At 44.4% G+C, this 144,179-nt stretch overlaps 1 protein-coding gene across 3 annotated transcripts; it reads left to right on the top strand.

The window, feature by feature from the left end:
- The first annotated feature begins 36,786 nt into the window (after positions 1 to 36,786).
- ICE1 (interactor of little elongation complex ELL subunit 1) lies at positions 36,787 to 99,966 on the top strand. Of its 3 annotated transcripts, none has more exons than XR_004349108.1 (19): positions 36,787 to 40,301; positions 53,217 to 53,275; positions 53,917 to 53,951; positions 56,248 to 56,266; positions 57,025 to 57,136; positions 58,638 to 58,714; positions 59,684 to 59,721; positions 61,934 to 62,016; positions 62,234 to 62,273; positions 62,357 to 62,413; positions 68,941 to 69,027; positions 70,738 to 71,147; positions 73,381 to 78,096; positions 79,319 to 79,487; positions 82,947 to 83,107; positions 85,930 to 86,120; positions 87,984 to 88,090; positions 93,452 to 93,730; positions 94,784 to 94,868. XR_004349108.1 is itself a non-coding variant. In XM_032626069.1 (19 exons), the coding sequence occupies exons 1-19, from the start codon at positions 40,218 to 40,220 to the stop codon at positions 99,111 to 99,113; spliced, it is 6,726 nt and encodes a 2,241-aa protein (XP_032481960.1). In that variant the 5' UTR covers positions 36,787 to 40,217; the 3' UTR covers positions 99,114 to 99,966. The 3 variants fall into 3 exon arrangements, 2 of the variants coding, with proteins under 2 accessions (XP_032481960.1, XP_032481961.1); XM_032626069.1 differs by lacking the exon at positions 93,452 to 93,730 and adding an exon at positions 98,932 to 99,966 and having other exon boundaries at positions 94,784 to 94,882; XM_032626070.1 differs by lacking the exon at positions 94,784 to 94,868 and having other exon boundaries at positions 93,452 to 94,601.
- Positions 99,967 to 144,179: the final 44,213 nt, after the last annotated feature.

Below are 144,179 nucleotides of genomic sequence, written 5' to 3'. Positions count from 1 at the left end.
TCTATCCTCCAAAGGGACACTGGATGTAGGTGCCTAAGGCTCCAATCATTTGAGAACCCAAGAAAAGGGGTGGGGGATGCTTAGAGCCAACGGGGGTGCTTAGACTTGGAGCCTAGTCACCCCTGTCCTTACCACACACACCGAAAGGGGAGCTGCTGCCCTGGGACACAGTCCAGCTACCATCCAGTGAAGTCACAAGTTCAACTGAGGGGAGTCGTGACCAATTGGTGTGACGGGATACGTGATAAAATTATTGAGAAGTTAAGTGCTTCAATGTCACTGTCACTTGTTTGAGCATCCGAACATTCTCTCCAGCTACGTGTTTGTCCACTTGTCATTTTGGTGCTGACACACACATCTGCTTCCTTGAGACACTGAATCGAGTTTCTGCTTAGCACTTGAATTCCAAGGTAGGAATGCGGTACTCAGGGTCCCCGTGACGTTGCCGATAGTTGTCCAGACAAGAGATCGGGGGTTACTCAACTGGCCCCCAGATTTGCCGACCTTGAAATAAAAACCAATCCTCTCTCCTGTCAGTTTTCAGTTTCTCAGTAAAGGTAAAAGTTGGTTTTCCTGGTTAAATATGCGAAAACAAGAACAACCTGAGGGTTGGTAATGAACAGCAGAGGGCTAGGCTAAAAGCTCACTCACGCTGAGGTGATGGAAGCTGATGGCAAACCAGTTGGAAATAAGGTGACTTCAGTCTCAGTGTGTTCTCCCAAGCAAGCAGGAACGGTTTGGAAAGAGACTTGCAAGCCTTAACACAGATTCTACCGAGATGTATTCGAGGCATTTTCCCTGGTTTTGCTGCGTGATGATAACTTGCCTCATAGGTGAACTTTTACAAAGCGAAAAGGCAGACTTAAGGAAAGAAAAAGACTGCTTGTCCAGAGTGAGGTCAAATCTGAAACTGGATTCCATCCAATTGGTGTTATTAATTCAAAGGACCCACTGGACTCTGAGGCTGGAATAGCTCAGGCTGCTCTATTTCCATCCCTTTCTCTCTCACACCACAGTTCAGGGTCTTAAGAAGACGCCAAGTTCAATAGGGACAGACATTTAAGAAGAAAAACTCATTTTATTTAAAACTTCATTTTATTAAACTCAAGGAATTTGTGTCTAGGTTTAAAGAGAGTTGATCCGATGACTCAAAGTTTTCGTGTTGGCCTCCTCTGAGGGCTTGGGAAAGCCTCACATACCCACAGAGGATGCAGCTGACAAAACAGACGGTTGCTGACCCTGACATCAATGGGTACTTTCAGTTGATTCAGATGGGTTAGAAATGCCCCATTTACGTTGAGTTCTCCAGGGCAGGAAAACAGAGAGGAGAGGCATCACGCGCGTCTGAGGCCAGGAACAGTGTTCTGCCTTTTCAACAGCTCCATCTATGACTGTTTCTAAATTTGAGAATATTGTCCAGCTGCTGATGTGTCCAGATCTCCGACCATACCTTCCTGCAGTGTCAATGCCACAGACGGATGACAGTAATGGATGCCGTGCATGGACAGAATAGATCACCGGCAGAGCACAGCTTCAGCAAAAGGCAAAGCCTCGTGCAGAAAGGCAGTCACGCCCACCCCCAGGCATGGCCCACGCAGTCCCCAAACATGAGCTTCAGTGGGTAGCTTGTCTGGCAGCCGTGTGTTTGTGATCGTCAGGAGAAACACGCTCCGCACCGCAAACACTGAAAACTGCCGTGTATGTGCAGAACAATGGAGTACAGATGTTGACCCTTGTAGGAGATGTTTTACAACGGATTCAATTATTGAACATTTTTGTCATTCTTAATCCCATAAACCATCCTCAAAGAGCATATAGGCCTCCTTTCAACCCAGAAAATGCTGAGTGATGCCTGGATTAGAGGTACAGTTGAGACCGTATGCCTCTGTTCAATGGGGAAAAGAAGATGTCTTTCTCCCTAAAAAGACCCTATAAGAGTGACTGGAGGTCATTTTCTTAGAAAGTTTAGTGTGAAACGAGACAAAATATATTTTCCCAACACACACACACACACACACAAATGTGCATGCAACCCATGCAAATATCTGTGTCTTTAATTATCATAAGTAATTAGGAGAGTAGATTTTACTCAGAAGAGCTTAGTTGAGACATTAGTTTGTAATGAGCTTTTCACCCTCTACAGAGTTAGAAATATCACTGTAAATGTGCTGGTTAACAATGTCTATCTCCAGCTCAGGAAGTGTTGACACAGATGTTTGGCTAATCATTGAGAGCAAACAGCTATTCCCATAAAGGCAAAGATTAGTCGGAATTGGCATGCATTTCTTTCTTCTGTGAGCCTCATTTGATTACAGATGCTGTTTTGTTAGAGTGTATCCATGCAACCTCATAAATGATGTAAAACCCAAGAAAACAGGAACCCTGTGCCAAAACCAAATTAAATATGCGTCCGAAAAATGTAAGCTTGATTCGGGTTCAGGTACCATGAAGTTTGCCTCAATCTATTGTTGCTAAAACCTCCAGGGAAACTATAAAAAGTAACCCTGATATTAATATCAATTTAAAGTTGGTATCGCTGCCAACATTTATTCCATATGAAGCCCAGCTGGCTGTATCATCTCGAGCACAACATAGAGTGGCAACATTGCAGCCTCCAAAAGGCTATGAAAAATGGTCCACACAGATTGGGTGAGGAGAAGCCCTCTTATCTGTGTAAATGCACTGCAACTGTCCCGCTTTTCCTTGTGAGCAGCAGAGGTGGCCTGGGATTTGGATGCAGAGCTTGTTCTCTGGGTAAAGCAGCTTCAGAGTCTCCGAGCTGTGTCATGCCCCTTCCTCCTTCCATCAAGAAGTACAAGAATCCCAAGAAGTACATTCAGATGGCTGCCTCTCCTTTGCCACCCATCTCACAGAGGTCCCTGGAAAGCCACACAGAATTACCATACGGTTACTTCCAGAGCATCTTGGGAAATCTAAAGTCCTCTGTCTTATTTCTCTCCTACTCACCACCATGGGATGGGGTTCAGGGGAACCAGAACAAGTCCAGAGTTCAACTGAGTACTGGGTGGCTTTCCTTAATGTACCATTTTAAAAGGCACCCATTCCCAGGTGAAATGCCTGTTTTCAGGAAGAACCCTGCCAGGTGCCGTGGAGGAAAGGAAGACCGGGATACGAAAGAGTTGCATAAACTTTGACCTGGAACTGAAACATGGACTCCGGGAAGCAAAGTCATAGAGGAAGGAAGATGGTTGGTTTGGGATAGTTGAAACCCCTGCATATCTGGCAAGAAAGTCACTGACATCAGGTGTGCAGGGAGAAGGCTGAACAAGCTTCCCCAGCAGGGTAGTAATGTCTTGTGTCCTCGGAGGACCCGCACTTGTGCATGGACCTGTTCCACGGCTCATCGCAAGGGAGCTCCCTCGGTAGCAGGTATGGACTCTGACCATCCTCGTGGCCTTACACTGAGGCTTTTTATTCGCATGACATACAGCATCTCACACAGTCTTCTGCTCTTTCTTCCATTTCACAAATGCTAGTTCAGCTTCTTCTATGCAGAGTGACTTATCCCAAACGCCCATTGCTACTGTGATAAACCTCTACACAGATCCTCCTCAACTTACTATGGGGTCACCTCCTGGTAAACCCTGGTAAATTGAAAATGTAGTATGTCAAAAATGCATTTAATATACCTAAGCTACCAAATGTGGCTTATCCCAGCCTGCCTTAAACGTGCACAGAACACTTACATTAAAAGACAGTTGGGGGGATTCCCTGGTGGTACAGTGGTTAAGAATCTGCCTGCCAATGCAGGGGACACGTGTTTGAGCCCTGGTCCTAGAAGATCCCACATGCGACGGAGCAAATAAGCCCATGCACCACAACTACTGAGTTCGTGCTCTAGAGCCTGACAGCCACAACTACTGAGCCCGCATGCCACAACTACGGAGCCCACTTGCCTAGAGCCCATGCTCTGCAACAAGAGAAGCCACCATAGTGAGAAGCCTGCACACCACAACGAAGAGTAGCCCCCGCTCGCCGAAACTAGAGAAAGCCCGTGCACAGCAATGAAGACCCAACACAACCAAAAATAAATAAATAAATAAATAGACAAATAAAATTTAAAGATTGTTGGGAAAAACCATCTAACACAAAACCTATTTTATAATAAAGTATTGAATGTCTCACATAATTGATTGAATACTGTGCTGAAAGTCGTGTGGGCACAGGATGGTTGTCAAGGTATCAGTTGTCAACCCTCATGATTTTGGGGCTGACTGGGAGCTACAGCTCGCGACTGCTGCCCAGCATCAGGAGAGAGTATTGTGATACATATCACTAGTCCGGAAAGAGATCAAAGTTCAAAATTCAAAGTACGGTTTCTACTGAATGTAGAGACATTTTGTGCCATCATAAAGTCAAAAAATCATAAGTCAATATTTCTTTCTCTGTCTGACTTACTTCACTCAGTATGACAAATTCTAGGTCCATCCATGTTGCTGCAAGTGGCATTATTTCATTCTTTTTAATGGCTGAGTAATATTCCATTGTATATATGTACTGCATCTTCTTTTTCCATTCATCTGTTGGTGGACATTTAGGTTGCTTCCACGTCTTGGCTATTGTAAACAGTGCTGCAATGAACATTGGGGTGCATGTATCCTTTCAGACCATGTTTTTCTCTGGATATATGTCCAGGAGTGGGATTACAGGATCATGCAGTAGCTCTATTTTTAGTTTTTTTAAGGAAACTCCATACTGTTCTCCATAATAGCTGTACCAATTTACATGCCCACCAACAGTGTAGGAGGGTTCCCTTCTCTCCACACCCTCAAAAGAAATGATACAAATGAACTTATTTACAAAACAGAAACAGACTCACAGACTTAGAGAATGAATTTATGGTTACCAGGAGGGAAGAGTGTGGGGAGGGATAGTTAGAGAGTTTGGGATTGACATGTACATGCTGCTATATTTAAAATGGATAATCAACAAGGACCTATTATATAGCAGAGGGAACTCTGCTCAATATTATGTAACAACCTAAATGGGAAAATAATTTGAACAAGAATAGGTACATATATATGTATACTGAATCACTTTGCTGTACCCCTGAAGCTATCACAACATTGTTAATCACCTATACTCCGATATAATATAAAAACTTAAAGTGAAAAAAAAATTGCATGTAGAACCATCGTAAATCAGGGACCATCTGTATATGTCAGTCTCGCCAAAAACAAAGTTGTCATGTTCTTTCTTGTTAAGTGAAATGAATAAGGAAGTGGGGAGAGGATGCAGGGCAAGCAAACACACTCTTGGGGTGTTACATCTCCTCCTAAGGTCTTCAGATATTTATATTTACTTTCAGGATAGTCGGTAGGGTCAGCCCCACATTTCCACACTCAACTCTACCTGATGGCTCCTGTTCATGCTTGAAAAAGCTCAGAGTCATCAAGGGCAGGGCTTCTGTGCTAAGTCCTCAGCACCTATGCAAACATCTACCAGAACTAATTAGCTGGCATTTACCCATCTGTCCTTCCCCAGTAGACTCTGAATTTCTTTTCTTTTCTTTTTTTTTTTTGCAGTACACGGGCCTCTCACTGTTGTGGCCTCTCCCATTGCAGAGCACAGGCTCCGGACACGCAGGCTCAGCGGCCATGGCTCACGGGCCCAGTCGCTCCACAGCATGTGGGATCCTCCTGGACTGGGGCACGAACCCGTGTCCCCTGCATCGGCAGGCGGACTCTCAATCATTGCGCCACCAGGGAAGCCCGACTCTGAATTTCTTGAAGAGGAATTCTCTTTCTCTTCTTACAAGAGCACTGATCCCATCATGGGAGCCCCACCTTAGTGACCTCATCTAAACATAGTCACCTCCTAAAGGGCCCACCTCCAAATACCATCACAGTGGGTGAGGACTTCAACATATGAATTTGGGGAGACAAGGGTTCAGCCCTCTCCCCCCAACACTGGCTGAAAATGTGGACAAGAACATTTATTCTACTATAGGTAACCACTAGCCACATGTGACTATGGAGCCCTCAAAATGTGCATAGTGTGACTGAGGAACTGAATATTTAATTGTATTTTATGCTAATTAATTTAAATATATATTTCAATAGCCAGATACTGGGGGTGGCGCTCTCAGCTGTCTGCTGGGAGAAGCGACCTGGCCAGAAGGAGAGGCAGAAGAGGCCATCCTGTCATTGGATCTGAGGACACGAGAGACCCACAAACACTTCCAAGGGTGAGTTCTGCGGGGAGGGGGAGCTACCAACTGAGAAGGGAGAGGTTCCAGGGATGCTCAGGTCGGCTCGGGGAAGACATGTGTGCAATGCCTATGGGACCTCTACGTGGGCATCTCAAGGATAAAACAAGCAAGGAAGAGCCTGTGATGACCGACTCCAGAGCCATCACACTGTTCTCTGAAATATGAAGTCTGTCAACAGGACAAGACACTGCATTAGAGGCGGTCCAGCAACGTGTCTGTTTTCTCTCTCAGAGAGGACCAGACAAGCCCTACAGGTCCTGGTCAGCCACTCAGCTCGGATACAAACAGCCTGTCATGGGGCTGGAACATTTATGTAGGGGCAAGGGGATGGCTCAAGCCCCTTAAATCACCCCCACGCTCTATTTCCCACATACCAAACTGTTAGATAAAGTTGTTGAGAAATCCTGGAATGCCCCCCAGATTTCCTTAAACTTTATTTCTCACAGTGAACTCTCAGCAACGAGATAAATTTAGATCCCCCCCGTTCAGCAAGCCCCGCACTCTGGTGATTGTACAGGATGATGTTTTCGATTACACGTTTATTATCTCGTGTTTCTCTTCCAACTGAGAATCCCACTTTCTCATCACTCTCCAGTTCCTCCTGATCTGTATTCCTTTCTCCTCCTCACAAGACCATCATGAAACTGCTTCAATCACCAGTATATGGTGGAAAGAATGAATGAGTTTGGCTTTAAACGCTCCTAAGTAGACAGTTGGGAAGTGGTTGAAAATTAAAACCAGGCAGCTTAATGACATTAGTGAGGCCTGCTTGAGAAGATGAGCCTGACCTCCAGCCTCTGGGCTCATTGTACCGATGACATCAGAGCTCCGATCGGGTGGCTGAGGCCAGGAGCCCTGGAGCAGAGGAAACCGTGCAGTAGGGCTTGTATCTTCTGTCCCACAGGAGCCCAGCTTGTCTCACGTTGAAGTAGGAAATCACAACTTCCTCCCATCGAGGAGGGGAGCTGAGGGTTCCTGCAGAGAGGAGCTTGGCGTGGAGGCAAGGGGGGATAATCATTAGCATCTCCTCAGGGTTCAGCCCTCTCCCCCCAACACTGGCTGAAAATGTGGAGCTGCAACCGTCCAATTGCAGACCCCAGGGAGCCTGGTTTGACTAGATGTTTTCACTTGCTAGATTTCACTAAAAACTTTACAAAGTGACTTTTACAAACTTGTGATCCAAAACTCAGAAAGGGAGATTAGGTGTAGCTTGGGGAAAACAACGGGTAGGAGCATGTGATGCTTTCCATATTAACAAGTCTCAGTTTGGGGGTTTGGGATGGGGGGTTTCTTTGGATGTATCATTGAGAGCAAACGAAACATGAATTGTCGTGGCACCCCATAAAGAACATCAGTGCCACGATTGTTAATTATCTAATTGTCTCAAATATATTGAGCATTTTATCAACCACAAGCAACAATGAAGCTTAAAATAGACTCTTATCAAATATTCATTAAAAGGCAACCATGGAACCACCACACAGATTCTTTCAATCCCCAGTACAGCAAGGCCAGGCAGCAGTGGGGAAAGTGATGTTGCCACAGACATGGAAAGAACTTTGCCAGGTCGTCAGCGTCAACCTCTTGGGAGCCTCTCTGCATTTCCCATGCATTCTACTTCCCCTAACCAAGATCAAATCTCTTCTGACTCATTTTTATTTTCCCAATCACACAAGGAACATCTCATATCTAAAGCCAGTGCAATCCTGGTGCCCCCAACAAAAAGACAGTGAGTGTGGAGGCAGTTCTAAGACAGCCCCCAGATTCCCACCATGGCCCCTCAACCCCATGGTGTACACACTGGCTCCCAGTCTCTCAATCAAACACTGATCTAGGTACTGCTGTTATGGGATCTTGTTGTTGGGATTAAGGTCCAACATATTGAATACATTGACTTCAAGTTTGGGAGATTACCCTGGGTGAGCCTGACCTAATCAGGTGAGTCTACACACGGGATCAGACACTTCCTGAAGAAAGAAACTGGAAGACTGAGAGCGAGTCAACATGAGGGGGTTCCTCTGTTGCTGACTTTGAACATGGTGGGGGATGACTCACGTGGCAAGGAATGTGGACGGCCTCTGGGACCTGGAGTCCTCAGTCCTACAACCATGGGGAAATGAATTCCAACAACAACATGCGTGACTTTGGAAGCAGAATCTCTCCCTGAGCCCCTGGAAAGGAAGGAAGCCCAGCCAACACCCCGTTTTCACCGTGTGGGACCCTGAGCAGAGAACCCAGCCTCACTGTGCCTGGCCTTCTGACCTGCAGAACGATGAGCTAATAAATGGCTGTTTGTTTACACTGTTAAGTTCTGTGACTTTACACAGCAAAGGAAAACTAACAAAATCTGCTGTGCAGTCAACAGATGCAGACTCTTGAGCAGAGTCCCCCATCGCACAGCCGCGGGACGTCAGTGTTCTCAGCAAAGAGGGCTGTCCTCCAGCCCTCACTGGGGAATGGGGAGGGCTGCCCAGAAAATGTACAGAAGAGTAGAAACTGACTCCAAGATAGCGTGCATCCTGTTGTCTTATCAGTGCTCATCGTTAATTACACCTGTTTTCTTTTTCACTAAGAGAGATATTTTGTCTTTTTCACAATTTTGCTCGAAAAAGCATAATATCAGGGAAATAGCGTTCCCTGGGCTGCAGAGCTTAGAAAGCTGGTATTCACAGGGATACCACCAGGGAAGTCCTTGTTTTTAACTTTTTAAAAATGATACTTTGGGGCTTCCCTGGCGGTGCAGTGGTTAAGAATCTGCCTGCCGATGCAGCGGACACGGGTTCGATCCCTGGTCCGGGAAGATCCCACATGCCGCGGGGCAACTAAGCCCATGTGCCACAACTACTGAGCCTGCACTCTAGAGCCCGTGAGCCACAACTACTGAGCCTGCATGCTGCAACTACTGAAGCCCACACACCTAGAGCCCATGCTCCACAACAAGAGAAGCCACCGCAGTGAGAAGCCTGAGCACCACAACAAAGAGTAGCCCCCGCTCACCGCAACCAGAGAAAAGCCCGCGCACAGCAACGAAGACCCACCACAGCCAAAAATAAAATAAAATAAAATAAAATAAATTAAAAAAAATTATACTTTGACAGAAATTTGGCAAAAGGATATTAAAGTTCTCAAATGGATGTTTCTTCTCTGCAACAGTAATTTAGCATCAAGGAATTTCCCCTCTGGATATAATTGGATAGATGTGGGAAGACAGCTATAAGGAAGTTTGGGCAACTTTGTTTAATGAGAGCCAAAAGAAAAAAAAAACACAACATCCATCACTGGTTCTCAACCCAGGGGGATTCTGCCTCCAAGAGATGCTTGGCCGTGTCTGAAGACAGTTTTAATTGTCATAGCTGAAAGGGGCTGCTACTGGCATCTAGTGGGCAGAGGCCAGAGATGCTACTCAACATTCTGCTGTGCCCAGGACACACCCACCACAGAAGATGACCCAGCCCAAAATGCCAAAAGTGCCAAGGCCAAGAAACCCCTGACCAAAATGTACAACTGCAGGGGTTAGGTTGAATCAATTAAAGTGCAATGTTTTGCAAGCATAAGAGAAAACTATGGTATTGTAGGTCTAGATTCATATTTATGTTTAGAACTCATTGCTAAGTGAAAAAAATGATTATAAATTTATCCTTGAAATTGTCATATGGCTGTAAAAAACATATATTTATAGAATATTACACCTCATGTTTCCCATGGAGAGACTAATTATATGTGGCTGTAGAAAGTAGCATATGAATGAAATATATATTATATACATACATATTATCATATTTATTCTTCTGTATCTTTTGTCAATTGATTTATATATTAATTTACTTCCCTTGTAGTGTGATGATGCCTGAGGTTCCTTCACTAAGCATTCCTGTCTCTAAGTGAAGACACAGTTAAAGCTGTTATAATGTGGCACATCTATACAATGGAATATTACTCAGCCATAAAAAGGAACAAAACTGAGTTATCTGTAGTGAGGTGGATAGACCTAGAGACTGTCATACAGAGTGAAGTAAGTCAGAAAGAGAAAAACAAATACCATATGCTAACACATATATAGGGAAACAAAAAAGAAAAAACAAATGGTCAGAAGACCATTTGTATTCTCGGGGCAAGCTGAGAATAAAGACGCAGACCTACTAGAGAATGGACTTGAGGATATGGGGAGGGGGAAGGGTAAGCTGAGACAAAGCGAGAGAGTGGCATGGACATATATACACTACCAAACGTAAAATAGAGAGCTAGTGGGAAGCAGCCGCATAGCACAGGGAGATCAGCGCGGTCTCTAGATCACCTAGAGGGGTGGGATAGGGAGGGTGGGAGGGAGGGAGATGCAAGAGGGAAGAGATATGGGAACATATGTATATGTATAACTGATTCACTTTGTTATAAAGCAGAAACTAACACACCATTGTAAAGCAATTATACTCCAATAAAGATGGTAAAAAACAAAAAAGCTGTTATAATGCATGTGCCTGGAGAGATAGCACATAGACCCCTTATGAACATATACCCTGCCTAGGAAGCTATTGATTAAATCGGGTGGCCTGCCTGTCACTCAGCTGAGGAACAGACAGCTTTGGTGCTGAGCTACAGGACTACTCCTAAGAAAGGTGGACCTCTGAACAGCCCAGGAAAGGGATGCAGATGGGGTGGACACAGGTCCTGCTGCTTTCCCTTAGGCCAGCCCTATTCCTCCACTCACTGAGTCAGCCTGAGAGAAGCAGACCCAAAGAGATAGGGACACGCAGGACTGTCCATCCCAAAACTGGCCTCCAGCCCTGGCTCTGCCTATGACTCCAGGTTCCTCGTCTGTGAAGTGAGCGTGTTAACCAGCGGTCTCCAGGAGTTTTGCAGCGCTCTGATCCTCTGGATTCCCCATCATGTATCTGTCCCTGCGATTTTGCAATGAATGGTCTCCACAATGACCACTGATGTGCCTGTTGAAATCTTTCTCTTGGCTTGACAACTTTCTTCTATTACTTTCAAATGATCACAGACTCCAGGGAGGAGTTTAAGTAAACCTCTTTCCAAGTTCTGGGCCCCAAAAGTCCCCCTAAAATTTCTTCCTACAAAACATTCTCAATCAGGGATGTGTAACTGTGAAAATCCAGAGGATCAGCCAGCCCTGCTGCTCCCCTGGGAAGGAGGCTGGCCGTGTCCTGCGTTTTCTAAGTTTTGGTTGGTTCCAATCCTTCACTTGATAACATAATTTTCCCCTTTTTCCTTAAAGCCCAATAAATATCCCACTCTCCAGTGCTTTATTCTGGGAGTAATATAATTTCTGCCTGATCTGTGAGTGCATTTGAATATCTACTCAAGATTGTCATGTGATTTAAGGAGTGTTGAATTCTGTAGATGCTTTGAAACCAGGTGACTTTTGCTCTTTATTTCTATTGGGTTGAGCTGTGCGGTGTGATTGAGAGAGAAAGGAACAGATTTGTGAATAAACAAAATCCCCACAGTATCCTCAGCTTCACTATCCTGTGTGAGGATGAGCCCGGGGGTCCTCAGCCTGGGCGCTATTGGTGTTTGAGGCTGGACAATCGGTGTGTGAGGGTCTGTCCTGTGTGTTGTAGGATGTGTCACAGCTTCCTAGGTTCCACCTACTGATGCCAGTAGCCCTCCCTCAATCCAGACAGTGTGACAACCAGAGTGTCACATCACAGGCCACATGGGGCTCCAGTGACCTCCACTGTTAGGTGGGGAAGGAGCTCCAGAAGCTTCTCTCTCTCCAGTGAGGAAGGAAGGCTGCTCTCTGTGCCCCACAGGAATGTGGTCAGTCCCAGACCACGTTTCTGAAGAGTCATCTGTCATGTTGAGCAGTCAAATACCATCAAAGTAAATCATGACTAAAGAAGCTGGGATGATACAAAACACTGGGTCCAACACATACATTTAAATGTTATAAGTGATCATCTCTTCATGGTAGAACTAATGATAATTAGGACCTATTTTATTTTATTTTTTGTATTTATTTATTTAACCTAGATTTTCCTTTTTTTAAATAATCATTAAATTACTCATTTTTTTTATTATTTTTATATATATTTTGTCGAAGTATAGTTGATTTACAATGTTGTGTTCATCACAGGTGTACAACAAAGTGATTCAGTTATACATATACTTATATTCATTCTTTTGTATATTCCTTTCTCATACAGGCTATCACAGAATATTGAGTACAGTTCCCTGTGCTATATAGTAGGTCCTTGTTGCTTATCTATCTTATATATAGTAGTATGTGTATGTTCATCCCAAGCTCCTGATTTATGTGCCCCCCTAATGTTTCCCCTTTGATAACCACAAGTATGTTTTCAATATCTGTAAGTTTGTTTCTGTTTTGTAAATAGGTTTAATTGTATCATTTTTTAAAATTAGATTCCACATATGAGAGATACCATATGATATTTGTCTTTGTCTGACTTACTTCACTTAGTATGATAATCTCTATATGTATTCCTTTTGAAAATTCTGAATGCTTAGGAAATAGAAGAATGCATACAAATGTTTAATATACACTTAGGTGATGTAGTGGACACACCCTCAGTTGACTCCAACCCAGTGATTTATGTCCTATGTCATCTCCTCCTCTTGAGTGTGAGTGGGGTTTGTGACTTACATTTGAATGACAGAATATGGCAAAGGTGATGGGTTGTCATGTCTATGGTTATATATCATGTAAGACTCTGCCTTGGCAGGCTAGAGGAAGAGAGAATATCCCTTGCTGACTTTGAAGAAGTGAGCTGCCATCTCTTGGGACCACCTGCAAGAGGGCCATGTGGCAGGGAAGCACAGGGCAGCCTATAGGAGCTGAGAGTGGTCCCCCACTGACAGCTGGCAACAAGGTGGAGACCTCAGCCCTACAACCACAAGGGACTAGATTATGCCAATAATCTAAAGAACTTGGAAGCAGATCTTTCCCCACTTGAGCCTCTAATGAGACCAATGCTCTACCTGACACTTGATTGCAGCCTGGTGAGACCCAAGGAAAGGACCCAGCCAGGCTGCGCCTGGACTTCTGACCTGCAGAGAGCATGGGATCACTGATATGTGCTGTTTGAGGTGAGTTGTTAGCCAGCAATAGATGACTAATACAGGCAGCTTCCTCTCCTTTGAGAACACATGAACAAGATAACCTCCATAAGAGGTTTATAATCTCCATCAGAAATTTCATAAAATAAAAATAAAATTCAGAGCAACTTGTAGCCAGTTAAGTCATCTACCTGTCAGTGTTTACTGTCATCACTGATGTTAGGAATGAACTAATGGGCTAAAAAAGCGAAGCTAATGAGCTTCAAAGTCTTCATATAGCAAAGAATCAGTCAATATACTATATTTATATAGTGTATATACTATGCATTTTATGTGGATATAACAATTACTGTATAGTATAACACAGGAAATTGTAGTGTGTATTTTGGCAAGGTTTGGCCATAAAAGGAGGAAGGGAAGAGGATTTTATCATGACCATCACTTGCCCAAACATTCTGGTAGTTTAGGAACGTGCTATACTAAACAGAAACAGTGGGTGGGTTCTTAACCTTGGTTCCACCCATCATTTCCCAACTAAATTCTCTGAAATGGTGACAACAAACTGTACCTAAATCTTCAGGCAAGAGGGCCCTCTGTGACTGCTTTGGGGTGTTCACACATTCCAAGGATTCCCTGAGACCAGCCTGCCCCATAGCCTGTGCTTCTGGGCTGCAGTGGACACTCATCCTCCCTGCTGCCAGGTCTGTGTCACCTCTCAGCTGTCCAAACGTTGGTCAACCACCCCGATCCAGCTGCTCAAATTGTCCCCACGCCTTTCCTCCACTGCCCTATATGCTAGTGACTGGTGACTCATGAGGTTTCCAGTTCTGGCTGCTTGCTGTGCCAAGCCTGGCCCGATCATTGTTCTGTGTCTCTGTTGCAGGCAGTGCTTGGAGGAGGCTCAGAACTACTCATTGTCAGAAGAAAAAAGAGGTACACAGGGCAGGAGCCTGCCACACCTGGAAAGAGGAGGGCTGTACCCCTTCACAGAGGTGCATCTTTCCAGGTGGGTAGCCAACCAGGCCAGGGCTGCCTTTAGTGTTAAGGGAAGATGTTCCCAATGATGACTCCAAACCACATGTTCAGTAAAGATTTTAAAATGCTGGCTGTTCCTACAGTGATGGGAAGCTGTTCTCTTATTAAGGGGAAAGGAGATGGGTCTTTTTACAGCACCATGTGAAAACAGAATTCTGGAAACTTGCTTTGGAGAATGTCATTTTTAAATTAAATATTTTAAGTAATTAGGACAAAGAAGTCTAGCCAGGAATAATTTTTTTAACACCTTTATTGGAGTATAATTGCTTTACTATCGTGTGTTAGTTTCTGCTGTACAACAAAGTGAATCAGCTATACATATACATATATCCCCATATCCCCTCCCTCTTGCATCTCCATCCCACCCTCCCTATCCCACCCCTCTAGGTAGACACAAAGCACCGAGCTGATCTCCCTGTGCTATGCAGCTCCTTCCCACTATCTATTTTACATTTGGTAGTACATATATATGTCCATGCCACTCTCTCACTTTGTCCCAGCTTACCCTTCCCCTTCCCCTTCCCCATGTCCTCAAGTCCATTCTCTACATCTGTGTCTTTATCCCTGTCCTGCCCTTAAGTTCTTCAGAACCATTTTTCTTTTTAAGATTCCATATATATGTGTTAGCATAGGTATTTCTTTTTCTCTTTCTGACTTACTTCACTCTGTATGACAGTCTCTAGGTCCATCCACCTCACTACAAATAACTCAGTTTCATTTCTTTTTATGGCTGAGTAATATTCCATTGGATATATATGCCACATCTTCTTTATCCATTCATCTGTTGATGGACACTTAGGTTGCTTCCATGTCCTTAGCCAGAAATAATTTAGATCTTCAGAAAATTTATCAGAATTTTCCAAAACTAAGGAAAAGGTATATGATCAAAAATAAGATTATATAGAAATGGCTCATTATAAAAGATTTGGTAAATAACTTTCAAAGAAAGAGAACATTTTGACAGAAAAAATATAGCAATAAAAGCCCATGGTTCCATGCGTCCTCAGCTATTATTTATAACCATTATCATGTTTGAGATACATTTGAGAAAACTGGTGTTACACTGAAGTTATATAAAGCACAGAAAATTTGAGCTGAACCATTGGGATTGACCAGTATAACCTTGCAAATGGCCATTGTCTTCATACTGATGGGCAACCAAGGCTAAGATCGCTATTTAGCGAACGTCCTATGATCCTCATTGGTGTGTGGGGCAGAAGAAGTACACTGCCTTCAAAGCTGACTTCAACAAGCCTAGCTGCATTCATTATGTGTGTATTCCTCTCTCTAACAAACCTCCCTCTGATAAGAATACCTGAGACTACATTTAGAGCCCTCCTGGATAATCAAGAAAAATCTTCTCACCCCAAGATCCTTAACCTAAACACATCTGCAAATCCCTTTTGCCATACAAAGTAACAGGGATGGGATGTACATAAATGTAGGAGCCATTACTCAGCCCACCACACCAAAATGATACCAAGAGCCTGGGTGCTTGGCCAGGATGACAGTGCAGCCACCCTGCATGTGGCCCCTGGTGGTCCTCAGAGACACACATCTCCAACACAGGACACAGAGCAGTGAGACGACAGGAAGGACCTGGGCATTGAGGCACCCATGCTGCTGAATGTTGGCTCCCTGAAAGTCCCACCCATGCAGGCTGATGACAGAGCAAAGCTGAGTTTGTTGCTCACTAAGGTACAGGCAAGCACTACCTTGATTATCTTAGATTTGCCTTGGACGGGGTGAGGCAAAGTCGGGATATTTATGAGATTTCTGGTGTCTGGTTTGAGGCTGGTCTTTCAAAGTGGAGTGGGGTGGGATTAGGATTGCTTAAAGCTCATGATATAATAGTTTAGGAGAGGCAGACTCAGCATGTCTTGAGGGCATATAATCGTCCACCATTATCCATTGCAAATCGAGTAGACTAATGTCCATTTAAATTAATATTGAGGAAGCTCCTGAAATTAGCAATAAAGTTATTTGCAAGTTTTATCCTCCTGGGCAAGAGTTATCTGGAAAGGTGAAGTCAGGTTGGTTTAGACAGTGGAATGGTAAACCGATGTTAATGTAGACAGTCAGTTATGTGGGTAGACTTTTAGGTTCTCAACACTCAGCCCACCAAAAATTCCTAAAGGAATCAGATTCAAGCAGAGCACGATTCTGGGAGGTCCCCACTTGATAGAAAACCCAGAAGGCACCCACAGGAACTGAGACAATCAGACCAATGGTGAGGGCAGGACGCCATGCCCTGGGTAATTTGCAAAGAGACAGCTGTCAGAGAGGAACATTCTCTACGCATGATTTCCAAAACCCACGCCCCGGATGATTTCCAAGGGTGTGTTCAAATGACAGAAAATGTGGACATGGAGATGGGAAGGGGGAAGAATGCCTTAAGTGACAGCCGCATGTGTTGCAAGTGACCAGTACACAGCTGGATGCCCTAACCAACCACATGGGATGTGTTTCTGCTCCGAGGAGTGGGTGGGTCAGTGTCCCACACCGGGGTGAATTCTGGATGCAGGCAAAGTGTGAGCCTTTTTTTTTGAATTCAAATAAAACAACACGGTGTTAACCACATAGACCTGCTTCCAATGAGAGGTCACCTGTGGCAACGGAGAAGAAAGGTAACAAGCACTGAATTTATGAACACGAGTTGTCTCCATATTGTAACATCTGCCTCTTACTAAGCACCTACGGGTCGCTCAGATATTATATATGCAACTAACTTGACAAAGGAAAGTCTCATTGCCCCATCTTACAGATGTGAGAATAAAGACCCTCTCAGAGATCAAGGGTCCAGCCAAGGCTTCACAGTGAGCGGCTATGTCCTAGGGCTGGATGTCTTTGCATGATCCCACACTGCCCCCTGGCATTTGTAGGAAGCTGCTGATGCGTTTGCTGTTGACTCAGCAGGGTCAACACAATACATACATTTGTCAACACAATACATTTGCACAATACATACGACTAATGTGCACACCTGCACCTATACGGCTTAACATCAATCATCCATAGTACTGTGTGTATTTTTATGTCTGTCCTTCAGAAAAGAGAAGAAATCCATCCGAGAAACTTGTCTTCCTTGGAGGTCCAGCTTGTTAGACAAAACCCTTCTCTTCTCTGACTTTCCACAAAATACAGTGTCCTTGGGGCCCAAACTCCTTTTCTGGAGCTTAAAGACCACCCACAACCCACCTCGTTTTCAGTCTTCCCTCACTTTGCCCTACACAGCCTTCCTTCTGGTCACATGCCATTACTCACCTGCCCTCGGTAAGCCAGTACTTTTATGCCCAGTGACTTTGCCAAAGCTACTTCCTCCCCTGGGAATGTTCTGGCCCTAATGGCTCTGTTCTTGGCAAAATCCTTTCTTAATGTGCGGCTCAGAATTCCAAGCTCATCTCCTCTGTGAAGGTCCCTGAATATCTAGTAAAATTCCTGCCACCCCACACACTGTACCTCTCTGCTCCTCTAGCATAGTCCTCGGGGCAGAGCATCACAGCACCGGAAGTGCTCACCTGGCCGGGTAGTGTCCCTCGGCCATCTCCACACCCAGAGCAGGGCCCAGCCTGGAGCAGACGCTCAGTCCACACGTGATCAATAAACAAAAGTGGAACAAACGTGCTGATTTCTAACACGGACCCTCACTTTTCAGGGGAGACTTTAGATGAGGAAATAATGCATCCTACTCCTTTAACAAATGGGAGTTTCATCAAACCTAGTGCGAAAAAGAACTCCCCTTAAAAAGGAATAAGGGGGACTTTTTGGATAAGGGAATTAAAAACATATACTCTGGCAAGAGCAAGGTTGGTTTTTTTTTGCCTTTTTCTGTGCCAAATTAGTACCATTTAGTTCAAAGAAAATCGATCATATTTGTCAAGTTTAAAATTTATTGGATTCCTTTTATTTTTCTCAAATTTCAGATCTATGACTTGAACATACTTCATAAAGGAAATGACACCGTCCTCTTCTTGTTGCTATTTATCAATGAGAAACAATACCCCCATTTTGGGGACAGAAAACTTAAAACACACATGAAAAAGATGTTCTAAGCACACAAGAAATGCATGCCCGTGTTGCTATTAGAACGTAAAGTATTTAACACCACCCTCCAAGGTTGATGGTAGGAGTTATACTTCCCCATCCATTATTCTCAAGTGTTCATTTCAGTTGCATGATTATGGAGTAAATCTTGCTTTATGAATGGATTTGTGATACTCATTGTGGAAGGTGGCAATAACACAAGTTTCTAAGCAGAAGCTCAGGCTTAAACAACAGTAACACAAAGCAGTGTGGGATTTAGTGCATAGCTCAGTTGTATTCTAAATCCTGTAGGAGTTCATAGGACAAAGCAATTATCCCGAGCTAGATAAATTAGGGGTTTGTTATGGAGAATGTGGGCTTGGGCAGGATATCAAAGGTGGCAACATTTGGGTGGATGAAGTTATGGGCAGGCAGTACTCTCCGTGAGGGAGATGCTTGGAATGCGGGCACAAGGTGAGGTGACCCAAGGAGTGACTGGGAGACCCAGGGTGGATTAAATGTACTAATTGGTAATAAAGCTTCAGAGGTGCAGGAAACGTGGAGGGAGGGGTGAGGCAGGAGGATGTTAACCCCATTCTATGGCATCTGGGCTTTTTCTTGTAGGTTACCTTAGTGACAGAGATTTTAGGGAAAGAGAAGAACTTGTTTTTTTAAAGACTGATTTGATTTAAGAGAACAAATGTGTCGATGCTATTAAAGACAAGTGGAATGAGATGTCTGAGGCTGCGTGGGTCAGCAGCAGTCTGGGTGTAAACGGGCAGCGATGGAGCCAGCCTCAGCAAAGCGGGAGGGAGTAAGGATGGGGAGAAGAAGAGGGAGTAGGGTGGAAGCAAGTGAACTGCGAGCCGGTGGGGAGACTGAGGGGTCTTTGAGGGAAACAAGGGAGATGGGCAGAGGAACTAGCTTAGGGATCAAGAGTTCAGGTGTAGTTTGCATTCCTGCCTCCAAAGCCAATACGCGTGCTAACAAGCCAGACGCAGGCATCACTAGGTAGTTTAAACAAAAAGGGATTTAGTGCAAGGGATTGTGTGCTTCCAGCAGGGTCAAAAGGAGGAGGGGTCTGTACACCCACTGGGCTCGGGGAATAATTCCGGAAGTCCTTTCTGGTTGTACTTCCTCTATAAAGAGGAAGGTGGAGAATCATGGTGGAACCGGTGGCTTCAGGAACACACAGCCCTCGCTGTGTTCCAGGTACCAGAAAACTGTCCCTGGAGGTGCAGGAAGTGAGGGCCCAGACAGTGGAGCACGATTACAGGAGCCCGACATCTTTGTTCTACGAATCAGCTGAAATGGCCAAGGTGGCAGCAAGGTAAGCACTGCTGCCCTTCTGTCTGGCAACTGTCCTGGGAGGGTATCTGCTTCTCAGAAGTTAATTCCCATCCAGACCAAAACTGGAAAGGAATGAGAGAAACACCGTCTCAACCTTGGCTCTCTGGGAAGACACATCAAGAGTTCGGAATGGACGTTGAGAGCTGCCACTCCAAATGTGCCACAGGAACACCCCACACTGAATCTTCCAAACCACTAGAAGGGCAACCAAGCTCCTGTCCAACATAATAGGTTTATTCTTCATACAAATAAAAAGTAACTCCACCTTCTCCGCATAAGGGGAGAGATCCCAAGTCTTGTCCGTCCGTGTGTCCATCACTGGACCATTTCCTCTGAAGCTACAATGTCACCTTCTGCAACCTAAAGACTAAATTAAGAAGCTACCCATGGCCAGCAAACCATGTGTAAAATAAAAAGAGAAAAGTAAAGACTGGAAAAAGGAACTCGGCTAAGCTATCTTTACAGAATAGGAAAGAAACCTTTGTAGTTACATCCTCACTCCCACAAGTGGTCACAAAGCCATAGATATTATTTAGATTTATGTAATTACTTACAAATTACTTCCTTTTCTCCACTCAGAGAATACTTTGGCTATTTACCTGGTAAATTGAACCTTTATTGTTAGCAGACTTGAGCCCTTTAGGGTCCTGTCTCTGTTGGATGATTGAATCTTCCATTAGCCTTTGCCACTGGTTGGGAAGTTCTAAGAGCTGTCCCTGAGGATAACCTGGGTTTCAGCATCTCTTACCTGGGAACTAAAGCCTTTAAACAAGTAAACCTCAAAGTTGAGGACATGGAAGTAAATTTTGTGTGATGGTCACTAGGGGTAATAACAAAAGGAGCCAACCCTACTTCCAAGGGTCTGGGGTCCAGGTATTTCAGCCACTGGGAAAATAGCACCAAATATTGGTCACCATTTCAAAGCATATACTGCATTCTATAGGACATCACCCACCCTCATGTGATGTCTCCTGATGGATGTCTTGTCTGGGTACCCAATAGATCATTCCAATATTTTGAAACTCCAGCTGTCTCTGGATGTTGGGGAAGAAAGAAAGACTGCAGAATCCAGAGGTGTATGTCTTTGCCACACTACTCTTTCCATAAAATGTGTACTTTGGTTAGAAGCAAGGGTAGATGTGCCACCATGATAATAAATAGCACTCCTTCAATGGTAGTGTAGGCAGAAGCTTTTCATACCCAAAGTATCTATTCCAGAGAGGACAAATCATGGTCCCTGTCAAAATGGAAGGGTCCGATGTAATTACCTTCCTCTGGGTGTTCGTCTGACACCTGTCGACTGTAAAAAGAGATGAGCAACCTAAAAGTTGAGAGTTATGTTTTATTTGGTGGACATTCATAGGACTTCAAGCCTGGGAGACAGAATCTCAACTCTGACAGACTGCTCCAAGGAGGTGAGAGGGGAGCTAGGATCTACAGAAGTTTTGCAACAAAGGGCAGGTAGTTGGAACATCAAAAGATTATTGTTAATTAAATAAAACCAGATATCTCAAGTTCAGGAATTTAGCGCTTTTCTATGTATGAGAAGATGCAAGAGTCTGGGCTCACTGAAATCATTCCTTTGTTATGCACCTCAGCCATCTGGGGCCAGTATCCTGTGCTTTCTCATCCTGAGTTTCCTCTAGCTGCACCGCTGGGGTGGCTGCAGTGTGATGATGGCTAGATGGCCGGCCGGCATTCCTTGTTTCCATCGTGAGTTCCCTCAGCCCTATGGGGTGGCTGCAATCACCGATGGCTGTTACATCCTCTGTTTACTGATATGGCAGACAATATTTTCTCACTCCCCATGGAATGACACCATATCTGACACTTGGTACTGTTAGCTCTTGGCAGGCTGAGCCCATGGCAGGCTGACAGATCAGCTATGTGAGAGAAAGCAGTGCTGTTGTCCCACCTTCATCTTCACCATGGCCATCTTGCTCGTGGAAAACCAAGGTGTTGTGGGGAAAGGCTGACTGACTGTCACAGGTAGACCTTCTGGTCCACCTGGTTGCTGCAAATGTCTCTGAGGTTGGTGCCCTTTGGAGAGCACCTGTAGGAAATAAATTCCCTTATACTCTGTGTCTGTGCCTCTGCTCCAGACCCCTTGTCACCAACCCTCCAACCTTATTCCTTCCAAGTCCCTAAGCAACCAAACTCCGTCAACTTCCCATGGATCAGTTAAGGTCTGCACCTCCGGCCATAGCTCCTTCCAATAAAAATGAGACATTACATGAACTGCTCGATTTCTGCCTCGGAGAGAAACTTCTTTCACTACTCAGCTACAAGGACAAACCCAAGAAGAGCTGTAATTCTGCAGAAATCTATCCTGGCCTGTTACCAGCATACCATGCAGGACCCTCTGTGAACTAGGCTTAATGTTTCCCTCCTTTGCCAGCTGGGCATAGGACCTTTCCATGAAGCCCGTCAGGAAAGGAGCAGTGAAGCGTTAGTGGGGACGCCAAGAGGGGGAGCCTCTTCTTTAAGCGATTTTAATTGACCTTCAAGACCTGCTGATGCTCAGGCTCACCTATGTCACTTCCCTTTGACCAGGTGTTATTATGGAAGCCACACTTCATGACCCAGTCAGTTAGCTCATAAGGATACACAATGTCCCTTGGTTAGGCAATCTCTTCCAGGGCTCAGTAGAGGAGAGCCATTTTAGCAAAAAATAATAATGATAAAAGTTATACTTATTTCCATGAAAGGCATTACTTTTTGTGCCAAAAGTGTAAGGGCTTCACCAGTTCCCCTAGGAGGGCCTGCAACAGGTTCCATGACACAGCCGGTCAGTCCCTCTGCATCTGCTGGGAAGACAGGTGTCAGAGCGCCTTGCCTTCTCTTGCTTTGACTTCCTCTAAAGTTGGTTGTTTTTCAGATTACTCAATAAATGGGTCAGCGCTGCACACACAAATGTGGTTCATTCTGCCTCAAAAAAAAAAAAAAAAAAAGAAGTCTGACGTCTGACGAAGCCTTGAGCTTCTTTCTCAGTGGTAGGGTCTCAAAGACCAATAAACTGTCCTCTCCCATGTTGGGATATATCTGGACCTGCAAAAAATTCACTGGTTGTGGTGGCCTATGAAACTTTTCATAGTTTTATCTTGCCTGCTCTTACACATGATAGGACATTTCTGGCTCACGAAGTTCATCAATAAATTGAACCAATATGGTGCCCTTAGAGGGGTAAAATCAAATTCCCTATGAGTCAATTGTTATAGAGAATGAAAATACTGATGCAGATCAAAGGTTAAGAGTCTAGAATATCTGATACAGTTTGCCCAAACTAAAGTTATATTCCTTTTACTCTAGTTTATTTAGTGTGTTTCTAATCCATTCCAAAACGTATTACCCAGGCTTCTTCTCATGTAATTAAATACAGCCCTTCCTAGGTATCCAAGGGGGATTGGTTCCAGGCCCCCTCTAAGGACACCAAAATCCGTGGATGCTCAAGTCTCTTATGTAAAATGGTGTAGTATTTGCTGTATAACCTACAAACATCTTCCAGCATACTTTAAATCATCTCTAGATTAATACCTAATACAATGCAAATGCTATGTAAATGGATGTAAATACAATGTGAATTCTATGTAAATACAATGTAAATGTTATGTACATAGCTGCCAGTGAGTGGCAAATTCAAGTTTTGCTTTTTGGAACTTTCGGGGATTTTGTTTTTTTCAAATATTTTTGATTCACAGTTGGTTGAATCTGTGCATGTGAAACCCATGGATACGGAGGGCTGACTGTATAAACAAATTATAATTATTTTGATGAGTATGTCTTCTCTTCCTGAGTCAGATTCTATACTTTGCTTCTAAGGCATGTGGGGATCTGATTCTAATTACAGGTCTAGGGGCGATGGGGGAGGTAGGAACCGGCTAGGAGAGAACTAGCATTCCTTTCAAGGAGACTCTGTCAGATGTAGATAAGACTGACCTCAACAGACAAAGAAGGAGGAAGTTCCATTAGCAAGGGAATCTCCCCACTACAATTCTCTTGTTCCAGCTCAACCAAGCAGTCCCCTGTATTTCAAAGGAGGCCTGGCCAGTCTTTGAATTCAGCTGACATTGCAACTCAGCAATGTGCGTGATTGGGTCCTATGATAATTTTGGCCACTTCGGCAGCTACTAGAGAGGAACAACACATGTCAGACTTAGGAGCTCCTTGTGTGACTGTGCCTTAAGCAGGGTGTAAACCCTTGGGCTTGACACTTTCTTTGAAATCTTCAGCTTAGCCACAAGCTGCCAGCCCACCATCCCTCCCTATGTTTCTCATTCTCGCCATGAGGTTGTAGCAGCCGCTCGCCCACCAGTGTCTTGCTTTAACAGGCTCTTTATTCCTGAAAACTTCAGGTGACAATTTAGGCAGCTTTGTTAACACGAGTCCGTGCGCCCGATGCACAGTGAGGCCAAACAAACTGAAACGCTGGAGTTTGGAGCAGAGAAAGTTTTATTGCAAGGCTTTGCAAGGAGATGACGTGTCGTATGCCCTAAAAAGCCTTGAGCTCCCTGAAGGGTTTCGGCAATGTCTTTTTAAAAGCCAGGTGAGCGGGAGGGGGTCTCAGGGTAGGTGATCCACTCGTGCACAATTCTCTGACGGGCTGATGGTGAGGGAACAGGGTGGTGTCACAGGGGTTCACCTTATCAGTCCTTAGGCTGCAGGAGCCCTGGGGCTACGTGCTCAAGGTCATCAAGTTGCTAACATCTTCCATTTGCTGGGCGTTTTTCACATCTGCAAAACAACGCAGGAAATCTGCATCAATTACTATTATCTGGGTACTTCAGAGAGGAGCTAAAGCAGAGGATATGGGGGAAGGCCCGTCCTGGGAAGGCCCCTTAGGGTCCTGCTCGGTTACAGCGTCTCCTATTCTGTGCCATAAATGCCCAGTTTCTAATTTTCTCATGGTGATTGAATCCTTACTGCCCTCGAATTCCATCAAGACAGATAGATCATCTCACAATCTCAGTCCTTGAGGGTCTGTTGCCTACAATTACTTTTGTTGCCAAATTCCATATGAGTTAAGAATTAAATTGCAAGAAATAAAAAACACTCCAACCGCTTTAAGTATAAAGGGATTTAAAACAAAGTATCCATAGAATCATTGGACACTGAGTTGGAAAAGTGACCCCAGGCTGTGCCTGCAGGAATGGCCCAGTGCTCTGCAGGCCAAAATTGATCAGGAGTGTCTACCTGGGCCAAGTGGGGCAAGCCCATGGTCATGGAGTCAGTGTCAACCTGGTGTCTCCAGGGGCCTCTTTTCCTAGCTGTGCAAAGCAGTTCCAGCCATCACTGCTGCAAAGGGCTCTCAACACCTAAGAAACTAGTGACGGCATCCTGGAATACTGCTGGAAAAAAAATCAAAAACAAACCTTACACAGTCACAGCAGCAGAAACATGACCTCCCCCTTGCTTATTTCTTCCGAAATACTTGTGAGTGCATCTAATTGGCAGAAGCTAGTTCACATCCATCAGTGTAACTGCAAAGACATATGAGCACAGTCATGTTTTCTTTCTAGACCTTAAATCTGAAAAAGACACGCCAGAGAGACGGTAAAGGGACGTGGTTGCCAATCACCTCTCTCTACCACGTGAAGTCATGTTTAAACAACAGCATAGTATCTACTTCAATTTTACACAATCCATTTCCTTGCTTTGAATTTATTTACCGTATGTATACTTTTTCTTTCAAAGATAAAGATTTGAAAATTCAGTACCACTGGAGAAGTTTGTTGTTTTCTTTTCTAGTATCTATATTTTGTCTATAGTTTGATTTAATTGCCATGATTTAAGTTTTGGTGTCCTGGTTTATAGCTACTTAATCTCAACAACTAATCATTGTTAAGCACTTAACTAAAGAAGTGCTGAGCAAGCATTTTTGGCTCATCCTTTTAAAATAATTGTTTGTATAGGGCCAAGCCCTTGATTTTTATATGATATTGATATAAAGCTCTTTATTTATTTTTGTTTATTATTATTTGGTTTGGGTTTTTTTTTTTTTTTTTTATTTTATTTGCTATGCGGCTTGTAGGATCTAAGTTTCCAAACCAGGGATTAAACCTGGGCCACGGCAGTGAAAGCCTGGGATGCTAACCATTAGGCCATCAGGGAGCTCCCATAAAGCTCTTTAAATAAATATCCAGGTGTAACTCGATTTCCCAATGTTATTTGACCATTAAGTTTTTCCAGGGCTTCCTTCTTTTTCTTGCATGGTTTCAATGACAGGCACTCTTACCTCCTAACTCTCAGTTACTTGATCCAGAAGTGAGCTCCTGGGGGTGAGGTATTATGAGCTTGCATCTCCTCATCCCAGCACAGAGCACAGGGCCTGCCACGGAGGAAGGTGGTGGCCCATAAAATATGTCCAGTGAATGAACAAATGAAAAAAATCTGCTGTCATAATCACCGTCCCAAATCTGGTTTCCTCTTCCTGAGGTCGTTGCTACTATTGGTCACCATAGGAATAAAGGGAGCCACTGGAAATGACAGCGGGCAGTGCAGTCACAGAGTTCCCTGGAATCGCCACTTGTGCTAGAGGGATGCCCAGCATCCAGTCTTCTACCTTGAGTAGAAGCCCCTGACTCCGTTTTGGTATCTGGCCCCGCCCGTATGTTATGGGGTGGGAGGCTGCCTGTGCTCTTGGCTGTCCAGCAGGACACGTGATCCAGACCTAAGGTTCTCCCAGCCCAGAGGCTGGTTTGGGTATGAGCAACTGATGTAAGTTAGCCAGGATTTTGTTTGTAGGAGCAGGTACTTCTCTCCTACTGGATGAGAACCCAGAGGACCCATCCTACCATGTGGCTGGGCAGGGAGGGCCTGTCTGATCCCTGAAACAGAGTTAAAAGGTCAGATTTGCTGACCCCTGGATGAGACTAGTTAACATGAATGAAAACATTCTTTTAAACGTCAAATGAGGTTAAATTTCCTGTTTCTTACAACTGAATCATTTCTAAGTGATATGGCTACCCAGCTTTAGCAGAGTGTTGAATCACTTTGTCTACTTGAAATTCCCATGATTGTTTATACTTTTGCAGAGAAAAAGGAAGCCTCATTATCCTTTCCCCTTTCCTCTTTCCTTCCACATAAACTGGATGTCCTAGTTCTCGAGAACCAAGATGGACTTGACAGCCTGCAACTCCTACTTCCAGAGTTAAAAATGGGATGTGATCTGTTTTCACAACAGCACTTCTCGGATCCCACTTCTGAATTTTCAAGGAAATTTCAACCTATGCTTAAGCAGATATTTAATTTATTTTCCTCAGAAGCTGTAAGATTCTTTACCTGATAGAAAAGTTATTTTTTTAACAGGAATTCAAAATATAATAGTGAATTCAATATGATATATCCAAGAGGCATTTGGGGTTCATACTTTCCTATTTTTTTAATAAAGAACATTAAGCTAAGATATATATTTTTCACTTTAGAATATGTTGAATGATTGTCTCCACACCACATATCTGGAATGTATTGTTAAATTTTAGCAGCATTTTTCTTTATGTCAGGGCTGGAGAATGAGGCCAAAGGAAAATTTATGGCCAAAGATGTTTGGTATCTTTTTATCTAAAATTCAAACAATTGCTAGACGTTTATTCTAAATGAAAGCCATTTTGTTTTTCTCCTCCTTGGCAATCCTTTCCTGCCAGGATAATTTACAGAATGTGCTATATTCTCATGATCTTAGAATAAAACCATCCCAACTGGCAGTCTGGACCTCCAATTTCAGAAACAAAGAAGTTTTGAGAATCATGGCTTCTTAAGGCCAGTAAGAAACTCAAAACATTATTTTTCAAAACCTTTTGGTCATTCAGGGGCCCAGATAACTCTATTGTGTGATCTTTCCTTGTGAAATTCATAAACAACTCTTCTTAAGTTATGTGCATCTTTGGAGAAACACATCCTTGATTTCCTGCCCAAAGCTGACGCTTTTACCCAACTCAGGTAAGACATCTGGTCTCCTAGTCTATTTCCATATGACAGCCAGAATAAGTTTTTAATGGAAATCAGACCAGGCCATTCCATTTCTTAAAACATTTAATTACTGCCCATTGCACTTAAAATCGAAAGCATTTCTAGCCTGGCTTACAGGACCCTGTAGGATCTGGTCCGTGTCTCCCTCCTCACCTCAGTTAATTAACACCACTGGTCCCTTGCTCACTGCACTCCCAAGTCCCTGAGCTGATTTATGATGCTTTAACATGCCAAATTTCCTCCTGACTTGGAGGCTTTTTATTGTTATTCCCACTGCCTACAACTTTGTGTTCTTTTTTTAAATTAGAATTTAATTTTTTTTTTTTTTGCGGTACACAGGCCTCTCACCGCTGTGGCTTCGCCCGTTGCGGAGCACAGGCTCCGGACGCGCAGGCTCAGCGGCCATGGCTCACGGGCCCAGCCACTCCGCGGCATGTGGGATCTTCCCGTACCGGGGCACGAACCCGTGTCCCCTGCATCGGCAGGCGGACTCTCAACCACTGCGCCACCAGGGAAGCCCTAGAATTTAATTTTTAGAACAGTTTTAGGTTCTCAGCAAAATAGAGTGGTAAGTTCATATATAGTCCCTGCCCCCCCACACACACACAGCCGGCCCCCGTTATAAATAGCCCCTTCCACGTGGTACATTTGTTACAACTGATGAAGCTACACTGACACATCATAATCACCCAAAGTCCATAGTTTTCGGTAGTGGTCATGCTTGGTGTTGAACATTCTATGGGTTTGGACATCTATCCATCATTAGCATATCACACAGAGTAATATATTTTTTTTAATTTTTATTTATGTATTTATTTATTTTGTGGTACGCAGGCCTCTCACTACTGTGGCTTCTCCTGTTGCGGAGCACAGGCTCTGGACGCGCAGGCTCAGCAGCCATGGCTCACGGGTCCAGCCGCTCCATTGCATGTGGGATCTCCCTGGACCAGGGCACAAACCCGTGTCCCCTGCATCGCCAGGCAGACTCTCAACCACTGCGACACCAGGGAAGCCCTCTTTTTTTTTTTCTTTTTAATAATTAATTAATTAATTTGGCTGTGCCAGGTCTTAGTCGCTGCAGGCGGGCTCTTTAGTTGTGGTATGTGAACTCTTAGTTGCAGCATGCATGTGGGATCTAGTTCCCTGACCAGGGATTGAACTCAGGCCCCCTGCATTGGGAGCGTGGAGTCTTAACCACTGTGCCACCAGGGAAGTCCCCAGAGTAATGTTTTCACTGTTGTAAAAATCCTCTGTGCTTCACCTGCTCACCTCTCCCTCCCCCCAATCTCTGGCAACCACAATCTTTTTACTGTCGTCACAGTTTTGCCTTTTCCAGAAAGTCATAGAGTTGGAATCATACAGGATGTAGCTTTTTACCTTGGCTTCCTCCACTTAGTGATGTGCAGTTAAGGTTCCTCCATGTCTTTCATGGCTTGAGAGCTCATTTCTTTTTAGTGCTGAAGGGTGTTCCATTGACTGGATGTACCAGTTTTTTTATCCATTCACCCACTGAAGATCATCTGAATTGCTTTCAGGTTTTGGCAATTATGGACAAAGCTGTTACAAACATCTGTGTGCAGGTTTTTGTGGAGACATGTTTTCAGCTCATTTGGGTGAGTATCAAGGTGCACGACTGTGGAGCTCTTGATTGCTAACCTCACTAAACTATATTTTTTATCCAGATATTCATTTATTAATTCACTCATTGATTCTTTCCACAATGAGATCTGTTGAATAACTGCCACGTGTGAGGTGTGGTCTAGGAACTGGGGACACAGAATGATAAAAAGTGCTTCTCCTCCATGAAGCACCCATTCTAGCGGAGGGAAGCCATCAACAAACAGACAGGTGATGCTGGGTGGTGATGAGAGCTCAGAAGAAGAGGAAGGAGGATGGACAACAAGGCTGCTCTGGACAGACTTGTCAGGCAGGCCCTCTTGTCGAGTGGCCCTGGAGCAGAGACGTGAATGAGGCGGGGGAGGGAGGCCAACAGATGTTGGGGGCGAAGGAAGAGCCTTGCGAAGACCTTGGGGTCAGAGGTGTCTGCCGCCATGATGCAGCCTGAAGGCCAGGAGCCGGGTCGGGGTGAGTAGGGGAGAGAGAGAGGGCTTGAGAACACAGAGGCAGCAGAACTTCCAAGGACAGCTGTGACTTTGCTCTTTCCTGGTCCAAGAAGAAGCTGATACGACTTCTGTGTGAAAGCATCATTAGGATGCGTGTTACGGGGACAGATGTGGGGGAGGGTGGTAGGTGTTATGGGAGCCTAGGAGCTTCACATGCTTTGGCTGCAGGCTGCCCAGCTGCCTGCGAGGTGGATGTGGGCTGACAGAGGAGAGGAGGGAAGGGTCCTCCTCAGCTTTGGGCCTGCAAGCAGGAGCACACATGGCAGTTAACCCAGGTGGAGACAGTCAGGATGTGGGGAGAGAGCACACAGGCGGGTGACATGCTCTTCTAGAGCTCAGGCCAGAGGCCCAGGCTGGACGGAGTCAGATGGTACTTAAAGCCAGGTGGCTGAAGGCCGCTGTACAGGTAGTGAACCTGGAGGGAGGAGAGGAGGAGGACAGCAGTGGGGCCACCTGCACTGACACCCTGCGAGGTGAGCCAGTGGGCCCAGTAAGAGAGACTTAGCGGGAGCACACTCAGAGAGAGGGTACCAGGACCCCACTGAAGACCCAGATGAAGGAGGAAAGGGTGACGGACAGCTGTGACAAATGATGCTGAAAGTTGTGTAAGATGAGGACTCCATGCTGAGATGTGCATCCCGCATCTTCAAAAAATCTCTCCCTCGCCTCCCTATTTCCCCTTCCAGCCACCAAGAAAATTAAAGATGCAACTATCATGATGTAGAGCAGTGGTTCTCAAACACCATCCCCCCATCCCCTGGGACACTGAGCAAGGTCTGAAGAGAGTTTTGATTTTCACACTGGGGCTGGGGGGGGTGAGGGGTTACTAGCATCTGGTGTGCAGCCTGGAGGGGTGCTGTTTAATATCCTAATATGCGCAGGAAGGCTCCACAGTTATCCAAAATTATCCAGTCCCAGAGAGCGGCAGCATGAGGGTGGGAAACACTGATGAGGAGTGAGAATTGCAGTGTGGATGCTGTGATGACCGGCACCCCTCAGAGACCCGCCTTCTGAGCAGCCACTGCCTTCAAGTCCTTCTAGCAGACTCCATATGGGACTCTCACCCACAGCCAAGCTCACAGGGGCATGACAACGTTTCCTGGGAGGGGGCTGAGTACACCAATGGGCAGTTTTGTGTCAAACCGTGAATGGGGTTCACCAGACCTCATATTTAATAACCGTGAAAAGATGATGACGAAGTGCCGTTCAACACAAATGTCATTTTAGGGGGACTTCCCTGGTGGTGCAGTGGTTAAGAATCTGCCTGCCAATGCAGCGGGCACGGGTTCGAGCCCTGGTCCGGGAAGATCCCACATGCTGCAGAGCAACTAAGCCCATGCACCACAACTACTGAGCCTGTGCTCTAGAGCCCGCGAGCCACAACTACTGAAGCCCGTGCACCTAGAGCCCATGCTCTACAACAAGAGAAGCCACCGCAATGAGAAGCCTGCACACCGCAACAAAGAGTAGCCCCCCTCACTGCAACTAGAGAGAGCCTGCGCGCAGCAACGAAGACCCAACGCAGCCAAAAAAAAAAAAAAGAAAGAAAAGAAAAGTCAGTTTAGGAGATGTTCCTGTTAAATTAGCAAAGATGGTTCCCTTTAAATGATGACAAGAAGGGATGCTAAGAGCATGGGAATTACGGGTATCAGAGGCATCGTAGAAACAGATCATTTCCAGAGTTGGTCTTCTGAGAGCTCAAGGATACAGGACAAACCAGCAGAGACTGTGGGAACCAAACCTCAGCTCAGGGCACAGACTCTGAAGAGGGTGGGTGGGACGGGAGAGAAGGCAATGCCCAAGGGAAGGGACTAAAAGGAAGCAGAACAGTCACTGTCTCCAAAAAATAGTAGAAAAAAGAAGACTTGCATCCCAGAGAATATCATGGCTAGAGGTGGGCAGAGGGTTTTAAGTACCTGCTGGATCTACCGAGGTGGCAGCAGGACTCCCTGGGTGAGGACTGAGCTAGCAGCGCAGGTGTGCAAGGGCTGGTGAGGGGTTTGGGTGGGAGGACCCAGGCAGGGTGTCCAACAGGCAGGACAGCTTCCCCCCCGCCCTCCTGATGCTCCGTCTCCTCAGCAGCTTTGATTCCCATGAAGTGGAAAAAGTAAGTCTGTCTCAAAAGGAGCACCGCCATCCTTGGACAACGCCTCTTAGAGACCCTTCCTTCCAATCTGCCTGAACGGATCTGGGATCAGAAGGCATCCATGGGTGGCCTCTGGTGGCACCTCTCCACCCCCTCTCACCTTAGGAATCCAGCCTTGCTGTCACCCTGGGCTGGGACCCACTCTCGGCCTTGAGGTGGTAGCAGCGAAGATTATTCTGATTTGGAAATGCCCTGGTGGGTTTTGTAAGAGCACAGACCCCTCGGCAGGCCTTCACCCAGACTCCGGCTGATTTGTGGCTCTGAGAATGAAAGAGGTCCTCAAGCCTCTCCTGGGAGAGAAACCTTTGCTTTATGTGGTAACTGGAGGAGGTCCAGTGGGGCTGGGGGAGCAGAGCCACGGGCCAGCAGCTGCTGCCTGAGCTACCAGTCCCTCGACAGGACTCCTCTGAACTGTCTTCTCAATGTGGGCCTGACTTCTGGGATTCTGGGTTCATCTATGCTTTGTGCAATGTTAGCAAGGGTCTTGCTAAGTCACTTGAACCAGAATCTTCCACTCTGGATATCGGATCTCCCAAGATTTCTAGCACTGTTCCTCATCCTCCACTGACCCCACAGGAGGCCTGATCACCTGGCCTGCCCTCAGCAAGAATCCTGTTAGCATGGTTTAGCCAGAACTCCTGCCCTCCACCCTCTCATGCCTGATGTTTCCTTTTAGAAATGCTCCTTCCACTGCCCCCACCCCCCCGCATCCTGCTCCACGGCTATAAATTCCCACTCTTCCTGGTGGTATTTGGAGTTGAGCCCAAACTGCTACATCGAAATCCCATTGCAGTGGTCCCTACAGCTATCATGATGGTGTTATGTAAAGCTTCCTAACTGTTCTTTGTCAAGTGTTGTGAATAGTTTTTTTATTCAACAGAAAATATTTTGTCTTTAGGAGTGCCTCAGAATTTTCCTGGGGTCACCCTGCAGTTATCCTAGGGCTCCCTGGAGTCTTATGACAGCAAACATAGGAGAGAGGAGTGATATACAGCAGCGGTCCCCAACCTTTTTGGCACCAGTGACTGGTTTCGAGGAAGAGACTTTTTCCACGGGTGGGGCTGGGGTGGGGTGGGGGATGATTCAGGCGGTGACACGAAAGATGGGGAGGGGAGCGATGGGGAGCGAGAGGGAGTGAGCGGGAGTGAGGGGGAGAGAAGAGCGAGGGGGAGCGATGGGGAGAGATGGGGAGTGATGCGGAGCAATGGGGAACGAGGGCGAACAATGGGGAACGAGGGCGAGCAATGGGGACACATGGGGAGTGATGGGGAGAGGCAGGGAGTGACAGGGAGAGATGGGGAGAGATGTGGAGCGATAGGGAGCGTTGGGAAGAGATGGGGACAGATGGGGAGCAAGGGGGAGCGATGGGGAGAGATGGGAAGAGAGGTGGAGGGAGAGGGAGCGAAGGGGAGCGGAGGAGAGTGGTGGGGAGCGAGGGGGTTCGATGGGGAGCGATGGGGAGTGAGGAGGAGTGGTGGGGAGTGATGAGGAGTGATGGGGAGCAAGGGGGAGTTCTGAGGAGCGACAGGGAGAGATGGGGAGCAATGGTGAGTAGAGGAGAGTGGTGGGGAGCGAGGGCGTTCGATGGGGAGTGATGGGTAGTGATGGGGAGCGAGGGGGAGCTTGGGGGTGCGACGGGGAGCAACGGCTAGAGATGAGGAGAGATGGGGAGTGAGGGGGAGTGCCAGGGAGTAACGGGGAGAGACAGGGAGAGATGGGGAGCGATGGGGAGCGATGGAGAGAGATGGGGAGAGAGGGGGAGAGAGGGGGAGAGATGGGGAGCGACAGGGAGCGATTGGGAGAGATGGGGAGCAATGGGGAATGACGTGGAGCGATCGTGGGTGTAGAGGAGCAAGGGAGAGAGATGGGGAGAGATGGGGAGCGGTGGGGAGTGGTAGGGATCGAGGGGGTTGATGGGGAGAGTTGGGGAGTGATGGGGAGCAAGGGGGAACGATGGTGAGCGGTGGGGAGAGGTGAGGAGCGAGGGGGGTCGATGGAGAGCAATGGGGAGCTATGTGGAGCTAAGTGGAGTGATGGGGAGTGATGGGGACCGTTGGGGAGCGAAGGGGAGCAACGGGGAGCGACGCGGAGCAATGGGTAGAGATGGGGAGTGATGGGAAGCAATGGGGAGTGATGGGGATTGATGTGGAGTGAGGGGGAGTGACGGGAAGCGACGCGGAGTGATGGGGAGAGATGGGGAGAGATGGAGAGTGATGGGGAGCGGCGGGGTGCGATGGGAAGACATGGATCGAGATGGGGAGCGATGGAGAGAGATGGGGAGAGATGGGGAGAGATGGGGAGCGATGCAGAGAGATGCGGAGTGATGGGGAGAGATGGGGAGTGACGGGGAGCGGTGAGGAGAGATGGGGAGTGATGTGGAGAGATGCGGAGAGATGGGGAGAGATAGGGAGAGATGGGGAGCGATGGGGAGTGATGGGGAGAGATGGGGAGAGAGGAAGAGCGAGGGGGAGCGATGGGGTGAGATGGGGAGAGAAGGAGAGCGATGGGGAGTGATGGGGAGAGATGGGGAGAGAGGGAGAGTGAGGGAGAGCGAGGGGGAGCGATGGGGTGAGATGGGGAGCGAGGGGGAGCAATGGAGAGAGATGGGGAGAGAGAGGGAGAGAGGGGGAGAGATGGGGAGCGACAGGGAGCGATTGGGAGAGATGGGAGGCGATGGGGACCAAGGGGGAGTGATAGGGAGAGATGGCGAGCATTGGGGAGCGATGGGGAGCGACGGGGAGAGACGGGGAGAGATGCGGAGCAATTGGGAGTGATGGGGAGAGATGGGGAGTGCTCGGGAGCATTGAGGAGTGAGGAGGACCAATGGGGAGAAATGTGGAGGGATGGGGAGAGATGGGGAGTGAGGGGGAGCTATGGGGAGCGATAGGGAGCGGTGGGGAGCAATGGGGAGAGATGGGGAGTGATGGGGAGAGATGGGGAGCGATGTGGAGAGACGGGGAGAGATGGGGAACGATGGGGAGTGATGAGGAGCGAGGGAGCGATGGGGAGTGATGGTTAGAAATGAGGAGGTATGGGGAGAGATGGGGAGCAATGGGAAGAGATGGGGAGTGATGGGAGTGATGAGGAGCGATGGGGAGCCAGGGAGAGTGAGAGGGAGAGATGGGGAGAGATGGGGACCAATTGGGAGAGATGGGGAACGAGGGGAAGGGAGGGGGAGTGACGGGAAGCGAGGGGCACTGATTGGGAGAGATGAGGAGTGATGGGAAGCAATGGGGAGAGATGGGGAGTGAGGGGAAGTGAGAGGGAGCGACGGGTAGTGATGGGGAGCGATGGAGAGCCATGAGGAGAAATGGGGATCGACAGAGAGTGATGGGGAGCGACGAGGAGCGGTGGGGAGCGATTGGGAGTGATGGAGAGTGATGGGGAGCGACGGGGAGCGATGGGGCACGATGGGGAGCGAGGGGGACCGAGGGGGAGCAAGGGGGAGAGATGGGGAACGATTGGGAGCAATGGGGTGCGATGGGGAGCGAGGGGGAGCGAGGTGGAGTGAGGGGGAGGAATGGGGAACGTTGAGGATCGATTGGGATCATTGAGGAGCGATGGGGTGCGACAGGGAGTGATGGAGAGTGATGCGGAGAGGCAGATGAAGCTTCGCTCGCTCGCTCGCCCACTGGTTGCCTCCTGCTGTGCGGCCCAGCTGCCCGTGGCCCGGGGGTTGGGGACCCTGATATACAGCACGGGAGGGTGAGGTCATGTGTAACCAGATTCATCAAGGGCCTAGACAGACAGACAGAAAGGAGAGAGGGGAGACCCAGGATAAGAGTTTGGTGAAGTGAGAAGTCAATCAGTGATACCTTTGGATTGGCCAGATGCTGGTGTTTCTGAGGACAGGGAATGGGGCGTTAGATGCGACCATTTGGCAGGCTGAATCTGAAAGTAGTGATGACACAGCCCTGTACCTCTGGTTTGGGAGGGGGTGGTACCACGCAGGGTGAGCAGGGCTGGTTAGAAAGAAGGTGGCTGGCGGGGCCACTTCCTCAGTGTTCTACTTGTTTTGTCAAAGAGTGATCCACACTCCCAAGGGCTCTGTGCTTGTTTGGTGATTTGCTGTTGCATCTTAAGATTCTTCAGAAGTTTTGAACAAGGGGTCTGGCATTTTCGTCTTACACTTGGCCTCACAAACTGTATAGATGATCCTGGGGCTGTAAGGTGCCAGTTACTGGGACTGTAGTGTAGAAACTTTTAGGAAGCAAATCCCTGAGACCACAGGAACTGTCTCACGTGACAAGGAGCTACAGCTGCCAGATGTTCACAAAATACCCCACACTCCCCTGGAGAGGGCTCTAGCAACCAGGAAAGTCTTTTAAAATTGTGCTTCAGCTTTAACAATCATATCAGTTTTGCATTCTATTCCAAATTATGCTTGTTTTCAAACAAAAATGGGTTCTTCTGGTTTCTGAGTGAACTCGATCTTCCAGAAAGAAGTAACATGCTTACCCCCCGAACTTAAGAGTTGGGCTGTAAGCAAAGTCACAGGGCCTGCTCCCGATCCCTGGGGGAGGATCAAAACCCCACCATTGCCTAGGGTAGTAAGAAACACCAAGGCAAAGGCACGCTAGAACCAAACACAGTGGACATGACTGGGCAGACGGCAAGGTGGCTCCTACAAAATACCTCCACACAGGATGCCCCAGGAGACAGCATTTCTACTCCCGTAAGAAGGGTCTATATCATAAATAAATATGGCTGGAAATTCCATTTGGGCCTAAACCACAGACAGGGAAAGACAGACATCTTGTGGGCTTATGTTAGCATTACATCACAGATGTGGAAACTAATATAACTCCATCAGATAATAACACTGAGTTGTAGAGTGCTAGAGTTGCAGCTACTCCATAAGACATCTCTCAGGGTTTTAAAAGAAAGAAGAAACATAGTTTATTTTTCTTATGGGTAAATGCAACAGATGAAAGAATAGCTCTTCATAAAGCAAAATACAAGAACATTCAAACAACAAACAACTTTCCATTTTGAGTTCCTGTGATGAATGCCTTGACTTCTAGACAAAATCTACTAGCCATTTCAGTAGAATCATATGTTAATAAATTAAATAATCAATTTAATTAACCTTTTAATTATGTTATACTCTAAAGCTTTAATTGTGAGAAGTTACCAAGTATCTGGGAGATGATGATGAGGGTGTAGGGCAAGAACTGAGACTTTTATAGTTATTTCTCCTCTAAATAACTAACTGGACTCTACAGGCAAGGGGTCCACCAAATCAGAGTCAGAATCTAGACATCCCTCCAGGTCTTAGGACAGTCTGACAGAAAAACACAGCTTTCCTTGGAATTTTGACCAAAAAAAAGGCTAAAACACCAAACAAAACCATTTTTTTTTTTTAAATGAGTAGGCTGCGGATATTATTCCTCTATTTTCCAAAGTGGATAACACCATCAATGAGTTGCTAATACCTACCCTCTGTATAGAAGATCCTATGGACTTGGCCCTGTCCTTGTCATTTTACACTTAAATTATAGCTAATCCTCTGTAAGGAAATACCAGCTCAAACAGGTCACTTGTTAAGACTTTAAGGCTAGGCGTTTGGTTCCAAAGCCATTGCTCACCACTTTCTGCAGTGTAGACGTCTGCTTGCTTGTTTCCATCACAATGACAAAACACGTGTGGCCCATCATGTGGGAAAGAGGAAAAATGTTATTTTCAGCATTCCTTAGCTAGTGGCCAACATCAGTTGCCATCAGGAACTACAATTACACTTGTTTCTGTACAGCCCGCCAGGTAAGAATGATTTTTACATCTTTAGAAAGTTTTTCAAAAACAAAAAAAAAAATGACACAGATATGAAGTAGAGACCTGCATATTTATGGCCCTAAAAGCCTAAAATATTTTACTATGTGGCCCTTTATGGAAAGTTTGCCCACCCTACATTACACAAACCAGACTGTTCTTTTTTTCTCTTCTTTAAATATCTTACGAGAAAGGTAGAAGTTGAAACAAATGCACTTCCACTTTTGAATGCAAATCCTTATTCTCTTTCACCTTCAATTAGCTGCAGCAAATTTGACTCACTCTGACATCCATGGAGTACCTACAGTGTACAGCACTTTGCAGCGTTTAAAAGGAAAAAGCACCTCTAAGACATAAAAAGCACCACAGTACAAGTCAAAATGCGGTGTTATAAAAAAAAAAAATTGCTCAGTGCTAAGGGATAAAAAGGGACCTAGGTATTACTTGCAGTTATGGAGGTAAAACGTGGGGCCCGGAACAGGAGGACGACAGACTGTCAAACTGGGGGAAGACAAGGGCAGGGGCCCAAAGGCAGGAAGGTAGTAGTGAGGGTTCCCAGTTCCAGCAAGGGGAGGTGCGCTGTGTGCGTGGGTGCAGTGCAGAGGGAGATAACGCCGGAGGGTAAGCTGGTGCCTCCTCCACGAAGAGACTCTGGAAAAAACACTCATTTGGGAAACCTTAAATAAAAAGGAAGTTACTCTTAAGACCAGTTGTCTGGGATCGGAAACCAGAAATGGAAAGTCACCAGGACCGCAAGGGCCTCCTTTCCCCTTTCTCTTCCAAGGTACACCTGCTTCCCCGCTGTCCATCTGCTTACTTCTCCTTTCACTTTTAAACCTACTCTTGCTTTCTTCGCATCCCACAGCACCTCTTGAGACAAGTACAGGTGCATCTTAAGTGCCCACGACAGGTAATCTAGGGATGTGCTGGATACCTTGCCCCTCCACCTCACAGCAAGCGTCAGCCACAGAGCGTGTAAGCAAGGGCAGGGGTGCGATATTTGGAGAGGAACCCAGAATGCTTTCTTGGAAGGGGTGTTTTCAGTTGCAATTTCCATCCTGTACATTTAGGAAGGAGCGGGTAAGGTCTGGACGTCTCCTTAACACATACAAAGCTGGTACTGAATGCTAAGAAGTTGGACTTTCTAACCAGACGTCGGGAAGCCACGGGAGGCTTCCGAGCAAGGTACCGATGACAGCAAGCTGTGATTATCAAAAAGATTCTGGTGGCGGTGGGTATTGGCATACAGATGCGAAAAACTTCGGTTCAAACAAGAAGATCGGGACCTGAATGTATCCAGGAACTGCGGTCGGGTGAGGATTTCTTTTCTTTTTTCCCTTTCCAAGAGATTTAAAAAATAAGACTTGGTAGTAGCTAGCAATTGGTGGCAGAGTCGCCGAGGATTCGGCCAGGCGCTGTGCTTGGCACCTAGTGGGTGGCGGCGCCCACAGCCGAGGCTTCAGGGACGCGGCGGGGATGGGCCTGGAATGCGGCCGAGGAGCGCCGGGTCGGACGGCAAGTGGACACAGCAGGCGCTGTCTGGAAGAAAGACGTTCCCGGAAAAGGACTGGTCAGCGGCGACGACAAACAAGGCGAGGCGCCAAAGAGCACCGGGCGCGGCCGGAGGAACCACTCGGTGTCCGCCCGCCGCGCGGGGCGTTGGGAGCTGTAGTCCTGCCGTCTCCTCCTGGACCCGGCCGGACTCGGACAGCGCCCGTCCCTCCACTTAAGAATCGCGCACTGGGCTTCCCTGGTGGCACAGTGGTTGAGAGTCCGCCTGCCGATGCACGGGACACGGGTTCGTGCCCCGGTCCGGGAGGATCCCACATGCCGTGGAGCGGCTGGGCCCGTGAGCCATGGCCGCTGGGCCTGCGCGTCCGGAGCCTGTGCTCCACAACGGGAGAGGCCACAACAGTGAGAGTCCCGCGTACCACACACAAAAAAAAAAAAAAAACCCCCAAAAAAAAAAAAGAATCGCGCACTGACCCGTCCGGGTGCGGGGTCCTTCAAGACCATGAGGCGCCTGGAATGACGTCATTCTCAGGTCCCCTCCCCTTCGTTGAAGGTTTTAGGTGTCTATGTGAAGTGTGCCACACAGCAAGCCGGCAATGAAAGAGTAAACCCTACACTGTGGAAGAAGGGCCCCTCCGATGTCTCTTCTCTCCTCGACGTTTCCTTCGCACCTGTCTTCCCAGCCGCATCGGCGCGGCTCCCCTCCCTATTTTGCTCAGGCAGCGCCTCAGGCAGCCCCGCGCCGCGGCGAGGGGCGGAGCGAGCCAGGGCGGGGCGGGGTCCTGGCCGGACTGCGTCGCGCTCGGGGGCCGCGCCGGGTATCGTTTCTTTCTAGTGCCCGAGGCAGCTCTGGCTCGGAGAGTGGTTTGTCAGCTCCACGGGGACCTCTGTGCACGGATGGACCCGCCCGGACCCGGCGGGAAGCGGCCTGGCAGGCGGCGGCCCCGGCGGCGTCAGCAGAGGCAGGACAGGGCCGAGATCGCGGGTCCCTGAGGCGCGCGGGCTCACCGGGCCCGGCGGCGGCACCATGATGCCGGGCGAGACCCACTCGGCAGCGCCCGGGACGGCGGCGGACCTCTCACGCTGTCAGGGCTGCGCTTCCCTGCAGCAGGTACGGCGTCTCCCCCGGGCCGAGGGTGCGGAGGGGCTGGGCCGGCCGTTCAGGGCTCCGGCTGCGGGTCGGGCCGCGCGCGTTAAGCTTCCGTGCGCTGCTCCCACTCCCGGGCGGAAGCCCCCCTCCCCCCTGCCGCCCTTTCCTTTAGTTGCTTTGGAAACGGCTTCCTTTGCGTTATTTAGGTTTAGGATCCAGGATTCATTTACTGGGATGCAGTGGTTGGGGAGCGAGTTCTGGAGGGCCCCCTGCTGCCTTTACGCAGTCTCAGGGCTCCCCAGGGCTGACTTGTAGGTAGATGAGGGATGGTCAAAATGACAAGCGAAGCCACCTTTCCCAGGATAAGCTTTTTTTATTGTGTTGGTCTGTCCTTAAAATGTTTCTTTCCTGGAGGCAGGTTCTTATGTGGCCTGCGGATTGGCCGAGAGGGTCGTTCATCGATTAAAGGCATGACGATACTGGAGGTTCCTAACTGTAGCGTGGTCTGTGCGCTCCCGTTACAGAAGAGCTGCTAGTGTGTGGCCCCAGGTCTCACGGAGTCGTGGAAATAGTCCCAAGCAGTCGTTTCCAGTAGACTCTCCCAGCTATCTGATATCAGGAGTCTCTCTTCTGGCTATCAGTGTCTTTAATGGTAAAGCGGAACTGTCTACCACGGTATTGACATGTAACTAAATTATCACCTATTTTACTTAGTATTTTAGGCACCACGGACGTAGTGGTGAACAAAGTAGGTAAGATCTGCTGTCATAAATAAGATACATGTGTGCAAATAGGGCTTTAGAAGGTTTTAAGTGTTAGGAAAATAAAGGAGGAGTTGGAGTGGTGGTTTTTGTCTCTTGGCTGGGGTGGCAGCAGGCAGGGTGATTTTGAAGTGGTGGCATTCGGACACCTGAATGATGAGAAGAAGCAGACTGGCAGAGGTGTGAGAGGAGTTTTCTAGGTAGAGGGCTTAACGGGCGAGCGATTATTGACGTGAAAAGGAGCAAGGTGTCTTTGAGGAGCAGAACGAAGTCTGGTTGGTGTGAGTGTAGCGCAGAGGGGAGAGCACTGATGAAACCAGAAAGGAATGTAGGCTAGATAAGCTTAGGGTTTTGTTTTGTTTTGTTTTTATTTTAAACTGCATCATCTATGAACTGATCCCAAACATTTAAGGGCTGAGAGCAGGGGAGGGAGAAAAGGAAGTCATGTGCTGGCACTCTGAAACAGAGGGGCAGCTACTAGTAAAATAATTGTCTGAGCTGAGCTGCCGCACTTAGGCATTTAGAACGTGCTTTTGTTTTTTTCCCCTCAAAACCCAGCAACGTGCGTGAAGTTCTCTTGACTCTTTCACGAGTTATATTTATTCTTTGGGCCGGTTTATTTACTCAACAAATATTTATTGATCACCTGTTGTGTTTTAGGCAGTGCAGTTACACAGTGGGGGGAAAAAGCAAATATTCTACATCTCTTGGAGCTTCCATTCTAGGAGGTGGGGGGAGGAGACAGATTAAACAAGTTATGTGAGAAGGTAATAAATGTGCTGGAGATAAAGTGAGCAGAGAAGGGGGGAGAACAAAAGGGTGAGGAAGGGGCCAGGGGCTAGTGGAATTTAAATAGGGAGTCCTCACAGAGGTTGTATTTCAGCAGAGGCGGTGAGAGTAAGTTCTGTTGATGTCTTTGAAGAAAAGCATCCCAGACAATAGAAACGTCAGGTGTGGTGGCCTGACGCAGGAGCTTGACTGGTGTGCTCGGGGAGAGCAGGGAGGCGCTGTGGGCAGGGTGGAGTGCACGTTGGTGTCTTGTCTGCTTGGGGCTGCTCTAATGAAGTCCCATAACGTGCGTGGCTTGTCAGCGACAGGAATTTATTTCTTACAGTTATGGTGGCTGGGAAATCCAAGATCAAGGGACTGGCAGCTTTGGTATCTGGTGAGAGCAAGATGCCTGGTTCATGCCTTCTTGCTGTGTCCTCACATGGCAGAAGTGGGCAGAGAGCTCAGAGCTCTCTGGGGTCCCATTTATAAGTACACTAATTCCATCCATGGAGGCTCTGCCCTTACGACCTGTTCACCTAGCAAAGGACCAATCTCCAAATGGCTAGCATATTGGGGATTATGTTTTAGCATATGAATTTTGTGGGGGACACAAATGACCTGTAGCAATCAGGGAGTTTAATGAAGTCAGAGAGAAGAGAGCTTGACTGTGGGAGCCCTTAGAGACCATTGTAAGGATTTGGGCTCTTACTCTGAAAGGATAGTGAGTCCTGAGAGGCTTTTGTGCAGGAGAACGACTGGTGTAAATTATCTTGTCCAGTTGTGGATCTGATTTTCCTTCAAAAACCTGGTCTACCCGTAGTAGTCCCCATCTTGGTTCAAAGTAGCAACTGTATCCTTCTGGTAGCTTAGGCCAGAAACTAGATGTCATCCTTGGTTCCTCACTTTTCTCTAACAACCTGCATCCAGTCCATCAGCTGATTCTGTTGGCTTCTTTGTTAGCCACCCATTTCTCACCATCCCCACTGCTTCCACCCTTGTGTGAACTGCTGTAGTCTCTGGCCCCGGGGGTTTTTGCAATAGCCTCCTGTCGCCGCCTTCCTTCCTCCCATGCCACATTCCTGCTACTGGTTCTCAAAACAGCAGTACAAGTTGTCCGGTGAAGCCCCTAAGTCCCGGGGTCTGCAGGCCTTTCTGTAAGGGGCAGCATCATAAATATTTAGGTGTTGTGGTCTCGTTCACAGATACTCAGCTCTGCCTGCATAGTGTAAAGATGACCACAGATAACACTGAAGGAATGGGTGTGATTATGTTCCATGGAACCCTGATTTGCAAAAACAGGCCAAGAGCCTTAGTTTGCAGACCTGTCTCCTAGATTGCAGTACTCCATTGCATTTGGGTTTCTGTTGCCTGGAATGCATTTTTAGGGGAAGAGAATGGTTAGTTGTGAGTGGAGTCCATGGAACAAGTCTTTAATATTGCAAAGTAAGGCTGGAAAAGTAGGTTCCTGGCAGATTATGGAGGACCTTGAATGGTAACCACCTTAAAGTTTTGTGCTTAATTCCGTTTGCATCATGAAGAGTGAAGGGTTTTGTATGGTTACTACACAAGAGCTGTGTTTGTAGTAAAAATAACCGGTGGCAGTGTGCATGCTGGATTGAGGAGGTAAATGATTTCACTAATGCATGCTAGTGGTAATAAGAGGGTGGCTTAACTGAAGGGTCTTGGGATTGGGAATAGAGAAGAAGAAGGTTCTGAGTGTGAGAAACTGCAAAGAGTGAACAGATCTCAAGTCAGGAAAACAGAAGGTTCAGAGATTTAAATCCTGAGTGACTCTGAGAACTGTGGTAGAGGTAGGAAAAAGCAGACACCAAGATGGGAGAGACGTTGGAAATGTAGGAGCGAAGCTTTGGAATGACGTCAGCATAGTGGATTTTCAGCTGTTTTCACATTTGTTTGTAGTGCAAGGTGCTTCCAAGGTACTGTGATATACTTCCAGGGAAATAGTGAAGCAGCTAGGTCAGATGGGCACTGAGTTCATTGTAAGAATTTTATTTGGAGAGGGAGAGAGAATGGAGAAGTGTGTTCTGTCTCTTAAAAGAAAACCAGCGGGCTCATGACTAAGGTGAGCATGGAATGGTGAAGCAAGGAGAAACGGGTAAACAGGAAGCATACGGAAACCAGGATGAGAAAGATGGAGGGCTGAGAACAGGCGATGGCATTTGCCAGGTAGAAGGTCCATGATCGGTCACCGGTAGAAAAGAAGTTTCTGCAGGGTTACATAGTGTCACAGCAAGTTCTGTATTTCAACTAAAATTGTACCAGGGAGAAACGGAAGAGGTTCTGTACATAGAGGAGGCATCCTGCTGTATAGCTCTAACACACTGAGACTTGTGGGTCTTGCAGAAAATGTATGAGCACATTACAAGCGTCTTGCCTGCAGGAGCCCTGGCATCAGTGCTGTGGCTTCATTCTGAACCTCCGTGGGAGGCTGGCTGTCTCTGTCCCCAGTGGAACAGTGCTGGGGTATGCTGCAAGTCTTCCTTCCCGTCTCACTCCTCCCTGCCCTCTTTCTCTTTTTTTTTTTGGCCATGCCCACAGCTTGCGGGATCTTAGTTCCCTGACCAGGGATTAAACCCGAGCCCTCAGCAGTGACAGTGCAGAGTCTTAACCACCGGACTGCCAGGGAGTTCCCTGCCCTTTTTTTCTTTAGTGGGTGCGGAGATACCCACTAGTTTCTCTTTTTCTAGTCTCTCACATCACCCTGTCTGTTTGCTCATCCTTATTGGTTATAATGGTTTATCACTGATCTGTAGCCCAGTGTGCATACGGGTTGCCGAGCTTTGGGAATCCTAAACCAAGGTAGATCCTTACTCTGGTGATATTATGTGCAATTAAACAAGTCTTGAGTGGTTTTAAGTCAAGCTGGCATAAGTCCCTTTAATTCTGGTGAAGGAGAGGCCCTTTTATTTTACTTGTTTCAGTCATTGCAGAGTGAAACAGTTTAACTCTCTTGGGAATCCAGGTGGGTGTTTGAAGCGCATAGTTATACTGTTTAGCCCATGTAACTAGAATACAGTCAGAACAAATGGTGTTTGGTTGTCCTCGGGGCAGGTTTGAGCGAATTATTTATATAAACTTTTGTTGAGCTCCCATTTGATAATCACCAGTGGTTTGAACTTCATCATTTGGAACTTGAAGCGGGCTTGTCCCTAGACATAATGATTTGTAAGTGGTTATAAAGAATGCTTACAAAATTGTAATTCATTCATTTAGTGAACATTTTCTGAGCGTCACTGTGTCTGTGATGCCGTGGCGTGTGTTGGAATACAACCATGAACAGAAGAGGCATGGAGCTTGTGTTGTGGCTAAAGTTACGGATGAGTGAAAAAGCAACCACCATATAACTGTAGTGTAATAAGTACGCATAGTTACTGAAAAACATTTGAGGAAAAGTGGACCTGCACAGGTCAGATACATGTTGGTCAGGGGTCAACTGTACTGTTTCAGGGGATGTTCAGGGTAGGTACCCTGGGAGCATCAAGGACGGATGGGTGAAGGCTTTGCAGCAGAAGTGAGTCTAGGCCTGAAGGTGCTTCCTGACTAAATAAGAGGGAAGAGATGGAGGGAGAGTATGGACAGAGGGCGCATCATGTCAAAGACTAGGAGGGGAGAATGGAGTCTGTGATAGAGTAAGCACAAAGCAAAAGGCGAGGAGAGGAAAACGAGGCCAGCGAGGCCGGAGCCTGCCTTCCCGGGCGCCAGAGCCTCTCAACTCGTCCTGGTGGGTGCGCGCAGGTGAAAAGGGGTGGGCTGTTACCACTGTGCCAGAGGGCATCGCCCGGGGTCCCGTCTAACCGTTCAGAGACACACTCAGCTCTGACGGAGCTCGGCCTAGACTCTCAGTTTTAAGTAAGAGCAGTTAATAAGAAGTTAGCAAACAGGAGGAGGAAGTGTGGCTTATCAGAGAGGATTCAAGCTGACCATTTAGCAGATCGCCCACGGCAGAGCAGTCAAGGAAATTAGTGTGGTTTTAAAAAAGAATTTATTTTGAAGTAATTGAGAACTCATAGGAAAGTTGCCAGAATAGTGCGAAGAACTCTGGTATTCTCTTCACCCCACTCACAGGTTGTCAAGATGGTTGCGTTCACTCCATCCTGGTGTGCACACACGCACACTTTCCCTCCCCTGCGCACTCCACAGAGTGTTTCCTCGAGACCTGAGCACCTGTCAGCAGAATGAGCCACAGCTCTCCAGGCAGGGTGTAAGCCTCGGTGCAGCACTTCCCTCCAGCCCATAGACCCATCCGATTGTGCTTATGCTTAGGCCCAGGTGTAGCTTTTCCCTTTCTGGTTCAAGGTCCTGTAAGGAAGATGTGTTGTATGTCATTGTCACGTCTCTTCAGCCTTTTTCCTTCAGTCTTTCTCTGTCTTTCACGTTCAGGGAAGTTTGAGTACAGCCTTGTATCCTCTGCGGAACATTTGGCCAGGTCTGGGGACATTTTTGGTGGTTACACTGTATTAGCGGTCCCAAGACCACACCAGGTTCAGTGATTCCCTAGGGGGACTGCTCCAGGGTGTGGTATATTGTAGTGAAAGGATACAAAGGGCAGGCGAGTGGGGTGACGTGCAGAGGAAACCAGGTGAGTGACTTGACTCATGAATTCCTCTAGCGGTGTGTTGTGACACGTGTGACGTACCGTCTACCAGGGACTCTCATTAGAGACTCAGAGCCCAAAGACTGCTAGGGGCTGGTCACGTGGGCACCCCGTCTAGCATGTACCAAAACTCCAGAATCCCAGAAGGAAAGCAGGTTTCAGCATCGGCTACACTGCACAGTTGAGGTACAGGGCGCCACTCTTGTCAGTTTGGGGAATGGTGGGAACCCTCCAGAAATCCAAGTTCCCAGACGCCAGCGAAGGGCCCACGTCTCGAGCAGGCCTTTCTAAGGACAGCAGTCTCAGGCCACCCTGTGAACTCTTGTCTGCACCACCCCTTGGGGATGAGGCAGTGCTCTGGACACATCGTGAGTAGAAGCTAGGGAAGCTGGCAGGCCTGTCCGTGCAAAGGGCAGTCCCACAGCTAAGAATCTCCCATCTCCAAATGTTAGTATAATTTGAGGTCGACTCAGGCAATTTAGTTATTCCATTATCATCTGTATATTTCCTTGTTTGCTCTGTGTCTAGGTATTGTACTTAGTGGTTTAGTAAAACCGCTTTCCTAACTATACTGCCGTCTCCTCTCTCCACTTCTCAGCCCCCAGGCCCACTGCGTGCTCCGTGCCAAGGCCCCCTCTCCTCACCCTGTGCGCTTAGCCACCATGTTGATCCCGCTTCCCCGAGAAGGGGAGGGGAGACGGGAAGCACAGAGCGCACTGCCTCTCTTTTCCTCAGTGCTCCGTGCTCACGGTGACGTTCAGGAGGCTGTTGTATGGCTGAAATGCAGTGTGCTACGGCGGGGGGCGGGGGTATGGGGAGCGCGTCTGAGTGGCATGGAGGGCGGGGCGAGGGCTGCTCTGGGGGCTGTGTTAGGGAACACGTGAGCGGGTGAGCGTGATAGAGCTTGAAGAGCTTGGCCCGAAGGCAGAGAAAAACAGAAGGTGGGAGTTAGGACAGCAGAAAGGAGAACTGGGGAGAAATCTGAGCTTTCCAGTAGATGTTATAATAGAAGTTCCAGAAGGAGAGGACAAGACTGCAGGGAGAGAAGCTGTAATCAACAGACGCCAGGCCACCTTCCCCTTGCCTGGAGAGGAAGAACAACACCCTGGACCCTGCGTCCTTCCTTAGAGGCTGGACAGCAGTAGGGAGGGCACATGGTGTGTGTACTCGTAAGTGAACTACTGCCTTCCACCTAGACACAGCCCACTCAGCATTCACAGTTCTGAGATCCATTAGAGACCTTGATTGCAATCAACCTAAGTGACCTTTGAATCAGATTGGAGAAAAACCAAAGAATGTTTTATTAGGACACTGCAGTAACAGACCAGATTCAAGCTGCCACTCAGCCAGGCCATAGGAAAAGTTAGGGACTGGAGTGCTGTAGGAAACTAAGAAGTTGTCCTCACTCAGTTTGTGTTTTATTTTCCTGTGTAATGCTATGTTTTGTGGTTTTAAGTCTTTAAAATCAGAATTATACATGAGCATAGTTTAGAGAGACAGCTAGATGTACAGAATTTGTTAGCCCCCAGCCAGTCTGTCCCCGTTCCCTAGAGATACCACTTTCGTTTGCACTCTGTGTGTTTCTTCTGGTTAAATAATAGATGTATATTGCTGCTGCTTGTTTTTCAGTTTTAGGCATATTGTTTGATTTCTGACTTTGGAAGGTGAGGACTGAGCTGTCTTTCTGCCCTGTACCCCAGCACTCCTGAGCATTCCCTCCTGCCCCCCGCCCCCCCCCCAAAAAAAGTCCTCTCAGTGTAGCTGTGAATTTCCCTTAGGTCACTATTCGGAGTTGACATCATTATGGCCATTTGTTTTTCAGAGCCAAACTATGGAGTAACTTAGGATGATTTTTCCTTACCTGTGTGTTTTCTTGTTTCCCCGATTAATGACTATTTCCTTAATTCAGTGTTTTCATCTTGAAAATGCTAATGAGTGTTCACTATGTGTCAGAGACTGTTAAACACTTTATATGGCTCATTCTGTTTAACCCTGATAGCAAGCCAGTTAGGTAACCCCCTACCCCCGAGACACACACCCAAACCAGTTTCAGTCTCCTTATCTATAACATTGGAAATAGTACTGAGGCAGGGGTAAGTTAAGTCAGTTTGCCCAAGGCACCCTTCCAGGAAGTGGTGGAACAGGAATTTGAATCCAGCTGTGTCTTACCCCTAGAGCCTGAGGTTTCTGGAACGTCTCTGGCACAGTTCTTGACATTACAGAATGGCATCTGGAAGCAAGGCTGGGAAGATGAGATTGACTAGCAGAGAACTCGAAAGAGAATGGGAAAAGAAGGAGGTTATTTAAAAAAGAATCCATTTAGGGCTTCCCTGGTGGCACAGTGGTTGAGAGTCGGCCTGCACGGACCGGGTTCGTGCCCCAGTCCGGGAAGATCCCACAGGCCGCGGAGCCGCTGGGCCCATGAGCCATGGCCTCTGAGCCTGCGCATCCGGAGCCTGTGCTCCGCAACGGGAGAGGCCACAACAGTGAGAGGCCCGCGTACTGCAAAAAAAAAAAATAATAATAATCCATTTAAATGCGTGATGACGCTACGTGGCGCTTGCAGTTCTCTGCCAGTTAGGTAGAAATATCATCTTAATGCCTTCATTCCACCAGATAATTCTGTCGTTTTGTTCTTAAGGGAAAAAAATCCCCTTCTGGGCCTTTAGAGCTGCTCCAGTCTGGTGTGCAGCTGCCTTCCTGGATTCTCTTTACCTCTGTTCTGCGCCCACCTCGTCCTTTCTCAGTTTACTCCAGGATTTGGGTGGAGTGTGTCCACATCCTTTGGCACCTCCCTGAGCAAGGGTGTCTGGGAAGTGAGTTTGTGGAGACTCCAGGTTTGAGAATGTCTGTTTTGCCATCATGACTGGCTGATAGCTTGTGCAGAATTTTACCTTGGAATTCATTTTCCCTCAACATTTTGAAGGCTTGCTTTCTAGGTCTCTAGATGATAGTTGAAGTCTAAAGCCATTCTGATTCCAGGTTCTTTGTACATGACTTGTTTCATTTTGATTTTTTTCTGTCATGATTCTCATAGGATCTTTGTTTTGTCTCTGATGCTCTGAAATTTTGTGTTTATGTTTCATGGTTTGTATCCAGTTTGTATCGCTGTGCTGGGCCCTTTCAATTTAGAAACTTCTGGCTTCAGTTCTTGGTTCTTTTTCTTCTTGAATATCAGTATTTCTTCAATGATCTCTCCATTTTTCCATTCTTCTCTTACTGGAACTCTTGTTGGGCTTGTGAGACTTCTTGCACTGACAGTCTGATTTTTATTTTTTCTTCATTCTTTCCTACATCTGTGTTTTGTTTGTTTGTGTTTAAATTTTGGAGGACATTTTTACAGCTTTATCATCAAAGCTTCTGAGTCTTTTATTTTGCTTCCCTGTTTTTAATTTAGTTATAACAGTTTTATTGAAGTGTAATTCACATACCATAAAGTTCATCCTTTTAATATGTACAGTTAGGTGGTTTTTAGCATATTCACAGTTACACAACCTGGTCGCCACTTGTAAAACATGTTTACCCTGCCCCGTGCCCCTGCCAAGAAACCTCTTAAGCATCAGCGGACATCCCCCTTCCCCAGCCTGCAAGTCCCTGGCTATCACTAGGCTACTTTCTGTCTCTCCGGATTTGCTTATTATGGACGATTCATGTGAATGGAATCATACGGCGTATAGCCTTCTGTGACGGGCTTCTTTCACTGAGCAGGTTTACAAGGTTCTTCCGCATTGTAGCATGTGCCATTCATTCCAGTTCATTGTCAGGTATTCACGCTGCATGGCCGTACCACATTTTATTCATTCATTCATCAGGTGATGGTTCATCCATTTATCAGTTGCCATTTAGTTTATTTCCACTTTTTGGCTAGTGTGAATAAATGCTCCTTTAAATAAAAGTGTACAAATGTGGCATGGGCATGTTTTCAGTTCTCCTGGGCATATGCCTAGCAATGGAATTGCTAAATCATCTAACTAACTGTTTAGCATTTTGAGGAGTGTCAAATTATTTCCACAGCAGCTGCACATTTCCTGTTCCACCAGCAATGCTATGAGGGCTCCAGTTGCTCTGCATCCTCACCAGCACTTGTTATTGTCTGTCATTTTGATTTCAGCCATCCTAGTGGGTGTTTCTTTTTAATTTTTAAAAACTTTTTGAAAAACTTCTAAGAACTCTGAGTATTCCTTTTAAAAATAGCTGCTTGTTCTTGTTTTATGAGAATAACATCATTTATCTCAAGTCATGTTAATTAGTACCTTTAAAGGTTTCTCAGTTTTTGTCTACTGCAAGTTGCTTTGGTTCATTCTGTTTTGGTCTCTCTTTCATATTACAGGTTTCTGTCTGATGTTTGGACATCTTTGATTGATTGTTCATGTGAAGAGCGGTAGCTAATAGAGCGGTGGCTGGCAATGCTGAGTGTTGTGGGCTTTTGGACCCTGAGCTTCATTGCAGTAGGTCTGGGTGGGCCACTTCTTGACTGAAGAATATCTCATGTTGCTACTTTAGATCTTGTCTCCAGGCTGGTTAGATTTCCTTAGAGAAAGGGCTTCTAGTCTTCTGCCTGGAGGGCGAAAGGATTGGCTGCCACTGTCTGGGAGCTTAATGGGGAGAAGCAGGCTGTCAGTATCAGTGCAGTTGCTTAAATGTACCTGGTCCCTCTGTTTTTGGTGCATTCCACCTGCCCCAAGTGTTCACAGTGTTCTAGACAGAGGCTTCTTCAAAAAGCAGACCTCCTCCTGCTGGCTAGGGGTGGGGCAGTTTCCTGGTAGCAGAGCAGAGTGGGGATTTGAGGGTTCATGCTTACCAGGAAGCTTGCAACTAGTTATCTTCTTAGTGACCCCCGCCCAACCTTCCTCAGGACCCTAGCCCCTCCGTGCTTGTTGAAGTTTTGTAGTGTAAACTGAGAATTGAGTGGTTTGTCCCCCCTCGCCCTGCCTGCCTCTCCTGGGTCTGCTAAATCAGTATTCTCAAGTCAGCTTTCCTGTGTTCCTTTGTCTTTTATCCGCTTCTCATCCTTGTGGGTTTGGCCTTTTGGGAAAAGAAATCCCTTGACTTCAGTTTTAGCTGGTTTTAGGGAGGGAGTAAAAGCAGATGCATTATTTACCCTCTCTGCCTAGAAATCTGCCATGTAGAATTTATTTTTTACATAATGAAAGATTTTTTTTAAATGTGGAAAGCCAGATACACTAAAGTTATTGAATAGTCCATTCATTGCCCTTTGATTTATAATGTTCAGAGTCTCTACTGTACCCAAGAATCAATTCTAGAATAAAGATAGAAATAGGAAGAAAGGGCATAAAAGTACTAGAAAAACATGTGGAAGACTCCTTATGATTTAGCATCTTAGGTGGGGTAGAGCCTTCTAAATATATTAGGAAACCAAAATTTAAGAAAAATGACAGATTCAACTATGTGAATATTCGAAACTACTGTATTCATATATAGTTGTATATTAATGATCAATTGAGAAACATAACACCTGTAAATATTTGTAACTTTTGGACCAGATGTTACTGTTCCTCATATATTGCAGCTCATAAGAAAAGTGCAACCACACCAATGAGCAAATGATATAAGGGGCCGTTTTTCTTACTAAAAGAAAAATGATGAACGACCAGAGGAAGATTTCTCAGTATCACGCATAAAGAAATATAAATGAAAAATATGTCTTCTGAGATTATCAAAGTTCCCAGCTATCACTAATGCAGGGAACCTATTTGGACTTTATCCTAGGGGAAACTAGAAGTGTCTCCCAGAGAACTGGGCAAGGAAATATATTGCCTGTTGTTAGTAAAGACTGAAAAGGACCTAACTGGCTTTCAGTGGAGAATTGGTGAATTGAGTACATCCAGACGTATTTTAAATATATAGTGACGGTTCTGAAAGAATATATACAAAAAGTAACAGTGATTTTTGACAGGTGTTGTGATTATGAGATAACATATACTTTTTACTTTATATATTGTGTAAATTTTTTTATTTTAGTAAATATGTTACATGTATGACGGCAAAGAAAATGCATATATTAGCATGAAGGAAAATAGTTCTGTAATTCTGAAAATTAGTTAGATTACCTAGATAGAAAAAGATGTTTTGGGGATAATTAATGAAAAATAAGTTATTTCTGAAGTTTATCAGTGAAAAAAGGAGACATTAAAGGAAAAAGTCACTTAAAGAAAAGAAAATCTGTTCAGTTTAAAATTTTAGGAACATTTTGAACAGTGTAACTAATGTTTTTTTTCTGTCAAGTTGATAGCAGTAATTTAGAGCCACATTTGCAGTTTGTCCCTAAAGTGTAACATAGATCCTTATAAAAAGAAGTTTCACTTAATCTTGGCCCCATTTTAATATTCCTATTTGCTTTTCCCATGTTATTTTTATTTTTTTGCTGTTTTTAATAATTTACGTGTATTTTTGGATTAAGTCCTTTCGGAAATAATGTGGAGTGAAGTGTAGACTGATGGTCAGTAGTAATCAGTGAACTAAAGTAATGAATATGTATTGAGTTCTCGCAGTGAAAAAGCACACACAGTCAGAGCATCAGTACAACTGCCTTGCTAGAGTGACGTCATTCAGGTAAAGAAAGAGATTCAGAGAAATGCAGCATGGGCTCAAGGTCACATAGAATCTCTGTGGGTTTATACTCAACATAAATAATAGATTTACGTATTTCCATGTTTATATAATATAGTGAACAGTATGTTTATATTTTATAATAAATGTTACAGAAAAAATAATAAAGTAGTTTATACTATAAAAGCAAATAGCTAACTGTAGCTTTTTTTCTTTCAGAATTTAAATGAATATGTTGAAGCATTAATTACCCTGAAGCAAAAAATTATTAATACAGAGTGAGTATGTTTTCCTCTGTTTGGCCGAACTTCGTGAACCTGACATACAAGCTGGAGCAGATGGTGGTGGTGTTAGACCCCCTCGGGCTGAGAGTGGAACTGGGGTTGCTCACCTGGTGCCTGTGTGGTGTGGGTTATAATGGAACTCCTCAGGGCCTGCCCCAGGCCCTCGGCAGCCAGAGCGCAGAGTCCTAACCCCTGGACCACTGGGGAGTTACCAGTGCTCAGACCTTTACAGCAAGGCTCAGCGGTTAGAACATGATTTTTGCTAAACTGGAATTTTTTTTTAAAGCTGTTTTCTATCTTTAAAGCCTTCTTAGCTTTAGGACTGGACATCAGATTTCTTTGTAGTAAATTTCCTGGTGTGATTGTTTTTTTAATCCTGTGAAAGTTACAAGAATTTGTAGGCAAAGATATTATTTAGATCATAGGAATTTTAACTTAAAAATTCATGTATCAGTGCAGTGCTTTTAAGGAATTTAAGGTGATATGGATATGTGTGTGCATATGTTTAATTAATTAAACATAAATTTGTTGCAGGAAACCTAGGAAGAAAGGTGCCTTGTACATTTGGAAACATGATTTTAACATAGTGTGTTTTCTAGATTGAAAAAGTAACATAACTCTTTTCTTTGTTACAGTAATTTGTTGACAGAATATCAGAAGAAATGTGATGATATCCTTTTACTGGCTTTTTCGTTGGAATTTTTAAGAATGTAAAGGAATGTGAGAAATTTCATAGTTACTCTTTGGAAAGCGGTGCTTACAGGCTCCAAGTAGGAAGTGCCCCTGACAAGCGCAGTTGAGCAGCTGTCTTCTACTCATAACACACGTTTAATGGTCAAGGCTGCTGGCCTCCTTGTTATAGAATGTGTTTTGTTTTTGTCATTGATTTTGATTTTCTTAAGGTTTCGTAAGCTTTTTAAAGAGTGGGTCTTTTTCATTTATACTGAGGACATGACCTGTGCTCTTCAGGTTTAGGAATAATGTGAAGCTGAATATGATGCTATGAGAATATTTTGGGATTTCTATAAGGAGTGCACTGTAGGAATATTCAGAATGTGGGAAAATTAACTTTTGTTAATTAGTTTTGTGACTTGTAGAGAATTAATGAATATATCCCAAATCATAGTGTAAGTTTGTATCCCCAGGGCAGTCCTTGGTCTCTGTGTCACTGTTTTGTCCAGTAGCCGTTTAGAGCACCTGCAGGCCTCTGTATTTTCTTGGCAGGGCGGAAGTAGTGGGCACAATCATTCCTCCTACATCTTTTGGTGATACTTACCTGAATTAAGTGTCTCCTGTGACAGTAAACACACATACGTGTGACCCGCAGCCTTAGCTTCAGTATTGGAGCAAATAACTGCTGTTCAACTCTGGCAGTAACCTGAGGCCTGTTTCAATATTATTTCTGGCATTCCTAAACTTATATGTAATCACCAGTTATTTGTTTGTGTTGGTACCATTGCATCTAATTTGTGTGATTAGAGTAGGCACAGCATTTCGATTTATTTTTAGTATCTCAAGTTTTACATTAAAAAAAATAGGTCTTTGAAAATCTCCTCTTGTGCTTTATTGAAATTATCAGTTTAACTATAAATGTATGTTATTGCAAGAGTAATATCTTTGATTTTGAAAGCTGTACAGAAACAGTTATTATAAACACTTCTAATTAGCTAAATAGGGAAATAGGCAGTTAATTCCAGTATTAGGAAAATATGTGTTCACTGTATCCTTTTTGGAGAAAATGGTATGAACTTTTTGAGGTAATTACAAATGTAAGCTAGCAGGGAAATTATTGATTTACTTTTCTAAAATTTATAAAATTTAAAAAATCAAAATTGTTAGAGTAATTTATTAAAAATTGATAAAACTTTTTGATTATTCTTGAATTTCCCTTCTGCAGTGTGCTAATCTGCTTCAGCCTCAACTATAGGTAAATACAGACTTTTTTTAAACACATCTGACTTGCTCACAATATGTATTCATTGTACCTCAAGTATGCAGTTGTTTGCTCTACAACCTGAGGTGCCAATGTTGTAGGTTTAATATGGCTTCTTGTGTGACTCGATTCTTTACTCTTTTGTATAATTCTGATTGTTTTGTTGTTTATTAGTTCCTCTTTGTACAGGGCAGAGAGTATATTTTATTTCATCAGATATTTTTTGAATTTTTCTTTCTTGCAAAGACTGCAGTAATTTAGGGTGAAACTCCTTAATCTTCAGAAGTTTACATTCTAATAGAGGAGGGTACAGATGTGTTGTGACCAACAGACATTTCTATATTGTGATATGAGAGTAGGATTTGACAGGAGGTGAAACTTAAAGGAATGCCTTTTTGCTGTCTTAGAACATTTTACTGGCAGCATGATGGGAAATGAAGTTACCAAATTGTGCAGACTGTAAAAGTGAAAGGTTTTCCAGATTTTATGTTCTCCCTGTATTTCTTTTCTCATTGCTCGTTAAATACATATATATATATATATTTAATTCATTCAGTATTTATATTCATTAAATATATATATATATACACACACATATATACGTGGTTTTAGTAAGTACGTAACTCTTATTTGCTGGAGTTGAGCTCTGGACTCTGAGAAAAGAAGGACAGGATGTTTGGGTATTCTGATACATACAGGATTCGAGGTAGTTTTCGTTAGTTGCTTATTGCATTGTCTTTATTCTTGGAATTTAATATTTATTGTATAGTTAATCAAGAATCTTTTTTAATTTAGAGAAGTACATATTTTGACTTATGGTGCATGTTATGATTAATAGGAGTAACTCAGTAAAAAGCTTTATCATATGTTGTAGATGGAACTTTGAATGTTGTTTTTTAAGATTATGATTTTGCCTATATGTATACTGAACACAGATTATTGAAGTTTTAAGGTGAGTTTTGTCTTCAGACAAGATGAAATTGTTTTATCGTCAGTAGATAAAATTGTCACAGTTTTCTTTAACAAGTTTTACAGCTGCAGTTTGCAAGAAGGTAAGCTAGCTACCTGTTTTCCTAGTCTATTTGGGGTAGACACTTATCGGACTAGATTTTTACACAGATTCAACAAAGTGCCACATAGAATTGACCCATTATGTAGACTGTTTCTTTGATGCTTATAATAAAAGAAGATTCACATTTTCCTTACTGTTAAATTGTCCAAATTAATTTCTTACCGAGGTCTTAAATTACAGCCTAGTGTTTGATTTTTCAGTAAATTTTACTGATCTTGTGGCCACTGAGATGAAGTTTATTGCTATCAGTTATTGTTTTCTCTGTGAATTGGATAGTTTAAAGTGGTTGTTTATCCTGTATATTTTGATCAATTTAAAGTAGTCTTACTTAGAATTTAGTAATGTTTTATACTCTGATTACATTTATCAATTAGAAGAAGGCAAAGTATGGTTGTAAAATGACCACACAGTTGCCTATCATTGAATTGAAATCAGTGGTGATGAACTCAGGATTGAAGAGCCAGATCACCTGGCAGATCATCCAAGTGTTCTTGTTCTCTAGCAGATTGAGAGCCTATTGCGCTTGCTTCTCATATGGTTTTGGATGTACTTTTATTAGAAATAGACTCATGTCAGAAATAAAAAGTGATACATAAATCATTTTGGTACAAATAGAATGCATTTAAAAAGAGAGATTCTTTGTTTTTAGGTAGAAATAAAATTGAAACCAGTAGATACATTTAATAATTCACTGTAGATACTTTTGCATAATAACGTTAATGCATTGTCCATTTTTAGAGAGAATATTACTCTGCATCACCAAGTGGAACAGATGCTTCAAAAAATTTCTCCTCTGCAGAAGTGTCAGGAAGAACTGGGATCTTTAAAAGCAGAGTTAGAAGAGAAAAAGGTACCTAAAGTAATTTTCCTACAGAAGGTTGTCGTCAGTAAATTAAGATCTACTTATTTACTATAATTGGGATAAGGGGACATTTTATGCCTTAACAAAGGAAATAAGTGATAGTCAAGACTCTTAAGTGTATTGCTATACTTAGAGAACATTGAATTAGTTGATTGATGGCTTGGTCCTTAGAGTAATTATTAGTAATTAATGTAATGCTGTATTAGTTGCTTATGCTTTTTGAGAGGTTCAGTAGAGGAACCTTTTTAGCTATGAATTTTTATGACTTTATGTGCCCTGCATTGCTTGCCTTTTCCATTTTTCTTGCTGTAAGTGTAAAGTAACCTGCAAAAGTTCAAACTTAAATTACAGAAATTATGTTTTCCATTTCAAAACCCAGTTACACTAAGTAAAACTACTTTAGATGCTATAAACTTATTTTTAATATAAATTTTGTTTTTTTTGGAGCCTTAGAAGAGAATTCATGGCTTTTACAAATTAAACTCTGAAGCCAGTGAAGTTAGGTGGTTAGCATTAGGTAAGTCGTTGCCAAGCCGGAATGATTCCTGGCTCCTCGGTCTGATAGTATTTGTGCCTCCCAGTCTTCACATTGTTTCATTTTAGGACGCCATGCACCTCTCTGAGGTTTACATATTCAAACAGTGCGTCGATTTTCCTATTTCTATAGGAAGTATTATATATTTAACTATGTGGTGAAAATTAAACAGAAACAATCAAGATGTTGAATTTTGTCTACCTCTGACTACAAAGTAATGTCATCAGCCATACCTGAGAGGAAACATGAACATTGGAATCACAGCTGAATAATAAACCTAAATAGTCACTCTTTCACTGGGACGTTCAAAGAATTACTCAGTGTCTGGATCCTCAGACCCCTCATCTGTAAAAAGGGGTCATAAAGCCCATCTCTCAGAGCTTTGGTGACCGAAGAGCTATACACATTATATTGTACTGTGTTATCAGGCTCAGTGTTTCTTTCCCATTCCATAGTGTCCATAGGGTATACATATTGATTGGTGTTAACATATTTTCCCCAATTATCATTAAGTATAATGTTTTATTTTATATTTTTGCATAGTAGTAATAATAGCTTATATTTATTACCTCTAAAATTTCTTTAGGTTTTGTTGAATTTTAATTGGCTGCAACAAAAATATTAGCTGTTCGATATTATGAAGATCTGGGGTTATTTTAAAATTAGTATATTTTAAGTTTTATAGCTCTGTTTGATTAGACTGTTTTATCATATTACCTCTGTTTAGGATCTGGTTATATCTGTTAAAATGTTCAATGAATTGTACTTTGGTTTCCTGCCTAATCATATGTATTCATTTGGTTAGTTTCATACTATTAAGTGATAATAATTTAGCTTATCAGGGTCAAAATCCTTGTCACTGGTGGTCACTGACTTTCAAATTGTTGAGAGATATATATATATAATGTATACACACACACACACACACACACACACAATTTATTTCCTTTTTAGAGTTCTCTGAAGTTGTATCAGGATACTCATCAGGAATATGCTCGTGTGAAAGAAGAATGCTTGAAAACTGATGCTCAGTAAGTATTTCTGAAATTAACTGTGGAAATAGTGTTTTCAACTTTGAAAATGTCTAATGCTTAAATCAGTAGTGTTTCTCTTTTCTCTGTCTTTGGGTATGTTGACCATAATTAACTGGGTGATCTTGAACTAGTCTCACAACCTTGGTTTCCATATCTGTAAAATGGAAATTATACCTATGTTGAAGGATTAATAGGAGTAAATATGCCATCTTATGTTACAGGCCTGCACAAAGAACTCCATAAAAGTTTTTATGTCTATATGCATGCGTGCTTGTGTGTCTGTATTTTGTTTTCATAGAGAAAACATGATTACCGTCTCACTTCTTTGTACCATTCCTTTAATAGATATCATCTGGAATGGGTGTCTGTGTTCCATTAATGAAAGGGGCTCTTCCAAAGAAGTCAGTTGATTGTTTTGAAGTTTAATACTATATTCACATTGTTTACAAAACTCGTGAGCTACACATACAGTAGTTTAATGTAGATGCGATGTCACAGTAATTCAGAGACTTTCTCAGAGGGTTTCCTACCTTCACTGCCTCAGAAGTCTATCCTAAAACAAGTGCAGTTTTCTAGCCACTGCCTCCTGTAAGATGGTAGTATGGCCCTTGACTGCCTGTGCTCCTGAAAGCAACTGCACCTAGTCAGGTGCTGGACTGAGGCCAGGATGCCACCTGGATGCATCAGCTTGGCTCAGAGATGAGCCACACAGGCACGATATGCCGCAAAAATGCAGAATTCTAAAAATCCATCTTACGTATATTACACACTAAACAGCATACTGTTCTTTCTGAAGTTTACCTTCAAAACAGTTGCTGGTATTTTTAATGATTGATGTGTTGTATTTGTTGTGACTAACATTTTCTTTATTATGTAAATCTCAATAATTTAAAAAATCATGTATATCACAAATTGTGAAGTTACTTTTTTTTTTAACCATTTTAATTTATACAATTATATTATCAGGAAGAAGAAATTAGAAGCCAAGGTGAAGAAGCTGGAAGGTAATTGGCACTCTTGTTGTCCAGCTAATGGAAGTCATTGTCTTTGTATGAATGATTGGTAACTGTACAAGGCTGTAGTACTTGGTCAAGTAGTTGAGTCCTGGTTTTTGATGGTGCATCCCTGGATGAGTGTATTAAGGGTACTGTTAGGAAGAAGGTTGAATACTGTACTTCTCTCAGTTACTGGATAGACATGGAAATGGAATGTGGCATATCCTTGAAGTGTTCACTCAAAATAATAACAGCCCATACTTTTACTGTAAAAAGCAGCGATCAAGAAAAGGACTTAAATTTTGAAAGTTGAATCTCATGGGGCCCTCTCATTTTTTACTAACGAAATAAATGGTTAGTAGAAAAGGGTACTACTTTTAGTACTGAGAAACTTGATGTGTTTGGATGGTTGTGACACACTTACGATGGAGAGATTTCTGTGAGATTCCCTCCACTGAGAATTTCCTCTGTGTCCTGCCCACCACCCCCCTGCCCCCGGCACCCCAAGTTTGCTCAGGGCCTTCTGTCTACACTGAGCAGGCAGAGGGCCACATGAGAGTCTGCTCAGCCCTCCTGTGGCAGCTAAGAGCCCTTTTGGGAATTGAATCCGAGATCTTTTCTTCTGTTTTCTCCTCCTTATTGAGTGGTTGTGACGTGGAAATAACATCAAGTAGAGACAAGTGTGACCTGCCAGCCCATCCCTGATGCCCTCCTCCTTTCTCTCCAGCATGGGCTGGGGCTGCCCTCATAACTGTGGGGCTCACGGACCTGCTCTTTGCCCTGTCATCACTCCCGTAGTCCTCTGCTTCAGAGAACGGGGTTTTTTTGTTTTTTTTTTAATTGAAGTATAGTTGATTTACAATGTTGAGTTAATTTCTGCTGTACAGAGTGATTCAGTTATACATATATAAACATTCTTTTTTTTAATACTTTTTTCCATTATGGTTTACTACAGGATATTGAATAGTTTCCCTGTGCTAGACAGTAGCACTTTGTTGGTATCCATTCTGTATATGATAGTTTGCATCTGTTAACCCCAAACTCCCACTGCATCCCTCCCCCAGCCCCCATTGGCAACCGCAAGTCTGTCGGAGAACAGTTTATTTTCATTTCGAGTGTGAAGTGAGAATTTGAATAGAAGTTGCTGAATATATTTCCAGTTATTAACTTGCCTTAATTGAGCCCAATTTTTCAGACTTAGGTTCTAAATGTTTTGCTAACAAGTTTTCCTCTGATTTGGTTGTTGCACAAACATTGAGTGTGGCAGTAAGTACAACATCACTGTGTTCTTTCTCAGTATTACCTTCTGTTGCTACTGTGTGGAGATAATGTCTATTTAAGGAAAATTTTTAAAGGGATCTAAAATGCCTGTGAGACTACATGAAGCTTTTACAGCAAACTTCCTTTGAAGCGAAAGTATATTTCCCATGTGACAAAAATATTTTTCTAGTAAGCGACAGGGCTAAAAATCAGGTAAAGAAATACTCAAGTTTGTTAGAGGAATCAGGAGAGGATTGTTACTGTGGTGTTTATAGGATTTTACTTTTCATAGCAATTGTATGTGAACATATTCAGATAAAGTCAATACTGCTCAGGTTCTTAATAGTATATTTGAACCATTCAGAACCAAAAACTCGAGTTAAGAATTTGCTGTAGATCCACAGGAGAGCTATAAAAATACCTTAAAAGTAGATCTATGTAAAGATATAGGGACTTAGGATGAGTTGGCTTGATGCAAGGGAACTCCAGGCAGGAAGGAGTAAAAACATAGTAAACATTGAGAAGATTGTCCCTTCCCCCAAATGAAGAAAATGGTCTTAACTATTGCTTGATAAAATCACAGTTCTAAGTCTCTAAAACTTGAATGTTCCTGATTGTTGAAGAACAAGGGGACCACAGCCTCTCCCTCTAAAGATCTTGTACATTGGCTTGTTGCCTGACTAAAGGGTTGGGGTTGGCTTGTTTCAGGATTGGAAAGGAGTCTTAGGGCCTATATGCCATTTCTTCAGTTTTGTAGATAATAGTTTAAACAAAAGTGTTCCTGCATTTATCCCTGATTCTGATAGAATACTGAAAGAATAGTAACTTTTTACAGAATTTGTTTCAAATTTTAAGAAACGAGGAAAGCTCTCAGTAGTTTATTTTGAGAATTTCATTAATGGTAATTATAAATGTGGTAAATTACTTTTCTCTCTTACTTCACTGCACTCTTTAAATAAAGAGGCTGCTGTCAAGCAAACTCAGGACTTCAAGCAACTAAGGAATGAAAAGAAAATACTTGAAAAGGAATTTAGGAAGACACAGGTAATAGATAACAGCAGTGCCCACGCATGTTCAGATCTTCCCTCCGGGACTCCTTGGGTCCTCTGTAAGCCCCGTGGGTCCTCGTCATGAGGAGTCACACGTGAGGCCCCCAGCTGAGGGCAGTCAGCAGTGCCCCTGGGTCGCCCCCTCTTACATCCCGTCTAGAACTAGCACTCCTTTATCCACTGCAAACACTGCTCGTGTTTTGTTTTCACAGGAAAAGCTTGATGAATTTTCTAAACAGAAAAATGAAAAGGGTGAGTATTCAGTTAATGCTTACTTAAGAATTCTATTTTGACACACAGTATTCTTTTCTAACTGTTTTTTCCCCACATTTTAGAGTTGAGACATATTGGAACACAAATTTCAAGTGATTCTTATGGAAGCATTGATAAAAGTAAGTATACTGCAAATTTAGTTTCAATCTCTTTGCATTTCTTTTAGTGGTTTGGGAGGTTGCTTGTTACTCTTACCTATAATTGTGGGAATTCCTGGGCTTGTACATGTTTTTTGTTAGAAGAAGCCATCTCCTGTTTCCTGTCTTCATTAGATCTGTGTATGTTATCACCTTGCTGTCTGATAAAATAATATAGTGAATGAAAGAGTTGAAAAGCAGTATTCCTTGGGAAAGAAAACTGGGAGAGCTATACTTTCCACACTTTTCAATAAATGAGTATAGTTTCCTCATTAGATTATAATTTATCAAGTTAATGTATTAGATTTCATAGGTGCCAAATATATAAAAATGTTTAAAGTCAGGCAGGGAAACTGTGGAGTCAAAGCCCTGCAGTGTATTGTTGGAAGACAGAAGTGTTTACAGAAGACCGGAAGTTACACAGAGGAGTGCAGGGGTGCTCACAGGACAGGGACGTCCCCAGCGTCCCCGGCACGTTGCAGCACTGAGCCTGCTACCTTGTGGACGAGGAGGTGTAACATGAGAAGTGGGGATGCTGGAGTTTCATGTCAGTTTTTCTACTTACTGTTTGACCCTTGGCCATTGACTTCCCTTCTTTGTGTTTTCATTCCTAGTTGTAAAAAAGAGATTAAGAATTTCTTCTCCGCCTATCTTGTACTGTTTTGGTAGAGATACATTTAAAAAGGCAAATAGGTAAATAATGGTATTTTCACGTCACTCATGTTTTCTCCAAATGGAAATTATTAAAACCACTTAACACTGTTTTGTGCAAGTGTGTAATGTCTCTTCAGAAGTCTCCTTTACCTTTTTTTCCTTCTTTTATTTATCTATTTTTTTTTAAATCCATAGATCAAGGCTTAAGACTAACAGTTGATACTTTGCAGTTGCCCGGGCCCTGAGTCTGTTTATCACTATCACTGATGCATAATTCTATGTGCTTTTGACCTTTCTTCCTACTCTGAGGTGTGGAAAGTGGGACTTTTGAGTAATAGGTGCTGCTGAGAGAAGCCGGACTCGGCAACACTGGGCTTTCCCAGCTAACAGTCAGGTGTGGACTTTAACCTTCTTTCTTTTAGGATTCTGCTGTTCTCAGGCCTCACTATTTAAAACACAGCCCTCACCCCCTTCCATAGTTGCTTTCTAGCCTTACATTCTCTTTTTCCTTCAAAGAACTAGTTAGTTTCTCAAATAATTTTTTTTTTAATCTATCCTCACTGTGAGGGAAGGGATACTGTTTATTTTATTTTTTCCAAACAAGTAAATAAATGAAGTCTTTAGGAATCTGCTGATTATTTAGCTGTGGACCTTAATGGGTTTAATACCTAATTCTTAAGTAAATCTTTAACACTTTTCTTTGTTCATACCTGACTTCTGAAAAAACCTTATGAGTTAGGCAGAAAGAGCACTGGGTCGGCTTCACTTTTGAGAAGACTGCCTGGGGGTTTTGTTGGTCTGCCTTCCTTTCAAATTCCAATGAAAATGGCAGAAGATTAAGAAAAAAAGAAAAGGATAGTTAAAACGTGCTAGAAATTAATGAGGAAGGTGTAAAGCAGGTGGTGTCAGTTGGTGATGAAACCCCAAATTACAGAGGAAAGCAGCAGCCCTCAAAAAGCAGGTTTTCACCACAGAAGTGTGTGCTTCCCTACGTCAGAGGAGCGGGCACGGGAGAAGGGGCAGTGCATTGGCAGTCGCCGGGGGGCCAACGAAGGGGCGAGAAGCCTGCGGCCTTCTGGCTTCGAGACTGTTCCTGGCAGTGGTCCACAGGCTGTGGCCCAAAGTTCAGTTCTCTGAAGTGTTTGTTAGGACATGGGAAGACCCAGAGTGGGTGTGGATGTCAGAAAATTGGGTTACTTATGGCTGCTTTGAAGGATAGCCCCTCCTGTTCCCAGAAAATGAGATATTTGTATATATGCCATGTAAGTCCTCACAACCGTATTCACTCTGCTTCCTCCTTCTGAAGACAGGGTCCTGTGGGTTCATGAGATGAGGACCTGCATTGATTGCCAGAGGAATAGGACTAAAAATGGAGGCCGTAGAAATGTACTCTGGCTGTGAGAGACGTCACTGAGAAAAAGCAGTGACAGGGAAGAAAGGCACCGAGCTCAAGAGAAACTAGTCCCTGAGGAAACGGTGTTAAATCATGAACAAGAAGAAAATGATAACAATTGAAATAGAGTCCTTAGAGAACATCTAAGAACCTATCTGTAGGCTGCTGATGTGAAATCTGAGTTGGGGTTCTCAAATATTAAACATACGTTGTAGAAATAAACCCACTCGAAAGACTGGATTGTTGAGTGGACAAATAGAAGATTGCTATAATGAACCAAGAGATTTAATTGTGGACATCTGTGAGAATGTGGTGTAGAAAGATAAGGAAATAAAAGGTATTAGGGAAAACCTAAGACTCTGGAGCATAGAGCCAGGTGTTGTAGTAGTCATCTAGGACTTCTCAGAGGGGAGAGCAGAGCTGTAAGGAGAGAATGTGATCAAGAAATTCTATAGAAAGAGACTTCCCAGAGCAGGACACTGATACAATACTTATATTAGAAAAGCCTCCCAGCCGTAGAGCATGATTTTTATGTATGATCTCCATCTCTGATTTGTTCAAAGGAAATACATTTAAAATCAAATGAAGCAGCCAGATTGAATATAGGAGGATGGATAAAGAAATGCTAAGCAAATGCTAACTTGAGAGCAGTAATACAAGACAAAGAAATAATTCACACCTAGAAATGAATTTACATGGATTAAAAGGAAATATTTAGATTGATTAAAGGTACAATTCATCAAGAAGATACTGCTCTTATGACCTTCGAGCATAAAACTATGTCAAGTAAAATGCTTGGATATTCTAGGGGGAATAACCAAATCTGTTTTCATGGGAGGCTTCAGTGTGTTTCTCAGAAACACAGAGTAAAAGCAAGAATTTAAATAGGAGATAAATTGGAATCATAATTGCAGGATGGATGATTTACATATAACTCTTAAACCACAAACTTTGAATTCTTTAAAATACTTTTTCAAACATATATAAAAGCTGACTATTTACTAGACAACGAAAAGCTACGATCTAATAGGAGATATGAAGATACTGATATTTCATAGGATATTAATAAAAATCTCTCCTACCTCCGCCCTGAAAAACTGATAACTGAACACACATAATAAATACAAACCCCTCTTGGATAACAGAAAAAATAAAAACTGAAATACTAATCTGTTTTGGAAATAAAAGCAGGGCAGTATTTAATAAAATCTTTGAGATATAGTCAATATAGTATTCAGTGAGTGGTTTGCGGTCTTAAGCGATTGTTAGAAAGCAAGAATTACAGAAAATGAAGCAAGGATTACAGAAAATGAATGACTAAGAAGGTAGGAAAATACAGCAGAAACCTAAGGAAAATAGAAGGAAGGAATTGTTGAAGATGGAAACATAAATTAATGAAATAGGAAACAAGGCATTTGATTTTGGACCATTAAAACTAATAACTGAATCTTTGCGATGCTCATGAAAGTGACAGCCCTTTGGCATATCTGATCAAGAAAGGAAGAAACAAAACCCGACTCGCACCAGGACTGAGAAAGCTTTAAAAATACATTTGGAGAATTATTTTTAATTTACAAATTTATATTCAGATTTTATCATGTTCATAAAATGGACCATTTTGTAGGAAAACATACTCAAATTGACATGGACTAGTTGTTGCAATCCTGAACAGAAAAATAACCCAGAAGAAAATTTTAAAAATAGTTAAATATTCAACACCATGGAAGATCTAGGTGGCTTGCAGGTGAGCAAGCCTGAAGTGAAAAACTGATGTCTTTATTATTGTTTGGTTTTAGAACTTAAAAAATGTAGAATGCTTCCTGTTTCATTCTCTTAGACTATCATAACCCTGTACCAAGATCAATTAAGAATAACATGCATACATATCTTCAAGACTCAGAAGTCTGTTACTTAGGAATAAAGCTGCAGAAGTACTAAATGAAATCTTAAGAACTCAAATCTATTAGTAATTTAGAATATGGACAAGTTATGACTTAAGGATTTATCTCAGGAATACCACAACAACAGGTTAAGAGGAAAATGATAGGATCATCTCAATTCAGTACCCATTCCACATTTAAAAAAGAAAATTGGTGAGGTAATAATAGAAAAAAACATTTTGAACTTGAGAAAGGTGAAACCCTAAGAGCATAATCATTACTGTCAGAAACAAGGCAAGCCTGCTTTTCGTTCCATCCCTTCTGTGTGTGCTGGAGACCCTAAGCCGTGCAGCCGGGCAGACACAGAGTAGGAGCTGTGAGTGCTAATAAGGAAGAGTCAGATTGTCCGCATTTTAAATGATGTGACTATCTATGTGGAAAAAGGAAAACAGAAGTGTAGGAGCTGGGGAAGGTGCAGGTATATACAGTGAACACGCACAATGGACCATCATTAGCCTATCAAAACGGGTGGAATAAGAACGACCAGATCTCAGGTGGCAGCCGACCTGAGATGTCCAGGGAAAGACCTGAAAGCAGCATGCCTGCCTCGGTGAAGGAAAACTAAACCATCTGAACACATGTGTAAATGCTATGTTCCTGGATTGAAAGACTTCAGGCATAAAGATGTGCATTTTCCCCATGTGTATTTATAAATACACACTTTAAAACCAGATGGTGAAGGCTTATCGGAAAGAATAGCTGTTCGGAATAATAATTTAATTTTTGAAAAGGAAAATTCTGAGCCACATTCATGCCTGTACAGATATTAAAACATACTTATAAAACTGTCGTGTTTAAAGAAGCGTGCTATTCATGTGGAAACTGACAAATCCGTGGAGTAGGAAAGTCCAGAAATACTGTACTCAGAGATGCCTGGATTTTTGATAAAGGAGTAAAGGGTAAGGGGAAGGTGTGCAGTGCAGCTGAAGGAGGTGTTCACAACTAATGATGCCACAATGAAAATTGTTTTCTGCTTTGCTGGGAATGGATAGCTCTTTTATGTCAGACTGGAAGCAATGAATGAGTGCTCGGTTGAAATAGGCCTAGCTCTGGTTAATAGCCTCCATAAGCATAGAAAAGTAACTTTTTTTCTTTTTTTTAAGGTTCCTTGTTTGCTGCTTTGGGTATACGTAATAAGCAGGGATCCTGGTCAGGTCATTTAAGCAAAGGGGATTACAGTATTTGGAAGCAGGCTTTTGGGTAGGTTAAATCACAATGTAGATAAACTACTTGATCATAGAATTTTGAAACTCAAAAATGGATGTACCTCACACACAGTGACAGTGGCTGATTTGTCTCAGGAGAGGTTGGAAATGTCCAACTTTTCAGACTTCTCTGTTGTTGTGCCCCATTTGTCCTGGTCCTCTTACTATGGACTTCATTTTTTAGAGCGATGTAGTTTGCCAACTTAAATAGGGCTGACCTCTTCCAAAATTTGTGATTCCTTGTAGAAATTTTGGTTTAAAAGGTTGGTCTTTTTAGCCTCTCTATAACTGGATTAGAGATTTCAGTATTTTCAATAAATGATTCCATTTAAGAACTTCCAATGAACTATAACAGAACTTAGGGGTGGACTGAAATCACCTAATACTTAATGCTATTTTCAGTTAAATTTTAACTAGTGTGGGTTGTCTTTTTATGCATATTTGACACAAACTGTTCATGTTTATATTTTTATGAATATTTTTTGCTTTGGAACATTTTTGGAAATTTGTGTTCTTAACGTTAAATTGACTTTAAAACCATAGTATAATATTCTTAATGTTATATGGCTTTCATTAGGCCTGTCTTTGTTGTAGTTGCCCTTTGCCTTTCAACTTGGACCAGTGATTCTTAACCATTTTTTCAAACCCGTTTGAAAAATATTTATGAAAATTCCAAAGTTTTCACTTTCCTTATAGAAGCATATGCTTCTTTCTGTGTGTCTGCTCATGTGTGATTCTCTCTCCCTATTCATGTTTATACACACCCATTTATGTCTCCTCCCATTTCCCCTTAAGGCCATTAAATTTTTTTCCAAGATCCATGAAGCCCCTAAGTTAATGACAGCATGGTCAACTCGGATGGCTTTTCTGATAGCCTCATGGAACTGAGGGGATACTGTTCTTTGTTCTTTGTAGACTACCTGGAGCCCTAATCTCTTCCATCGGTCATTGTATCTATGCTTCCCCCCCGGACCCCAGTCTCATATCACTCTGTAGAAAATACATAGACCAAAGATTGATTTATTCTGTGCATTCATAATGGTGATAAAGGCCTTTAACAAGTAGATTTGGTTTTTTGAGTCCTACCCCTGTTTGCACCCCACCTTCCAAAAAAAACCTGAGCTTGTATTCAGCCCATCAGTAGACCTTTTTATCAGTAGCTAACTGAATTGTGTGCAATGATTGAATTTGGGGAAGATGTTTTAAGTTGCCTGGTTTTCTAATTCCCTAGTAAACCCTGGTTTTACAGGACTGTGTTTTGGCCTCGTGTAGAAAGAGCCAAATGACATGACTTTAATACTTTACTGTCTTTCACAGGAAAAGTAAAACTGCTTCTGAAGGAACTCTGGCTCTGTATAAACACAACACACAGACTACCTGGTGAAGGCAGCAGATGTGTTCCAGGTGAGAGAGAAGCTTCCAGAAGTACATTTCATACATGCAGTAGAAATGCTTACTTTGGGCATTATATGCCTTCACTTTTTAATATCTCCTGAATCTCACATTGAAAGAGTGAAATAAAGTAGGATGGGTACTTGAATTCATACAGAACTCCATTCCCTCCAGGGTGACTTCTAGTCTCAGTGAATACATCTGGCTTTTTATTTTGTAATAGCACCTTTCGTCAGGGAGTATTCATGGAAACTGGAAGACACATGGTGGGAGGTGTATATGGCAGGTGTACGCAGAAGACCGAGTTTCCCACTTTTGTCGCCTCCCATCCCAGGACCCCATGTTGCGTTTAGCAGTCATTCTTCCTTTAATTGCCCCCAGTCTGACAGTTACTGCTCTTTCTTTGTCTCACATCTCTGACCCTTTTGGGGAATACGAATCTTTTGGTTTGTGGGATGTTTTCTTGTATGAGAGCAAGGCTGTGTATTTTTGGCAAGAGTTCCCCAGTAGTGTGCCAGGGGAGAGTGTGTGTGGGTCTGCATTGTCACTGGGGATGTTAACCTTGATTGCTTGTTTAAGGTGGTGTCGGCCAGGTTCCTGCATGTAAAATTTCTTTTGCTTCTTTATTCATTGATTATCTTGAGGGAGATGCTTTGACACTGCAAATATTCTGTTTCTCTCCAACTGTAGCCCACTGATTTTAGCATCTATTGATGGATCTTGTCTGCTACGATTACTACTCTAATAGCGTTTTTTGTATTTCCCTCATTCCTCCTACGTGTATTAATTGGAATTCTTCAGTAAGCAAGAGCTGTCGCTTTTCACCACTTACTTGTTTATTCACTATTTCTGTCAGTGTAGTCTCACAGATATATATATTTTTTAATTCTGTATGTTATAATACAGTACTTTCATTATCTTATTCATATTGCTCCAGATTTGGTTATTGGGACTATCTTTAGTTTGGCTCCTGGGTCTTTTAGGCATGTCCCGTCCTGTTTTGAGTACTTCTTTACTTCTGGTACTGCAAGCTGTTTAAGGTTCCGCTTGTATTTTCCCTTAGCCCTGTTATCAAACACTGCTCCAAGGAGCCCTGAGGCCTTCTGCAAAATGTATTTTTACAGCTTTCAAATATGACAAATGGTTATTTCTAGTTATTTCCTAGGACACAATGTTTTTACTAACAATTACCATTACTGCCGTATACCAAATTCCAAATCCAAAGAGAACTAGCGTTTTTTAGTAGTTTTCTTGTTGCGTTATAATGCAAAGTATTTATGTGACCTAGTCAGGTTCCTTAGTTAGAGAATTGTACAAATATGGTCATGGAGTAGTCTAATATAGGTTGATTTTAGACAGGGAAAATAGTGTTTCCTATCACCTTGTATGCAGAAGCTGTTTCTCCCCAGTCCTGCTGATTTCCCAAGAGAATGAGGGCATCGTCAAGCCCCGTTACCATGGTGGTGGATGGGTGCCTTGGCACGGACACCCTGCTGCTAATGGGACACGGGCATCTCACCATCCACCTGCCTGTCTTCTCGTTCGCTTGTTGTGAGGGAAGCATACTTCTGTGGAATATGTTCAAGTCTTATAGGTTATTCTTTAGGAAGGGATTGGTTGCCTTTTAAAAATGTTTCTACTTGGATTTAATGCAGGCATTTTGAACTGTTAAAATAAGGATTGTCTTTTAAAGTTTTCTTTATATATATTTTTTCCCCACAGAAAAACCTGCCAAAGAAAACCCCAGATACTTAGAGTCCAGGGAGGATGGTGTGCCCCCTCCAGTAGGGGGTAGCCCTCTCAGGACCTCAGCCGTGCAGACGTGCCTGGCAGAGCTGTCCATGGAGATAGAGGGCGACTTCTCTGCGTGTGAAGACGTGGGGAGAGAGAGGCCGGGTGGAGCAGCTTGCCGTGACAATGGTGTCTTTAAAGAGGGCCGGAATCCTGAGGCTGTAACGCAGAGGAATGAGGATGACCGTGCTGACTTTTCTGATCATGATCATTCTTTTGATGAAGATCTTCAGGCTGCCGTCGACTTCTTCAAGCTGCCCCCTCCTCTTCTCTCCCCGGTGCCCTCACCCCCTCTGCTGTCGTCCCCACACCTGGGTGCATTTCCGTCCTCACTCTCACCTGTAAGTTGACAGTTCGTATTTGCGTTACTTGGTGGCCACGTTGTCCATCCTGCTACGGGATCTCAGACCAGCTGTCAGGGAGGAAAGTGAGGATTTAACAAGGCGGGCCAGTGCCCTCGGGTCCACGTGCACATACGGCTTTTTTCATTTTGTACTAGGGGTGCATTTTTATTGTTTTAACCTACAGTGTACTGTAAGTCTCCTGTGTCTTAACTGCTTACTCTTATCTTTAGTGCCTGACACATAACAGATATGGAATGAGTGAATTAAACAAGTGTTTATAGACATGGAGTCTTTCAGAGATGAGAAGTCCATGTATAGAGCATGCAGGTCAATTAGGTTGCTGAATTCCCCACCTTCATGCAATGAATTCATCATCTTTTTGTGTGTTTGCAGAATGGTTTATTGTAATTTTTTAGGAAGTTAGTCTTGACAAAGCAGATTTGTATGCTTTTTGGCTTAAGGAACAGATAAATGACTCCTTGAGTCACATCCTTCATTCGGGAAACCATAATGCACGTCTGTTACGTTCTGGACCTGGTGCTAGACACTGGAAAGCTGAGGTGACATGGGCTGTGGTCACCCCTGGTGGGGTCTTGTGTGGCGGTTGCCCCCATAACGGCCGTGGTGGAGTCCGCGCTGCTGGGAAGCATGCTGCTGGAGGGAGCTGGACACGGAGCTCATGCTGGAAGGAGGCCGGGCGGGAGCATCTCCAGCGAGCAGGTGTCCCGGCCGAGCGCGTGGAGGGGTGCGTTGTGTCAGATGGAGGAACCGTTTACACAGAGGTGTTGGACTCAGGGCGAACCTGACGCTGGGGGCATTCACCCAGACCGGGTCCCCAGGTCCATGTGTGTCCTAAGGACTTTCCATTGTATCCTGAAGGCAAAGGGAGATCCTCGATGGATCCAAAGAAGTGGAGCTAATGGTTGAGCTCCACTTGAAGGTTTTCGTTTAGTCGCAGTAGGAATGGGGAGGGAGAGGGGAGAGTCGGGAAGGAGGCAGGACTGTAGTCGGGAAGTCATTTAATCAGCAGTTCCCTCAGTTCTTGACCCCTGAACCGTAGTAGCATTTGAGTCAGCTGGTTTGGAAAAGGTCCCGAGGTTGAGCGAGCAGCACGTCTTGTGAGATCTGCGGTACGGTTGTTAGGCGAGTGGGGGGTTCAGGATGTTGAGACAACAGAGAAGAAGAACCTCTTTGGGCGGGGAGGTAACGTAGGAATGTTAGGTGCTAGGTGTGCGCGGGATTTCCAGGTGCAGCGTGTGCGAGGTGTACCCCCTTCCATGGGCTTGGTGCTCAGAGCCAGGCTGGGTGGACGCAGGTGCCGGGGTGCCTCAGCCTGGGGGCCAGCAGAGGCCCGGGGCTGCGTGCTGTCATCCAGCCGGAATGCACGTGTAGGAGAGGGTCAGGTCCCGACAGTCCTGGAGAGCTGTCAGTGTCGACGCGGCCAAACAGAAGAGGAGGAGAAGAGGTCAGGACAGCAGAGGAAAACCAGGGGGTGATGGTGCCCTAGCATCCATCCAAGGGAGGAAAGGATTTCTCCAGTGGGAACAAGTTCATGTCAACGGTGGTGACTCTTCGTCAGTCCCTGGGTCTCGCAGACCAGGGGGCACGGGTGGCTGAACCGGCTCTCCTGGGGGCCGTGTGGTCTCTACCACTCAAGACGGGGAGGGAGGCTTCCAGAGCAGACCTGGAGTCAGGGGCCGTGGAGGAGGCAGAGGTGTCGGGGTGCAGCACAGACATGAGGTGTGGCAAGAGGGGTCTGCAGGGTGACACCCAGAGCGATGGCCGGGCTGGCGCTGGGGCGAGCTGCCCTGGGCCAGAGCCTGCGGCTCGCTGGGGAAGGCAGGCGGGGCTGGGCAGCTAGAGGCGGAAGCCTTTTGGGCCAGAAAATGGGGACGTCAGAGTTGAGAGGAGGCCTGCTTCGAAGTTAGGAGAACAGACCTAACCCTAGGCTGCATGTGGAGTAGAACTGGGAAGCTTCTCCGTTTGGGGAGAAGCAGTGTGAGTGCAGGAAACACTGGGGAGAGGCGGCTTCTTTAAGGAAAGAAGGTGAAGCAGTGCTGTGCTCATTGAGACCTACCCATCCGTTGATAGAGTCCAGAGAGTGGACTACCCTTTCCTCAGATTCTTCAGGAAGCACACACTTTTTTTTAATGCATTTAGTTGGTAGTTGCGTTTAGTTGACTGAAGTAGTGTTTTACTAACTAATTAATGTAATTCATTTATATTTAAGGAAATCTACTTCGGAGAGTGTACAGATTCCAGTGATCATGACTCAGCCCAACATAGGAATTCTGAGCCTGTTTCAGAAGATGATACACCAGAATCGCTGGATTGTTTTAGCTCATCTGGAAAAAGTAAAGGAACTGGAACATGGGAGGAAAAGCTCCAACCGCACGAAGCCACCCAAGCTCTAAATACATTGGAAGTCAGTGAGGTGACAGCGGTTGGGTTTGGGACATTTACAGCAAACCTGAGAGAACCTGCAGCCACGTTCCCCTCCGCTCATGAGAAACACTGGATGGTGTCATCTGAGTTCGTGAGCAAGGGAGAAAAAGGCATTTTGGATGAGGCAGGAAGACAGAGAGAGGCTTGGGAGATGGATGGGTCAGTGCAGATGGAGAAGACACGTCCTGAACCCACGGGCAGCGGGCGTGTTGAGCAGCTGTTGAGCGGCCTGGCTGTAGAGGAGGGCACGGCTCTTGGGACGTCAGACTCGTGTCATCCTCCCCTGGGCCCATGGCCATCGAATGAGCCCAGCGCACCTGAAGGAAAAACCCTAGTGTCCAGAGTGATAGGATCACCTAAATTAGAGGTGACCAAGTGGACACTGACTGATGGAGTCACTTCAGCATCAGGTCGTCTGTCCACTTCTGGTCATTTTCAGGGACTGTCTGGAGAATTGGAGAAGGAAAGAGAGGCAATGCGAGGGTTCATTTCGGGAGACCCTTCTGCCCCAGGAGCAGCAGGGGCCGCGCTGGTTGCCGCGGTGCTCGGTCTGGGAGAGGAGTTATCTTCCCCCGTGGCCTCATCTCTCTGCGGTCACCCCCGGACTCCCTCTGGGTTGGAGGATGACGCTGAAACATCTGTTCCTACTGAAGTAGGCCCTCCCGAACTGCATCGTTTGGAGCAGAAATCACAAGCTGCCATGTTCACCATGCTAGATGTACATTCTGAGCTCCCGGAGTGTCCCATAGGAGAAGGCCATCTGGAGAACAGCTTACATGCCCTGAGCCCAGTGTCGGGGGCATCTGATTCTAATGGTCAGAGGGGCAGCGAGGTGGGGTGTACGACCCTTGTGAAGGGCATGAACGATATCTGCTCACTCCTGCAGTCAGGATTCTCGGGAGCCGCCAGAGGCGGGCCAGGTGAAAGGCAAGGTCCGAGGGTCGAGCTCACGCCGAGTCGGTCAGGTTTCACATCGTCGGCAGGGCCTCAGTCTGGCTCGATCAGGAGTGGCTTTGGCTTTGGTGAAAGCACTTTGTGGCACCACAGTGATCTGTTACAGCGAAGTGGTGAAGAAAGGCTGGGACCTCAACCTGAACGTGAACAAGAGGCGGCGGCGTCCTCAGAAAGCAGAGGATCAGCATCCAAGCCTGAACGTGCTGGAGAGGATAACAGTCCTGCAGGATTCAGGGTGCCTGCATCCTTGTTGCCTAACCAGGTGTCAGTTATCACCAAGCAGGCACGGCCTGAAACCATGCAGGGCGCACGATGGGAACCCTCGAGACTGTCTAGGAGGGAGCCCCCCTTAGTGACAGACGTTGATAGTGGGGCTGGTCGGACACCATCTGGAGCAAGATGTGGGGAGAGAGCGCCCACAGCACCGAGAAGCAGGGAGGCAGCTGCTATAGAGAGTGCTGCCCTGGGAGTTTCCTCCTCCTGGAGAAGGTCAGACTTTGATTCTCCAGGGGGTTCTGTACCAGTAGAAAGTTCCCATTATCCCACAGATAGTACATTATCTTTCTCTTCTGACAACATCCTGGTCCCAAACCAAGGCATTGTGACGGAAGCCACAGTGCAGGAAGAGGTGCAGAAGCAGAGCCCGTGTCTTCCTGCCACAAATGTGGACACGTCCAGGCTGGATGTGGATAAACTTCCAGCCACGGAGGTGACGCTGTCAAGAGGTTTTCCTGTTGGAGACACAGTCAGAGCCTCTGGGGAGGCCCTGGCCGTTACAACGGACCCGTCTGTTGTACAGCACGGCCCAAACGAGCATCCGCAGCTGCCGTCTCACACTCCCGGGGCTGCTTCTCCTGAAGCTCTAGACACCACAGAGACTGCTTTTTCACCAGCGTTTGGCAGCAAAGATGAGGAGAAACCTGTTGTCCCGCAGAGCAGCCTCACTGGTGCCCTGTACTGTTACACGGGCATCCGCGAGGCAGGCGGAGGTGACACTGAGGTAGAAGAGGGTGACGCGCCAAGCTGCAGTGAGGGAGAGAACGATCCCGAAGCCGGGCTGGAGGGCATCCAGCAGAGTGCTGGCGGGGCCTCCGGAAGAGGCGTGGGGGCTGCCAGCGCCGGTGCGGCCGAGACCAGACCTTCCGTCGAGGTGGGGTGCCTGACCTCGGCTCTGCGGGACTGTAGCCTCAGTGCGCTCTCCGAGACAGACGGACTTTCCACGTCCGAGGTTGTGATGTTTCTTGAAAGTTGTCAGTTAAGAGATTATAGTTCAGGGGACTCTGTTTCAGAATGTTCTAACAAAGGAACCCTAAATAAAGGGATGAACAAGGAATTAAAGCAAAGTGAACCGTCAGGAGAAAAGTACAGAAAGCAACTGTGTGAAGAGGAAACACTAGAAACCTCTGAGGAGTGCGTCGGCTCCTCGGAGGAAGACGACTGTCCTTTAAGGGACATGAGGCGGCGGCTTGCTCAGCGCTCCCTGGAGACACTGCCTGAGGTGCTCACCAGGATCCACCAGGAGCTGCAGCCCGACCGGGAGGACGCTGGTGGGAAGGATGCTGGTGAGTTACAGCTCTTAAATGCACCTGACAGCGTTACAGCGGAGCGCGAGAAAGAACAAGTTCTGCCTCTGGAAGCAGCCGGCTCCTCTTCACCCCTGCCGACGGCCGGCTCGGACACTCGGGGCGGTTCTCCCGCTAGTGGTGGGCCTGGCCATGAGAACACGCAGAGCAGATCTGCGGGTAACTTGGATGCGATCAGGCCAGTGGATGGTAAGGAAGAGGCCTCGTCAGAACCCCCGGAGCCCTCGCCGCTGTGCGCTGCCCCGGGAGTGGGGCCGGGGGAAGTGGCGTTTCAGTGTCAGATCTCTACAGTGACCTCAGAGGTTATAAACGTGCTGATAAATAAGGATCAGAATCTAGTCATTGAGAAAGGGGACAACTGGACCATCATCAACGGGGTAGCTCTCATGCCAGAAGTGGACCAGGTTATCCTGTGTGACGCCCCTGAAGATGCCCCTGTTTCCCCAGATCCAGAAGGGCTGGCAGCTGGTTTCATTCCACTTCCTTCCGTGGAGAAGTCCCCAGAGACCGATCGCCCCGGCCCTCCTTCTCAGGAGCCCCAGTGTGGCAGCGGTGTGGCCGGAACCCAGGGCGATATTTCAAGCAGCGGTCAGAGTACTAATTTTGATAAAAGTCGTTTGCGGAATAGACCCGTTAAGCCCAGCGTGAGGATTAGCTCTGAGATTTACGATCAGAACTTTGAGACTCAGACGGTTCCTTCTGATCACACGTACTATAATTCGAAACTAGAGCCGCTGAGCAAAAATAAGAATCGATCAAAGATTTCAAACAGAGATCAAACAAACAAACCAGTGAAGATGTTAGCGTCGAGCAGAATGGAGACTACTCAGAGTGAAGTTTCTCCGTCATTTTCTGGAGAAAGAGGGAACGGAAAAACTCAGAGAAGTCAGACGCAGACCATCCTAGCCAGTGCCGACACGTCCACTCCTGCGGACTGCTGCGCGGACACGCTAAGTAAGATCCGGCAGGAGGTGGGCCCCCCCCTGCCCCCGTTGCTGGCTCCTCTGATAGCCACGCCTCCGAGGACTTCACAGCCAGCCTCTCCACTGACGTCAAGTTCCAGCCCCTGCTCACCCGTCTCTCCCCGCGGCCCTATCTCTCCGCCGTGTGAGATCCCGGTGTCGCCTATGGTGTCCCCCTTGCTGGAGGAGCCGGGGCACTCCTCTCCTCCACATGCATCCCCGTCCACCGCCCCGGCCAATGACAGGGTCCTGTCATCTCCTTTGCAGTTTTGTGCTGCGACCCCAAAGCACGCCGTCCCCGTGCCCGGCCGCCTGCCCCCGTTCGCCTCTGCCCATCCGGCAGTGGCAGCGCCCCAGGAGAATTCCGTGAAGATCCTGGACACCATGTACCCAGAGCTGTCCGCCAGGGCCCGCACCCTCAGCATCCTCAAAGGGAACATCCAGCTTACGCGAGGCCCCCCGGCCGACTCCAAGAACCTCCCGGGGCCCGCCAGCGCCATCAGGGGCTTCAAAGCCATCACTTCAAGCTCAACCGCCTTTGTGAAAGCAGGGGGCAGCTCTGGTGGTGACTGTACACAGGATAAGTCGAGAGGTCCGGAGCCTCCGCAGGGTTCAGGTGGGAAAAGGGCACTGTCAGCGGGCACGCCGAGGAGTGCTAAGAGGTTGCGCCTGGACAGCGGGTCCCCGGAGCCAGAGCCCCCCTCAGAGGGTGTCAGCAGGAGCCCCCAAAGGAACCCCTCCCACGCTGCAGCTGTGAGGGCAGAGGAGGAGGGGCGTCGTCTTCTGGCCGTCAGTACAGTCTCACAGTCACCTCTGAGCCCCAAGGAAGCCGTGGAGTCCTACGACAGAGCCGTAGCGGAGGCTCTGAAGAAAATCGCAGAGTCGTCCTTTGACCTGTTACCTGTCATTCGTAGTCATGTGTATGTGGGAAACATCTCCAAAAAGCCTGTGATGAGAGATCAAGAGAAAGAAGTTGTTTATGAATTTAGCACAACAAAAAAGGTATGTGGCTCCTTTGCTCTGGGAGCGTTAGGAATCGCATGTCCTCAGAGCCCGTCTCCTGTCAGCGAAAGGGGAGGTGGCCCTGAACAGAAGTTTATTCTCAGAGATGGGCAGTCACCTGTGTAAACATTAGGACCTGTACTTTATTTCTAGCCAGCATTTTATACATTTGAGAAGTGATAAGATGTTGGAGATTTGATAATTTGTATTCACCAAATACTTTAAAATTTTAAAGGGAAAAAAAAAAAAAGCCTGTCAGGACTTAAATTGCATATTTCCTATTGATTCTGGCATGCTTAAAAGCTCAAAATGATTTGCTTCAAAGCATCAAATTGCTATGTAATAGAGACTTTCTTTTCTGTGAATGATATTACATACACACTTGAGAATTTTGAGAGTCAGAAAGGTAGTGTGTGAGTTCCCCCCACTTCCCTTGGTGTAGGTCAGAAATCAAACAGGAACAGATGCTTAGTTTCAGGAAGGGGGCTGGGGGAGGATTATGCAGATTTACCTACATGGTTTATTAGGACTTTCCTCGGTTTTTATTTTCTACATATTTATGTTGATACTGGGTGGATGATTTCCAGTGTCCCATGGATTATGCTTTATCGGTTATCTGTACATCCTTGGAATCACAATGGTATAAATATTTATTTTTCTTAGGTTGCATTTCAGAAAGCACAAAGAGCAGTACAGGTAACTTTGGAAAGATGTTTATTTTCAAATGACTGAATGTATCAAATTACTTAATGCTCCTTTCCCTGGGTGAGGAAAACATTACCCAGTATTTTAAGATCTAAACAGGATAAATGTGTAGAGTACATTGGAGTTCAGAAAACAAGAATGGGAGTAGAATATGAGTGGATTTAATACATACACACAGATTATTTTAGTAAAAAACAAAAAGTGGTCATTTGTAGGAGTGGTGGTAGTGACAGTAGGCATCCAGGTGTCCTGGGACTCGCCCCGTGGCCCCTGCAGCCCCGCTGACCCCCGGACACCGACAGGCATGGGCTCTCTCCTCCCCGAGCCTCACGGCTTTCCCTGCTAAAGCAAGTTACCACGGTGGGTGTTGTCCTCTACTTTCTGAGACAGGGCACGTTTTATCTTTCCAACTTTCCAAAAGGTACTTAATTTTGTAACTTTTAGCTGGTCTTCAGTAGGATGAAGATAAGTATCAGTGTACATTGCCTTTTCGTTTTGTTTTTTTTTTCCAATTCAGCCTTTAGCAGAGTGCTTGCTTCACTCTATTCTCTCAGAACTGAAAATTCAGAAGATGTCTGTGGAGCACAATTACATCCATGCCCTCTGCAGAGTGTATGTGGGTATTTGTCGGCAACTGGGAGACTTGGAAAGAGCTCGCTTGTTTTGCTACAGTCTACTTAAGGAAGGTATGTTTAGATGGCGACATTCTTGTATTGAAAACGGGTTGTTGCTTTTTTATCTGCTTATATATGCATCTGTATTTTCAGCTAAGGTATTGCTGTGTATCTTTTAAAATCATGTTATCTTGTGCATTTACCAGAAGGCATGAAGAGCCTCAGCTATAGACCCAGCCATACCTGGTTTTCAGTGGGAGAATTTGTGTGACTTAAGCTTACTTAGGTCAGCATATACATTTCCACTTGTGTATAAAAGTGTATCTCTCATTAGTGCGTGTCGGTTTTATTCCTTGTGCATCTACTTTAGAGTCAGATATAGTTGACACAAGATAATGGAATCATTTTAGAGTGACAAACTGCTCTGCTCTGTTACTAGCTGGAAAGGGCAGAAACGCTAAGATGGATTCATAAGCTCATGGAAAGAAGAGTTTCAGGGAGAAATGGAAAGGAGGGCTGTCCTTTGATTCTCTTTTCCTTTTACTACTATTTCTTAAGTCTATTAATGGAGCAAATAGGACTCCTTCATATCAGATCATCAGTGGAAACATTTTAATATAGCAAAGTGATACACAAATGGAATTTAATGCTGCATCAGAGAGTCTTATCTAGATTGCAAAGACTGATAATCTTTTATTACCATAATGTTTATGGGGCTTATAAATCAGGATAATTGAATCTGTCACTTGTAGAGTTGTGAGTGAGGCTGCTGTGTTTGTTGCCCACTTCATTTATTTTTTCAGTCACTGACTTATTTAACAAATAGTTACGGGGTGCACATAAGTGTTAAGGCTTTGATGGTGACCAAACCCAGGTATAGATGCAGCCTTCCAGTGGGGCGCACACGTCAGGTTTTGTCAGTGAAGGGCAGCAGGAAGCAGGGCAACAGGGACTCTGCAGAGCCCACGTGGGATTTCTGGTTCTTCCTCAGACACACCCAGCCCGCTCTCACCTCTGGGTCTTTGTAACAGGTTCTCTGCAGGGAAGTTTTTCCCTCTGTTTTGCTGTGGTTACACTGTTACCTTTTTGTTTGCTGTCTCTTTCCTCTGCTAGGTCGTGTACTCTAAGGACAGGGATTTTGTTTGTCTTGTTCCTACTACATCCTCACCCCAGGAGAATGTCTTGTATGCTCTCGTTAAGTATCTGTTGAATGAATGACTTGTGCTGTGGAAGGTGGGTTTGAGAAAGTCTCAGGGGTCGAGGAAGCTTTCCTCATCGGAGTGCCTTTTGAACTTAGATGTGAAGATAAAAGTGAGGGAGAGAATTCCAGGCAGAGGGAACAGCATGTGGAGTCCTGGGACAGGAGGAAGTATAATCAGATAAGCACAAGGCTTCCAAAGTAACAGATCAAAATAGCACAGTGAGTGTATGCTTTGAGATACCCTCTCTCTCTACACCCTGCCGTGTTAGATAAAATAGCACAGTGAGTGTATGCTTTGAGATACCCTCTCTCTCTACACCCTGCAGTGTTAGATAAAATAGCACAGTGAGTTTATGCTGAGATACCCTCTTTCTATACACCCTGCAGTGTTAGATAAAATAGCACAGTGAGTGTATGCTTTGAGATACCCTCTCTCTCTACACCCTGCAGTGTTAGATAAAATAGCACAGTGAGTTTATGCTTTGAGATACCCTCTCTCTCTACACCCTGCAGTGTTAGATAAAATAGCACAGTGAGTTTATGCTTTGATATAACCCTCTCTCTCTACACCCTGCAGTGTTAGATAAAATAGCACAGTGAGTGTATGCTTTGAGATACCCTCTCTCTCTACACCCTGCAGTGTTAGATAAAATAGCACAGTGAGTGTATGCTGAGATACCCTCTCTCTCTACACCCTGCAGTGTTAGATAAAATAGCACAGTGAGTGTATGCTTTGAGATACTCTCTCTCTACACCCTGCAGTGTTAGATAAAATAGCACAGTGAGTGTATGCTTTGAGATACCCTCTCTCTATACACCCTGCAGTGTTAGATAAAATAGCACAGTGAGTGTATGCTTTGAGATACCCTCTCTCTACACCCTGCAGTGTTAGATAAAATAGCACAGTGAGTGTATGCTTTGAGATACCCTTTCTCTCTACACCCTGCAGTGTTAGATAAAATAGCACAGTGAGTGTATGCTTTGAGATACCCTCTCTCTCTACACCCTGCAGTGTTAGATAAAATAGCTCAGTGAGTATATGCTTTGAGATACCCTCTCTCTCTACACCCTGCAGTGTTAGATAAAATAGCACAGTGAGTTTATGCTTTGAGATACCCTCTCTCTACACACCCTGCAGTGTTAGATAAAATGAACAGAGAAAATGAAGAAGATGTGGCGTCATGCCAAAAAGATCCGAGTCTTCGTGTTGACTGATAAAACCAGTTGCAGGACACTTCGACAGTTTCTTATAAAATTAAACAGTTTATCATATGACACAGATATGTCACTCTCGGGTACTTACTCAACAGAAATAGAGACATATCCACATATCCCTATACATTTCACAGGTATTCAGAGCATCTTAATTCATAATAGCCCATGGTTGGAAACAGAGGTCCGTCAGGAGTTGAATGAAAAATGAGTGTGGTATATCAAGCAATTGGAATACTACTCAGACAAACGAGGAAAAGGCTAGTGATGCGTGCAGCAACATGGATTTTGCTGAGAGGGGGATGCCAGACAGAAAAGGGTGCATGCTTTACAAATCTCTTCATAAATATTTGAGAAAAGACACATGTGCAAAGTGACAATAAGCAGATCACGCTTGTCTGTATTTGGGACAAAGTGATTCACTGAAAGGGTCAGACCATGGGAATTTGGGATGATGGAAATGTTCTATCTGTGGGTTGTAGTGGGGGTTACATGGGTGTGTTCATTTGTCAAAATCCTTCAGACTGTCTGCTTACAGAGTGTATTTTATTGTATGTAAGCTGTGCCTCGATTAACTTGATTAGACAAACAGAAAAGACAAGCCATGGCTTTGGAGAAGGTATTCATAAGAAAAGGATTATCAGTCATAATTTATAAAAAAACATCCCTTCATATCAAAAGCCTTAGGTGTTCTTCAAGTGAATTCTGTCTTGTAAATGCATAAAACATGGCCTGAAAGGACACGCACCAAATGGGAGGGTTCTGGGCGCAGGGTCTGGAACCTGCAAGAGGAGGTTTGCCTTCTCTTCTTGTTTTGGAGTTTATTGCTCTTTTCTACAGTGGTGTATACTCATGCACTGTGTTTCAAATTCGATTAAAGAAAGTTTGCCAAAGAGAAAGAAAGGTTGGCTCGGGGGGCGGGGGAAGGGGAGGGATGGGTAGGAGAGATGGAGAAGCAGAGTTGAAATAACTGAGGCTGGGGCCTCGTCAGGCTTCCACCCTTTAGCTTTAGGTGGCCCTGCTGTGCACAAGGGGAAATTATTCAAATATATTCTTAGTTTGTCATTTATTCACTTAATCAGACGTAAAGGTTTATTATCTTGTTTCCTTTCTCATAGATTTTCCAGAGTCTGAAAAATTGACTTTGTTCATTGCAAACATGTGGCATGATATATTTATCTCTCAATCGGTGATTAATAAGGCAATGCAGTTGGTAGCCAGGCAACGCGCTAAAGGAGAAGTTTTGAACTGTTTGCGAGCTTTCCTCAATTGGGAGAAGGTGAGGTTTCTTTTTATGTAACACTGTACTTGTAGGTCTTATATAAATATTATTATTTGGTTTTGTATTAGTTCGTGAGCATTTCAGAGATATTATTTTTCATATTAGATCCTTTAAAATATCATTTTAGTCTAAGCTTATGCATTTTGTTCATTAAGTATGCATGAGACACTTTGGGAGAAGTTGTAGACCTGTGTGTTAATTGAACAAAGTTTCTTTTGTGTACTAGTTTATGGCGATGAAATCTGTACACGCACATATATATGTGAGGGCTCAGAAGAGTTGCACATCATTTGCTTCTACAGTAGGTACTCAAGTGAAAAAATTGGTATCTCAATTCCTTCCTGTTACGATTTTTTCTGAATCTAATATTCTGTTTTTCTTTCCAGTTGATGGAATTTGTGTTTGTTCTAAGTATTGTGTTCCATGTTTTCTTTCATTATCTTATTTTCCTTCGTGACTGATATGTTAATATAGTATCTAGATTGGTGTTCTTTTCTTCATAGATTTTCTCTAATGAGAATTGCTGGATGCTGAATTGATAGTGGTAATCTTTAAGAAGAGGTATTGAAGTCAGTGAGAGATTGACTTTCACTTTGTTCTGCCCTTTTTAATGACTGTATTACTGTCCTCTTTTAAAAAAATTCTGGCTTATGCATGTAGTCGACTTTTATATGTCATTTTGCTTTCCTTTTTAGTACTTTTTGATGTGACTCTTCATTAGACTTTTATTTTCTTATAAAAAGAAAAGGAAAGGGCTATTGGTAGATAAAAAGTTAGGGAATTTTAAAAATCAAGTCTGTAATCATCTCATCAATCCACCTAGACAAACCAGAGTGTATTGGTGTGAGGTACCATCAGATTCCAGTCCCTTAGCAGTGAGAAGAGCATCCATACACGCATTTCCACCCTCTGCGGTTACCTGCAGGTCCACTTCTGTCCCTACTTGGTCCTCCTGCTTGTGCACTGGAGCCTTCTCCTTTGGCCTGTTCAGGATGAAGCCAGATATGTTTGGATGATAAAACATGATTAATGAAGAAGGTAGAATTTTAATAAGTGTGTTTAGCCTGTATCATATCAAATAAAAATATAAAGTCAAAGCTATTAAAAAAAAAGAACACTTGCGGGGGGGATACCATTATAGTCCAAGACTTCCAAATTCTGTCCTACAGAATTCAATAGATGTGAAGCACAAAAATAAGTAGAGTTAGTAGAATTCAACAATATAAAAAGTAAACTTGAATGAAGACTGTAGTTTTTCATATGTCTGTGACATTTGCAAAAAACAGTCATGCATTTGACCTTAATTTTTAAAAAGTAAAGAGTCTACACTCAATTCTCTGGCAATGACTCAGTAAAATTAGACAAAGAATTAAAAGATTCTATAAAAATTCCCTGGAGATCGAGATACACAGTCCTGGACAATCTGTGAACAAATAGAAACTCAGAAGTAAAATCACAGTATTTGGTGTGAAAGGAAAACCCTTCATACCGAAGACCTCTCGTTTTTGGAAAACTTACACTCATTGAAATAGTTTAAATGTCTTCATTATTAAACAAGTAATAAGTAAAGTTCCCTGATAATCATCTTAAAAATTAAAAATTTGAGAAGGAATCCAGAAGAAAAATACAGTTTAAGAGGTGTAATAGTAATGAAATAGAGAACAACAACAAAAAAATTGCCTTTAAAAAATACTAATAAAACAGGTAACTCAGTTCAGATTAATGTAAAAAGAGAAAAGCAAAAATGGTCAAGATTTCAGAATGAGAGAGGCAGTGTGAGTGGAGATGGAGGATGAAGAATGAGAAGACTGCCGTCTACAGCTTCAAAACAGGTTCGGAAACCAAGAATGGTTCCTTAGCAACATAAAAATGGTCAGAATTGGCTTTAGGGATAAAACGCTGGAATAAACCAGTTGTTTTCCATTTTAAAAGGTTGAAAAGGTGATTAAAATTTTAATATACAAGAAGTGTGGATAGATTTCATCTGAATTTTATCTAATCTTTAAAGAACCAACTAATTCCAGTCTTTTTCAGGTGTAAGCGAAGATTGAAAGCCCCTTGTTCATTTTTAATACCAAAACCCAGTAAAAAAAGAAAAAAGTTATAAATCCACTGCTGGGTATGTACCCAAGGAAAGTCAAATTTATGTCCACAAAAAGCCTTGTACATGAATGTCCGAAGCAGCATTATTAATTACAGCCTAAACCTGAAAGTAACCCAAATTTCTGTCAATAGGTGAATGGACAAACTGTGGTATATCCATACAATGGATTCCTACTTGGCAGTAAAAAGGGGTGTTCAAGCTACCTATACGTGCAAGAACGTGGAAAAAAAATATCAAAAAAAGCATGCATAGGTGTAAAAGAAGCCAGACAGAAGAGTCTAGTACAATCTGATTCAATTTTATGAATTTCTGGAAAAAGCAGACTGATATCTAGGGTCAGAAAGATGACAGAATGAATTTATTGAAGAATTTTTTAAAGATTAAAATTGTTTTTTAGTAAAATTTTAATTCTCTGATTTCAGTTAATGAAAATTTGCATTCCTATCTGGATTGCAGTGTCTTTCCTACCTGACTGGATTCTGCATTCTGCCTGGAGCTTTTTTATCTGGCCTGTCGACCACCATTGTATAATCATTTTAGGACAGTTGTTATGACTAAGATAAACATAGTTCTTTATTCACAATAACTTTCAAAAGGTGTCCTTTAAAATTTAATGATTATTCAACTGATGCTTCTTAGTACTCTTGGAGATCACCCACATGAGGTATGTTATATTTGAAACTCTGAATTTTCTTTTTTTTACCTTCTTTGCTAGAATGCTCCTGCAGATGTTGGCTTCATGGTTTCTAAGCTGCTTTTGACCATACAGTTATGTCCAAAAACAGAATTTCAGTCCAGTGAAAGATTTGGTGAAGACCTAAGTGATAACACCTGGGAGTACATATGTGCCATCGATCTGCTCTGCTGCCATCAGAAGTGGGTTTGGACACATGACAACATTATAAGGTACAGGGCTATTCTGCTAACTTAAGTTGGGTTATTTGAATTGTCAGGTAGTCTGTTCAATGATTGCTGAATTGTGGCTTGAATCATTTTTGCTGTTTAAGGCAGCTGAAACATTTACAAAGCACATTTTGATTTGGGTAAGAGTTAATAAAACTACTCTTAAATGTCAGTGTCACTGCCACATCCCCTCGCTTTATTTTTTTATGGTACCTTTCACTACTTTTCACTGTATCCTCTTATTACTAAAGGAAAACGAATCTCATGCAGTGGGGACTTTGGTTTCCCTGGCCTCCCCCGGTATGTATGTAGAGAGAGCCATGCCCACACAAGAGAGGTACTCAGAGAGTATGTGTAGATTGAAATGTAATGGTCATTATCTTAGTGTACAGATACTATGGAAAAACCCACAGGAACAGAAATATTCAAAATTCTGGGTCAGCAGCTCTTCTCACTGGGATTTCAGGAGAGAACTGAGCCTGTTAACGCTCATGGGTCCATTTTATGTGATGAATTAACTTTTCTCTGTTCATCTATCTATGCAGCATGTTTGGAGAATGGAGAAAGTAGTCAAATAACTGCTCTGCAGTTAATTACAACCCTTAATTTTCTTACAACCCTGACTGAGAAAGGCTGGTTTAAAGGGGTTTATCACATTGAAAAGGATTCACCAAAGGATTAATAGTCTGTATCTTTGAGACATTTGAGGAATATATTCTGTGGAAATCTATTCTCTTGTTTTCCCTTCTTAACACTCGGGAAAGATTATACATCTGAATGTCAAATAATAGGTAATAGAATTATGGAATGTCTATATAATGAGATACAGCCATATTAGAATAAATAGCTATACATGGATTTTTATATACTGACACGAAAGTGTTTTTCAGTCTGTTACTAAGAAAGTGCCAGGACAGTCTGTTCAGTGCTGTCTGGGTAATGATGTGTGAGTGGCTACCCTGGGCCTCATCTTCCTGGAAGCCCAGGGGGCAGGGACCCTTCTATCCCTAGTGACAGATGAAACAACCAGGGGTGGTGCCAGTCACAGGTGCTTTGTCCACGGTCCCCCACTGGCGGTATGGACAGTGTTGGATATCAGGATCTCTGCCTGGCCGATTCCAGACCCTGATTCCTAAGCACTGCAGTCACTTTGGCTGTGTTTTTCACATACATGCAAGCATAGAAGTCTGTGGGAGGAAAAACCCCAAATTAAAAGAGTGATAGTTATCTGAGAATGTGTTTTTTAATGTACATTTTCCTTTCATTTGTCTGTATTTAATTTTGCTGATATTATAAATACTATGTAAGAAGTTAATACATTTTTGAAAAGAGAAAGCAAAGAGGAATTGCCAGTGTTCTCAATCAGTAGATCTAGTTTCTTTAATCCATGTAAAGTGTGGTTCATTTCCTCTGGTTTAGTTCTTTTTACAAAATATAGCCTGTTTGTCCTTGCTCCACCCCAGGAAACTAGGCTTCTAGAATGCAGGTGCCACCTTACATCTGGATGGTCCACGTGAGAATCCAGACTCTACTGCTTCCAGTTCTGTGACTTGGGGACATTGTTCAGCATCTCTACTCTAAAGCCTTGTGAAAAGGGTTAAATAGAATAAAGATGCAAGCATGGGTGTTTGCAGCCTTTTTAAAGCCACTGTAAGCACAGAGATCCTGAATAGTTGGAAAGTATGTGAGCTTTCAGAGTCTGTTCTCATGTTAGCCAAAAATGCTACATCTTTAAAAGTTCCTCCTCTTCACTGTCTCCTATGGACCATTTTTAAGATAATTTCTTCTTAATATTTGAACAATGGTGGGTGAACATACTTTCATATGCGTACATACATGTATATATTTGTTGTTGTTATTTTGTAGTAAGGAGCTGTGGCCTGTAATGGATAAGTGGATAAAATACAGAAAAGGACATGCAAACATTGCATACACTCCTGATATTATCATAGCGTCAATACTGAGGCTCATTGGTGAGTTGTCTGTTGTATTAAATTTGTTCTTGTTATTGATGATATCTTGGTGAGAGAATAAGTGTGTAATAATATATTTTGACTGAAACTTCATTATAATAACTGACTTTACGGCCACGAGAGTAGGTACTTTTGCACTAAATTAATTTTCATTACTCATACTCTTCCTTTGTAAATTAACATTTTACTCACCTTTTTCAGATTTAAGATTTTTCATGTTAGTACATTTTATTTATAATTGAACTCTTGATTCTCAGATATTAGTTTTAATATACACACATGCACACACTTGCATATACACACTCCAGGATACATTGCTGGATACATTGCTATAAATTACAGTTAATTTGATTTATAAAGTAAGTAGATACCTAATCCCTGCTTGCACCCCAGTTTTTTTTTTCATACTCAATAAGGATAACTATGTACTTCTATAATTGGAAGCTAGTTTAATTTTGTTTCTGTAAATTGTAAGCTGAATAAACAGAAATTAAAATCATTGTTTAAAAATCTTTTAAGTGAATTATAGATTCTTTTTAATCTCACATCTAAAGAGGACCTCAGTGGCCATTTAGTTCTGTCCCTCCCTCCCTTTCACCCATAAATCTTTATTTTTTATTTTTACTTATTTTTTCTTCTTTTGCCCCATCTCTGACAAACTGCCCTCTAGTCCAGGCATCATTATCAGTGATGAGGTCTGTTCATTATTAGAAGGCTCTCTTTACTTTGAAGTGACTCCTCTATCTGCCATGTATTGATTGCTTGGGGGCTGACAAAACAAGGTTCAGCCTATTTCTGTGTCAGGGCCCTTTAGATCCTTGGAGATAGTTATCATGACTTTTAAGTACCTTTGGTGTTTAATTAATTAAAACTCCAAGATAAAACCATTTGAAATAGGTTTGAGAATTTTTAAATCACGTAAGTCAGTCTTATAAATAGACCACAGTAAGAAATATAATATCCCTGACTAATTTTGTTACTGTATCTGCATTCCTGCACTGTGCACATTTTACATGCAAACATAGGAACATTGTAGTAAATAAATATATAAACTGGGTCTTGACAAAAACCTGGTTTCAAGGTGGACATCTTAACAGTTTTCACTGGAAATAACCTAACGTACACTTGGAGTTAAGATACAGAACGTGAAAGCATGAAAATGTGGAAGTGGAGATGACTAAACTGCCCAGTGGGGGACTTCCCTGAATGCCTCAGGTCCAGTGCTCTGAGGACCACTGTCTGCCCCAAGTGGGAGCAGCAAGGACACAGAAGGGCCAGTGACCTCATTTTCAGCCGTCAGCTGGTGGCATGTGTGTGTCTGGAAATTCTGGTTTGGGTAGCAGCTTCTCTTACGGATTCAAGGAAGAATGTGTTCATACTTTGAACTAATTCATTCCAAATTGAGAATGCTTTTTGAGAATTTAAGAAATTAGGAAAGGTGTTAGGTCTGTAAATGCTTACATTGTTGACCTAGATGAAGAATCTGAAATTTGCTGAAGAATATACTTTTGAAGTCACACTTATAAAATATGGTGTGATTTTTGCTGTTATCATTGCAGTGGTTGTTTCTTTGTGTATTTATTGATTGTAACAGGATGGAAAGTGAGAGTGGGAGGATGTGTTTCTGGTGGTTGACCCCATCCTGCTCTGAGAAGCATCTGTGATGGAGGGTCGGCCTCACATGTCATTCTCCTCCTCAGTTAGCTCTTATCAGCTTTGGTTGATTGTCCAGATTGTCTGAAAAGTTTTTTTAAAGTTACAAATTCTCAGGCTCCAGACAAACCTGCACAAGATTATAGAAATACTTTTGAATATGTACCTTAAAAAGTAACTCATTTGTGAATTAAGAAGAATATGGTCATAGTTTATCTAAAAACAAGGATGTATAATTGTAGGGAGAAAACCTGACTGGTAGTTTTAGTCAAACTCAGACTAATTTATTCTTTAAGTCTTAAAATATAGCTTTTGAGAAAATAATTTATAACATTTGATAATATATATTATTTAGAGTAATATATGTATATTTACATAATTAGGAGTGGTATAATACAATGATGTGTGTCATAGGAATAATGTATAATTAATATATAGTTAACAATACTGCATAATAAAATTATAATATATAAGTAAATAAATTTAGTTGAGAGGATGGCTAATTAGAAAGGAAGTGTAATGTCAAAAATGAGAGCAGGGGCTTCCCTGGTGGCGCAGTGGTTGAGAGTCCGCCTGCCGATGCAGGGGACATGGGTTCGTGCCCTGGTCCGGGAAGATCCCACATGCTGCGGAGCGGCTGGGCCCGTGAGCCATGGCCGCTGAGCCTGTGCATCCAGAGCCTGTGGTCCGCAACAGGAGAGGCCACAACAGGGAGAGGCCTGCATACCGCAAAAAAAAAAAAAAAAAAAAAAAAAAAATGAGAGCAGACTCAGGACTGGCAAACCCTGCTGAGATCCGCGGGTGGACCAGGGCAGGACGAGCTCGTGTGAGTGAAAAGCCTGGTGTGGGGAGGGCGAGAGGGGCCACTGGGCTGTTCCCGGAGAACCGGGGATGAGCTTTGCTGGGAGTCTGTTGGCGCTGAAGGCCCCCACCACCACCACCACCCCGAGCAAAGCAGGGGCTGGGGTCCCGGCGAGCAGAGTTGGGCCGAGGGGGAGGGTGGAAGCAGGGCGGAATCCTGAGAGGCAGCTTTAGGGGTGGGTATGTGCTTTCCTTCCCGCACACCCATCTGAGTTAGAGTTTGAACCGTTTCTAAGAAGAAACTATGCTGGAGAAGCTTCTTGCAGTTTCTGAAGCTGACATTTACTAAATAATTTAGCAAATAATTAACTTGGTTGACTGTGATTTCTTTTTTTTTTTTTTTTTTTTTTTTATGCGTTACGCGGGCCTCTCACTGTTGTGGCCTCTCCCGTTGCGGAGGACAGGCTCCGGACGCGCAGGCTCAGCGGCCATGGCTCACGGGCCCAGCCGCTCCGCGGCATGTGGGATCCTCCCAGACCGGGGCACGAACCCGTGTCCCCTGCATCGGCAGGCGGACTCTCAACCACTGCGCCACCAGGGAAGCCCCTGTGATTTCTTAATAATAAAGTCACACAGTAGGCATTCATAAAATAAAGGAATTGTCTGTATTCTTAACTCCAGATTTGTAAATCCTAATTGGATTTTTACCCCATGGGAACAGGCTGTCTGGCAAAATGGTTCAGTGTTATCTAATGTTGGATTGGGGGTATGAACACCGCCGTTAGCAAATGAAATGGTTACATGTGATTATTAAATGGGGTTTCTCTAACCTACCTTAACAATAATGGATTAAAGAGTGTTTTGTGGAACATTTGGATCGCTCTGGACCCCTGGGGATGTGGAGGACGGGGAGAGTCTACTCCAGGCGGCTCGTGTCCTGGCGGGGTCGGGGCCTCTTCGGGGGGGGGGCAGGAGGTAGGGGGGCGGTGACCCCCTGTCTGAGGTCCCTGGGTGGAAGGGGAGCAGAGTGGGGACGGAAGTCTGCATGCCATTAGATGCAGCGGAGTATAAAGGTATAGGATACCCCATTTTGCCCCCCAAAGAGCTTTAAATTTTGAAGTGGCCCATCTGGTGTTAGGAGAGCCTGGAAGCTAGGATAACACTGTTTCTCACGTCAGGTTTTCGCACGTCAGGCTGCAATGGCCAGTACTTGGTTGATTTCTGTCCAGTGTCTCACCTTGTCTTTCAGCTTTTCTTTGCAATTGTCTTAACTCATCCTTTCCTTAACATACCTGCATCTGAAATCTTGACTGAAAACCCTGGGTAACTATCTTTCTCTGATCCCTGCCCTGTAGACTGGGTCTCACCTACCCTAAGGCCGGCAAGCTCTCCTCTTCAGGCTTCCGTGAGTGGGGAGTGTGTTGTCTTTGACACTGAGATTGACTCCACATTTCTTACTTGAATTTTAATATGTTGGCTGAACTGCCCTGGACTCACTCACCTTCCTTCTGTAGAGGGACTCTTCTTCCCGTCTATTTAGCAAATTTGTCCATCATCTTTGTCAAGTCATCATATATGTAAACCTTTTCCCCCAAACCATATACCTCAGACTCATGATTTCCTCTTATTTTATCTCTTGATTTGCTCCATTAACTTAAATAAAGCTTTATAAAACACACTTCATTAAGCATTTTTAATTAAAAGAAAGGGAGCCATTATAATGCAGTCGTGTATTATCTGGAAACACATGCATATCCCATGGCCAAATGATCCCATAGCTGTGCTAGGCACGCACACTGTCCCTTTCTCTGCTAATAGTCATGCATTGAATGCTCCCGATAGATTGTCTCAGAGGACAGGTCTGGTGACATGCAGTTATTAGAACTTTGATCTAATTGCAAGGAGATACCTAAGAGTGCTCAGTACCTTGAAATTTCTGGTCTCTGAAGTACATTACTTTTCAACCTGTGAAAGACTTCCTAAGGGATTATCCATATGTTTACAGTTTCCTCCTGGATTAGGAATTAACCGGGGAGTCATTGATCAGTAGGAATTTACTGAATGTCTACTGTCTATCACAGCATTTAGGGTGCGTGTAACTAGCGCTAAGCTAGTTCCTATAGGGGATACAAAGTAATAAAGTCCCTTTAGTGTCCCGTGCCTCAGTTTCTCCATATTCAACACAGAGATGAGGCTGATGGACTGGGTCACATTTAAGCCTGTGGGCTGTTTGTACTATTGAGAGAACATGGACACAGAGCAGTGAGCATGCAGGTTAATGTTGTCATAAGAGCACAGGAAGAGGACTTGGGTAAGACTGCATCCAAGGTATGTCTCAGAATCCTCCTCTGTAACAGCCGGGGCAAAAGGACATGAGGCCTGGCGGTGAGGGAGGTGCAGAGGCTTCCGCTTTGAAGCAAGCTGGTTTCCACAGGACCACTGGAATAAAGGAAGGTCCAGATGGGTGGGGACTAGGTGAGGAGTGTTGTCCTGTTTAGTCCCCTAGTGAGACCCCCAAAGAGGTTTTGTCACTCCAGGTTTTATGTGTCAATTATTGTACTAGAAATTAAAACTAGGAGTTTAAAAAAATGTTACTATTCACTTAAGATTAATAGTAATAAACTAATGTTAATATAAGTGATATTTTTAATGAAAAATAACTACTTCCAAAACAAACAAAAGTAAGAGTGAACAGAATGGAACATTATCTTACTGCAAACCTCTTCACTGTCTAGATCCCTAGAAGGGCTGCTTTCCCATAGCTGCTCTGCATTCAGTCTCTGGCTGTATGTTGTTTTGGTCGAAGTATTTGGAGAAAGTCCAGTCTCATACAGATGTGTAGTTGATTAAAGGAGTGTTTTAATAGCCCGTTCAAGTAATTGTGGATATTCTTCTTTGACACTGCAGTGCAACTCAACAAGTGATGATTTCTTAAAGGTTAGTTGCAGTGAAATCTGAAACCTCATCAGTGAACTTCGCTTCTCTGTTGCACCAGAGTCCCTTGGTCCACCTGACTTGTTGAAGGGATCTTTTGCCCATTCATGATTTTGTAACATGTACTGCTCACTTGGAAAATACTGATTTGTACAGATCTTCCAAATGTCAACAATATCAAGAAAACAGACATTAATATCATCACTGATCTCATCAGAGAAATCTGAAGTATTTGAAGCTGTCAAGCTTAGGGTAGGTGATGGAAGTTTTTCCAAAATTCTAATTTTGCTTAAGAGCTCAAATTTTATCATTGACAACAATGATTTCCTTGCAGTGACAGGTTCACTTTAATCATTTTTGAGAAAATGTCTGTCTCGGTCTAAATAGCCATAGTTTGTCAGTGGTTCTTTGAGTGAAAAGTGGGTGGAGAAAGCACCCAGTTCCCCTCCCAGCTGAAGCAGCTGCACAGGTGCTTTTCCTGGAGAGAGTCTGGGTGCCGAGGTGCCAGGGGTGTGCTTCACGTGCCCTTCCTGTCCCATCCGCGGAAGATCGCAGAGCCGTGTGCTTAGGGGTCTAGATATCATAAGAATCATTGTTACCGTTTCATGAAGGACATTCTGAATGAGTTAGCTTTTCCGACTGTGAGCTCCTGGCCATGGAGAGTGATTGACCCCCCTGTCACTGCCCTGACTGGTGCTGAGGGTCCACTAGTTTGATCGCCACTGCCTTTGCACTGTCAGGCCACATCTCAGCACTGGAAGGAAAGCACATCACTTCTTAGTGTCGTTGGGAAAGCAAAGTTTTGACCTTGAGGACCCCGGGGGTTTAGTAGAGCACACTTGGGAGCGGCTGCTCTACGTGAGGACGGAGGTTGTGTTAGCCAACTACGTTGTAACAGCAAACTGTGTCTTACATTTAGTCCGTTAACCCACAGAAGTTAGTCATTTCACACTGAGCCTGCTAAAACCATTCGTTCTGCTAAACTCCATTTATTATATGATAACTGGGAAAGCAACACATTGTGTATCTGTGTATCATCTGTATGTGTGAGTAACAGAAGAGATGACGAATCATTCAGCCAAAACAACCCCCCACCCCGGGACGGATGGTGCTGTATTGAGTCCTGATGCTTTACTGTTTAATTTGTTTTCATTTAAGAATAGGTACCCATCTAACTTCAGTTCAGGATCCTGAAGCTTAATGTACATGTTAAACGAAAGAAAACGTAAGTTTTAAATTCTTATGAAAAGTTAACATTTAACCACAGATTGTTTACATTTTGTTTTGTTTTTTTTCCCCCCCTAGGTCGTTTAGGCCAGTTGGGTTTGAAGGAAGGGTTTCCATCAGCTGTGAAAAACATTAGTGCAGTTATTGGTATGTTTATACAGCATGCCCAGGATGAAGGTAAAACTTTTGTTTATTATAATTATTTTTAAATCATTTGCATTCCTCTTATTAAATCTGTTTTGAGTTCTTACTACGTGCCATGCTCTGTGCATCTCTCAGTGCTTGGGGGTGAGGAGTTTGATCACGAAGCCACACTCTGCCTGTGTTCTCAGCACTGGCATTTGAACGTGTGTGGGTTTCCTGTTGTTTCAGTGGTAGCGGCTCGCCCTGTTGGGCAGCGCATCCCTAAGGAAGAGGAAACTCTCTTATTGTCCTGGTGCTGACGTTCTGTCTCAGAAACTGTCGGTACTATCTTCATGCTGTCCTGTGACCTCCGACCAGTGACTCAGCCTCAGCTGCCTGCAGAGGCCTGGCTGAAGTTGTGTCGTGATGACGAAGTGCGGTCACACGTGTGAAGCAGCGACCCCAGTGTGGTCTGGGTATCACTGAGTACTTAGCATCCCCAGAGAACTTGGAAACTGGAGGCTTTTTGTGAGCCAGTCTCCATAGTAGTGGTTTCCTTTTCATTTGTATACCTCAGAGCATGTAATTTTATATTCTTATTCCTTTGTGGGAAGAGATTAAAACTCAAAAGTAACCCTTTGAAGTGATGAGTCTCATTTTTATTTGAATGTTATGCAATCAAGGAGTAATGCATCCTTTTTCAGAAATTAGGTGACCATATGTGTGTGGATTTATCTCTGGGCTTTCTGTCCTGTTCCATTGATCTATATTTCTGTTTTTGTGCCAGTACCATATTGTCTTGATTACTGTAGCTTTGTTGCAGAGTCTGAAGTTGGGGAGCCTGATTCCTCCAGCTCCATTTTTTTCTCGATTGCTTTAGCTTTCACGGTCTTTTATGTTCCCATACAAATTGTAATTTTTTTTGTTCTAAATGTAAGACCAGACACTATAAAACTGTTAGAGGAAAATATAGGAAAAACACTCTTTGACATAAACATAAACCACAGCAAGATCTTTTTTGACCCACCTCCTGGAGTAATGAAAATAAAGACAAAACCAAATAAATGGGACCTAATGAAACTTAAAAACTTTTTCACGGCAAAGGAAACCATAAACAAGACAAAAAGACAGCCCTCAGAATGGGAGAAAATATTTGCAATTGAAGCAACAGACAAAAGATTAATCTCCAAAATATACAAACAGCTCATGCAGCTCAATATCAAAAACACAAACAACCCAATCAAAAAATGGGCAGAAGACGTAAATAGACATCTCTCCAAGGAGGACATACAGATGACCAAGGGGCACATGAAAGGATGCTCAACATCACTAATTATTTGAGAAATGCAAATCAAAACTACAATGAGGTATCACCTCACACTGATCAGAGTGGCCATCATCAAAAAATCTACAAACAGTAAATGCTGGAGAGGGTGTTTAGAAAAGGGAACCCTTTTGCACTCTTTGGTGGGAATGTAAATTGATACAGCCACTATGGAGAACAGTATGGAGGTTCCTTAAAAAACTAAAAATAGAACTACCATACAACCCAGCAATCCCAATCCCACTATTGGGCATATACCCAGAGAAACCCATAATTCAAAAAGACACATGCAAAAAAAAAAAAAAAAAAGACACATGCACCCCAGTGTTCACTGCAGCACTATTTACAATAGCCAGGACATGGAACAACGTAAATGTCCGACAGACGAATGGATAAAGAAGATGTGGTACATGTATATGTATACAATGGAATATTAGCCATAAAAACGAATGAAAATGGGTCGTTTGTAGAGATGTAGACGGACCTAGAGTCTGTCATACAGAGTGAAGTAAGTCAGAAGGAGAAAAACAAATGTCATATATTAATGCATATATGCGGAATCCAGAAAAATGGTACAGATGAACCTATTTGCAGGGCAGGAATAGAGACGCAGACATAGAGAATGGACATGTGGACATGGGGGGGAAGGAGAGGGTGGGACAAATTGGGAGATTAGGAAAGACATATATACTACCATGTATAAAATAGGTAGTGGGAACATGCTATAAAGCATAGGAAGCTCAGCTTGGTGCTCTGTGATGACCTAGATGGGTGTAATGAGGGGGTGGGAGGGAGGTCCAGGAGGGAGGGGATACATGTATACATATAGCTGACTCATTTCATTGTACAGCAGAAACTAACACAACATTGTAAAGCGATTTTACTCCAATAAAAAAAGAATAAAACAAAAAAAGAGTAATGCAGTTATACAGTTTCCATCGGAAACACACAGTGACATCTGAAATTTACATCCGAGATGATCTTAACGTGTAGGTTGTCTTCTGCTTTTGGGGTGAGGCATGGCAGGTTGAGCTAATGAGAACTTTTGTCTTCTTTGATTTTAGAATAGCTGCTGAGGTAACGTCCCTGAAAATGTACTCTTACCGTCTAGACTGTGTGTTGTCATCAGAGAGTAGCCAGGGAGTGGCCGACGGGTTGTCTCACCACAGATGCCGGGTGCACATTTCCTGGCAACAGTGTGGCCCTCCTGCTGGGAGGAGCAAGAGGGCCTTGCACTGGGCTTGCTCTGGGTTAGGCCCTGTCCCACTGAGCAGCACGGGGTCCCCAAGGTGACCTTCTGGGGCTGGCCCTCCAGGGCTTGAACGTTGACTTCGTACTATGCACAGGAAGCTAATGCCCTGCAAGAAGCATACTTTGCTGGAGGCCTGGCACTGGTTAGCTCCACCAGGTCACAGCCAGGCTGCCCGAGTCCAGAGCCTACACAGTGCACATGCTCTTATAATTATTTTTAAATCCCTGTGTAAAACTCTTACTGTTTGACTTTAAGTCTTTACTATGTGCCCTTCTCTATGCTTCTCTAATTACATGTAAGATAAGGGGAACATATTTTTTAAATTAAAATTTTTTTTTTTTGGCTGCGTTGGGTCTTCATTGCTGTGCACAGGCTTTCTCTAGTTGTGGCGAGCGGGGGCTACTCTTCCTTGCGGTGCGCGGGCTTCTCATTGCGGTGGCTTCTCGTTGCAGTGCACGGGCTCTAGGTGCGTGGGCTTCAGTAGCTGTGTCTCAGGGGCTCAGTAGTTAGTTGTGACTCGTGGGCTCTAGAGCACAGGCTCAGTAGTTGTGGCTCACGGCTTCGTGGCTCTGCAGCATGTGGGATCTTCCCAGACCAGGGATCAAACCCGTGTCCCCTGCATCAGCAGGTGGATTGTTAACCACTGCACCACCAGGGAAGCCCAGGGAATGTAATTTTAAAGCTGCTGTAGTACTATCTACATCTATAGCAGTAACATTTGAATGTGTGGGTTTTGTGATATTTATTTTTAAATAGTAGGAGTTTTCCCTATTGGGCATTGCATCACTAACAGTATATGGTTAATAATAAGTTTTAATGAAATAACTCCTAAATTTTTTAACTAAATGATTGAAGTGAATTTAACTAAAATTGAACTAAATTAAATTTGAATTAAATAACTCCTAAGTAAACTTATACTTAATGAGAACTCTAATATACCATAATCTCTAACCTAGCTATAGTCTACAATTAAATGCCATGATCAATAGTCATATACTATAATCTAGTGTGTAAGAGTATAGTATATGCTATACTACATACTAAAAATTAGTTTTTCACTTGCTCTCATTTCATCATGTTTTTCATTTCCAAAGTCCACTTATAAACACTTCCGGGGGTATAATGGAGTCATTTATTTGACAGATGCTTTGGGATCCACATTTTACTAAAACTTAAACATGAGGGTGTGATCCTTCCAGGACCACTTCGGAAAGCTTAGCACTGATCGTGAGAGGGCAGGCGCTTCAGGTCCTGTGCCCCTACTCCGGCTCGTCGTCCTCTGGGTACAGGCAGCGCCAGGAACCTGTAGAGAGCTGTGCAGTGTTTTGCTTTGTTTTTGTTTTTGTTTTCCATTTGCAGAAGGGATTTAAATGAACTTTTTCATTGTGTTTTTTTTTTTTTTTAATATTTACTTTTCATTGCTGGAAGAAAGTATTTGTTGAATAGTATTTTATTAGATCAACAACATTAACATTTTGCATAACGAAGATTTTCTTGTGTGATGACTGATGTGGGAATTCTTTTCAGACATACCATGGGGTATCCAGCTGGCAGCCGTGTACGCTCTGTGTGACTTGAGTCCCAGCAACCCAGCGGAGATCTCCAAGATCCTGGAAGCCTGGCGCACAGAGACCTCTCACCGCGTCCCCTCCGCAGTGCTTAGCTCCCTAGAGGAGGTCAGCGCTCTGTGTACGGAGGAGTGTGGCTGACTGCCCCGTGCTGTGCCCGGAGAAGTGCCTTCCCGTTGCTCGAGTGGAGATAGATCAGTCAGCTTCCAGGGTGCAAACCGAGGTTCCAGAGAGAGACGTCAGGGAGATACAAGTGCTGGGGGCGGAGAAGGAAGCAGTGGCTGCTTTCCCTAAACCGCACACATTTCACTTATGGCTGCTGTGATCACATGACATGGATTGTAATTTGTTGTGTCTTGGTCAAACAACAAAAACTTGAACTTAGCCCTTTTTTGCTGCAGAAAGTGTCCTTTTAGTCGCTTTTAAAAATTGAGTGGCATTTTGTAATGAATTTAATGTAAAAACATTGATTTGGTTCCTGAGCCAATTTTGGACTTTGCGCCCAAATGACTGACTAGGAAAAGATGAGGAGGCTAAGACAGTGCTCCTCGAAGACTCTTCCACTGTCTTAGCTGGAGTTGGGCTACAGAGCTCCTCTCAAGGTGTAGAGTGTAGCTGACCAGAGTAAATAAACAGGGAGAGCCTTTAGAACTTCCTTTAATGCATTTCTTCAGATCTCTAAAGTTCCTTGCAAATATTTAACTATGTACCAGGAAAAGGAGAGCTGAGGATAGAGGTCACCGCGGGTGTTTGTACCTCGCTGTGTACATACAGACGCAGCCAAGTGCGGGCGGGTCTCTGCATGTGCCGTGTATATATGGACAGCCTATAATGTGTCTCACATTTGATGATATTCCACTTTCGGAATTTTAGTATTTGTACATAGAAAATGGGTTTAATAACTCACCGTGGTCCTGATTTGTCTTATATTCATCATTTCTTAAAACTCTTGTATGTGTTTTTTATAATAAAAAATAAAAGTAAGCCATGCACACGATTGTCCTGATCAGTAAAGAGTGACACTTGGCCTTACTTCTGCTCCAGCCAACGATGAACCAAATAGTCAGTGCCAACCGAAGACAGAGGAGAGCAGCCTGCCAGAGGGACCTCCCTCCTGGACGGAGGCGTGGCGGATTGCCCGGATGTAATCAGGTTTGGGTGCTCTCCCAGGTGCTCTTAGTGAGAGCAGATACCAGATAAGTGCTGGTTGGCTCTTAGTGAGAGCAGATACCAGCCAGATAAGTGCTGCTTGGATGTCTTTGTTTAGCTACAGTTGCTACCCTTTAAAAATCACATTTGACAAGTATTTTGTTACTTCTTCCTCCTGTTTTTTAAGTAATTATAACAAACTGAGATTTGTAAACAACTCTGCCTTGCCCTTTGGATGCTTTTGGTTGGTGTGTTCCCTCTTTCTACCTCTGTCTCTTGGGCCTGTGCTCTGTGCCAGGGCCTTGCTGGGAGGAGCTGGTGAAGAAAGTCACGGCCAGGTTCTCAAAGGCCTGTGAACTGTTGGTAGAGAGAACCCTACACAGTCACCCCAATAAATCAACAGTCCAAATTTTGGAGTTTAAGTGCAGTGAGGGAGATGCAGCAATCTGCAGAAGAATAGCAGGGAGACTCCTCTCTTTCTGTTAGTCAAGGAGGGTCCCTCCGAGGAAGTAACATGTGAGCTAGGACCCGAGAGAAGGGAGCCCACCTTGAAAGGAGGGGACCGTGGAATGCGTCCCTCCCAGACAGGTGCACCGGCTCCGAGAGGGGAAGAGCCTGCCGTGTGTGGGTAGGAGGCCGGTATGGCCAGAACATACTGTGTAAGTGGGCGAGCGTCCTTTGTTCAGTGACACAGGTAACTGCCAGTCACTGGGACCTGGGCAGCCCTGGGCTGGGTCACGCTCCTGGGGAGATTGGAGCAGGTGTCATGGTTCACGGGGCTGTTCTGTGACGCAGGGCAGGAGAAGGGCGGGGCGGGAAGCAGACGTGTCAGGAGGCTGGGGGTTGACGCTGGTGGCAGTACAGACCACCGGGGTGGATGGATGCCACACGGGTCATGGAGGTGGGATCAATGCTGAGTTTGTGAACTGGGGGTGATGGGCAGATGGGAATCAGGGTTCCCACGGCACCTGGGCTTGGGGACAGGAGCTCCGGGATTGGTGGTAGGAGTCACATGTCGTAGGCGTGTGTCTGGGACGTGAGACATCCAAGTGGAGGTGGCAAGGATCCTTTACAGGCGGAAGTCGAGTTCGGGCAAGGTGGGGACACAAGCTAGGAAGCTGATTGAGTTTGCAGGTTATTTAAAGTGCATGGTCACCTGGGGAGGAAGATAGCCTCCCTCACTTGGCAGGTCGTGTAAATTGAAGATGTGTGGGGGAGGGTGGAGGGAGAAACGTCAGGTAGGGCAGGAGGTGGTGGCCAAGCACCTCGGCTCCTGCTACCTTGCCGGAGTCAGGAGGCAAGAAGGCAGGCAGCTGGCCCCTGAGCTGCTTGAGGCTGCGAGGTCGGTGAACAAGGGGGTGGCCAGTGGTTGGATTCCGCTTCCTGTGGGTGGCGGTGAGACTGGTGAGCGTTTCCCACAAACGATGGGCTTGGGGAGGGTTGGGGAGTGAAAGGGGGTAGGGGAGAGAGAGCAGGTCTGCAGACAGTTTGGGGGGTATATTTGCCTAGTGAATAGATTTGTCACAGGATTCAAAACTTTTTTTAACCTCAACAGTTTGAGGTGTTCTTAATTGGTGGAGGGTAGGTGGCACCTGACATTGGCTGCTGGCTGCCGTTCCTTGCCCACGAGGATGCATGGAGCTTACATGTCAGCATCCAGTCCTGAATTTAATACACAGGCCTGAGCTTTCCTGTCCTGCTGCGTCACTCTCAGAGGGTGAAACGATTTTAAGCTGTGGTTAAATTTAGTTGTTGGTCCCCGGGCAGGACATGGTTGTACAGTTTTATCAAAAACATGCACACACGGGCTTCCCTGGTGGCGCAGTGGTTGAGAGTCCGCCTGCCGATGCAGGGGACACGGGTTCGTGCCCCGGTCCGGGAAGATCCCACGTGCCGCGGAGCGGCTGGGCCCCTGTGAGCCATGGCCGCTGAGCCTGCGCGTCGGGAGGCTGTGCTCTGCAACGGGAGAGGCCACACAGTGAGAGGCCTGCGTACCACAAACACACACACACGCACGCACGCAAAAAGGTAGGTAAACATTTGAACCTGTAGTTGGGTGGGGCTTTAGGCTGGTGTCAGTCTGTGCTCCCAGGAGGCACAGGGGTCCTGGCATCCTGGCTGGGTCCCGCACGCGGCAGGCAGCCTGGCCCGGGCCTGGCCCTCTGTTCCTGCATCCGCTCACATGACTCGGGGCCCGAGGAGCGGGCGGTGCGGAGGGCGTAGAGCAGCGTGGCTAGTGACCTTAACGGTCATCTTGTCCCCATGCACCTCCTAGGGAGGCCCCAGCTTTTCCTTCCGAGCACAAATCAAACTGGAGGTGACACTTCAGGCTGTAATCCCCCACCCCATCCCCCTGAGAATACTTGGTCACATTGCTTACTTTGTTTTTATAAGAGAGGATGTGACGGCGTAACTCACAAATTTACGGTATTGATGGAACCTGAAGGGGTTTGTGCCTGGAGTGGAATGAGCAGCGTGGTGCCGTGAGAGGGCGCTGTGGTCCCACCGTGAGCAACAAGATCCAGGACGCAAAGGCCCTCCAGTCTGCAGTCGGCACTCAGGAGGACAGCTCTCCATTCATGCCGTGGGCTTCGAACAGAGTTAGCTTTACTGCCCAGGCCCCTTATCTCCAGAAGTAAGTGGGAGAAGAGGTGTGGAAAGGGTGACTTGTAAAGCTGATGGAATTCAAGAGCACAATAATACCCCCCGCCCCACCAAAATAGAAGCAAATACTTTTCCAGTTTGGTCAGATTCTTCCCTGGATATTTTCTAAGGATCCTAAAACAAAATGCTTTGACCAAAAATAAATAAATGAATAAACAAGTGGCAGGTGGGTGATAGTGATAGTGGGTGAGAGGTTCTGTGACACGGGCCTGATTAAGTCACCTGCCCACCGGGTTTACAAATAGCATTCCTAGAACCATAGTACAGAGGATCATGAATGGGAGTCTAATCAACCTGCCTGACCAGGGCCAACGATGCCACAGAGGTCTCCCTGAAGAGTGTTCTAGGAATTTAGGGGACTTTGGGAAGTAAGACAGAGCCATTAACCTAAACACTTCCCTCTCTTTTTTTCTTAATTTGCCTGACACTTTCTCAGAGAAATTCAGTGTACTTGTTGTGATTGTGAAACAAACATGAGGTTCCTTTTCTTGCCTCTACAGCGAATTTTAAGGAAGACCTACTTTTATAGTGTGACATTTCTGTCTTCGTATGCTCGGATTATTTTTATGAATTAAAGAGCCGTCACTGTATTGCAATCAGTTTGCTCAGCACAGCTGAACAGTTCTAACGATGTAGACAAAGAATTGTGAGTGAAGAGTGGTGGTGAGAGATGGTTGATTCAGTTTTATAAAAATGGAAGCAGCTGCTTGCTTTTACGAGGGACTTTGGGCGTTTGTGAAGGGCTTTAGGATCAGGGCTTCCTGCCTCAGGGACCTCTGCTGTCCTGCTGGGAAAGGTGATGCTGCCTTGCACCTGTCCGGGGCTGTGCCCTGGGTGACAGGGAGAGGGGATGCCTGGCGGGCTGATCCCCAGACCAGTGGTTCTCAAAGGGCATGGCCTCACCCTGGACCCACTGGGTGCCAAACTGGGTTGTCAGGTGTGTACCAGCCTCTAGGGAGAGGCGTGCTCTCTGCAGCCGGGGAGCCTGCCCTGCCCTGGGCGCCTGCCACCTCTGCTCTCCCAGCTGCACTGCCTTCAGGTCAGATGTCCGCTCTGCAGGCAGCCTCCCCCATTGTCTCCCTCCTGGTCGATTTCAGTGGAGATTTAGGAAGAAGAGAAGGTGAGCATGTTAACTGCCTTCCACCACCTGGAACTGAATCTAGTCCCCACCATTTTTTCTTTTTCATTTTTTATGTCATCTTTAAGAATATTATTTTTTCCTAACAAATAGCCATTGATTGCTGCTCTGAGATAATCTCACCCTAAACTGTGAGTGTTCAACTGACAAAACTCAAAAGAGGAGGAGAATGGGGGCAAAAGAAGTGAACCTCAACCCCACCCCGCCCTTTGCATTCACAGAAGGCCCCCTCTTGATTACCATGTTTTTATATGTAAATTTGTACTATTAAGTATCCACTTTAATAGCTTGAATTGTAATCCAGTATGTTTATTTTATTTAATGTTTTCATGCTAGTTTTGTATGCATGTAGTAAATTAAACATTAAAACAGTCCACACACTGGAATGTCCGTCCCCCTCTGCGCCATCCCGCAGGCCCTGCTTCCCCAGACAGCTCTGTGACCAGGCTCTGGGCTTCCTTCCAGAGACCCCGGGCCCAGCTCTGGCTGGAGGAGCAGGAACATCATGGGCCACACCTGCTCTGCCCCTTCTTTTTTTTTAATTAATTAATATATTTTTGGCTGCGTTGGGTCTTCGTTGCTGCGCGCGGGCTTTCCCTAGTTGTGCGGAGCAGGGGCTACTCTTCGTTGTGGTGCGCGGGCTTCTCATTGCAGTGGCTTCTCTTGTTGCGGAGCGTGGGCTCTAGTGCGCGGGCTTCAGTAGTTGTGGCTCGCAGGCTCAGTAGCTGTGGGTCACGGGCTCTAGAGCTCAGACTCAGTAGTTGTGGCTCGCAGGCTCTAGAGCTCAGGCTCAGTAGCTGTGGCGCATGGGTTTAGTTGCTCTGCGGCATGTGGCATCTCCCTGGGCCAGGGCTTGAACCCGTGTCCCCTGCACTGGCAGGCGGATTCTCAACCACTGCACCACCAGGGAAGCCCCTGCTCTGCTCCTTCTGATGGCCCCCGAGGTTAACAACAAACTCAGGTGCTTGCCTTGTCTCCTGAGTGCATTTCCACTCAGGAAGTTGTCCCCAAGGGTGGAAGGCATGGAGAAGGGAGAGCTTCGGGGCTGCTGTCCTCTTGTCCCCCAGCGGGAGGAGAACCCCGCGTGCCCTCTGCTCGGCTCTGCTCTCCATTGCCTTTCCTGAGCCTGCAGCTCCGGGGGAAGGGTCGTCAGGCAGTGCTCTCGGGTCTCCACTCAGCTGTCACCCCAGGCGGCCTGAACACCTCAGCTCCTAACTCCGTGGGTGTTTGTTTCATGAACAAAGTCCAAGCCAGCAGCATCAGTTAGATTCTTAAAACTGTCCTTAATAAAAACGCAGCAAAACCTGAAAGGAGGTAACCATACAGATTTTTAAATAACGGTCACGTTTAAAGTTTTGTGACAGTTCTTGAAGAAAAAAACACCTTGTGATGTTTCAGGGATTGGGGTTTAGGGCAATCAGTGCGTTCATGGTAAGGTACCCTTGTGTCACCAGGGACCCTGATATGCTGTCTGTCCTTTACTGCTCTGCTCCTGCTGTATTGAAGGCACCTTGGTTACGTGGACTCAGGAGGGCCCTGGGGGTGGGAGGCAACTGACAAGATAAGGCCCTAAACCCGAGTGCCAGGTCCTCTGCCCTGCCCAGGACACCTTGCCCAACGAGTCTCTCAGCAGCCGGAAACGTGCCCCACGTGCGCTGGGCAAAGCCCCACATAGGCTGCCCATCAGCCACCAGCGGGTAATCAGGACTTTTTCATAGAAGACAACAGTCACATTTGCAAGTGCTTGGGCAGCCCACGTGTGACTCCAGAAACATCCTTCATAGGAAGACTGGGGGGTTAGCGTCAGTGTCCTTCTGCAGGAGAAAGGTCTCCTGGCCTGTATCCCTATATGTTTTCCAACCATTGCTTCACCTTTGGGGAAAAAAGTTCCCAGAGAAAGAGGATAGAGTTTTCACAAAGAGGCATTTAGCCTGCAGGGTTATTTTTTGCTTAAGTGGAGCCCCCTGCCAGCCCCCATCCCTGCAGGCAGAGGAAGGTCAAGGGGCCTCTGATCCTGAGCTGCCATCATCTGGGGATGCTCCCATCAATGATCCAAAGGCTGGCAGGACTTGTCTCAAGTTTCTGCTTTCCCATCACCCTGGGGATATTGAGGAGAACCTGCCAGTGTAGGGTGATTGCTTCCTCCGGAGCCTTGTTAGTGTGGAAGCATCTAGAAAAGCAGACTTGGGTTCTGTTGTGGTGACAGCCATTCTCCGGACTCATGATATCTGCTCTGAAGCCGTGTCATCAGCCGAGGAAGAGCCCAAGAAAACCAAACACAACCCCTATCCCGCCATAAAGTGCTGAAGAAATGCTTTATGAAATGTGAGTAGCGCCTCCTGCAGGTCAGTTTATAGCTGCTCTTCCTGCCTGAGACTCAAGGAACCTGAGTTGAACTGGAGAGCCGCCTTCCGGGAAGGAGGAAAAGGGCAACTCAGGGTCTAACCTCGGAATGTCTGTAACTGAGGACCAGATTTTATTTGCATATTGAAAATCTGTCTGTTAAATCAGCAGTGGAGCAGAAAGTAGAATTTTAAAAGCATTCACTCTTGACCTTTCCTATTTGTATTTTTAAAGGGACTGAAATTTATCTCCTATCACCTTGGCAATCATCCGGAATAATAGTTTTAATGTGTCTTTCTGTTTATAAACCTATTTGTTTAGTGATGGGGAAGTGAGTTTTCTGGATTTTGATGCAGTTTTGCAATGCATAAGTTTAATTTCTAAATAGAAATACTGGCATTGGAAAAACTAAAGTAAGGTAAATACAATTTCAGAAACTGTAAGTTCATGTTCTCTTTTTCTGGCTTTCTTTAGCTGTGCATCCCATTTTTAATGCAACTTAGAAAAAGGAAATGTTACCATGAACAATTTGTTTTAATTCACAGGTTGAGCTTTGCATTTTGTCCTTCCCTGGCATTCCTTTCCACTCAAATTCCACAATCTGACCAAGTGGAGAGAAAGGAGAGGGAGAAAGAAATCTTAAAAGAAGAAAACCCTTGTGCTGGTTCCTCAAGTTGATTTTTATTTTTTTCTCTTTAATCCCATGCAAGTGTTTTCAATGGAAAACACATTGATCTTATCGGTTCCCTTGCTCCCCTCCAAGCTGGGGACAGACAGCTGCCTGACCTTCCCGGCAGGAGGCTCTTGGTCGTGAGCACAGGACCCTCCACCCATCCCAAGGACCTCCTCCGCCCAGACACAGAAACACGGGTTTAGGAGATAAAAGAAACAGAAGGACATCAAGGTAGATTTCACAGGAACCCAAATGTGCTCCTGGTGTCTTGTAAGGAGGAAACTTCCACGGAGGCAAAGGCTGCATCCGCTGGTGGTGGCAGTGCTTCTGAGGGACCTGGGAAGGGGCCTCCAGCACAGAAGTTTTGAGAAAGCAATGAGAAATTGCACCCTTCCCTTTTAACCTGACCACAGTGCAGCTCACCCGGGATTACTGACGTGGATTCTCAGATGGAGGCTGAGTCTGGAATGTCTGTATTCTTCTGTGACTTCGCTTGGCTTTTGCACCCCTGGGACTTGTCTTTTGTCTCAGTGTAGCAGAAGCAAGCCAGGTATACCGTAAATGATATTTTTATGAGTCACCCAAGAAATTTTGCGGGGCTCAAAACTTTTTTCTATAGAAAATACAGACAACGCACCTAAAACTGCCCATGCAGATAATGAGACTCTGAGCTCAGGAGACATTCAGCCTTGGAGACATCTCTTTGTTTCAGTCAGTAATTCTAGTAGGATCCTGATGGTTTGTTAGTTGACAGCATTAGTAATTGCTCACCATTGGAATGACATTATTTTGTTCGCTTTCATCTGCCTTTATTGTTTTCTTGTTGTTGTATCTGGGTGGGTTTTTTTGGGGGGTGGGGAGTGAGAATTTGCTTTAAATGTTCAAGTTCATACATGGATATCACAATATTCTTTGTTAACTATTGAAGCAATTATGTGCCACTAATTTTATTTGATTAACTTTTTGAAAGTTTTACTTGGTAGTTTGTCAAGATAAACTACTATTTTTCAAAACAGAGGAATACTGTATCTCTGACTTCCTGGGGGCCTGCTTGAAAGTCAGGCACTGCCATCTCCATAGGCTCAGGCAGGCATGGTGACCTCAGCATCTGTGGATGTGGGCTTGCAAAGAGCACTAAGTAGAACTATAGGAACCTGAGGCTGCTTCTAGCATCCTGTGAGGTCTCCAATGTCCAGGGATGAAGCATGTTTCTTGCATCCCAGATCATGTGTTTCACCATGTTAGACTGAGCAGACGTGACAAAGGTGGCAGAAAGGTCAGACTTGGTTTAAGGCCACTTCGTTGTCTCTTTGATCTTGGGTGGCCTCGGCCTGCAGCAGCTTGAAGCAGGATTTCAGTTCCCCAGCCAGAGATTGAAGTTAGACCGCAGCAGTGAGAGCGCTGAATCCTAGCCACTAGGCCACTAGGGACAGTGGCCAGCGACAAGGCCCTGGCCCGTCAGCTGTGTAGAAATGAATTTCCACAAAGAGATGGAAAGTAGTGAAACAAGTGAAGTGTTTATTAGGAGGAAAAGAGTACCTGTGAATAGACTCACACGGGTGGGCTCAGAGAGTCGTGCCCTCGTGGTAGTTTGAATCACGTTTATGGGACATTTCTTCTGGGTTTACTCTGGCCAGTCGTCTTGCTTTGCCTGGTTCTGAGTCCGTATGTGGTTTATCTCAGGATCCTCCCCTGTGTGCGTGTGCTCTCTTAGCCAAGATGGATTCCAGCACAGAGGCCTATGGGAAGGCTGACATCACCTACTATGGGGTGGTGCCCCTTCCCTTTTGACCTTCAAGGAGTCTTTCTGCACATGTGTAGTCGGGAAGGTCCCCTTGACTTCGAGAATGAGGAATATGTGGTCTTTATCTCAGCTCCTCCTATTATCCTCCTGCTGTTATGTTCATCTTGGAGTATCTGTCCCCAAGGGACAAACTCTAGCGGCTCAGCCTGGGGCCCATGTATCTCCGGCCTCATCTTGGCATCTCCTGGAAGAAGAAAGATGCTGGTGTACCCTGGCTGGTAGAGCAGGACAGTTAGCTGACCGGCAGCAAGACCACTATCAGCCTCCCCTGCTCCCCAGCCCAGGACACAGGCATCGTCCCCACAGAGGTCTCTGCAGTTTCACCACGACCCATCTCACCCGATCCATGGTGCCAGGGCCCTGGCGGGACAGAGCTGGCAGCAACAGAGGTAGGATGCAAACCAGGTCTCTGGCTTTAGCCTAGAACCCACCTGGTTTTCAACGTCCATGCCGCTGGCTCACTGCCCCATTGTGTGTATCCACATGTGAGGTTTCTTCTCTGCAGAAAGGGAAAACAGCACATTTTAAGACCTCACAGTTACTTCTACTTTATCAGATAGATTTTACCCCAGACTATCTCACAACATTTCTGTGTAATTACAGCTTTGATTATGCACTTCCCTTCTAAATTATTAAGCTTGCACAGACGTATTCAACCTTTTACTCACAGAAGTCTGCAAGAGTAATTAACACCAGACAATGTCTAGTCATTATTTAAAAGTATATATTTCTGCCAAACAATTAACTTAAAATTAGAAATAAGTGTTAAGCACTGTTCTTTAAATCATAAGGGCTTGTATGAGATTTAAAACAGTCAAAGTAAGTTTGTAGTAATGATACATTTACTTTTCAACTTAGCAATATCTACATTCATGTCAACATTTACAGTTACCAAAATAAAGACTAATATGAGATTCACTTTCACATGATATTTTTAAAGTCAGAATGGGCCAGTGGCTTGAGGAAGGAGCAGGCTTTCCCTTTTGGAAGGTCTGCATGGTGGATATCCAGATGAGCGTGTAACTAACTTATCCGATAAGGACACACATCTCCCCACACTTATCCAAATCCTGAAGTGTGCTTTCAAAATATGGCTCCTGAGGGCCCCTGGAAACTGCAGACAGACCCATTCATTGTCAGGAGAGCAGGGCCGAAATAGCAGATAAAGAGGGAATCCTGCAGAATTGCAGACAAATAGCACAACTAAAAATGTTGAATCAAATATTTAAAATATAATGCCCATTTGAGCCAGCAGAAAATAAGGGAATCTCCTGAAGGTCGTAAAGGACAGGGAAGAAATCCATGGGGGTAGGGATCACTGGGGCATCAGCCTGGATGGCACCTGGTGGGAGGAAACCAGTCTCAGATGGTAAATGAGATTGAGGTTTATGGGCCATGAGGAAGGTCAAAGGAGACAAGACCTGGGGCCAGAAGAATGTGGTCACATCACTGACAATCCCACCCCATAAACCCAGGAAGCTTCGGGTCAAGCCAAGGAAAAATCCACAGAAGGAGAAGGTAGGAATTGAAACCCACCCTCCCCCCCACCACCCTCTCCCCCACCACCCACCATCCTAGCTATGGGAGGAACAGGAAGAACCCCCCCCCACACACACACACACACACAATCTTGCATGAGAATTTCTATCCAAAGGCCTGTACTCATGGGAACTTGGGCAGGAATGTGGCCTCAATCCCTCCAAATTAGTTGACAGTGCTTCCAATTCAGTAGTACTAAAGCACCTGGAAAAGGCAAATGTGTATCCTTATTAGAGAAAAGTTCTTTTTAAACCCCATTTTTGAAGACTCCCCACAGATAAAGTTCCAAGGAGCATGAATTCATACTCATGCTGACAAAATTATTAAACAGATGAGAAAAAAACCCACTCCACGAGTGAGAATTTCCAGAAACCACAAACTCTGTTTGAAGTCAGATTTATGGAGTTTGTATATATTTTATTTATCAGGTTTAGAATACATAAAATTATAGTCTTTAATATATTTAAATAAATAAGAGGGCAATATAAAATATGACAAAAGAAAAAGATTATGAAAATTTATGAGGCAGCAGATTTGATGAATAAAATAGAACTTCTAAAAACAAAAAGATACAAATACGTACACACGTGTATTCCAAGTACAAAGCCAAAGGACAGGATAAAAGCAGATTAGTTACAAATGATGAGATATTGGTATAAGATTGCTCTGAATAAAATTACCCAGAAAACAACTCAGAGAGATGAAATGAGAGAAAACAGAAGGTAAGAGATGTGGAAGATGTCTCTTTGGTTAGAAGGTAGAAAATGACAAGAGACCGTTGTTCTCAATAACCCAAACAAGATGTATAAGCCACAGAGTCACCGTCTTTCTAAACCAGTCAGAGAGCTGAGCATGCAGCTACAAAAGGAGAGGAGAACTGAGAGAAGTCAGCCAAAGGCATCCTGGATTTTCAGGTGCCAAGGTCTGGGCATAAGCAAGAGACCTGAGAGAATCCTCCACTCTCCAAAACACTTCAGGTTTTCCACTGATAATAGCTACACGTGGGACAGAAAAGCTGAAAGTACTCCCTCCAAGGCATTCCAGGCAGAACAGAGTCTTCACAAGTTCCAAAAGCCTGTGGCTGGACCAGAAAGTAAAGGGAACTCTCCAACAATGTACAAAGCTGTTAGTAGAGTTGTAAATCAGAGAGAGATCCATCATGGTGTGGAAAGCTGGTGGAAAACATGAATAAATTTGGGGAGTCTTGGTAGCATTCACACCTAGAGCATTGCAGAAGGGAAAATTCTGAGCTGACTCTCAAAATATCTGTAGCTAGTAGTAAACTGAAACAAACTAAACTTGCCCAAAAGCTCAGACCCAGTTTAACTATAGAACAAATTTACTCCGTCACTCCAAACCAGTGACCTGACACAAGAAAAAACTCTTTTCTAAAGGGAAATATTATTTACTTTAGACTTCATTATTCTAACATCTCATGATGAAGAAAGAAAACAGATAATAGAAGTAGAACTGTAGGTTGCCGAGATGTTGGAATTATTTGACAGGATCTTTAAAATAACTAGAAATATGCTAAATGTTCTATTAGAAAAAGTGTGCAGTATGGATAAGGAGATGGTGAATTTCAGCAGACACAAAGAAACTACAAAAATGAATCAAGTAGAAATTCTAGAAATGAGAGAGTATCAGAAATAAATATTTGATTGGTTTTAATAACAGAATGACTCAGCAGAGGAAATAATGAGTGAACTTGAGGACAGGTGAATTGAGGTTAAAAAAGCAAACCAAAAATAAGAAAGCAAACAAACAAACAAAAAAAAACAGAAAACAGAATAGATAAGAGTGTCTTAATTTATGGGACAATATCAAATGGTCCAACATATCTGTAATTGGAGCCCAAGAAGGAAAAAAGAGAACAGAAGAAATATTTAATTAGATATTTGCTGAGAATGGTCTAAAATTGATGGAAGACATCAACACACAACTCCAAAAAGCTCAGGAAACACTGATCTGGAAAAATACAAAGGACACACACACACTAACACACACACACACATATCCAACTCATACACAAACAAATGTCAACCGAGAATTCCATATCTTACCAAAATAGCCTTAAAAATAAAGATAAAGCAATCTCAAACTGTTCCATCCAATAATTTCATTCTTGAAATGGCAAAATTATAAACTGGAGAGACAGAATAGTGGCTACCAAGGGTCACTGATGGAGGCAGAGAGGAGAGAGAAGTTACTAAAAAGAGCAACATGAGAGATCCTAATAGTGACAGAATAGTCTGTATCTTGATTGCATTAGTGCTGATATCTTGGTTATAATATTTTACTGTAGTTTTGTAAGATATTATCATTGGAGGAAACTGAGTAAAGGATGTATGAAATCTCCCTCTGTTTCTTACCATTGCATGTGAATCTACTATTTTCCCAAAAAGAAAAGATTAATTTAAAAAATTGGAGGCAAAATAAATCCATTTTTAGAGATGAAAGTTAAGAGAATTTCTCCCCATCAGAACTTCTCTACAAGAAATACCAAAATAATTTCTTCAGACTAAAGAAAAATTATATCAGATTCAACCCCAAATCTGTAGGAAGCAATGAAGAGCACCAAAAATGTACAAATTTGTATAAATTTAAAAGACCTTATCAATGTGAATGTGTATTCTTGGAATTGTACATATGTATCTGTGAATAGTAAATTTCATAATTTAAAAAAGTAGAGAGAGAAAAAAATCAAGGGAGGTAATACCATCTGGAGACTGTCACACATGCTATGCTACACACAGGAGGAGTGAAAAGAAGTGCTCTTTTGACAGCAAGAGTCTGACAGTGATAAATAAATATGGTTGGTAAGTCAGAGGGGTCCCATGCAGAGAAGCTTAAAGATGCAAGAAGAGGAGCTGGCTCTTGTGAGGTCACCTAATGCTCCCAGGTGTATTAAAGCCACTTGTCAAAACTTGTGTTAATAGCCAAATTGGGGAAAGATTTTATTGTTGCTAATATTAACACCTTGTAAATCAGTGTCTGAAATGTACTTGTGTGAGGTCCAACAGAACAAACACAAAACCAAAAAACAACCTCAGTCACTAATTCACTCCAAACAAAAACCTATTTGAGACAAATTACAGACCTAAATGTAAAGCCTAAAACAAAACAAAACAAAAAACATAGAAGAATATATCTGTGACCTTGAGGTAAGAAAACATTTCTTGTGAGACAAAAGGTGTGATCATAAAATCAAAAATGATAAATTAGACTTCATCAAATACACAAAAATTCTTCATCATAATACATTATCAATAAAATAAGAAAGCAAGTCACAGACTGTGAGAATATGTTCATAAAACAAAGTAGTTGTATCCAGAATATATAAAGAACTCTTGAAATTCAATAACAAGGAGACAGCCCAATTTTAAGAGGCAAAGGCACACAGGCACTTCACAAAAGAAGGTATATAAGTGGTCAATAAGCACATGAAAAACTGTTCAACTTCATTAATCACCAAGAAAATGTACATTAAGAACCCAGTGAGGTGTTACCACATGCTCCATTAGAATGTGTAAAATGTCCAAGGTTGACCACAGCAAATCTGGAACAGCTCTGGGACAGCCAGAGCCTGCACATGTTGGCGGGACTGTGAAACATACAGCCATTTTGGCAAAGTTTCATTTCATTTTCTCGAAGTGTTAAATCTACTTCTATGACCTAGTAATTCCACTCCTGGTGTGTGTGCAAAATAAATGTGTATGTATGTCCATGCAAAACCTCTTATAAGACTTTTATAACCGTCAAACCTGGACGGTTGATCGACAGAATGGATAAGCTCTGCTTGTTCATGCAGTTGATTAGTACTCAGTGAACATTTTTAAAAAAGGAATAGATGATTGATAAGCATGTAACAGGTGTAACTCTCAGAATAATAGGATGACTGGAATAAGCCAAACAGAAAAGCACATACTGTATAATTCAATAGGTGTAAATGTCTAGAATAAGCAAGAGACCCATGGTTTCTAGGTGGGAGGGAGGGACTGGGAAGGTGAGGCAGCAGATGTGTGCTGGTGAAAGTGCTCTGTGCCTTCGTAGTATTCACAGAACCTCATGGAATACTCTACTTGATATCTGAGCATGTCAATGTGTGTAAATTATATCCAAAAATTATCTTCCTTGTGTGAATTTGGATCATTTTGCCACCCCCTGTCTGAGAGAGCAGACCTGAAACCTGAAGTTGCCTTCACAAGGAAATTTCTAGAGGGAAAGAAAGAAACCATGCTCCTCCCTCTGTGATCTCCTACCACCACGGATCTCTCTGGTCCATGGACAATGAGGTAGCTGACCCAGCAGCATGGTTGCTCTCTGGGAAAAGATGACTATTCATCCTGATGGAGTTCCAGAAAGAAGGGAATAGACACCAGCTGGGGTTGTTTACTTTAGGTGTCAGCTTGGCTAGGCTGTGCTGTTTCTTTGGTCAAACACCGGTATACCTCTTGCTGTGAAGGTACTTTCTAGATGTGATTAACATCTACAGTTAATTGACTTTAAATAAAGGAGATTACCCTTAATAGTGTGGGTGGGCCTCATCCAATCAGTTGAAGCCCCAAGAGCAAAGACTGAAGTTTCCCAAAGAAGAAGCTAGACTGGTTTCCCCAAGAAGAAGCTATTCTGCCTCAAGATGGCAACACAGAAACCCTGCCTTACATTCCAGCCTGCAGCCCTGGGGAATTCAGACTTGAGACTGCCGTGGCAAATCTTACCTGAACTCCTAGCCTGATCCATGGTCTTCAGACTTTCTGGCCCCCAGAATCATGTGAGACAATTCCTTAAAATAAATTCCTCTCTCTGTCTCTATATATCTATAGCTAGAAGTATAGGTTATATATAGATACATGTAAATATATAGATATTTTATATAGATATCTCTACATATATCTATATATCCAGAGATATGTATAGAGAGATTATAATCATACTTATCTGTCTATCTGTCCATCCATTCATCATATCACGGTCCTCCAGAAACACCGAGCCACATTCCCTGACATATATGTCCTATTCTCTGTGTCTCCGGAGAACCCAGACTAACACACCAGCTGTATTTCCCTCCGCCCCAGCCCAGCATCCTGAGTCAGAGGAAGCAGGTGGCCCAATGTGAAAGGTCATTTATTTGGAAGGAAGCATTCCTGAAGTGATTGATGAGGGTGTCTTCCAGCTGGCATGTTTGTGGACCGGGGCATTCATATTTATGAATCCGGAATCCCTGGAATGGGGTGTTGTACTGCTCACCACATAATTCATCCTGATGTACCTGTTCATTATTTCCCCCATGAAAAATAGTGGTCAGATGCAAAATTGTTAAACCACAATCTTTTCTCCTGGTGTTTTTGGGCTTTTTAATCACAATGTACCTCTTTCTGCTGAGGGCCATTGCATTGTTGAGTACTATAGCATGAACTCAGCAGCTGGGTGAAGGTCAGCATCTCATAGTTATCGTGGGAGTAGCTGCTTGAGTGTGATGGGAAACCCAGAATGAAGGGGGTAAGGGGACAGGGGGCTTTGTCCATCCCACCTGGACCACACCCACACGACCACACAGTGCAGGCAGGGGGCAGCCCCGCCCCACCCTGCCCCTCAGGATATATTAAGCCCTTTGCTTCTGTGTCCCCAGCAGGTCCTTTCTGTGGTCACGTTTGCCTCTGAAAGCCATGGCATCCTCCATCTAGTACGTGGTGCGCAATACAGACCCTAAGATCCCACGATGAATCCCAGCTGCAGCCTGAGGTCCTCAGGGTATGAGAGCGTGTGGGGTTGTAATGCGCACACAGTTAAAAAGACAGTTGCATCCAAACTGGGATAGGCCACGGGCTCCAGAGCAGGAGTGTAAGGCGGCGACTTGCGGAGGAAGCCAGGAGGAGCTGCCCTCACCAGGACCTTCCGTTATTCCACCGTAGACCCTGATGCTTCCCCACCCCGACCACCGACCACCAGACAGAGGTACCCGTGCTCCTGCCCCTCTACCCCCTCCGCCTCTTCTCCTTTCTTCCTTCCTCATCAAAGGCACAGACAGACGGGACCCGGGTGGGGCCTGACACCCCCACCTTAGAGTTGAGGCACAGGGAGCCTTGGGTCCCTTCTCGCTCATCATTAGTGTGTTTACTTCACTGCCTCTACAATCACCTGCTCAGTTTTACTTGTCGCTGTGGTTGACTGTCTAGGGGGTCCAGGGGAAGACTACCGTCACTTACCCATTGCTTCTCCAGTCTCATCCCCTCCCGCTCCTATCCCGACTCATCTGCACTGAACACGCTGCTGGGTGTGCTCCGTCCCCCTGGCTTTGTTCCCCATATTTCACATCCAGGGATTCCCTTCCCATCAGTATCTTGGGCAAGGACCAGTCTTCCCAACACAGCCATGGCTCGCCCTCTTTGCAGCTTTCCTCTTGCCCTGCCCTGAAGAGGCTGCCTCCTGCCCACCCCCCTCCACTGCCCCCCACCCCCCAGGCCCTGCACTTGGCCCCTCAGCTCTGGCCTGATGGCCTATCACCTGCTTCTCTCCTGTAGCATCAGTTGGATTGTGTGCACCAGCCGTGTGCCTAAGAACTGCCCAGGAACCACGTAGAGTGTCAATTTCTCCAAATTATCTGCAAGTAGCCCACCATGGCTGGCTTCCTATGAGCGATAATAATGTCCTCTCAGGTCGAAAGGGAAGCAGTTGGTGGACAGGACACCGTGCATGGCCCTCCTGCTGTGAGTGAACCTTATGGAGAACCAAGGTGGGGGGCTCCAAACTCAAGTACGACTCAATCCCCACAGCCAACTTTTAATTTATCTGTTTTTATGGGATCAGAAAGTTGCTTGTAAAGTCAAAAAGAACCCAATATAATAAAATTGAATAACTTTTTGGTAATATAATACAAATCAAAATGCTGCAAGTAGTTTCAGAAACAACCACCAGCTACCAAGAATAAATATCAGGATGGGTGCTTACTCATTTTAAGGATCTTGCAGAATAATTTAATGGTGTATGTTCTACAGTCCATTCATGTTGTTGTTTCTGAACCTCAATTCCCAATGCGGTCCAAGTGATTATAGGGATGTTGCAGGAATGATTCTCCCCACAGCTAGAAACACACATTTGAGGATTACCACATGTCACAAAACTATCTTGAAATAAAGACAGCCAATGTTCCATAATAATTGTAAAGACAGATGGAGGGAAAGGGAAACTCTTGTCTTTGAACCCCTTCCACATGTTGGCCTGTCCTCCTGTACAGATTACAGATCATGCAGGTGGTAGGTAAGGAGATGCCATCCCTGTGCCAGACCTCTGGGTACAAAGTTCTGTGCAGCCCCTGACCTCACCACAATTTGACCTTGGCCATATCTCTTTGAATCCTTCACTCTCCACATCTGGGAAACAGGTGACAATAGGATGACCCCTATAGGTTGTTTGAGAGATTGTGAATGTGAAAGTCTTAGCACAATATCCAACTACAGTTAATGCACAATACATGTTACCTTCCATATGTTTGATTTCATGTTCATAACAAGACTATGAGATAGATCTCTTAACCTCTGTCTTAAAAACTGAATGATTGAAACCAACCCTGCATTCCCCAGAAAGCAGAGCCTGGGGAAAGGATTACATGCTGGCACTGTACTGGGGCATGAGACACCAGGGCTGCCATTTTAATTTGCTCCATAACAAATGCAGACTGGCGGGCTTAAACAACAGACCTTTATTTCTCACAGTTCTGGAGATCAAGGTGTCTGCAGATTTGGCAAGGGCCACGTCCTTCCTGGTTTGCAGATGGTGGTCTTCTCGCTGTGTCCTAATGTGACAGAGACAGAGAGAGAGAGAGAGAGAGAGAGAGAGAGAGAGAGGAAGTAAGTTCTAGTGTCTCCTCTTTTAAGGACACTAATCCCATCACAGGACCCCACCCACATGACCTCATGAAAACCTAATTACCTCCAAAAGACTCCATCTCCAAATACCATCTCACATATGAATTTGGGGGGCGGGGGTCACATTCAGTCCACAGCAGCAGGGAAGCAGTGCCAGGGAGAGCCACAGCCAGGTAGGTGCTCAGCAGGTGAACCTGCTCTGCTGTGCAGGATGGCTCCAGGCAAAGCAGCCCCCAGGCAGAAGGAAAAAGGGGGAGTGTGTGCTCCTGTGTCCTGGGTCATGTTGACCAAATTTTTCCCCAAGTTAACAGGACTGCACTTTCCTGGGACAGCTGCTCAGGAGCCAGGTCCTAAGCCTTTGACATTTTAACAGGTTCCAGAAGTGGTACCAGAGACAAGGGCAGGGAGCCGCTCATCCTCAGGCCAGCGCTGACGGTGCTGGAGCAGGGCTTCCTCTGGGCAGGCAGCTGGGGTCCCCAGGAGGCTCAGGAGATGCCTCGTGGCTCAGGCAAAGCCAGGGCTGAGGGTCCTGGGCAGAGAGAGGCTCTGAGGAAGGCATCCTATGGATGCGATGGGTACACAGGAGCTTGGTCCACAGTGAACGCCTCACCTGAACCAACTTCAGGAGGCTGGGCTCTACCCTCTGTGGGACCAGACCTTCATGCTCAGCCTCACGGCAGTATGAGAAACGTGCACTCTGCATGAGCTTTGCCCAGTGTAGACGCCACAGGATCTGAGCAAGGGGAGCCCAGCCCTTCCACCACGGGGCCCTGCAGGCACCCTTCTGATAAGAGCCACTGGTGTCCTCCCCTTCTCCGGTCTGTCCAGGTCCAGAAGGACTGACTCCAGCCACTCTTGACCCGGGCCTGACCTGCCTCTGTTCCCAGGGAGATACTTTTCACTATTTTGCAACATATGGGAGAAATGGATCCAGAATAGTCTTCAAATAAGTACAAAGTGTGCTTCTCTGGTGGTGTAGTGGTTAAGAATCCACCTACCAATGCAGGGAACATGGGCTCGAGCCCTGGCCCGGGAAGATCCCACATGCCGCGAGGAGCAACTAAGCCCATGCGCCACAACTACTGAGCCAGCACGCTGCAACTACTGAAGCCTGCGCACCCTTGTTCTGCAACAAGAGGAGCCACGACAATGAGAAACCTGCACACCGCAACGAAGAGTAGTCCCCGCTCGCTGCAACTAGAGAAAGCCTGAGTGCAGCAACAAAGACCCAACGCAGCCAAAAATAAAAAACAAATAAATAAATTTATTAAAAATAAATAAGTACAAAGTATTCACCCAACAAACAGATTGCCCTGCACATACAAAGGTCTCTACGAGGAGTACAAATATGTTAATCAAAGTTCTATTTCCACCCCTTTGGGATAGGTCACAGCACTACCACCCGAGGCACAGAAAGCCACAGAGGCCCAGCTGGTGGGGTTTAGAGCTGGCCGGCTCATCCTGCTGCTGTCACTGAACTGTTGGCCCCTTGTACTTGGTGGGGACTTTCTGAAAGGTCCTCAAGAAAACCCTGAACGTCTCATTTTGACAAACGTCAAGCTTCTCAGTGACTGTCTTGGAGCCTGGCATGTGGACTTTGCCTGTTTGGGAAAGAATTTCACCCCAAACCATGCGGCACGGTTGTATGCGATTTTGTTTTGGGGTCAAATTCCACTGTAAGAAACAGCTCTTCCAGTCTGTTTTCTGACTTTGCTGTAGTTTATACCCCACACAACCCTTACATCTCCTTGTCCAACAGAACCCGCTAGAATTCTGAAGCTTGAAACTACGTGAGATAGAACAGAGCCTCTACTCTCATCTGTGCTTTGGACAGTCGAGATAAAGTACCTTTAAGCACTTTATTGAGGTATGATTGACATAGAAACAGCTGTACATATTTAACAGACATGACTTGATAAATTTGGAGATAAACACCCATGGAACCATCATCACCACCTAAGTATAATAGGTGATATCCATCACTTCCCAAAGTTTCCTCTTTTCTTCCCCTTCTCTTTCTCCTCCTCTTCCTCCTCCTCCTACTACTTCCTAATATTTGTGTGTGTGTGATAAGAACACTTAACATAAGATCTACCCTCCTGGCAGATTTCTATGTATGCAATACAGTACCACTAACTGTAGCCGTTATGCTGTACAGTGGATCTCTAGGACTTAGTCATCTTATAACTGGAACTTTGTACCCTTTGATCAATGTCTCCCCATTCCCCCCTCCCCTCCAGCCCTCAGCAACCACCTTTCTACTCTCTGCTTCTATGGCTTTGACTTTATGAAGTTCTCAATATCGATGATGTCATATAGTATTTGTTTTCCTGTGTCTGGCTTATTTCACTTAATATCTTCCGGGTCCATCCATATCGTCGCAAACGGCATCTCTTTAGTTTGTCTTCTACTGTGTGGGATCCATAACTGGACACAATGTTCCAGGTTTGGTTTCTGAGTGTGAAATGGAATAAGATAGATCCATAAGCGCAGACATAGCTCATCTTATTGGGATTTTACAGGATGAGAAGAGACGACAACTCTGGTTCTCCCAAAGCTCCCGTGAGGTGGCTACTCTTAGGTCAGGAAACTGAGGCACAGGAAGGCTAAGTAGCCTGCCCAAGGCCACATCACACTAGAACCGTGGGTCATTATCCAGGACACCAGGCCTTGGGGGCCCAAGCTTGGTCACTTGTCTGGTTGACATGTATGAAGTTCCCCCAATCCCCACCTCGGGCCCTGTGCTAGCACCAGGCTTCAAAGGCATCGTGTGGGACATGGGTCACTGCTCCAGCCTGGGCAGGGCTTTTAGTATCCCAGTTCTGTGGATAATATGGCTACTTACATGCGATTCCTCTGAGCACCGTGTCATAATACTCTGACCTGCAGAACTGTAGATTCCCACCAGTGATGCTGACAGAGGCTGTGGGCGGGGCCTGGCCAGGGTCCGTTCTCATTGGTGATGTCAGCGTCATACGGTCACCAAGCACGTCAAATACGACATCTCTCGTTGCGAAGGTAACCTGGTTAGCAACATCAGGCACAGCTGGTCCTTAGTATTTGCGGATTCCATATTTGTGCATTCACCCACTTGCTAACATTTATCTGCAACCCCAAATCAATACTCTTGGTGCTTTTATGGTCATTGGCAAATGTGCCCAGAGCAGTGGGAAATTTGAGTTCCTGACACACACAGTCCCGGCTGAGGGGGAACCAAGGGACTCTGCCTCCTGGTCTCAGCTCTCACCCTGTAAACAAGCGTCCTTTTCACAGTCTATTTAGTGACACATTTTTCTCATTCTTGTGCTTCTCGTTGATGACTTTACTGTTTAAAATTGCCCTCGAGCATCATGCTGAAATGCTGCCCAGGGTCCTAAGGACGAGAAGGCTGTGACGTGCCTTTTGGGGAAAATACATGTGTTAGATGAGCTTTACTCAGTCATGAGCTACAGTGATGCTGGCACGAGTTCAATGTTAATAACTCAACTATACATTAAACAAGTGTCTTCAAACAGAAACACACATAAAACCAGGTTCTGTATTGATCGGTTCACAAAAATGTGTGGCCAGAGACGTGCAGGAGCCTGGCTCCACGTTTCCACAGTAGCCATGACTCAGCACTAACTCAGGGTTCAAGGAGGTTTCATAAAACAAACTATCAATGATATCGTTGCCTAGACCAGGGCTCAGTTAACTAGGCCCTTGGGCCGAACTGGATCCACCTGCTGCTTTTGTTTTGCTGGAACTCAGCCACCAGGCTAAGTTTGTTTACTATTCTCTGTGGCTGCTAGCAGACTTGAGTCGTGTGTGTGATAGAGACCAAACAGCCGGAAAGCCTACAGAAAATTTCTCCACCTTGTATACAAACATGATGTGGCTTCCTGGTAAAAGAGAAGCAGGCTCTGCTTCCAACATGCCCCTGATCCCTGACCCCCAATTTCAAATCCCAACTCTGCTGCTCAACCTTCCTGACCCTCGGTTTCCTAATTCCACTCTAAAAATCAGATACTTAAGGGTTGTTTCTTAAATTCCTGGATATTATAATCTTGTTGAAAGTGGGAAAAAGCATGTGTGTTTTTTTTTTAATTTTTATTGGGGTACAGCTGATATACAATGTTGTGTTAGTTTCAGGTGTACAGCAAAGCGGTTCATTATACATACACATATGTCCACTCTTTTTCAGGTTCTTTTCCCACATAGGTCATTACAGAGTATCGCGTAGAGCTCCCTGTGCTGCACAGTATGTCCTTACTAGTTATCTATTTTATATATAGTAGTGTGTATATATCAGTCCGAATCTCCCAATTTATCCCTCCCCTCCCTCCTTTCCCCCCTGTAACTGTAAGTTTATTTTCTACATCTGTAACTCTATTTCTGTTTTGTAGATAAGTTCATTTGTACCCTTGTTTTAGATTCCACATATAAGCGATATCATATATTTGTCTGACTTATCTTTGAAGCACTATTCACAATAGCCAAGACATGGAAGCAACCTAAATGTCCCTCAACAGATGAATGGATAGGAAGAGGTGGTACACATATACAATGGAGTATTACTCAGCCACGAAAAGAGGGAAATATTGCCAGTTGCAGCAACATGGATAGACCTAGAGATTGTCATACTGAGTGAAAAGGCATTATTTAATTGAACTTTTTACTTCAGCATTGCGTATAGTCACCAAAATGGTAGATGCTGCTGGTGGCCCCTCACCTGATATCTATTTTTTTTTTCTTCCCTTCCAACTGTGGTAGGCAGAAAAATTACTCCCCCACAAAAAGGATGTCCATGTCTTAATTCCCGGAACTTGTGAGTATATTACCTTAAATGGCGGAGGGAAATTAATGTTTTTGATTTCTTACTGATCTTGAGATGGGAGATGATACTAAATGATCAAGATGGAACCAAAGTAATCTCAGGGTCCTTAACAGTGGAAAAGGGAGGCAGAAGAAGGAGAACCAGACAGATAAAAACTCAGAAGAAACTTGACTGGGTTTTGCTGGCTTTCAAGATAGAAGGAAGCCACAGACCCAGGAATGCAAGCAGCTTCTGTGAGCTGGGAAAGACAAGGAAACCTTCTCCCCTAGACTTCCAGGAGGATTGCAGCCCTGCCCGCACCTTGTCTGTAGCCCATTAAAACACGGCAGATTTCTGACCTCTAGAACAGAAAGAGAATGAATGGGTATTGTTTTGAGCCAACAAGTTTGTGTTAACTTTTTCTACAGTAGCAATAGGAAACTGATACACCCATAGGATTCTCATTTTGGAGCAGCAATGAACCCAATTAAGGAAGTATATTTTCTAGCCTCCTTTGAACATGGGGTGGCCATGTTACTGAACCTGGACTTGGGTCCACTTGCCCACACAGTAAAGCCAGTCTACTGACACTGGCTTGTGGTGAAGGAAAGTGCAGCTTTTATTGTAGGGCATCAGGCAAGGAGAATGGGCAGCTCATGTTCAAAAGACCCGAACTCCCTGATGGCTTTCAGGGAGAGGTTTTTAAAGGCAGTGTGAGGGAGGGGGCTGCCAGGTGTGTGGTCAGCTTGTGCACAGTTCTCTGATTTGTTGGTATCAAGGTTGAGTTTTGAGCATCACCAATCTTCTGGTTTCAGCCGGTCTGGGGTCTCTGTGCTTGCAGCAGCAGTTTCCATCTGGTGGGTCTTCTCCCTGTAAAAACAACTTAGGAAGATGTGTCAGGCCCTTATCTCTATCTTTCAGGGAACTGGGAGTTCAGTGACTCTGTGATGTGGCTGGTCTATAGTCTAAATTGTTACCTGTCTCCTGGCCCAAAAGCTACTCTTTGTTTCTAGGTCTTCACATTTCCTGATCATTAACTCTTGAGCCAGCCTTTTGAGACTCAGGGGAGACCTGAGAGACTAAAGCCTTTTACTACAAAGGACAGGGACACAGGGGCTTCTATGTGGTTTTAATTCCCCCTTTACTTTGATACTCCTCAATCTTGAGGGGAACAAGTTTGGGACAAGAAAGGGAACAAAATTTTTGATAGAGAGGTTAATCTTAAACTCGGCAGAGGAACTCAGTTTTAGGGGAACTTGGTTTCAGCCGTGTGATTTTATTCGGACAAATGAGATGCCCTTGGGTGGGTTTTCTGGGAAAGCTTTAAAAGGCAGAAGGCTCAGCTGGCCCTTACCACTTTCCCTTTGCCTTTCTGCTCATCCTTCTTGCTGCCTAGAATTGAGATGTGATGGCTGGAACTGCAACAGCCATCTTGTAACCACAAGGAAAGCCAAGAAAATAGCAGACACTGTGTTCCTGATGTCACTGAGCCACTGAACCAAGGCCAGCAACCATCTGCCTCTGGAATTCTCATTAGGTGAGAAAACAAAACTGCGAGTTTTTAAAGATGACTAAATGCAACATAGGAGCTAGTTGGTTACGACCCATGAAAGAGGATGGGGTAGGTCCCCTTGTACTGAGGTCCTATGAGAGTGGAGTTAAACGTGTGTGGTCATTCCCCCCAGTATCAAAGTGATCGTGGGTGCCAGAAGCTCACTGTACTTGGAACTGACCAGGCCTGTGGCTGTCTGGGTCAGCTGGTTCCCTTTCTGGTTCTCCCTGCTCCTGGTCAGGGTAATTCACCATCGTGTCATAATCAAGAAGGATCTTCTCATAACCCTACCAGTTAGTTATTATTTCATTTTACAGAGGAGGAAATGGGCTCTTACACAAGGGCAGTGCAGACACTGACCTATAATATGGCCCCCGGGGCAGGGCTCTGCCACCTGTAGGAACATGACCATCAAGAAATCGGGCCTCGGGCCACTGAATCAACCTCTGTGCACAAATTGCCCATCTGCAAAACCAGGACAATGAGGATCGTTAGATCCTTCTAAGTGAGTCCACACACATACAGCACTGAACAACAGTGGCTGGAACACAGTGGTAAGCATTCAACAATAAGATAGTAATTACCTGTGGAGGACGATGCCAGTATTTTACCAAATCCCCTCAGATCCCTCCCTGCCTTTGTGTCCACCTCCCCACTGGAGCTGTAGCTCTTCCTTGAGGCACTGACCTTGACCCGTCCTCCACGTGCACAGACAGGAAATGCCCAGAGTTTAGGTCCTGCCACCCCACCCGAGTGGCTGGTGACTCAGTCCTGGGTGTGGGAGTGTGACCGCAGCATCCTTGTTCCGGGCTGGAACTGCTCTGAGGCATAACTCACACCCTGCGGCCCCCCCAGGGTCAGGCTGGGGCTGTATCCCGCTTGGCTTTTCCTCCTGGTCCAGCCTCAACTTCACACCATTTCCCACCTGCACCTCCTCCTCATCACACACACTCTGTTCCTTGTCTCAGGTCTGCTTCTCGGGAACCTGACCATGAACATCACCAAAGGCCGCCAGCTCCCAGACGAGGACCCTCTGATTGGACCTGCTCTGCCGCGCTGTCCTGTGTCCTGCTGGCCCTTCCTTGCCCAATCGCATTTCTGGTCCTCACCTGTGAAGATCTGCGGAGCTGCAGAGAATGGGACCCACTGCTGGTCCCTCGTGGGGCTGGCCTGGGGTCCCTGCTCCACAAGCACCCCTTCAGGTTCTGTCCCAACTCTGTGAAGAGCCACTGTATTGCTTTCTTTTCTCTTCAAAGGCCCAGAAAATAAATCCTTGTTTCCCAAATGACGTGGAAGACCACATGGAAAGTAAGCAGGTTAGAAGTCACCAGTAATCTCTTCAAAGAGCATCTGGACATGAGAAAGAGTCCTTTCTGTTCAGTTTGTAATGTCAATGTAAACAAGAGGGGAGTTGAAGTTTGTCCTCGGGCCCCCCTGAGACCCTACAGAACCTTTTCTTCTTCACTGGCCTGTGTTAGGTTCACTTCAAGAAATGCAGGTGGTGGAATTCATGGGGTGGCCCTGATAATTGTAGTGGAGCAGTACGTGGGGGTGGTGGGCACCTGGTGAGCCCTTGGGCACAGCATAGAATCCCTCACTGAGGTGGGAGGTGAGGTAGGCATGGGTTGGAGGTCTGAAGGTCCAGGTGTGGTGAGTTCTGAGGGCCCAGGTGTGGTGAGTTCTGAGGGCCCAGGTGGGGTGGGGTCTGAGGGCCCAGGTGTGGTGGTGTCTGAGGGCCCAGGTACAGTAGGAGAACATTGGTTTGAAATTGCACCAAATGGCAGTTGTATAATTTCTCTCCTCAGCATTGAGCTCCCCACATGTGGGCAAGCAGTTGGATTTATTTAGGACCAGTTTTTGAAAAAAATGGAGGTACTAATAGCTTTTTGTCAGAATTGTTGTGCTAATGACATGGGATAGTACAAGGAAATCACCTTTGCATATCGTAGGCCAGTGTACCAATATAAGTGGTCACACCTGACATGTAAATATCACTGATACTATAAACTAGTGTTTAGTTTGCCTATTTCCCGGCTAATCAGAAAATAAAATATTAATTTGCTTGTATTTGTGAAATGTATATGTCAAGCACTTGAGTGTGGTCTGGGGGAAGAGGTGTTTCTTTCTTCAAGTCCAGTAGCCTGCAGTATCCTGAATTACAAAAGTCCTTGATGCCAGCCCAGAACAGAGCTTAAGCGAAAATGATTATTTTATCTGTCATTCTCTTCTTGTTTAGAAGACTTAATTGTGGTTTATCTCATATTGCTCTTGGAAAACTGGGGAGCTGACAATATCAGTTGCAATTGTGGGAAGCATTTTTAAGCGGATATTTATTTACATAATGTGCTGCTTCCAAAAACAAGCTCACCCAGACCAGATGTTTTTATCGTAAGCCCTTGGTATCTGAAAAAAAAATGACAGTGAGCTGACCATTAAACAGTGGGATTTCAAGAAGCACACTCTTTGGTCCGCAGCATGTGGGATCTTCCCTGACCGGGGCACTGAACCCATGTCCCCTGCATCAGCAGGCAGACTCTCAACCACTGCGCCACCAGGGAAGCCCAAGGAGCACAGTCTTGAAAAGGATGTTTTGAACATTATTATACATTTCTTACTTCAAGGAGCTACATTTACCTGAGAGAAGATGAATTGTTAGTTGTTTCGGAAAATAACAGTAAGGGTATTTGAATCTGTTTGGCCAAATTCACTCCCATTCCAAATATTTTTTTGTAATTTTTTTTTTCCCCTAATGCTATTTATCTAAAGCTTGTGCTCTATCCTCCTGCTACTCTCTGAGGAAACTCTGGGATGATAAACAAGGTGTTCATTCTATCATAGTGACACCACTTATCAAGATTATTTTTTCTCTCATTCTCTTAATGACTCTGGGTCTGGGTCTCTCCAATACCTTGGTCTGATTCTCGGACACAGCTGTCCGGAAAACCCCATGGAGAACAACCCCTCATGAGCTTTTTTTTTTTTTTTTAATAAAGTTATTTATTTTATTTATTTTTGGCTGCTTTGGTTCTTTGTTGCTGTGTGCAGGTTTCTCTAGTTGCAGCAAGTGGGGGCTACTCATTGTGGTGGCTTCTTTTGTTGCAGAGCACAGGCTCTAGGTGCACAGGCTTCAGTAGTTGCAGCACACGGGCTCAGTAGTTGTGGTTCACGGGCTCTAGAGCACAGGCTCAGTGGTTGTGGCGCACAGGTGTCATTGCTCTGCGGCATGTGGGATCTTCCTGGACTAGGGCTCGACTCCGTGCTCCCTGCACTGGCAGGCGGATTCGTAACCACTGCACCACCAGGGAAGTCTCCCCCCAACGCCACCACCCCCGCCATGAGCTTTGATGGAGCCTCAGAGCCCTACTCAATACAGTGACCCATGCAGCTGCTTGGAATTAATCTCTCTTTTTGGTTCTCTCTCTCTTTATGTATCTGGCCTTGCCATGATCTGAGGGTCCCTTCTGCTACCTTCTTCCATCTCTTTTTTGTTCTGTCTTTCTCTCTCTCTCCCACTTAGACTTGACAATCATTCCTTTTGCTTTTTCTCTCTTCTTCTAAATCATATTCCGTCTGTTTTTGTATCTCATGCTTTAATGTGCTTATGATTCTAATTGCCCGTGTCATTCCACCTCTACATGAATTTGTGAGATAAACAAAACTGTGAATTTTATGCTTCAAATTAGTATTTTCTTAATTATAAAACTTAATTTAGCCAGAGAGGGCACAGAGGCACAGGTACACTCATAGATTATTGGTGTCACTCTAAATTGTTATAACTCTGAAAATAAATTTGCCAATATGCCTCCAGAGCCTAAAGTCATTAATCCTCTTTAACCTGGTAATTGAACTTCTGAAAATGTACCCTTTAAAACTAATCTGAAACTCAAGCATAAAATCACATACAAAGATATTTGTGATGGCATCATCCTTAATTACCCCAAGTGGAAAAGAATGGAAACATCCTGTGATAGTAAAATAGTTTTAAAAATGGAAGTAAATACAACAAAATATTATTGTACAATGAGAAGAATATTAGTGTAAAGCTGGGTGAGTGTTAAGATGGAAAATTTGCATGAGAACTGGCAGAGAATTTGTGGTCAGGATAGAAATAGATTGAGAGGTGGGACTCAGGACAAGTTTGAGTGACACGGGCAGATGTAATTGTGGGCGTTCTGGTTGAGTTCTGGGTAACAAATGACCCCAAGCTTCGTGGGGTAAGACAGCAATCATTTTATTATGTTCACAAATCCTGTCAGTCAGGAAATTCTATAGAGCACAGGAGGGAGGTCCGAGGTCTCATTTGGAAAGACTTGAATGACTGGGCAGACCAGAGGCTGGGGACTGGAACCATCTGGATGCTTCCTCACTCAGACATCTGTTGCCTGGGCTGGGATGGCTTGAAGTCCGGGCTCACCTGGGACTGTTGAGTGGGGCACCCACACGTGGCCTCTCCCCACCAGCTTGGGCTTCTCACTGCATGGGGCTGGGTTCAGGAGACCACGTGGAGACAGCACAGCTTTTATGACCTTGCTTCAGAAGACACAGGGTCACTTCCACCATTCTGCTTGACTGAAGCAATCACAAGCCTGCTCTCACTTAAGGGGAGGGGACACAGACTCAGCCCCTTAACTGGAGGAGTGTCAAAGAAGTTGTGACCTTTCTTCTTTTGCCTACAAGGACCTAAGCACCAAGGCATAAGTGGATGGAGGAGATGTCACTGCTAAGAGTGTCCATGGTCAGAGACTTTAGAAATTGATAATGCAACTAAAGACCCTCCCTCTGCCTACAGCAGACTTGTTCAGCCTCCAGAGAAGCCAGAACATTTGATGCAGAGGGGCTTTCGGATCTTGTTTCCAGGAGAGCTAAGTAATAAGAGGGGTAGTAGTCCATGTTGGATAGTCAAAAACATTTCTATTTAAAGGTGGCAGGAATTACAACAAATTCTTGATTTCTATGTTCACTTGTAGAAACTTTATTTTCTCTTTTATTAACCTTTGAAAATTTGTAAGCAGAAATTAAAATCCGTGCCACGAGTCCTGAGATAAGTTGGTTTATTATCAGATGCTCATTATATACAATTCTAGAAAGTTTCCAGGAAATAGATGTGAGTACATTATAGACTGGGTTTGTTCATACCCACCTGAGGAGTCCAGGAAAAAGACCACACAGGATCAGAGTCAATCTATAAGGTTGAAAGAAATACTCCTCTCTTTCTCTCCCTCTCTCTTTTTTGCTTTCTTAAATTTGACAGTAAATTTTATATAGTTATAAAAATGTAATTCATTCAATAATCAGGCTGAATGATTATATCCAAATCTCCTCACTCAATGATCTCCTATTCTGTTTTCTTGTGTCTCTCCAATGGCAAGTACTATCATATCCTGTCTTGGATTACAGTTACTTATACATTAATCTAACCCATACTAGATTATATTCTAGTATATTTTATGCATTTAGCATGTGGCCCAAAGATATATTTTTAATTTAGTTAAATGGCTCTTTTCCTGCCTTATTTTTGGGTATGCACAAAAATTAGCAGTGAAAGTTTTCAACCCCTTTTGTATTTCCTTATACGTTTGGGGCATCAACTACAGTTGACCTTTGAACAACGAAGGGGTTAGGGGCATTGACCCCCAGGGCAATAGAAAATTCATGTGTAACTTTGCAGTTGGCCCTTTGTATATGCAGTTCTGCACCTGCAGTTTCAACCAACCATGGATTGTTTAGTACTATAGAATGTATTTACTGAAAAAAAATCCGTGTATAAATTCCGTGTTGTTCTATACTTATTTATTCCATTCGCAATATAAAAAGTCTAAATTCATGACCATTCATAACTTTTATCTTTTAATTATGTTTTTAACAATTTTTAACATGAATGGACAGAATAGTTTACTGTTCTTTAGGGAGTATTTATTGTGTTCTCTGAGAGCAACGCTATGAATATTACTGCATCGTCCACGTTTTTACCTGACGCCCTGGTCACCGGGTGCTGACTGTCTTCCTAGCAGCTACGGGAAAATTGAATAGGAACAGAAGCTCAGTAGGAAGCTGTGGATTATGTGGTCAAATCTTGTTACATTCTAAAATGCTGTTTTCTTACCTGAGAAATGGGATTTATGATACCTGTCTTACCTACGTCATGAGGTTGTTTAAGAACGAGTGCATAAGTAATGAACATATAGGGTAATTGTCATGGTACACATACTTCAATGAGAGAAGTGGCAAATACACGACACCGGCAGTGCAGCTCTCCCCACCCCAAGCCTCAGGTTGGTACCACTCAGGTAGTAGGACCCTTTGTCATTGACCTTGATTCAGCATCAGGATCTTTCTTAACACAGTGCTGACAGATTAAATTTGGCACCTGAGATAAATTTGTGTTAGGGAGTGTGGTTTCTGAGTGAGCAGAAATACTCACTGGGCACAGGGCTTGCAGCTTTTCCATGTCTGTGAGCACATCTCTGCTCATTCCTACAGAGGTGGCTCCCCACCCCACTTCTTCACCTCTTTGCCCTCCCTAGCAGGCTGCTTGATGGGGTCCTAAGAGTGACCAGGCGTGGGGCTGTGCACTGGTCAACCCTGAGCACCTCCTCCATTCAAACGCATCACTGACCCTCACTCTCCAGGCTGGATCTCAAGAGAAAATGCATAATAAATCTCCCATTTCTTTCCACTGAAGACTGAGTTGCTTGATTACATTTCCCTGCTCTGTCATCTGGCTTTCTTAATTAAAGTTGTTTTTTGTTTTTTTTTTTTCTGAGAACACATTATTAAGTTTAAGGTTAGGTTGTACATGTTCCAAATACCTCATTCTGCCCCAACCACTACTTGAAACTTATAAGTAAATAACCTGGGATGCTTTAATGAGAGGTGGACAATATCTAAGAACACAATATGATGAATCCTGAGAGAGATTTCCCAGTTTCATAAAAATTAACTCTTTAGGCCCTTCCTGAAACCAAAGGAGGCAGGAAAAGAAAAAAGAAAACTTTGTTAAGGAGATGACTTTAAAGAATGTAATGCAAGCACTGCACCATTTGACTTCATATCTGTGGGTACTGCCCAGTGAAATGTGTCTTTCTAGGCATCTGCCCTGCTGATGGGCTATGGAGGATATAAAAGAACACATGTGAAATGATTTAAACAGTTAAGAAGAGACTTGCATTTCTAGTATTGGAAGATGAGATAATGCAGACCAAATTTTCCACCAAGAATAACAGGAAAAACTGAACACACTGTAAAGAAAAAATGCCCATCTGTTTATAGCCATTGCAGAGCTCCTGAGACAGCAAGGATTTGAGGTCCAGGATGCCGGATGGAAGGAGAGGCACTGAAGAAACCCTGAGGGAGGTGTCACTTTCCTCTCAAGGCCCTTGTACCGGCTAAAAGTCTGAGTATCTGCAGAGCTTTCAGCAAAAATTGGATCTCAGAGCCCAACACAAAGGAGAAGGCCTTCAGCTGGGAATCCTGCAGGGTCACACTTAAGAATAAGGGTGAAACAGAAATAGATGAAGTCTGACAAAGAATGAAGCCTAGAGCCCCCTCGCCCCCCGACTGCCTGTCTCAAGGGAGAATAAGCCTTCCCTGAAGAATGATAGCACAAACCAGTGCCTCACAGGAGCTCTAATTTCTCATGCCTAAAGTTCTAAATGCAGATTAAAACAACAGGGGCGAAAACAAATAAAGACAGACCAAAGACAAATAGAAAAAACTAGGGACCAAACCACAGAAGATGCAGATTTTGGAATGATCAGACACAGACTTTAAAATAACTGTGATGAATATGTTCAATAATTAAAAGCCAAGTTACGAATTTCACCAAAGAACTAAGGAACAGTTGAAAGAAAACATCTAGATTGAATCATAGAAAGAAAAAATGATGAAAAACATGGCAAAGAAGGAAGAGACTGAGTGACATTTCTAGAATTAGTGAGAAAACAAGAATGAACCAGGGGCAATCCTGAAAGAGATAATGGCTGAGAATTTTCCAAACACAATGGAAGATGTCAATTCACAGATATAAGAAACTCATTGGTAATTACCACTTTGTGATATTCATCAAACCACACATATCTGAATTCTGATTTTCCTGTGTTTAGGACATACCTTAATTAAATTTAAAACACTTGGAAAAACAAAGAACTAATGCTGAACAATAAAAACAGTGCAATTCAACGTGGCATTAATGGTATAATGGCACAGAAAACTCAGAGAAGACATAGGTATATATAATGCTAAATTCTGTATTAAGTACTGAGTGAATACAGTGGTGGAAAATCAATGTTTTTCAAGTTAGCTAGACCTGGATTGCAATCCCAAATCATCGCCTCACTAGCTCAGTGATCTTGGGCAAGTTACTCAATTCCTTTTCTTAAAGAAGGAGTTACACTTCACAGGGTGGTGTCACTAACACAGTAGCTGCCTTGCTCCTTTATTTCTGCATCTTATGCGCTTGGTGACACCGTAGTCCCCCTTCACCTGGGCATAAGATTGAGTTTGGACAAAAGCACAATTGCCCAAACGCTTCTATCCTTAAACCCATGAGCACTGACCTCCAGTGGCTCTGAAAGCTGCCTGGCCTTCATACTATGCTCCCTGATCACCATTTTTACCTTCTCCTGTCTCTTGAATACACACCACCTCTTCCTCCATCCTCGACATTAACTGATATCTTTGTTTCTTTAGTTTCATGGAGAAAACAGGGACGATCAGAAAAGAACTGCTCCAAGCTCCAGCTGTCTCTTCAACTGCCTTCTGCCAGCTGTGCCCATGCCTCTGTCTCCCTCCTGTGTTCGGCATGAACGTATGCCCTAAATCCCATCTCGTCTCAGCCCCTTTCTCCTTCATGAACAATGTCTCCCCTGCTGGGTCCTTCCATCAACAAGTGAATGTGCTATTCTTTCCAACAGTTAAGAAACGACCTTCCTTTTAGTCTACTGGTCCCTCCAGGAGCTGCCCCAGCGTTTTCTCTTCAAATGACTCAATCAGGCTTTTGTCCCCACCTCTCCAGTGGTCTCTGGTCAAGGTCACAGGTGACGACCCCAGGGCTACATGCAGGGGTTAATTCTGGGCATCCCTCTCACCTGGCCCTCATGCTGCAGGTGCTCCCAGCTGACCACAGCCTCCTTCCGCAAGGCTGTCTTCACTCAGCTTCTGGAACACACAGCTGGCTCTCCTCCTGAATCCAGGAAGCGGACTTTGCAGAACTTACTTTTTCTTCCGATCTCTAAGACTTGGTATGCCTCAGGTTCTATCCTCGGCTTCTTCCCTCTCTAGCTACACTTGGGTCTATTGGTGGTAAATATACATTCACTCTTGGTTCCCAATTTATATCTCCAGCCATGACCAATATCCTGAACTGCAGACTTTCATATCTAACTAGCTATGCAGTGTCTTGTGAGTCTTTTGCCCTCCCGGGAAAGACAAGGAGCCCACAGATGAAGGGAGGAGACAGACAGAAGGACAAACATTTAGAGTTGACTGTGCAGGGTGTGCTGGGCTCTGGAGGCCCAGAGGCAGCTGCCTTGCCAGCCTGGGTTGGGGTGGGGTGGAGGGGAGAGAGGCCTTCCTGCAGATTTTCCTTGTACTTGGTCTTGACTGGTGACAATTAACCAGGAAAGAAAGCAGAAAAGAATGCTAGTGTCCTACTCCCAGCACAAAGGGAAGAAAAAAAGAAAAGTAAATGTCCCAAATTGACCATGCCACTCTGGGCCATGGTCTCCAAGCTGTCCTGCTTTGCTGACATAAATTTTGGGTGTTGAGCAAGACAGGGGAGAGGGCCAGCAGGAAGGGCCCAGGTTTGGGAGAACTGTACAAACCAGGCTCAGAGACTCGGGCTTTCTGCCATGTCTGTTGAGTCAGTGGAGGCCCAGCAGGAAGGCAGTGAGTAGATCTCTGTCTGGAGAGATCCCTCTGGTGGAGACGGAGAGATAAATGATGGACCAGAAAGAGAGGAGGCCAGGGACCCAGAACCTGTGAAAGAGAGCGAGGTCCAGAAATAGGTACAGGATCGGCCCTAATGCATTGCCTGATGAGGAGAGAGGCAGGGATAGAGAGGCACACTGGGAGGACTCCATGTGGTGACAGGCAGAGGTCACCAGGATGCAGCTGCAAGCCAAGGAATGCCAGGCATGGATTGGCAACCCCAGAAACTAGGGGGAGGAATCGCATTCTTCCCTGGAGCCTCTGGGGACCTGCTGACTCTTTGGTTTCAGACTTCTGGCCTCCAGAGCTGTGAGAGAAGACAATTCTGTTGATTAAGCCACCGAGTTTGTGACACTGTGTTACTGCAGCCCTAGGGAACTGGCACACCACGCTCTGAAGAGGCAAAGGAGACACATACAAGATAGAAGGGGCGGGGCGCAGAACAGGGAAGACTTATGTACAGTGAGAGGAGCCTTAGTGCAGCTCAGGCAGAGCAGGAAGGGCCAGGGGAGGGAGGGGATGCAGCAGAGGGGAGGGATGGCCGGGGAAGCCTGAAACGCCGGGCAGAAATTCCACAATCTCAGTTAAAACTTTTGACTATCCACTGAAAGACATCCCAGGCCTTTGAAAATGCAGGTTAGATGATAAAAGAGTTTTCTCTAAGCCTGATCAAGAATAAAAGGAATACATCCCACTCAAAGGATGAACAGAACTCACAGAAGGAAACGGTGTCTGTCAGTTAGTGGGGTAAACTGAGGCCAGCACTGTTTAATCTACTCCAGGAATTTCTGCTTTTCACAGATTTCAGAGGACACTTGAGTGTGATGCTAATTCTGACCCCTGAACTCCAACACACAGCCTTGGGACCCCAAGTCTGTACTATTGTTTCTTTTGATTGTTCCTCCCTTGTCTCAGAATCCCCTCCCTTCTCTAATTAGCAATCGTTTGGACCTGCCCTTTGGAACTCAGGGAAGGTCATAGAGGCTGGATGAAGCTTATTTCCTGTAATCAAGAAATGGGAGGACACAGAAAGACTTTTGTGCCCAGGAGCCCCACAGGGTCCTGCTTGGTTTAAAATGCTCGGCATTTATGGATTCCTGGCAAGGTTCTGGGTCTGTGGGCTCCGTTCTCCAGACTAAGAGACCTGGTCTTGGATTCCCAGGACTGCTGCAACAAAGCACCACAGACTGGATGGTTTAGAACAACAGAGATTTATTCCCTCAGAGCTGTGGGAGCCGGAAGTCTGAGATCAAGGTGTCAGCAGGGCCTCCCTCCCTCTGTAAGTGTAGTGCCAAAGGGCACTTCTTTGCCTCTTCCTCTTGTGGCGGTTGCCATGGGTCCATGGCAGTCCTTGGCTTGCAGACCCATCACTCCAATCTCTGCCCCTGTCGTCACATGGCCTTTGTCCGGGTGTGTGTCTATTTTCTTTTTATTGAGACAACAGTCATTGGGTTAGAACCCAGCCTAATCCACAATGACTTCATCTTAACTAATTACATCTGCAGAGGCCCTTTTTTTCATATAAAATCACATTAAGAGATTCAAGATAGACTCGAGTCTTGGGGAGACACTTTCCTAGCCAGTCCAGACCTTGTAAATACTTTTCTTCTCAATCTCAGGTCCCAAGCTCTAATGCCCCTCAGCTGTGTTCATCTCTCTTGACTGACTCATTATTTTTATAACGAAGACTTCCTTACGCTATTAATGGGTTTTATGGTACGAGTCATTTGAGAATAGTAGAACAACTAAAGAGAGGGCAAAGTTATGTCTGCCCTCATACAAACCAGTTTTTAAAAAAATAGAGAGTAACTTAGAAAGATGATTTTTTTCCCTCATCTAGTTGGCTGAAAAAATCATATTAGAAATCCAGAGGTACTGTATGTTTTCTATACATTGTCTTCTATAAAGTCATGAGACCCAAATAATTTAAGAACTCAACTGTTTTTCCTTAGCAACATCACCATACAAGTCATCTTTCTCCACTGCTGGGTATGAAAAATCATGCTGCTCCTGTCTGCTCTAGCCTGGGAAGGAGTTATTCCCTGGATATTTGCCTTCTCAGGTTTCTCCCTGGGCAAGCATAGAGGTTGATGTGTTTCTGATTGTTTTTTAAGCATCATCATCCAGTTGTTTCAACTCTCCATTGTTGCTGGGTGGAAGATAGTGCCAGGTGGCATGCAACTTCTCCTTTAATCGTGAGTGTGAAGCCTTTTCAGACATTAAGTAAATCTACACTTACAGCCCCCTCAGACACATTGGACTCTGCTATTCTATGCAACATTTTGTGTCCTTACATTTTATTCATTGTCTTGACTTCTCATGTTTATGTTATAAAATCAAATTTGCCTCTTAGTAGCCTAAGACTCGGTGGTCTTGAACTCAGTACTACTCCAGCATCGCCACCTTCCAGGGGCTTGTGTTGTGTGATGGTTTCTGAGTCACAGTGGACTTATGCTTTTTATTATTTTTTTTCTGATTGAGAAAGACCGACCTATTCAAGTGTTTTATTGTGAAATTAAGAACATATAGATTGCTTTCCAAGAGAGTTCTGTTTTCGAAGGAATGTAAGTTTAAGGTACACACATCTGCTATCTGCAAAAGGCCTTGAGGATACATCTTTTCAATAAAGATATTGTCTTTTTTTTGCTTTGATTAAAAACAGCAGCATTCCCTGCTGCCAAATAAGTCACCTGGGTTTCATCTCACTATAAATAAGTGGAACAGGCAAGCATCACGATGAGCTTCACTCAAAACAGCAAGGCAAAAGCATCTCAGAAATGCTCCCTGAGGCCACGAGTCATTGCACTTTCAAGATCACAGGCAGCCAGTTTCTTAATATCTTTATTTTCAGCCATCTGGTCACACCATCTCCTGGGACTGGAGTCCTCCTGCTCTGTGTCCACTGAACTCAAAGACATGCCTCCTGGCTTGTCTGTGGTGTATCTGGCTCACGCGGTGCTCAGTTGGTTATTGACATGTATCCCTGCCATTTTCATATGGTCAGGGGGAGAGAACACACCATTTTACTAGTGCCTTTGTGATGGGCACAGTTAGGTGCATTTAGATCCACAGGTCTGCAGTGGAGCATTCAGGAGTGTAGGAGGTGGGATAAAAAGAAGACAGAAGCGGTCTACTAGCTCCAGAATGATGTTGATGATGGTGATGGTGTTGATGATGGTGTTGATGGTGATGACAGCAGTGACAATGATAGTGATGATGATGGTGGGCTTGATGACGATGGTGTTGGTGGTGGTGACAGCAGTGACAGTGATAGTGATGATGATGGTGGGGTTGATGACGATGGTGTTGGTGGTGGTGATGACAATAATGGGGATGATGATGGTGATGATGACAATAATGATGATGGTGTTGATGGTGATGAGGACAATGATAATGGTGGTGATACCTAGCATTTATAGAGAACACTCTATTTCAATCACCTACCTCTAATTTAATCTAACTTAAGCCTAAAGCCCTGGGATGTAGTTCCTATTATTAGCCTGATTTGGTCAACTTGGAAACTCTCCTTAATGGAGTCTTACTTCTCTTGTTTGGGGTAATTCTTTTGGAAAAGCTATGCTATGGATTCTCAGAAGGGCCTTCCCATGAACCTATCCTCACACGTGTGATATTGAAGTCAGGGTGTCATCCATCACATGACCCTATGAGGTGTAGAGGTTGAGATTGAAGATAAAAATGTTTAGAGGAGGGTGAGAGCAGATGAAAAGGACTTGCCAGGAATATCATAGTATTTTATGCCATCCAAGATTAGATGGGCTCTCTCAGAGTTAATGGTGAGGATGTGGACTGCTGTAGGAGTCATTGCTGATGATGATTTTAATGTTACCTGAACTGGACAGAGCTTCTCCTGACAGACCACAGAGAGATGTCCAAGCTCAGGGTACTGACTCTCCAGAAGATACCAGCAGAACCAGCTTTACATACTTGTTCTGAGAAGCCTGGAGCTACAAGATGTACTGGGATTCCTTATGCTTTCTCTCTGAAGACCCCTCAATCACTCAAGATCTCAGAAATGCCTAGTCTGGGGCAACTTCCCAGGGAGAGTTTGACCCGTCTGATTCTTTATCAGATCTTTGTTTTCTGTGGTTCATTCACTCCCAACCCAAGTGGGAGTTATGACTATACAATCATCTACATTTTATTTAAAATCTATATGAAAAAGGCCATGGAATTGTAATGTTTCATGCTTACTTTACAGAATAATAAGATAATCTATATTTTATCTTCTAGATCTTCTTTGCTAAAATGCCACAAAAATGACCTAGTTTAATGGTTGCATTGAGTCTAAACTGTAGGTGTTTTGATTTCAAATTCCATGTACTTTTGTCTCACATATATCCATATCATAGTTCAAGATGAACTTTCTCTGGCAGAGGTCAAGAGAAAGAGTCCAACTTTATGAGGGACCTGGGATCCTCTTACCAGGCTCTGGTCTCTGGGCCAAAAGACACACCTGCTCTGCAATCTACAAGGTTCTGAAGCCGAATCTGACCTCTGTACTTCGACACTGAATTAAATCTCAGAGATAGAGTTTTGGGTTAAGCAGAAAAGAATAGCTTTGTTGATTTGCCAGGCAAAGGGGGCCACAGTGGGCTAATGCTCCCAAGACTGTGTGTCCTGACCTGGAGGGGGTAGTGAGGAGTTTTATAGTCATGGTTCAAACAGAGCGTGATCAGCTCATGGACATTCTTCTGATTGGTTGGTGGTGAGGTAATTGGGAGTCAGCATCATCAACCTTCTGGTTCCAACCGGTTTGGGGTCTCCATGCTTGTGGGCAGCAGACAGTTAACTTCTCCCACCTGGTAAGGTTTCAGTACTTGCAGAACAGCTCAAAGATATTGTTGTGTGTATCCCTTGAGGGGGAACCAGGACCCTGCCCCAAGGCTACACTATTGTTTCTTTTGACTATTCCTCCCTTGTCTCTGCGTCCCCTCCTTTCTCTGATTAGCAACTGTTTGTTTGTTTGTTTGTTTATAACATCTTTATTGGGGTATAATTTCTTTACGATGGTGTGTTAGTTTCTGCTTTATATCAAAGTGAATCAGTTATACATATACATATGTTCCCATATCTCTTCCCTCTTGCGTCTCCCTCCCTCCCACCCTCCCTTATCCCACCCCTCCAGGTGGTCACAAAGCACTGAGCTGATCTCCTTGTGCTATGCACTGCTTCCCACTAGCTATCTACCTTACGTTTGGTAGTGTATATATGTCCATGCCTCAGGGAAGGTCAAGGAGGCTAAAGGAAGCCCATTTCCTATAATCAAGAAATGGCAGGACACAGAAAGACTTTTGTGACCAAGAGCCCCATAAGGTCCTGCTCCGTATCAGTCCTTAGGGGATGACTTAATAAAGGACTTGTTTTTTCAGAGTGGATCTGCCCTCTACTCCCAAAGAATAGCTATATTCTTTTTTTGTTGTTAAATGTTCAAAGTTCCATTTATTTATTTATTCCGTAAACTTTTGTGTCTTTTAGAGTACCAAATACTGGTACTGTGAACAGAACCTATTTTGAATTACATATCAAAATCTGGTCAAAAGGGTAAGTTAGAGGCTCCAAGGAATTTATTTCCAACTTCAGCTAACAAATTTTAAAGTTCTTGTGCTTTCAAGTTTGACATTTGAAAGCACACATTTCCTCTTTTTAAATAAAATATAGCACATGTCCATAAAAGGTACAAATCATAAATGTACAACCAACAAATTGTTACCAGTTGAATACCCCTGTGACCTAATGTCTAGGTCAAGACATAGAACGTCACCAGGCACACAAAAGTGCCATTCATGCTGCCTCCCAGTCACAACTAACCACCATGTGACTTTAACATCTTAGATCAGTTTTGCCTGGCTTTGAGTTCATCTGCGTGGGATCATACACAGTAGTATAATTATTTTGTTATTGTTTGGTTTTCATTCAACTTATATTTGTGAGATTCAGCCGTGTTGTCGTATGTGGCTGTAGTTTGTTCATTTTTGTTGCTTTGTGATGTTTCATCAGTATTAGTATTCTAACATTTATTTATACATTCGCTATTGATGGATATTAGAGTTGCTTCCAGTTTGGGACTATTATGAACAAGGCTGCCACAAGTATTCTCATACATGTCTTTGGGTACAAACCAAAGAGTACCATGGTTGAGACGTAGGGCAGGCATTTGTTCAAAAGGTGCCAAACATTTCCAAGCAACATGGTTGTTTGTTACTGTCAATCCATGACACATCTAGTTTGGAGGGTGTGTCATGGTGTTCCATTGTAGTCTTAATATGTATTTCTGTAAATGACTAATAAGATTAGATGCATTTTCATGTGTATATGAACCATTTAGATATGTTCTTTTGTGAAATTGCCTGTTTAAATCTCTTGCCTGTTTTTTTTTTTTTTTCCATAGGATTGTCTGTCTTTTTCTTGTTATTCTCTAGGGGTGCTGGATGCAAGTTCTTCAGCAGTTAGATAGGATGTAAATAACATAACTAATATAATACACTAATAAGCTCATACAATACTATTACTTCCTTAGTCATGTCTCTTTGATGAATACACTTTCTTAAGTTTAACATATGTCATTTCATCACTCTTTTCATTTTTATCTTCTCCCACTCCTCAGTCAGGAAGATATTCTTCGATGTTATTTTCCAGAATCTTTATTGTTTTGTATTTCACAGGTGTATCTATAACAACCTGGAATTAATTTTATTGTATTGTGAGAAGTAGGGGTTAAAATTCACCTTTTCCATATGGCTGATCCCATGGGCTCATTTGTTGAAAAGCCCATCGTGTCTCCCTTGCTCTCAGTGCCACTTTGTTATCCAACAAGTGACTCTATTATCTGCCAATGCAAAACGGTTTTCCAAAGATGTTATTCCATTTTTTAAACATTTTGTTTAACCTTCTGTCACTACCCGTGTGTCTTAATTATAACTTTATAGTAAGTTTTGACGTCTGGAAGAGAAGATTTTCTTTCTTGTTTTTCTTCTTAAGATTGCCTTTCTTATTTTCCTTTTTACAAATATTTATTTATTTATTTGGCTGTGTTTGGTTTTAGCTGTGGCATGCGGGATCTTTCATTGCAGCACTCATTAGTTGCCCCTCGGCATGTGGGATTTTAGTTCCCCGACCAGGGATCCAACCCGCATTCCCTGCATTGGAAGCTGGATTCTTAACCACTGGACCACCAGGAAAGTCCCAAGATTGCCCTTTTTATTGGACTAGTTAAGTTTTTATTAATCAATTACATTCTCCACCCATATTAGTTTCATGAGAGAGTACTCTTTTTAAACCGGTGATTACCCTTAGGAATGCCACAGGCAGCCTTGATTTACAAAGTCTAATAGAAATCAATCCTTTTACTTATTTCCATCCAATCCAGGAAATTTAGGATGCCTTCACTCTGCTAGCGTCCTCCTACCACATGTGTTACTGTTGCCCTTGATTTGAATTCTACATTATTATTATTTTGTACAGATGATTCTGCTTAGATTTATTCACATGTTTAAGTTTGCGCTCTTGTTTCTTCTTTCAGTTTTCATCTGGAGTCTTTTTTCTTCTACTTGAAGGACTGCCCTTAGCATTTCCATTAGTGTGGTTCTCATGTTGAAAATTCTCTCCTTTTTGGTCTCAAGATGTTTTCATTTCACTTTCATTTTTGAGACACATTTTTCTAGGATTAACGTGAATTTAAATTCTTGTTTTTGTTATTTGAAGATATAATTTTATTTTCTCCAGGATTCCATCACTTCTAGCAAACAGTCAGCTTTAACTCTTATGATAACACTTTGAAAGTAATGTGTCTTTTTTCTCTGCCTGCCTTCTCTTTTGTTTTTAATATTTTTTCTATGTTGGGTCTAGGTGTAGTGTTTTTGCATTTATCCTGTTTGGGATTTGTAAAGCTTACTGAATATATTGCTTTGTGTATTTCATTAGTTTAGGAAAATTACCATTATTACCATGGTAAAGTTACCATATTGCCATTATTTCTTCTGCCTCTTTATATTTTTCTTGGTTTCTGGGACTTCAATTATAGGTAGTTTAGACTATTTCACCACATCCCTGTATCTCTTATGTTCTTTCTATATTTTTATTACATTGGACAATTCTTTCTGACTTACCTTTCAGTTTACTAATTTCATCTTCAGCTTTTTATAATTTGTGTTAAATACATTAACATGGTGTCATTGTAGCTTTTCAGCTCTAGAATGCCCAGTTGGGTTTTAAAAACAGTTTCCGGTTCTCTATAAAATTCTGTACCAAAATATTTTCCAGCTCTTTACAAAAATTCTCTGTCTAGCCTTTATTTCCTTAAACATATTAAGACATTTTAAAGCCTGTGTCTGAATCCTTTATGAGTCGACTGTTTCTCGTTGTTTTAAATAATGTTTTCTTGACTCCCTATAAATGGTAATTTTTCACTGGGTGCAGGCGTTGTATTTGAAAAGTCATAGTGATAATTTGAGGTGCTGGATGACCTCTCTTCCTACACTGGGAGTTTGTCTACTTCTGGAAGGTAACTAGACCAGGGGAGTTAGAAAGCCGAGATTACCTTGTCTCTCTCAGGGATGAACATAGTTCAGAGCTTGACTGCAGTTTGCTTCCTAGGTTCCATCTACTTCTGGTTCACCCTTATTCCTAGGTTTACCTCCTTTGATATCCCGACTCAATGCTGAGGTATTTAGCAGAGCTTCCCTCCATGCCGGGGATGTCCTGAATTCTAGATCCTGTCCCAACCCCGGGCGTCTGTCAAAGGCTCTGCCCATCTCTACATGTTCTGCAGCTCATTTCAGCTTGAAGAAAAGCATCTAGGGTAATATGGTCCCAAATGCCAGGCTCACTTTTTGATTTTTCTCTCAAACCTTGGTTCTGTAAAATTTTTATTGTTGTATTAGTTTTCTGACATCTTTAAATACATTTCAACAATATTTTCTCAGATCTTCTGGTTGTTTTCCTTGGGAAGGATTCATCTGGTATCAGTGGAGCTGGAACTCATCTGTATAGGGATATCTTCACCATATATTAGAGAAATCTGTTTCACAGGAATTTTGCACATAACGTGTGAGAAAGTAATTAAATCTACCCACCAAGCTGAGGTCCTTTCTCACCAATCTCCTTCTCCACCACTGTGGTCATGTTCAGAATGACAGCTTTTACTCAGTGCTGCAATCCCTTTGCTCTAAAATGTTCATGGCACTTGGATGTCCTGCCAACTTAATTGTGTTTTCTGTTAATGGTCTGTGAAGTTAGCATGGAGACGGTCACCCCCTTAAACACTGTGTGGGACCACCTGGCTGCTCCTCCTATGTCCCTAGCTGCCCTAGAAACTCTGCAGAGTCTTGGCTCCCATTGCACACCCCCTTCTTCCTTGAAGCTCAGATATGACATTACAGCCACTCGATACCACTGCTGTAGTGGGTAAGCAGCATAGATAATATATAAACACAGGCGAGTAGCTATGTTCCAATAAAACTTTATTTACAAAAACAGGCGGTGGGGACTTCAAGTTGGTCCAGTCGTTAGGGCTCTCTGCCTCCACTGCGGGGATGCAGGCTCAATCCCTTGTCGGGGAACTAGGATCCTGCATGCCACGTGGTGAGGCCGTAAGTAAGTAAGTAAATAAATAAATAAATAAATAGGTTAATAATACAAGCCCCCCCCCCCCCCAAATATTTAAAAATCAAATCAGATCTTCCCTGGGTGCAGTGGTTGAGAGTCTGCCTGCCGATGCAGGGGACACAGGTTCGTGC

This window comes from Phocoena sinus, chromosome 3 (assembly GCF_008692025.1).
Source record: "Phocoena sinus isolate mPhoSin1 chromosome 3, mPhoSin1.pri, whole genome shotgun sequence".
NCBI lineage: Eukaryota > Metazoa > Chordata > Mammalia > Artiodactyla > Phocoenidae > Phocoena > Phocoena sinus.
This window is presented reverse-complemented; position numbering and strand designations above follow the sequence as displayed.

Coding starts and splice junctions, on each gene's coding strand:
- ICE1 (XM_032626069.1), top strand. CDS start 40,218: ATGATGCCGGGCGAGACCCACTCGGCAGCGCCCGGGACGGCGGCGGAC. Junction 86,121..87,983: donor ACACATGACAACATTATAAG/GTACAGGGCTAT, acceptor GTTATTTTGTAG/TAAGGAGCTGTGGCCTGTAA. Junction 94,883..98,931: donor ACAGCATGCCCAGGATGAAG/GTAAAACTTTTG, acceptor AATTCTTTTCAG/ACATACCATGGGGTATCCAG.